The sequence below is a fragment of the Eleginops maclovinus genome, chromosome 9 (genome assembly GCF_036324505.1).
Source record: "Eleginops maclovinus isolate JMC-PN-2008 ecotype Puerto Natales chromosome 9, JC_Emac_rtc_rv5, whole genome shotgun sequence".
NCBI classification, from domain to species: Eukaryota; Metazoa; Chordata; class Actinopteri; order Perciformes; family Eleginopidae; genus Eleginops; species Eleginops maclovinus.
This window is the reverse complement of record NC_086357.1, coordinates 3,558,980-3,703,158: the sequence shown is the minus strand read 5'-3', so window position 1 is coordinate 3,703,158 and position 144,179 is coordinate 3,558,980. Positions and strand designations below refer to the sequence as shown.

Here is a 144,179-nt window from a genome sequence, read left to right as displayed (position 1 = left end):
GTACTAATTAATTCAATCTAAAATAATTTACTACCACATTATAACTTTATCATTTTAAATTCATGGATACATTTATGAAGACATCTGATCATAAAATTGAACTTTCCATTTCCACCGGGTGACTCATTTCTATTGGTGTTGATAAAAGGCCGTCACAGAAAGTCACGAATCACGTTGTTTTTGTGTGTATTGTTGAGGAATAAAAAAGAAATGTAGCATTGATGGGACTTAAACACGCGCGGCAGCAGACTGGTATACTGTATGGTTAAAGTGTTTTGTTTTTGTCCAAAAAAGCTCAAGGCCATTACAGAGAATATGTGAAAGCAGGAAAAACAAAACCATCCAAACAGTAATTATTGTTCATTAATTAAGGCTTGATTTACATACAGGTAAACCACTCTGCCATTTTATTTACAAAATAATATAAGTGATCTCAGTGAATTATGGCAGGTGATCAGGTAAATTGGAAAGCTAATCGATAAGGGGACCAGTGAAGAGAGGCAGATGTGAGGCATTTGCTTCTCTGCTGTACACAAAGTCAAAAAGTTAAAAGTGAAACATTTCAAATTTTAATTGTACTTACATTTTAGCGTTCTATCTGGAAAACAATTGCGCAATGCGATCGATGGCAAAGCCTCCTGGACAAGGGCCTCCAACAACAAATTGGGTGAGTAAACTCAGTTATTGAACAAAAAATAAATGAAATAAAGTATTTACATTTTGATATTTTATATCTTGTTGGTTTATTTATTACGTATCTGTTTTTGCAACAAAAAAAATCTTGAAACTTATTATTTAAAAATGCATTGAGCACAAACGAAAGGGTGATTTACAGAGAGAAAAGAGAGAGCAAATACAAGATTAATAATTATGTAATGACAGTCGAACATTTGACATTTCAGAAATGTGTTACATCACATCGAGATAATACACAGCTATCTGTGTCAGACTTATAATAAACAAAATTGATGAGAGTATAGCCAAATAACATGTAAGGTATGAAATGATCATATATACAGTGGGGCAAAAAAGTATTTAGTCAGCCACCAATTGTGCAAGTTCTCCCATTTAAAAAGATGAGAGAGGCCTGTAATTTTTATCATAGGTATACCTCAACTATGAGAGACAAAAAAAATCCAGGAAATCACATTGTCTGATTTTTAATGAATTTATTTTCAAATGATTGTGGAAAATAAGTATTTGGTCAATAACAAAAGTTCATCTCAATACTTTGTTATATACCCTTTGTTGGCAATGACAGAGGTCAAACGTTTTCTGTAAGTCTTCACAAGGTTTTCACACACTGTTGCTGGTATTTTGGCCCATTCCTCCATGCAGATCTCCTCTAAAGCAGTGATGTTTTGGGGCTGTCGCTGGGCAACACGGACTTTCAACTCCCTCCAAAGATTTTCTATGGGGTTGAGATCTGGAGACTGGCTAGGCCACTCCAGGACCTTGAAATGCTTCTTACGAAGCCACTCCTTCGTTGCCCTGGCGGTGTGTTTGGGATCATTGTCATGCTGAAAGACCCAGCCACGCTTCATCTTCAGTGCCCTTGCTGATGGAAGGAGGTTTTCACTCAAAATCTCACGATACATGGCCCCATTCATTCTTTCCTTTACACGGATCAGTCGTCCTGGTCCCTTTGCAGAAAAACAGCCCCAAAGCATGATGTTTCCACCCCCATGCTTCACAGTAGGTATGGTGTTCTTTGGATGCAACTCTGCATTCTTTCTCCTCCAAACACGACGAGTTGAGTTTTTACCAAAAAGTTCTATTTTGGTTTCATCTGACCATATGACATTCTCCCAATCCTCTTCTGGATCATCCAAATGCCCTATAGCAAACTTCAGACGGGCCTGGACATGTACTGGCTTAAGCAGGGGGACACGTCTGGAACTGCAGGATTTAAGTCCCTGGCGGCGTAGTGTGTTACTGATGGTAGCCTCTGTTACTTTGGTCCCAGCTCTCTGCAGGTCATTCATTAGGTCCCCCCGTGTGGTTCTGGCATTTTTGCTCACCGTTCTTGTGATCATTTTGACCCCACGGGGTGAGATCTTGCGTGGAGCCCCAGATCGAGGGAGATTAGCAGTGGTCTTGTATGTCTTCCATTTTCTAATAATTGCTCCCACAGTTGATTTCTTCACACCAAGCTGCTTACCTATTGCAGATTCAGTTTTCCCAGCCTGGTGCAGGTCTACAATTTTGTCTCTGGTCTCCTTTGACAGCTCTTTGGTCTTGGCCATAGTGGAGTTTGGAGTATGACTGTTTGAGGTTGTGGACAGGTGTCTTTTATACTGATAACGAGTTCAAAAAGGTGCCATTAATACAGGTAACGAGTGGAGGACAGAGGAGCCTCTTAAAGAAGAAGTTACAGGTCTGTGAGAGCCAGAAATCTTGCTTGTTTGTAGGTGACCAAATACTTATTTTACCGAGGAATTTACCAATTAATTCATTAAAAATCAGACAATGTGATTTCCTGGATTTTCTTTTCTCATTCTGTCTCTCATAGTTGAGGTATACCTATGATAAAAATTACAGGCCTCTCTCATCTTTTTAAATGGGAGAACTTGCACAATTGGTGGCTGACTAAATACTTGTTTGCCCCACTGTACATGTTCATTAGTACAGGTGATTGCAAAGAAAGATAAGGTGAGAATAGGGAGTGTAAAGGGAAACTATTCTTTGATTAGGAACTATTTTTAATTATTCTTATCTGAACATTGAGGGACGATAGCTTATATGAGGGATTTCAAAGGTCTTTTATTTTGAAACTGTACATCAGAATGTCCTGATATTCTCTGAGTGACTTTCTGATATGGCCTGCTACCACCCTGAAGTGAAATGAGTGTCAGGGTGGGTTGGAAATAGGACCCAAGTGCAGTTAGATCTCAACAAAAGGCGAGCATTTATTCAGTAAAAGCTGTTGGAAAAAAACAATTGACAGAAAGGAAAAGTAGAAAACAAACTAAATCAAACCAGGAGGACATAAGAGGGCAAGGGAGGGCAGACAAGGGACATCTAAGACATGGGGAAATTGACAACAACCGAACAAGGAGCAAGAGGGAAGACAAGACTAAATAGACAGAAGGGTGATCACAGGACAACACACAGCTGGGGAGGGGAGGAGAAACAAAGGGGCAGCAGGTGATCACAATGAGACAATCAGACACAGGAAGTAAGACCAGAAAAAACACAAGGAGGAAGATACATTTCAAAATAAAAGTATGAAGAAAAACCCTATAATCATGACACTAACTCTTTGGTTATGGACAGTTTTTAACTTATTCGTATCTAAAAACAGAGAGATGATAGCTCGTATTTGGGATTTCAAAGGTCTTTCTTGTTTTAATTATAGATCAGAATGAGTGGTTTATTTTTCGAGTGACTTTTTGTGATGGCTTTTTATCAACATCAATTGAAATTAGGGCCGACTGTTGTCACTTATCACAGACAGAGAAGTTGTGGTACCACCGTTTGGCCACTATGAACATTTTCTTCAATGTCCCGCTTGCTTCCTGTTGGTTTGCTCATCACACTTCTCTCTCATGACCTTGTTTTTAGGTCTCAAAACGGAGAGTAACCTTGATATTGGTTACAAATATGTGAACCATGATCTACTTTCATTGTCATTTTCAGGCACTTAATCAGTATTGTTTTAGCTAATATACATTTTTTTATTAGGAAATTAAGCTATAGATTCTTCCCATAAGCTCTCACTAATTTCTTCCTGAAACAATTTTAAAATGAATGAATATCAAGGGCAATATGATGTCATCTTGGTTTTATTAGACATTTATCAATAAAGCACTTATGTTCATTCTGACCCTTGCAGATGTTTTCTTAGTTTGTTCTGTAAATTGTGTTAAACTAGTCGTACCCAGAACACTTTACAACTAGATTCCAAAAATGGATATAAAAGCAACACATAGGATTGAACAAGTTTGAACAGTAGGTTTTATGTCATTTTGTATTAGTGCAAAACAACAGTGAGCATAAAACAGACACCATAAAACAACACAAGGATTTACTGATTATATCAAACATGGCTCTGTTTGTTCTTAATTTGTCTCTGAGAGGTTAGGAAAAGAAGGTTAAAAACACAAAACTATTTCTACGTGATATAGAGTGTTGGTGTCTAGAGATATCTGTGCTGAAAGTCAAGTGCATAGCAGTGGAACATTGAAGTCTTTACATAGGTCTGCTGGGATCGTTTCGGAGGGTCAGCTTGGAATTGTTATTATTCCCCTTTATTGTATACATTTTTAAAATGTATTTTCCCCGTTTGTCCATTCTTTATTGTTGGCTTTTTTTGGGTCGACACCAAATCTTTGGGATGGCCCTGTGCTAGAATGGAATGGAAAATGGGGATCCTGCTCAGGGGCGGACTGGCCATCTGTGGTAATAAACACTTGTTACAAGAGAGTAGGTGTAGTATCTAATGACATTTTAAAAAATGGATAGATCCAACACAAGTGTTCATTATGTATATAAGTATTAATTCAAGTAGTATTATAAAAAAACAATTGTATGGAATATATATAACAAGGTGATATAAGACAATTTGCTGAGTAAACCAAGTTTTGAGGTCCAGGATAGAACAAGGACAGAGGAGGACTGCTCAAACTTGAGTTATTTATAACGCCTCAAGTCAGTCAATTACAGTCTCAATTGTTTTCATGCTTATGACAACAGAGAAAGATATCTTCATATCCCTCGACAACAATCAACATAGTCTAACCAACATCACTAATATTGTCAGAACTTCGATACAATTATAAATAAAAATTAAGGCATTGTGACACTGCTGCCACCAGCATTGCGTTTCGGTGGTGCCAATTTTTGTGGGCTGGGCTGGGTCAGATTCCAGGGCTGTTTTACAGTCCCAGTCCACCATAGGTGGGGGTTTTGTTCACTGCAGTAGCAGAGGAAGTCACCACGCTGCTGTGAGAGCTTGCGATGTCACTTTTCGTGCTTCCTGCACGAACTGCCCGCCGTTGCTTTGCCCTCCAACCACCAGGACCCTCTAAGATCCTGACAGCCCCCCTGACTGCAGAGTTCCCCCCTGCATGAGATGGGTCTGGCTACCTTTAAGCCCTTTTATTGTCCCTTTAGGGACTTTTCCCTCCACCACCATCATGGTCTTGGAGCCAGAGAGGTTGCCAGTGTGGATGAGGTTGCCACCCCTTCCATGGACCCGGCTCTTTTCCACCAGCACCATGTGTTGGTCCTGGGCTTGCCCGCTGGATATCACCATCTGTCCCTGAATCCCCATGCTTCCAGTCTGGGAGCCGTTGAGCAGTACCATGCTCTGCAGGTTGGAGGCTGGAGCTTCTGCCAGCAGCACGGTGTTCTGAACCTGTGGCTGGAGGACATACTGCATCTGCACAGGGGTGGTGGTGGTGGTGGTGTAGTAGACAGGCTGCGGCTGTAGCATGAACATCTGACCTGTATTCACCATCCCTTCATTTACTGTGGTCATCCCTGTGCTCACTTGGGTCATCCCTGTGCTCACTGTGGTTATCCCTTCCATCACTGTAGCAGTACTCTCCTTCACCACCTGAGAACTTTCAGATGTGTCCCTGATCACAGTCTGAGATGTGGACTGATGCAGGTTGGGCAGAGGGGCAGGCTGCTGGGCAGTCTTCACACTTGAAGCTGAGATGTGAGTGTGGATGGATGCACTGGGCTGATGAGTGAACGCTGGTTTGACATCTGATTCGATCTTCTTTCCTCCACACACCTCAGCCAGGGTCTTGAACTTCATGCCGAGGTCATTAATGAACTGCAGGTCGTTCTCAGACTCCAGGAGGCTGCAGCAGCCCACGGAGCCAGCAAGGGAGCCCTGACCCTCGTAGTCATAAACTAAAAGATCATCCTTCCCTCCAAGAGTCTCGTTTTCACTGGTCACCTTCTGTCATAAGAGAAAAGGGAAATCAAAACCAAGGTTTCCTTATTTGTTGACTGAGTGGTCATTTCTGTGTCAAACTAGATATTAAATTAACCTTTTAATGAATGTAGTAATGTCACTCAAATCCCATTATCTCATGATCTCATTATCAGTCAGTGAAGTCACACAAGTGGCATCTATGTATGTTGCACATAACATCACAAACTAAGGCAATGCCTGTTGTCCTACAGGACTACATTGCTGAGAACATGCTTTTCAAACTTTTTAAAGTTTTTGTTAAGAAGTTGTTAGTGTGTCCATTAGAACAAAGTACATTAAGTACATTATCAGACTTTTTAAAGTAGGTTGATAAGGATACAGGCTCCAAAAGTAACCTTTCATTACATTACATGTCACTTATTAGATGCTTTTACCCAAAGCGACTTACATACTCAATACTGTGGGCAATCTCCACCCCAATTTGGGGTGAAGTGTCTTGCCCAGGGACAAAACGACATGCTGACTGCAATGGGGACGGAACCAGTGACCCCAGATCCAAAGATCAGCGCACTAACCCACGGTGCCATAGCATCCCTTTCAGGACAAGTACTCAACATGATTTTAGCTAATGGCACCAATTTTTGGATTTGAGCTGTTCAAAGTATCCATTTTTATCTGGATTCATTTGTTTTCCTGAAATTTCTCCATGACAGCAACATCCACCACTTGGATAAATAAAGTGAAGTTCAGACAATAGTAAGTATTTCTCACCTGAGTGTAGTACTGTCCCAGGAAGTGGTCTGGCAGAGCCATGCCATCATACATTATTTGATGTAGTTTTGATCCTTCACCCTGAATCCAATTTCCGAAAGCGGACTCTTTAGTCCCCCAAGTGTCTGTACCACCTTGAAAATAAATGTGTTGATACCCCCCATGTCCTGATCCCTGATTTGGGAGTTGACTGATCACCCCTCCTTCATCCACTTGTTGAGTTATTTTGACTAGCGGCACATCCTGTAAAGATCAATGATCCAAATGTTATTACATAGTCCACAGTTATTCTGCTGCCTAGCCAAGCAGACATCATCTCAAATCCTCATCCAGTATGAATAAGAGTATTCGTTTCTGAAACAGCTTTTTTGTGTGTTCATGAGGTATATACAGACGTGGACAAAATTGTTGGTACCCTTCCGTTAAAGAAAGAAAAACCCACAATGGTCACTGACATAACTTGAAACTGAAAAAAGTAATAATAAATTAAAAAGTATTTAAAAATAATGAATGAAAATTAGACATTGCTTTTGAATTGTGGTTCAACAGAATCATTCTAAAAAACAAAATAATGAAACTGGCCTGGACAAAAATGATGGTGCCCTTAAGTTAATATTTTGTTGCACAACCTTTTGAGTGAATCACTGCAATCAAGTATTTTGGCCCACTCCTCGTTAACAAACTGCAGCTGTCTCAGGTTTGAAGGGTGCGTTCTCCAGACTGCATCTTTCAGCTCCTTCCACAGATGTTCAATAGGGTTTAGATCAGGGCTCATAGAAGGCCACTTATAGTCAGAATAGTCCAACGTTTTGTTCGGAGCCATTCTTGGGTGTTTTTAGCTGTGTGTTTTGGATCATTATCCTGTTGGAGGACCCATGACCTGCGACTAAGACCAAGCTTTCTGACACTGGGCAGCACATTTCATTCCAGAATGCCTTGATAGTCTTGAGATTTCATGATACCCTGCACAGATTCAACGCACCCTGTGCCAGATGCAGCAAAGCAGCCTCAGAACATAACCGACCCTCCTCCATGTTCCACAGTAGGTATAGTGTTCTTTTCTTTGTATGCTTCATTTTTGAATCTGTACACATAGAGCTGATGTGACTTGCCAAAAAGTTCCAGTTTTGTCTCATCTGTCCAAAGGACATTCTCCCAGAAGCTTTGTGGCTCGTCAACATGCATCGTGGCAAATTCCAGTCTCGCTTTTTTATGATTTCTTTCAACAGTGGTGTCCTCCTTTGTTGTCTTCCATTGAGTCCACTTCGGCTCACACAGCGGCGGATGGTGCGATCTGACACTGACGTACCTTGACCTCAGAGTTCACCTGTAATCTCTCTGGAAGTTGTTCGGGGTTCTTTGGTTACCATTCGTATTATCCGTCTCTTTAATTTGTCATCCATTTTCCTCTTGCGGCCACATCCAGGGAGGTTGGCTACAGTCCCATGGACCTTAAACTTCTGAATGATAAGTACAACTGTAGTCACAGGAGCATCAAGCTGCTTGGAAATGGTCTTACAGCCTTTACCTTTAACATGCTTGTCTATAATTTTCTTTCTAATATCCTGAGACAACTCTCTCCTTGGCTTTCTGTGCTCCATGTTCAGTGTACACACCATGATACTAAACAGCACAGGGACTACTTTTCACCCTTTAAATAGACAGACTGACTGATTAGAAGTCTGAATACACCTGTGATGCTAAATACAGGACACACCTTAGTTTAACATGACCCTGTGGTTAAATTATTTCCAGTCTTTTCTAGGGGTACCATCATTTTTGTCCAGGACAGTTTAATTATTTTGTTTTTTAAAATGATTCTGTTGAACCACAATTCAAAAGCTATGTCTGATTTTCATTTGTTATTTTTAAATACATTTTTATGTATTATTACTTTTGTCAGTTTCAAGTTATTTCAGTGACCGTTGTAGGGTTTCCTTTCTTTAACAGAAGGGTACTAACAATTTTGTCCACGTCTGCATGTTGCTCTCACCGTGTTCTCGCCCTGGCCCTCAGTGTGGTATTTAATGAGATGAGATTGGCCCTTGAAAGGCATCGGGGTAAAGTTCGGACCACATACGCAGAAGAGCAGGAACAGAAGAGATACTGTAAAAACAACAACAACAATGTGCTACTTAAAGACTATTTAAACATGGTGTGGGGAATGGGGTGGCACACTCATCTACCAGGTAATCAACGGACAATCAATGACCTTGACCAAATTGTGTTTAATCCTATTAAAGGCTACCGTGTAACTACTTGCTACCATCACTTGGTTCAAATAACCATTTATTTTGGATGTTGTAACATTAGTGAAGACTTATTTTGACTTGTCGGACTGCTTGTACACCACAGTACACACTGCCAACTGCTGGAGAGACCCACAATCACATCTCAAATGTAAAGGTGTGTTGGAGAGAAACTCTCTATGGAGGGAACTTTGGGATTTTAGCCTTTGCAGATCATTTACATTTCCAAAACAACCTATAACACAGCATAGCAAGGACAAAACACCAAAAGTCAAAATAAGGCCTCTTTTTAAATGTCCATATTTCCCTTCATTTCATACTTATGTTTATTCCATGGGGTTACAGCTAAGAGAACTATATTAATCACATTGCCATATATTATAAATGAAGAAGAAGAATATACCCTTAATTGTCCCAAAGAGAGAAATGGTTTGTTATCTGGCTTTTAAAAATATTCATCCTGATTTAGGATTGCACAGCTACGTTGTCAGGTGCCTAAACAGACAACCCTCACTCGAAATGTGCATCAAAATGTACGTACGTAGTAGCAGCAGCAGACCAAGGAACAGCAGTCCGATGCCAGCGGGTCCTAACTCTGCTCCTTTCTTGATATTACCTCCACACATGTCCCCTTCCTCACAGGTGCACACTTGGATCGTCACTTTCTGTGGGTCTGGACAGGCCTTCCCTTGCTGGTCCTCCACCACGAAAGTCACCTCATATAAACCAGGCCACAGGGACTCCTTGGCCCTCAGGATGGCTGCAGTGTCTGCAGACACAAGACAAACAGATTTTTTTTTTTTGCTCTTTCCAATCGCAAAACAAAGACATCCTGGTAGTCCAAAGGTTAGGGTTAGGGAAACCAACTCATGTTGCCACAGAGCTAGTTGTCACTATATATCTTTTTGAATGTTTTAATATGTATTACAAAACTTTAAGATATTCTCCTCACCATTGTAGTGCTCCACCTGCCATTTGCCCTGAGTTCCCTCTGGAATTATTTCAAAGTTGAAAGGAGATCCGTTGGGGGAAAAATCCTCATCTTTAGCGCTCACAATCACGGCATCATTGGGGATACACAGAGTCTGGATTTGACTGGTCAGGGTGGGGCAGTTGTCGTTGAAATCCTCCACCTGGATGGCTACGGTGCCAGTGGCTGTTTGAGCAGGCATGTCTGTGTTGGAGGAATATCAATAATCAGTTTCAGTTTGTTTCTATTTCCAGGACATAGGTCATGAGCTTTGTCAATATGCTACTCTCAGCTGTTGGCAAGGCTGGTAAACAACATGTAAGGCATCTTGATCTGAAGAAGCAACAACGTGATAAAGGCGTACCTTCTGTAAAGCAGAGTACTTTGGCATAATACGTCCCGTTGATCAGGTATGGAGACTCTCTATCTGGCATCTTGTTCAGTTTGATGTCAGCTGTTTTTGGGTCGATAGTAAACCAGTTGTCAGAGTCTGAGCCTTTGGCGTACCTACAGGAGAAAAACGCTGTGTCAGTTATCACGATTGAGTGTAGAAAACTAAGCTGACGTACTTTAAACCACAGAGGCCTTCGTCTATGTGATTTTGCACTGACCTGACATTCTCTGCCACTTTCCCAGTGTCTCCATCTTTTGCAGCGTAACGTGCAATGACTTCATTAGTGTTGACGAAGCTGCCTCCCTCTGAGACAGCAATAACTTTGACTTTGGGGTCAAATCTTGGCCCCTCCGGCTTGTTCTTCACATTAATTTTGATCGGATAGGTTTTATATGTGATACCATTTTGTGTGAATATTCCTCCTGATCCTCCTCCTCCAGAATCAGTTCCAGAAAATTGAACCTTGTTCTTCACAATTAATTCTAGGTCAAGGAGCGGAGGATTCTCATAATCGAGAGCCTTTGAAATGCAACACACAAACACAAAGTCTTAATGTCAATCTAAATGGTAGGAACTAAACTCCCTCTGGAGGAAACTTTAACATATTACAGGAAAGGGAACCCCCTAAAAGTATAATAGAGCCCCTTTAACAGGAGTTTAGAGAACCTGTAACTATTTGACAAACAGCCACAGTTTATAGAGATTTATACCAAATGAATTACATTTTTGGCCTCGTCTTGGAGAAGGCCTTAGATAGAGCCTCTGTGTGTGTGTGTGTGTGTGTGTGTGTGTGTGTGTGTGTGTGTGTGTGTGTGTGTGTGTGTGTGTGTGTGTGTGTGTGTGTGTGTGTGTGTGTTTGTGTGTAGGTGACCTTGTAGCCACAGGTGTGAGTGAATTGGTGTAATGTTCCCAGGTCAATAGGTTGACTCATTCATACGTACATAAATGTTCTTGCCTCACCTTTTATCATCCTTTTACTAACACTTGTGTTCCTTTTTAAATAAATGTGTGTACCTTGTCGAGCATCAGGATGCCCTCGTTGGTCGCCTTGTCTATTTTGATGCTGAAGTAGCCGGCCTCGTTTCCTCTGACGATTTCAAACACGGCTTCCCAGTTCTCTGAGCCCTCCAGGTCCAAGTCCTCTGCTTTGATCCTTATCACCTCCACACCCTCCGTGTTCTCCTCAATGCTGCCATCATACTGCAGGTAAATAGCATTGTGAGATGCATTCATTTTAAAGACATTTCCATATATGATTGTTTTCCCTTAAAGGAAACACTAAACCCATTTATCTCTCAATCCATTTATCTTATACATCAATATACAGTTTACATGCTGATAAATAAGAAAGTACCTGCACTTTTTCCAGAGTGGGAAGGTTGTCATTCACATCTTTGACATGAATGACAACAGTGCTGGTTGCACTGTGTCCGCCTGGTCCACCATTTAGGTCTTGACCTTTCACTGTCAGAGTGTACTTATCTACTTTCTGAAATAAGAATGTGGATTAGGATAGGAAGTGTTAGAGCAGGGATCTCTGTAAGATTCAGTCAAACTACTACAGTAATCTAAAAGGATGGCAAATCATCAAGCTACAGAATGTGCAGTGCTGTGAAGTAGGCTACTACATAAACATTAAGGCATTCACAATACAGGGAGTCTCACATACAGGGAGTCTCACATACAGGGAGTCTCAGAGCCCAATAAACACAGGTTTTTCCTGTTCCCACCGCAGCGGAGCCGGCTCTCGGCTTTCAGCCCCGGCTCTAGGCCCCGTAAACCGGCGTTTATCTGGCTCCAAAAAACTGTGGGACAAGAACCACATACGTCACGCTTACGTCGGAAGGGGGATGAGATTAACCTGAGCAATATTAGTTCATGGCAAGTACGAGTTGTAACGAGCAGTAGCGATGATCAAATTGAATAGAATGCGAGCACACACTTATAAAAAGCACACTTTACAAAGTTAGGCAACACTTAGGCAACACCAGGCTTAGTGTGATTCAGTTTCTTTTTTACCTTACTTTTAATGATCTTCCGTTCACTTTTATTATTCATTGTAAAGAGCAGGCAGACGTTTTCCTGTTGTTTTGTATTATATTAGCTATCGGATGGAATCAATACATGGGCTACACAGGTTGCAAAGTCCGACTATCAAAAGTGAAATCATATTGAAAATACACCAGTAAAATATGCCTGTAGAAAACGGCTTGTGCCACAATATGATAACAAGTAGTCGTGTGGTCAGGTTAGCTTTGGTTGCTATGCTACCCTCACCCATTTTATACCACAACAACTTTCATAACAGCGTTGTGATGCCAAACAGCGTCAGTTCAGACTGACACACATTCAGTTATTGGGATGGGGGGTATGCATCAGCTGCTTGTGTGACAGTCAGACAGTAAATACTTTCCAGTGGCCGCTGCCGTGAGTTAACGGCAGACTAAACGCCAGTTGACGAGCAGCACTGCAGCGGTCGGTAAAGCCGATCAAACACATTTATAAACACGGCTCTCTGGAGAAAGTATAAGATTGGAGAAGTAGTTCTGTAATTTAATCTGTCTTCGTAAAATTAAAAGCAACGCTAGCATCGACCCAACGCAGTGTTGTTGTTGTTGTTGTTTTGAGCGGCGTTGGGGGGGAAATCAGCGTCTTGACACAGCACCACTTGGGCTCTGGGCGATGGAAGCACAATTGGGGATAGAAAGAGCAGCCGGTTCGGAAGCAGAAGAGCTCTAGCACAGAGCTGAAGCTGGAGCTGGTTTGGTGGGAAAGAGGCATCTGTGTGTAGCTGGCCTGTACCACTACACTGACACTTGGTGTATTTTGCTTGTCAGAGTCTGCCCCCCTTCCTTCTTTCACATAATGGTATGATCCAAGCCTGTCCTCCATGTGATTGGCAGCATGATGTCCCTGCATGGATTCTCAGCAAAGCTGAGCAGGGGTGCTGAGGAGTCGACTCTCCCCGACGGGAGTCGACTCTTCTCGTTCATCACTACAATTTATTGCAGACAATGCTCGTTTGACATAATTATTTTCCCGTAAGAGCGGAAACATGAGCAATCTCTCCAACATCTGACCTCAAGGAATCATATTTACACAGAGAAATGCACATGTACGACTGCCGTATCTTGTAGCTCTGTTACACCAATGACGTGTAAGGTGGGACAAGTACTCTTGTACTTCAGTAAAAGTAGAAATACAAGAGTGTAGGGATAATCTGTTAGTAAGTAAGTAAGACCTGCATTCAAAATGTTACTCAAGTAACAGTAGGCCTACTAAAGTATTAGCACCTAAATATACTTAAAGTACCAAAAGTAAAAGTAATCAATTGGTAAATTAGTTTAGTTTGTCCTTTCAAAAACAACAAAAGAACCAATAAAAATACGGTCAAAATACCGGATCGAGAAGGAGTATTGGTGAGAGTAGTAGTACCGATAAAGTCTTAACGATACCCATCCCTACACAGAAGAAGTCATTGATAGGTAGGCTATGTGTGGAAGAGGAATGGAATAGTGATGTGATTTTTTGCAATCTGCAGTACAAATAGTAGTCAATGTTGATTCATATATTTTCATTAGAAAATGTTGAATTCAAAAATCTCCTTCTGAGGGAAGTAGGCCTACTAGTTTCAATATTTGTGTGAACAAATATCCATTGTTCGATATTTGTTCACACAAATATTATACACACAAATCTAGCTCCATAGATTAGTTTTTGTAAAAAATAATTCCAGTCCTCTGGGTTTGACACCACCCTTGTGGATGTAGTTCACACTGTACCTCTCTGTCCAGGGCAGAACCTATAACGCAAACGGTCCCCTCGCTGGAAATGGAAAACATGTCACCGGGTGGTTGCTGATCTACGATGGTATAGGCGATCAGAGAGTTTATATTTCCTGGTTCATCAGCATCAGTTGCAGTTATTTTCATAACTGAAGTCCCTGTAAAACATTATTTAATAAAAACAGTCAAAATGTACATTTGATAAAGTTCAGTCGGCTTTTCACTGATGAAAGAAAACTAAATGCATCACAAATCACAATGGTTATAAAGATCAGAAAAACGAGGGGGTGGGAGAAATTGTCCAATAGTGATGACAGCTTTGCCATCACATGTTGCCATTAATAATGTAAAGTGATAAAGTAATGTCAGATTATGATTATGATAATGTTTACCAAATGTACAGTTACTTACCTTTGTTATACTAGTTCTAAGTGTCAATTAAACTTTTGGAGAAATCCGACCTCTTGATTGCATAGAAATTAGTTAAGTATGTTGTCCTTTAAAAGTGTTTCACTGTTGCTAAACTGTTGTGTAATCTGTTAAGGGTAAATTCATTTTAGTTCAGTTTTACCTGGGTCTTGTTAGAGCCGCTTTGCATAATTACCCACTCAGCTGCCCTTTGCTTGCTCTGCTGGGGGTCAGATCAGGCAAAGCTGAAGCCACTGATCAACCAACTCAGCTGCAACTAATTGCAACTAATAAAGAGTGTTTTATAAACCTTTTTTTATTTAACTGATCTGGTATCAACTGACTCCACTCTCTCCCCTTACTCAGACATGTGTTTCCTTTTCATTCTTGTTCATGTTTCTACTAGAAGACATTATAAGCCTTACAGTTTATCACCACAACATCTATAACACTCTGATCTATCTAACTCACTCCAATCACACACAAAACCTTGTCACATGCGGCCTGTGGAAGTGGAAGTGCCAGTCCACATGTGACCAAAAAACTCTTCTCCATCTTTTCCTCTCTTCTTGAACCCACTAGCCCCCCACCTCCATCCTCCCATCTGCCATGCAATTTTGTCAACTATTTTGAGGAAGAAATAGTGGACATACGTTTTTCACTTCCCAACTTACCTAATGACACTAACTGCTCATCTTCCACTTCCCCCATTCACAGTCTAACATCCTTCTCCCCCTTTCTTCCAATGAGGTTCTCACCCTCATTGCCTCTGCTCACCCTACCACCTGCACTCTGGACCCCTACACCATTTCTTACCCACTTTATTAATACTTCAGTAACAACTAGCTGCTTCCCTAACACTCTCAAAGAGGCAAGGGTAAATCCTGCTCTCGACCCCTCGGACGTAACACTCTACCCACCTGTCTCTCTTCTTTCCTTTCTTTCTAAATCACTTGAGTGTGCCATCTTTAATAGACTCTCTTCCTACCTTCATCAGAACAACCTTCTTGATCCACATCAGTTTCAAGGCCGGCCATCCAACCAAGACTGCCCTCCTCGCGGTCACTCAGAAATCCCACACTGCTAAAGCTGCCTCCCTCTCCTCTGTCGTCATCCTTCTAGACCTCTCTGCTGCTTGTGACACAGCAAACCACTTTCTACAAACTCTCCAAGAACTGGGAGTCTCAGACTATGCACTCTCCCTGCTTACGTCCTACAGCAAAGATTGCAGCTACAGGGTTACCTGGAGAGGGTCTGTGTCTGACTCTCCTCAACTCCTTACTGGGGTCCCACAAGGATCTGTCCTAGGACCCCTCCTCTTCTCTCTGTACACAAACTCTATTGGTTCTCTGATTCACTCTCACGGCTTCTCTTACCATAGCTACGCAGATGACACACAACTGATTCTGTCTTTTCCCGAGCTTTTCTGCTCATCACCTGAAGCTCAGCCTAAACAAGACTGAACTGCTCTTCATCCCAGGTAAGGACTCTCCAATCCAGGATCTTTCCATCAACATTGGCACATCTGTTGTTTCCCGGACTCAGACTGCAAGGAACCTGGGCGTGACCCTGGACGACCAGCTGAACTTTACCGCTAACATCGCTGCTACAACCCGTCCCTGCAGATACACTGTGTACAACATCAGAAGGGGTATGTCCCCTCCTGTCCCAGGAGGCAACACAGGTCCTGGTAGAGGCTCTGTTCATCTCACGCCTTGACTACTGCAACTCCCTGCTGGTTGGTCTACCTGCAAATGCCATCCGACCTCTACAGCTAATTCAGAATGCTGCAGCCCGACTAATTTTCAAACTCCCCAAGTTCACCCATACTTCACCTTTCCCTTCTCGGGCTGCCAAAATCTACTTCAAGACACTGGTACTGGCCTACCGAGCCGTGAGGGGATAAGCCCTTTTCTACATTCAGGCCTTGGTTAAACTATACACTCCAGTTTGCTGTCCTTGCTACTAAATGGTGGAATGAGCTCCCTATTGACATCAGGACAGCAGGAACCCTGCATATTCTGTCGCAAACTGAAAATACATCTGTTTCAATTGTGCCTTGGATATTAAATTATTGAGGCAAAATTTATAATAATAATAATAATTTATGCCTTGTAACTTCATCAGCACTGACAATAGTATCACTTGCTTGAATTTAATATATCTGCACCTTCCTTGTTGTTCTGACTTTGAATCTTTGTAGTTTTCGCTTTGGATAAAAGCGTCAGCCAAATGAAATGTAGTGTAATGTAAAAAAAAGATGTAATGTAAAATGTAAAATTAAGCAGCATAATAAAAATAAGGCAAGAAAATAAAAAATCTCGTATTTCTAAAACCAGAATGTTTGTTGTATATCTGAAGTAACTGTAGAGTAACTTTGATGGAAGAATCGTGATTTGTACTCAAAAGCAGAAACACTTGCCTGGAGGACTGAGCTCTTTCACCTCCCCGGCCTCCATGTCTCCAAACACTGGAGCGTTGTCGTTCTCATCTACAACTTTGATTCGTATGTCAATTCTTTTCTCTGCTTCTCTGCCATCAATGAACGTAGCAATACCTGACAGCTGAAACAGAAATGTGTGTTTTAATGTTATTTTCCTCAATCACTTATTCAGAATCTAATGCAGTGGCATTCAGGCCAAAAAGCACAGAACAGCACTCACATTGTACGTATCGATTTCTTCCCTGTCGAGCAATTTGGTCACACGAATGTATCCAGTATCAGGGTCGACAACGAACACATTGAAGGGAGGTTTATTTACACCGATGCCTTCTAGAGCGTAGTGAATTCCCTTTGTTTCAAAATCTGACCGAATCTGAAACACAAAACAGGAAGACGATCATTTCACTGCATCAGAGAAAACCCACTCAAAAGACATTTGCAGACGACAACACCTGCTCCCTGAATTCTTCCTGTTTGTGGTTAAATAGTTCCTTCTTTGTCTGTTACAGAATATATGGGTATAACTAATCAGTGACTCACCTTGGAAATATACTCTTTTCTGGTGTAGTCTACATTTTCCTTCAGTGGCTTTGGGGGGAGAATCCATTCCCTTTTTTTTCTCACCAGCTTGTCTCCAGAATTAGCAATCACCACAACAACAGCCTGCAACACAATAGTAATAATGAGTTAACACTGAACCTTTGTATAAAACAATGCTCCACTGTAGCATTTAAGAATGTCTGACATCACTTGAAGGGGCCCTATTATGCTCCGTTTCAGGTTGATATATGTTGTGTCTCTACTGTGACATACCTAAATCTTCAAAATGGTCTTTATTTTCCTCAGAGTGCCATAACTATGTTTAATAGTATCGTCTGGTCGTTTGTAAGCAACCACCATTTGTTATGACACATAGAAGCTTCAGACATTCATCAATCAATGTGAATATCTCCTAAGGATGTGTTAACCAAAGACCTTATTTCAGGCTTCAAGCTGCAATAGACAAGAAGTCAACAGTCTGAACAACAGGTACGCCCTCCCTCCCACTCAAAGGGGCAGGTCACATATCCCTCCTAGGGGGATCTTTTAATTCACTGATTGGTATATTTCTATGATTATGAATGATTTGAGCACCAATGCCAGAGTTTAGACCAGGAAAATAGCATCTATACAAAATAACTATATTTCCTGGTACTATAGTGATTAACACTTCACTGATATGGTATTAAAGTAAAGTGTGATAGATTGATTGTTATGAAGTCATGCAAGTGCAATAGATACAAACGGTCAAAAAGGGACATTAAAAGACGTGAATTCATTTAACCCTTAGATGCATAAGTGGGTCAAAAATGACCCGGTGAGGTTGTTTTCTTGAAATATCTTCGTAATGAAAAATTGTTATCATTTCATATTCCAGGTATTCCTCAAAAAACATGTTTTTGATATAATTACATTTACATTTTTAACTTACCTTTTATATATTTTAAGAAATTGTAATTTTTGTATTACTACCCCAAGCTTCCATAAGTGGGTCAAAAATGACCCGCATGCATTTTCTATGGAATCCAATGGGAACCTTTGATTCTTATCAACTGTGGCTGTCAGGAATACATTAACTGTGGACCACACAGACTATATCAGAAGTGTCACCCTCAGGAAGATTATTTTACACAGCAACAGCTGATACGTGTAAGTATTATCTTCATATAATATTGTGTGTGTGTCTTTCAGGACTGTTGTTATTATTATGTATCAACAAATTAGCCTACTTTATAACTAGCTAACACTAGCTAGCTAACTAAGATAGCTAACATTACTATACGTATTGTGTGTGCGTGTGTGTGTGTGTGTGAGTGTATTCATTTATATAGCTACATATTGATCTATTGAAAACATTACTCTTATGTTTCCTCATCCAAGGTGTCATGGCTGCTAGATACACAGCTGAAATGGTCCTACAGATGCTGGATGATGGAGAGGCAGTAACGGGGTTGGACTCCGAGTCTGAAATTTCTGATGATGAGGACCCAGACTATTGTCCAGGTGGCAGTGGCAGTCGTCCACCTGGAAATCCAACTGAACAGGATCAATCTGACTCAGAAGATTCCTCTTCTGTGTCTTCTGAAGAAGAAAGTGTCCAAATCATGTCCAACAGAATGAGTCGGAAGGGCTCTTACTGGAGCGAGTTACCTCCCACCCAGGGCAGAACACAGAGCCACAATATACTCAGAAGTCGGTCAGGGCCTGCACAAGGGCTTAGCACCACTGTCTCACCAAAAGATGCATGGGAGCTCTTTATCACTGATGATATAATACAAGAGGTGATCAAGTGCACAAACTTGGAAGGACGGAGAGTAGCAACAGCTAGAGGAAAAGAATGGAAAAATGTCACCAAAGATGAATTCATGGCCTTCATTGGATTGACCCTGCTTGCAGGAAGTGAGAAGAACTGGGATGTATCAGTCCGTGAGCTGTTTGGGAGTCCTCTACATAATCCCATGTACAAGGCCACTATGGCTGTTGGAAGATTTGAAGACATTCGCCGTACCTTGCGCTTCGATGATAAGAGGACCAGCACCCAGAATTCAAGAGCGGAATCACCAATGCACGACGGCTCTTCCTCAAAGAGCTGTCAAAGGAGCTTGTCCCACCACACATGAGGAGTCGACTGGAAGGCTGCCCCCAACTGCAAACCCCGATTATTGAAACAATAGAAAGGTGTGGGGTGACAAAACCACAACCCAGCCACAGGAAAGAAGCAGACAGGGCCAACCAAAGAGAAAGAGGTGTCAGATCTGCCCAAGTAACAAAGATCGCAAAGTCAACAATAGGTGTGGGAAATGCAATGTACCTGTGTGCAATGATCACAGCCAGAAACAGGTAGTTTGTCTGAACTGCATACAGTGATGAGACAAGAAGGCAAAACAGGGAAAAGAGAGAGGAACTGTCAATGACTGGACAGTTACACACATACATACACACACACACACACACACACAGACAGACACACAGACACACACACACACACACACACACACACACACACACACACACACACACACACACACACACACACACACACACACACACACACACACACACACACACACACACAAAACACAGACAATGGATGTTCACATTTTTCTATTGCTGTTCTGGGTAATTTTCTTTTTCAAAAATGTTAAAAAGTGAAAAATAAAGATATTTCAAACATGAAATCATTCTTGTGTGGTCCTAAATATAATACTAAATATTATACAAGTGATTATTCTTAACCAAATTGACAAAAATGGCATAAAAACACATTGATTCTAATATGGGTCATTTTTGACCCACTTATGGAAGAGTGTAGGGTCCAGTCACTCGTGCATCTAAGGGTTAAATAGATGATGCTATAAATGATAAAAGAGTCCTTTAAAAGTGTTTAAAACATACACAGTGTTAAAAAACGTCTTTAAAAAGTATAATATGTTTTTACACTCGGTGATCTGCTTTTCGAGCCTTGTTTTAAATCTGTGATCGTTTAGTCAGGTCTACAGAATCCGGAAAGGGGAACTCTCTGCGGCGATGTGGCACTGCGAAGCTGTTCGAGAGAAAGCGTCTCTGAGAGTCGTTCTTTTATATCTCCCTTTCCAGGTGAAAGTTTGTAAAAATGTTTTAGTTTGTATTTTGTTAATATTTTTGACCAAATTTAGAGAGTGTTAAAGTATTTGTATGTTTATATTTTACGATGTTGAATGTGCTTGAAGCTGCGCCAATTCCGCAGCGTCAGTTATGCCAAGTCCACACTACACGATTTTTAGCCCAATCGGCCGCTCCCAGACGGATTTTGGAGCTCGGGGACGAATCGACGCTAAATCAGAGTTAAATCGGCGCTCGGCAGTCGGGGTTTGATCGTTATGTGTGAACTGCTCAAGAGCGAGGTGAGAGACTCCCCGACGCCCGACTGATATCTAGCAAGCTAAATATCGGGACCTGTCGGGGAATCCAAATCCTTCACGTCAGCCCCGCCGCCAAATCCAGCTGCATTCAGCTCGGGGCGCAGGAGAGGTGCGCCCCAACATCGTCCTATCTCTTGTATTGAAGAGGAGCTACTGCGCATGTACAACTTTTAACGAGAGTCTATTCGCCTTATTCACCTGGCGGCCATTTTGAAACTCGAACGAGGCTGAGGCATAGACTGTATATATACAGCCCATAGACTGTATATATACAGTCTATGGGCTGAGGGGTACACAAACCCGGAAGTTTGACTCCGACGCATACGATCTATGGAAGATTCAGCAGCACCAGCAATGGAAACTCCAGTGTGGACCACCAACCTTTCTTGTTTGCCAGAATTAACAATTCAAAATGTGGAGCAGTGGGCCAGTACCGACTGCAACATCCCCCGGGCGGTGTTAATTAAAGGATACAGTAACTGGATCGAAGGTTTTATCCACGACATTGAAGGTAAGAATGGACGCTAATTTACCTCAGTTTCTGCTAGCGTGTAGCAGCTAGGGGTAGTAAGCTTAGCTGTGATATGGAGTTGTTGACTGTACTATGTTTGATTTTATTTAAAACTTAACATGTATTTAATCGACAGTTAATAGGAGCCCAACACACATATTTGTGAGGGCTAGGTCTTTTCCCTCGGTGCGGAAAAATGAGTCACCGTACAACATACAGGTATCATAGTGGGCAAACTGCTCAGTTCGCAGAGCAGTGCCACAGTTTAAACCAGCTTGCTAAATGTTCATTATGAGTTTTATCAACGATGTACCTTTCCCTGTCTGACTGAAAATAACATGTTGATTTTATCTCATTAACATGTTATCTCTAGTTGATGTAATATCACATAAGCCTCATTGATATCTACTCAAATACAGTATTATCTTGTTTCAAATTAGCAAAGCCAGACAGCGCTAGGTGCATGTTGCTATTGCTTGTTGACAATGATAGTATAATGACAGTATAACTATCAGGTAAGTGATAAGGTAAGCTAAGTATTAACATTCATAAGATAAGAGTTGCTCAGTTCTTGGAGCAGTGTATCCAGGGTTGAGGAAGGTTCACTGCACACTCAGTGTATGTGTGTGTGTGTGGAGCAGTCGGTACTGGCCCACTGCTCCACATTTTGAATTGTTAATTCTGGCAAACAAGAAAGGTTGGTGGTCCACACTGGAGTTTCCATTGCTGGTGCTGCTGAATCTTCCATAGATCGTATGCGTCGGAGTCAAACTTCCGGGTTTGTGTACCCCTCAGCCTCGTTCGAGTTTCAAAATGGCCGCCAGGTGAATAAGGCAAATGGGCAAAGATTCCTGCGCCCCAGGGCGGAAATACGTCACCAATTAGACAATGTCAACGAACGAAACAACTTTACTCATCATTAACTATGAAATATTTATCTTGCACATCTAAAAGAATATATACATATATTTCGAAATATTTTTATTTTATTATTTCATTTTTATATCATTTTTTTTATGTCTTATTCAAGGAAATGTGGTGAGAGGTGAGTGGTGGGGCGGCGCCCTAGCGCCCTCTATTGGCCAGCCGCCACTGCTGGTGACAGATCGTGTAGTGTGTGTGACCCCCTTTTTCAGTTCAATCGCGTAGTGTGCACACCACAACGACTTCAAGACTCCCGAGCGAGTTGTGTAGTGTGAACTGGCAAGTGATCATACGACTTTGAAAGTCGTGTAGTCTGTGCAAGGCATTAGAGAGCAGCATGACTGGATGGAGACGCACATGGTGTGCAGCTCATGTGTGGCTCAGTGATGTACACAGATAAATACTGTGTGTGTATGTTTATTTCTAGTGTGACTGTTTGATATGAAGAATGTGTAGAAGGTGTATCGAATGTAAGAACAGCAGAAGATGTTTTATTCACAGTTTTTAAAATGTATTATTTATTATGTGCATGTAAGCTTGGAAATGTAAGTTTTATTTTCTAAGTTGCTATACTATTTGCATAAATGTGTTTATTTGGAATAGAGAGAAATTGCACAATATCGTTTACAGTGTTTTGTACCAGTTTTGAAGACAATACCACTCTCCGCGAAGCTGTTCAAGAGAAAGCATCTGTCTGAGAGTCGTGCTTTTATATCTCCCTTTCCAGGGTGTAACAAAAGCAGTAGCTTATAGCAGGCATCACCAAATGGCGGACGGTGGTCCGGGTCCGGACCCAGTGACGGTTCTGCCCGGACCCCTTAAAATTCTAATGTTAATAAAAAGATAAGTCATTTGTGCATGCGCAGCTAATCTAGTGAATACGACAGGAGCATCATCAATAGCCAAGCCAATCAAATCAATTGTTTACCTTTCAGCACCAGAGAATAGCGAGAGAGAGAGGAGATGAGAGAAAATGCCTTGCTTAAAAGTGAGAAAAGTAGATGGTGAAAACCAAACTTTTAAAGATGAATGTACGGACCAATACATGTTCGTTCTGCCTGCAGCCAGTTCTAAACCTTTGTGTCTCATATTCTGTGAAACTGTGTCGTTAATAAAAAGTGGCAACGTTAAGTGTCACTATGAGACCAAACACGGGTCGTTTGAGGAAAGGTACCTGCAGAAGTCCGCAGTGAGGGCGAGTAAAATTATCGAACTGAAAGCACAGTATGACATGTCTACCCGTGTCCTCACGCATACTTTACTTGAAGGTAAACAAGAAGACGACGTGTGAAAAAATTAAGCAAATCCCATTGTCAGCTGCAACAACAACCAGAAAATCTGAACTATTAGCAGAGGATGTACTGGCACAGCTTGATGCAGCTCTCCAGAACGCAGTATGCATATCCTTAGCCATTGATGAGTCCACAGATGTAACGGATAATGCCCAGCTTTTGGTGTATGTGAGATTTCTAAACAAAGAGATATGTGAGGACCTGTTGGGTTTAATGCCACTTGAGACACACACAAGAGGAGAGGATATATATGAGGGGATAAAGGAGATTAATCTGAAGCAAGTAGACTCAGTCACCACAGATGGTTCACCTGATCTCATAGCCTACCACTGTATCATCCATCAGACTGTTCTCTGTGCCATTCTGTCCGAAGGGTTTGCTGAAATAATGAATACCATGATGAAACTCATCAACTTCCTCAGGGCATCCTCATTCCATCAGCATCGACTGCTGAGAGAATTTCTGAAAGAAATGGAGGCAGATGCAAATGACCTACTACTCCACAACAACATAAGATGGCTGAGCAAAGGGAATGCACTGGGACGCTTCTGGTCCATCCGAAAGGAAATAGCTGCTTTCTTACAGCAGCTCAAGACTCAAAAAGCAACACCGTTTGCAAAATGTTTGTAAAATAAACACAAGATGGATGTAGTGGCTTTTTTGTTGGACATCACAGGACACCTTAATGAGCTCAATGCAGGGTCAGAAACAGTCTGTGTGTGACTTGATGAAAACTGTCCGCTCCTTCCAGATGAAGCTGGACATTTTCAAAGAAGATCTCCAGGGAGAGTGTGAGCACTTCAAACAAATGTGGGAACAAATTCAGGGTGAGAGAGACATTTCCCCTTATGTCAACTTCATAGACAAGCTGATGGAAACTTATGTCAACAATTTGACAGCTTCAACCTTGGACACCAGCTCCTCCTGCTAATCGAGAATCCATTCCTTATCAGAGAAATCAGAGAATGTTCAAAGGAGGTGACACAGACCATCAAGTGGGCACATCCTGGATCTTTACAGTTAGAGCTCACTGATCTGCAAGCAGATTTTGCTCTGAGAGAGCATTTTGAAACAACTGACTCTGCTTTTTTCTGGTTACAGATTGTGCCTGAAACGATGTTCCCTGGTCTAGCCAAAGTAGCACTACACACCTTAACCATGTTTGGATCAACTTACATCTGTGAGACAGCTTTCTCTACGATGAACATTTTTAGAACAAAGTACCGTTCCAGGCTCACCAATGAGGATCTCCACATGAGCATGAGAATGGCACTAACCCCATTTAAGCCAAGATTCAAACTGCAGGACAGTTACATGCCCATTTCTCTCACTAAGAAAGGAAGTTGGAAAGAGAGGAAGGAGAGGAGGAAAGGAGAGAGGAGAAGGGGAGCTGCTCAAAGCTCTGCACATTCCTTTTAGTCAGTAAATTCTGCCCTGTTCTATTTTACTTGAAATGTTGGCGTTAGCCTAAAGTTCCTGTGTTATTTTATTTGAAATGTAGTTAATACATGTTTGAAAAAGGGGGTGGGCCGATTCAAAGGTCTTTTGTTTAACTTTTTTCTTAAAGATGCACTTTTATTTTATTCAAAAGATACTGAATGTTTTTACATTACTTGAAGTATAGGCCCTAAGTTCAGGCTGCTCAAAGCTGTGTTTGCACTTTTTATTTATTTTATTCAGAAGAAATTCAGTCTGTTGTCTGTTACTTGAAATGTAGTAATGACAACTACAGTATTGTTTTCCATTCAAGTGCCATACAAGTTCAGACTTATCTGTATGTTAAAAGTATATTACTTCGAAAACACTTGAAATTTGACAATAAATGATATAGAAATGTACGTATGTTGTTGATTTTATGTACATCAGAGTACACTATTTGGAGTGACAATACAGTGGGGAGAACAAGTTTTTGATACACTGCCGATTTTGCAGGTTTTCCCACTTACAAAGCATGTAGAGGTCTGTAATTTTTATGATAGGTACATTTCAACTGTGAGAGGCGGAATGTAAAACAAAAATCCAGAAAATCACATTGTATGATTTCTAAATAATTAATTTGCATTTTAGTGCATGACATAAGTATTTGATCACCTACCAACCAGTAAGAATTCCGGCTCTCACAGACCTGTTAGTGTTTCTTTAAGAAGCCCTCCTGTTCTCCACTCATTACCTGTATTAACTGCACCTGTTTGAACTCGTTACCTGTATAAAAGAGACCTGTCCACACACTCAATCAAACAGACTCCAACCTCTCCACAATGGCCAAGACCAGAGAGCTGTGTAAGGACATCAGGGATAAAATTGTAGACCTGCACAAGGCTGGGATGGGCTACAGGACAATAGGTAAGCAGCTTGGTGAGAAGGCAACAACTGTTGGCGCAATTATTAGAAAATGGAAGAAGTTCAAGATGACGGTCAATCTCCCTCGGTCTGGGGCTCCATGCAAGGTCTCCCCTCGTGGGGCATCAATGATCATGAGGAAGGTGAGGGATCAGCCCAAAACTACACGGCAGGACTTAATCAATGACCTGAAGAGAGCTGGGAACACAGTCTCAAAGAAAACCATGAGTAACACACTACGCCGTCATGGATTAAAATCATGCAGCGCACGCAAGGTCCCCCTGCTCAAGCCAGCCCATGTCCTGGCCCGTCAGAAGTTTGCCAATGACCATCTGGATGATCCAGAGGAGGAATGGGAGAAGGTCATGTGGTCTGAGACAAAAATAGAGCTTTTTGGTCTAAACTCCACTCGCAGTGTTTGGAGGAAGTACAAGGATGAGTACAACCCCAAGAACACCATCCCAACCGTGAAGCATGGAGGTGGAAACATCATTCTTTGGGGATGCTTTTCTGCAAAGGGGACAGGACGACTGCACCGTATTGAGGGGAGGATGGATGGGGCCATGTATCGCGAGATCTTGGCCAACAACCTCCTTCCCTCAGTAAGAGTATTGAAGATGGGCTGTGGCTGGGTCTTCCAGCATGACAACGACCCGAAACACACAGCCAGGGCAACTAAGGAGTGGCTCCGTAAGAAGCATCTCCAGGTCTTGGAGTGGCCTAGCCAGTCTCCAGACCTGAACCCAATAGAAAATCTTTGGAGGGAGCTGAAAGTCAGTATTGCCCAGCAACAGCCCCGAAACCTGAAGGATCTGGAGAAGATCTGTATGGAGGAGTGGGCCAAAATCCCTGCTGCAGTGTGTGCAAACCTGGTCAAGAACTACAGGAAATCTCTGATCTCTGTAATTGCAAACAAACGTTTCTGTACCAGATATTAAGTTCTGTTTTTCTGATGTATCAAATACTTATGTCATGCAATACAATGAAAATTAATACTTAAAAATCATACAATGTGATTTGACGATTCGGACCTTTGCTAGGAGGACATTTTAGGAACTGAACCTCTTTGAATTTTAATTGAATACCCCTGGCTTATAGCATCAACATGTGTTTGAAAATCTGTGGGATTCACAAACACAGGCATGATTAAGATACAGCACAGGAAGCCGGATTTTTCTTTTTTAAATTAAAATGTTATATTGCTTTCATTCATATAGCATACACAACATATATATATATATATATATATATATATATATATAAGTGGTTTAGGATGCAATGCTTTGGTCACCAAACTATAGATATATTTGGAACTATAGATTTCATTTATTTTTTACATATTACTGGGCACGTTTCAAACAGGGAACACCTGTTGTTTATATGCTATTTGAGCAGAAAAAGAAAACCTCCAGGTTTTGACTTCGATAGTGTAAATAGAACAAGTGTATAATGATTACTTGTGGGAATGAGTTGAAACTTAACACTAAAAAACTTTTTGTTTAAAATACCGATATATATGGTATATCGCCATTCGGACTAAAAATACCGGGATATCAGATTTGGTCCATATCGCCCAGCCCTATATACCTATATTTACATTGTCTTAAAGTTAAAACCGGGCCTTTGAGTGCAACCATAATGTTGGTGTGCCCCGCGATGAAATTGAGTTTGACACCCCAACATAAGCTTTTGACTTCGTGTGGAGATCATCATAAACGTGTTACTTTTTGTAAAATTCCAATATCCAATGGAAAAATCCCAATGTTTTTTTTCAATAGAGTAACCCTTTGCGTTGCTGTTTTCCAGGTCGGACAACTGAAATACTTCATTATTACTGCAACAATCTAATAGAGTAGAGAGTATCAATAATTCTTTGGGAGGGGTCTGATATTTTTAGTCTTAGCTGTATTGTTTCTGCTGGATTCTTGCTTCATCTTTGTGGTTGATTGCACTTACTATGTGATCTGCTTTGCATCAAAGTTTCACCTGAAAAATCTAGTCTAAAATCTTGTGTGTTCCTGTGATCAGGGGAATATGAGAGGTGACACAGACACATCCCGCCACTCCCAGGGCATTAAGTGTCAAATCATAAAATATTGCACAAACATCACAAGTTACAGAAGAGTTATGACCCTTAGCTTCTTCAGAAAGGTGTGGCGTCATATCTTTAAGCGATTATTAAGTAGAGAGTATGACTCACGTGCATGACAACATTTTTTAAAATATTGATGTAATTCATTATCACTTTGGTAATTGCCAGGGGTGGGAGGTAACTGTACATGTACTCAAGCACTGTACTTAAATACAATTTTGAGATACTTGTACTTTACTTTAGTGCTGGGCGGTATACCGGTTCGCACCGAATACCGGTTTATATTTTCGTTATGATATGAATTTGTAATAAACCGCCATACCGGTGCATTTGATTACACAACGTTCGGAACGCTGTGCCGATCGACACTGTTTCAGTCAGGACCCTTTTCACTGTTGCGCATCTAATCACGCATGGTGCGACTGCGAGGGGAGGTAAACAGTGACTGGAGTGGTGTAACGTGGAGTGGAGTAACGTAACTGTGAATGGATAGGATAACCATGGAAAGTTCGGAAATCGACGCTGCAGAACATGCTGACACAGAAGAACTTGTGCCAAAAAAAGGAGCCGTGTCTGTTGTTTGGAAGTTTTTTGGTTTTAAAAAATCCGACGTCGACCAAACATCCATTTTATGCAAGTGTTGTCGGGCTAAAGTTGTCGCCGGAGGCGGCAACACGAGCAATTTGCTCCACCACCTAAGCCGCAAGCATGTCGTGGAATATCAAGAATGCATGAAGCTAAGGTCAGCACCCTCCACATCAGCAGGTAACACGGGGAAAGCTAAAGAAAAGTCGAGCCAAATGACACTTCGAGACGCGTTTGCTAGAGGGACTGCCTACGATAAAAAGAGCAAACGGTGGGTCGAGATCACAAATTCGATCACTATCCACATAGCCAAAGACATGGTTCCGCTGAGTACTGTCGAAAAGGAAGGCTTCACGAAGATGATCCACACGCTGGATCCTAGGTATGAAATACCGAGCAGAAAATATTTTAGCCAAGTAGCTATCCCCAACTTATACCAAAAGCACAGAGCTAAGCTGGAAACAGACCTAGCCACCGTCAAGCACTTTGCAGCAACGACAGATATGTGGTCCAGTCGGACTATGGATCCATACCTTAGTCTTACAGTACACTTCATAAGTGACGAGTGGGTGTTGGAAAGCCATTGCTTGCAAACCAGTTACTTTCCTGATGACCATACTGGAGAGTTACTTGCAGCAGGCCTACAAGAGGCACTTGATTCCTGGGGGCTTTCAGAACAGAAGCTAGTGGCCATCACAACAGACAATGGAGCCAACATCAAGAAGGCCATCGAGCTGAACCATTGGACAAGACTCCAGTGCTTTGGTCACAGGCTTCACCTAGCCATAGGTAAGCAATAATTATGATATTAATAGTGAACTATAATTGATAGCTTTAAAATTATATTAAAAAGGAGTTTTCTGTTATCCCTTATAATCATCATCATCATTATTATTATTGTTATTAACTTGATTATTTTCAACTTGTTATATGTGGGTTAAATGTAATACATTGGTTAGGGGCTAAAGTAAAATCAATGTTTTAATTAACATCAGGATAAGTGAACTAATATAATTATTTGTTGTTTTTACAGAGAGAGGTGTGAAAGACGACCGCATTCAACGAGCAGTAGGTGTCTGCAAAAAAATTGTGTCAGCCTTCTCATACTCGTGGAAGAAAAGGAGGGACCTGGCCATGGTTCAGAATGATCTGGGCCTTCCAAAGCATGTGCTCACAACTGAGACGCCTACCAGGTGGGGATCACGTCAAATGATGATTCAAAGAGTACTTGAACAAGAGAGGGCCATTAGTCAGGTTCTAAAAGATGACAAAAAATCAAGGCACTTGGTCCTTCACTGGCAAGATGTGGATGTCCTAGAGGCTGTCAACAAGGTGTTGAGCCCACTCCAGGACTTTACAGATGCCTTGTCAGGAGAGAAATATGTCAGTGTCTCCTACCTCAAGCCAGTGCTCAGTCTCTTCAACACATCCATTCTGGCAGAGGAAGAGAGTGATAATCAGCTGACGAAGGATGTGAAGAGAAACATTGCCTACTTGAATGAAAAGTATGCTGATGAGGACACAGATGACCTGCTTGACATTGCGTCTCTTCTCGATCCACGGTTTAGAACCAAGTATATGGACAAAGAAAAGGTGGAGCAGGTTCTACGCAGAGCAACCAGAGAAATAGTGTCACTAGTACAGGCTCAACAGGACACTCTCTCAGGGGCTGCTGGGGCAGCAGCAGCAGAGGCAGAGCCTGTTCCTGCTCCTGAGGAAAAAAGAAAAAAGACTTTGGCCAGCTTTTTCAAAAGGCAGAGCACCAGCACCACCAGCAGCAGCAGCAGCACTGTGTCAGAAGAGGAAAGCGTTAAAATGGAGCTGACCGTCTACTTACAGACCACAGAGGTTGACAGTGATGCAGACCCGCTGGACTGGTGGAGATGCCATCAGACAAATTTCCCTCGGATTGCCAAGCTTGCTCGGCAGTATTTATGCATCCCTGCCACCAGTGCTCCATCTGAGAGAGTGTTTAGCACTGGTGGCAATATTGTCACTTGCCACAGGGCTGCACTCAAACCAGATGCTGTGGACCGTCTGGTTTTCCTGGCTCAAAATTTGTAAATGCTGAAATGTGTGATTATTGTTTGCATTATACAGGATAATCCTGTGAGCTAAGTTGCACTATATATTTATTTTATATGTTCAATACTGGTTTTGAAGCAATACTTTTGAAGGAAGTTATAACTTATGCAAGTTGCATCATTTTATTTGACTATTTTATTTGTTTGACGTCCTCAAAGCAATTCAAGTCAATTCTTTTCTAATTTACTTGAATACAGTACCTGGGAACCAATGCAAGTTGCATTCTACTGTACTCCACTACAATACAGAAGTAAATCGTGTACTTTAACCCCACTAGATGTATTTATTACCTTCATTTACAGATTTGGATTAATGATGTGAGATACAATCAACCTTTAAATCAGACTTTAGTTTCACCTGGAGTAAATTCACAAGCTACCCTGCAGAATACAAAGTGATTAAAACTAGCTGCAAACTGTGAGCCCGGACTTTATATCTACTTAAACAATTCAATATCAATGTACTAAAGGATTTAAGTTTTTCTTGCATTACAAGTACATTTTAAGTACAAACTTCTTTTGTGTAGACAAAGTACATTTTACTAGTAATAAGTGTAATGGCTACAAATGTTTAAGTTGTGTAATGACCCCAACCCTTGAGGCAATGCACCATGGGAACATGACTTTGTGTTGGCCATTAAACCGTGCCCGTCTGGCGAGCTAGCTCGTTGCAACATAGGCTACTAGTTAGCATACCATTTTAACTCTCAACCAGCTGCTACTAATATTTTTGGGTCTTTTGAATCAGAAGACTGATATTTTTCACATGTTAGCAAGCTGCATTTAATACTGGAGAGGCTTTCCATGTGCAGTAATACATTAATTTTATTAATGAAGTATTTTAAATTGTTCTCCTGTTAGCTAGCTAGTTTTTCACTTGTGCTTTGCACTTGACTGTACGGACTGTTAGCGTAGGAGGAGAGACAAGGGCGACCCGGACCTATCCACACTGAAAATACGTTCTTACAAGTGTTACAATGTGATTCAACAGAATATTTTAAATGTGCCTTTTAGCCAGCGGATAGCTGGCAGCCTCTCTCTCTCTCTCTCACTCACTCACACAACTTTTGCCCGGTGGCAAGGCACGGAGCACCATTCTAACCTTGAGCGGAGGAGGGAGTCAAAATGCTCGCCAAGCTGAATGTTGAGAAAATGACTGTTACCTAGTTTGAACTGAAATTTGATTAAAATCAAATTTCCAGATACTTTTTTTTTTTTTTTTACTTAAATCCCTTATTTTGTTGTGTGCCATGTCACAGTAGGAGATGTTCCCTCGTTTAGGCTAACTCTGAAAAGAGGGCACAACTGTTTAAGCATTATAAGCAAAAACATGGAAATATTCTACAACAGAAGGGTTAACTGTTAACATCAGGAATCTCTATGCACATTTAAATCACTTCTATGGCATACACACACACACACACACACTCAGCAACCAAGTGTAGATGTTCCACCTCAATTAGCTGCTGAGGCACCCGATAGCGAATCTTACTCAGGGAAACCGTTAAGCCGTTACTTCTTCACCCTGCAGTTCCGCTGCAACTCTTACAACTTTTAAATCCAGGCTGAAAACATTTCTTTTTGCCGCTGCTTTTAATTGAACTGTTCTTATATAACATTGCACTGTGACTTTTATTCATGTATTTTATAGCCTACCTGTTGTGTTTATTTCATTATATTTGCTCTTAAATTACTGTTTTAAATGCCTTTTTATAATGTGTTTCTGCTGCACTACTTCTAAATGCTCTTAATGTCTTTCATTTTTATAAAGCACTTTGAGTTGCCTTTTGTTGAAAGGTGCTATATAAATAAACTTGCCTTGCCTCAAGGCCTGCTCCGTAAGTAGCTAACGTATTTCCTTATATTAATTTGTTGTTCGTACGTTTCATGGTAAAACGTTGTATTTTTTCAAATAAAGGCATTTATGAATAATTTCTGTTACTAATTTAATCAGCGTACAGTGTTGATCATCCATTCATGGCCAAACAACTGTTAACTACAACAAATTGGATCATCTTTAATATAAGACATGCAATGGAGAAGACATAAAATCAGTTCAAACGGGCTTTCCATTTCCTCTGTTTTACGATTTAACTGGCAAGGATGATATAATCTAACTTCAGTGGGAATCCTCTGCATCAATCAGGAGCAGCCTCAACTCAACCCATGTACTGTGGGGATCCTCATGTAATGCAGTGAAGTGACGGAGGAACTGCTCAACCTGCCTCCGGCTTTCTTTCTTCTTTTTGGACTCATTTATGCCCTGCATCTGGACTACATGAGAAACACTTCGGCCTAATTCAGCAGGTAATGCCTAATCTTGGCCAAAGTGTGAATTCACCCAAACTCCAAACTATGAAGAACTGAACAGACTGTATATTTAAGTATATAATTATCTTTCCCTTTTTTTTAAATCATGCAACTGGATGAATAACGGGAGGGCTACTGCTTTCTGCCCTCCAGCAGAATCTGAGATAAATGTCATTTTAATGATAAGATGCATGACATGTTCATGTTGTTATAAATGTTTCACAGAAAAAAGCAGAACGTTACTAATAGATACTAAGTTACAGTCCAGAGTGGTTCTATCTTAAATGTCTACTAAATTGCATTTAGTATTTGTAAATGCTCACCAGTAAAGTAAGCTTTTGTTTTTAAGTGCAATTAACTTGATAATGACTGTTTTGAACTCAAAATGCTTTCATTGCACCTTCACCAGCTTTGATAACACTTTAATGCATCAATCATTATAATTGAAACATAATACAGTGGGGCAAAAAAGTATTTAGTCAGCCACCAATTGTGCAAGTTCTCCCATTTAAAAAGATGAGAGAGGCCTGTAATTTTTATCATAGGTACACTTAACTATGAGAGACAGAATGAGAAAAAAGAAATCCAGGAAATCACATTGTAGGATTTTTAAAGAATTTATTTTCAGATTACTGTGGAAAATAAGTATTTGGTCAATAACAAAAGTTCATCTCAATACTTTGTTATATACCCTTTGTTGGCAATGACAGAGGTCAAACGTTTTCTGTAAGTCTTCACAAGGTTTTCACACACTGTTGCTGGTATTTTGGCCCATTCCTCCATGCAGATCTCCTCTAAAGCAGTGATGTTTTGGGGCTGTCGCTGGGCAACACGGACTTTCAACTCCCTCCAAAGATTTTCTATGGGGTTGAGATCTGGAGACTGGCTAGGCCACTCCAGGACCTTGAAATGCTTCTTACGAAGCCACTCCTTCGTTGCCCTGGCAGGTGTGTTTGGGATCATTGTCATGCTGAAAGACCCAGCCACGCTTCATCTTCAGTGCCCTTGCTGATGGAAGGAGGTTTTCACTCAAAATCTCACGATACATGGCCCCATTCATTCTTTCCTTTACACGGATCAGTCGTCCTGGTCCCTTTGCAGAAAAACAGCCCCAAAGCATGATGTTTCCACCCCCATGCTTCACAGTAGTTATGGTGTTCTTTGGATGCAACTCTGCATTCTTTCTCCTCCAAACACGACGAGTTGAGTTTTTACCAAAAAGTTCTATTTTGGTTTCATCTGACCATATGACATTCTCCCAATCCTCTTCTGGATCATCCAAATGCCCTCTAGCAAACTTCAGACGGGCCTGGACATGTACTGGCTTAAGCAGGGGGACACGTCTGGAACTGCAGGATTTAAGTCCCTGGCGGCGTAGTGTGTTACTGATGGTAGCCTCTGTTACTTTGGTCCCAGCTCTCTGCAGGTCATTCACTAGGTCCCCCCGTGTGGTTCTGGCATTTTTGCTCACCGTTCTTGTGATCATTTTGACCCCACGGGGTGAGATCTTGCGTGGAGCCCCAGATGGAGGGAGATTAGCAGTGGTCTTGTATGTCTTCCATTTTCTAATAATTGCTCCCACAGTTGATTTCTTCACACCAAGCTGCTTACCTATTGCAGATTCAGTTTTCCCAGCCTGGTGCAGGTCTACAATTTTGTCTCTGGTCTCCTTTGACAGCTCTTTGGTCTTGGCCATAGTGGAGTTTGGAGTATGACTGTTTGAGGTTGTGGACAGGTGTCTTTTATACTGATAACGAGTTCAAAAAGGTGCCATTAATACAGGTAACGAGTGGAGGACAGAGGAGCCTCTTAAAGAAGAAGTTACAGGTCTGTGAGAGCCAGAAATCTTGCTTGTTTGTAGGTGACCAAATACTTATTTTACCGAGGAATTTACCAATTAATTCATTAAAAATCCTACAATTTTTTTTTCTCATTTTGTCTCTCATAGTTGAGGTATACCTATGATGAAAATTACAGGCATCTCTCATCTTTTTAAATGGGAGAACTTGCACAATTGGTGTCTGACTAAATACTTGTTTGCCCCACTGTATATAATATTCTGAAATGGGGCAATCTGCATAATGAATACTTTTACTTTTGGTACTTTAAGTATATTTTGATGCCAATACTTTTGTGCTTTAACTTGAGTGACATTTTGAATGCAGGACTTTTACTGTAACAGAGTATTCCTACACTCTGGTATTTTTACTTTCACCGCCTCTGGTAATGTCATTTGGAGGGATAGTTATTCACTAATAATAATTCACACCCTTAAGAATAAAACTGTCTAATCTGAATAAGAGCTTGACCAAATCAGAAACAGGCATCCATTTAAAAAGTCATTAAATGAAAAATGATTATATTCAATCAGTCAAATTAAAACCGTTTCTAAATCAGGAATTGTATAGCCTAAAGCCCCGAACACCTGTCATCACTTAGATAGCAATATCAATATTTGGCAACATAACAATTAGTTATGAATTTTAATCTTTGATGTTTTTGAGCTTGGAGCTTGTTTTTAAATTTAAAGTTTTGTTTATAAATGTTTGTTTAAACCTAAATAATAGTTATGTGTATATATATAATGTATTTAATTACTAAATTTAACAGCTGGATAACAGCCAGTGTGCTTTACCGCACATTACTTAATTAACAATAAACATTAATATTTAAAAAGAGGACTTTATAGTAACGTACTATTGGAAGTTATACACTATTCAGAGAACAGCAGTTTAGACCCAGGAGAGTATGCAGGACTCACCGTTAACAGAAACAACGCAAACACAGGAGAAGTAATCCGATTCATGGCGGGAGAATAGTTCCGGTGTGCGCGTGAAGAGAGTCGATAGTCCTGCTGCGGCCGGTGCGAGGTCCGGACACACTGTGAGCTGATGGAGGAGAAGGGAGGCTTATAAAGGAGGAGGAACACACACACACACACACACACACTCAACAACTCTCTCACTCACACACACTGAGGCCCAATTCCAAACCACACCCTACCCACTCCCAGTCCTTGATGGAGTGAACTCTGTCTGTGGTTACACTCGCAGCTGAACGTGGCTCCCTTCTTTCAGGTGGACGGTGTAGAAACAGCGGCAAGCTTTGGAACAAACTCCCCTCTCTCTTGGAGAAACAGGTAATGCCGTAACTTTTTGTAACAACGGTTTCAAATCAGCATCTCCTGGACAAAAAAACATCATCAGCCAGGACCTCAAGTGGGAGCAGAACCTCAGCTCCCTCACCTAAAGCCCAGCAGAGGATGTTCTTCCTGAGGCAGCTGAAGAGATTCAACCTGCAGCATATCATCCGCTCTGCAGAAAGGGTGATCGGCTGCAATCTGCAGTCCCTCCAATACCTGCATGCCTCCAGGACCCTGAGGCAGGCCGGGAAGCTTGTGGCCGACCCTCCTACTCTGGACACAAACTGTTTACCCTGCTCCCCTCTGGCAGGAGGCTGCGCTCCATCAGGACCAAAACCTCCAATCACTTGAACAGCTTCTTCCCCTCCGCTACCGACCTCATTAACAAGGCCCGGGACCCCCACTGACACTGGCCCTCAGCCACTCTATAGACTCTATCACATTAATAAACACAATAGCAACAATATCTTGTTCATAGTGTCAGTCCTGCACAACCCTCCAAACTCTGCACATTTCACTGCACATATTTCATTTTATTTTTATGGGTATAACTATAGTTCATCCATATTCAATGTAACTATTGCTATATATAAATAAATATAGTTTTCTTAAAATTGTTTTATTTTTATGTATGCAACAAAAACACCAAGACCAATTCCTTGTACGTGGTTACCTACCTGGCAATAAACCTGTTTCTGACTCTGATTCTATAACAGTTATTTTTCAAATAAGTAATGGTAATAAAGTTAAAAACCTACGTGGTACTGCTTGTTTTATTGACACATAGTCATTCATACAGCAATAGATTTCACATGAAGTGCAGCTATAAGCCGGAAATGTTATTTTAGATAAAAGTCAGAGTCAAAATGTGCTGTTTTTAACAAGGAGCCTATGTTCTGATTGGCACCCTTTTTCCTATCAGAAGGAAAAAACAGGCTTTTTTTTATTATTCTTCTATTTATCTCTATATATACTATATAACTTATGTACGGTTTGCATTTCTATAATTGTACCATGTGTCTGTGGGAACCTAGAGAAAGATATTTAGCGAAACTGTAAATGATGAGGGTCTTTTGCATGGAACTCTGGGTGTGTTTCCACATGCGTTACATAAACAAACAGGAAGGGTGTGGTGCTTATTTCAGGTGAAAGCAGGTGTGTGTCTGTGAGTCAGGGAACCAGAAAATGAGCATGTTATTGATGTCACTTAGAGTCCTTCTAAGGACTGTTGGTGCTGCTGGCAATTTGGCACATACAGAGATATTATCAGGTGATGTGAGTTTTATGGGATGACAACATTGAACGAAAAAAAGCAATTAAAAAAGGGAAACGTTGAAAGATTTATTTTTAATTTTCTTTTCTACTGACACAAATGATGAAGAAAAAGGGGGGAAATATCTTCATCAGTTTGTGCCAGTAGTTGATGAGACCTACTTTTTCCTCTTCTTTTGCATGCTATACTACTAAACATCATTATTTTATTTTTTGACATATTAGACGAACACTTTTTCCAGCATGACTTTTTTCAAAACATTTTTGACATATTATAGGATGACCTTGTTTTCAATTTTTGGGGCACAGCATACTATGGATTATTTTCCTTTTATTCCACATACTTTAACATGTATTTTCGTTAACATACTATTCATTGACGTGTTTCATAACTGTCCACAAAATATCATCTTTGACCAATTCCTTGATGTTTTTTTAACATACTGTATCATTTTTTGTGACATTTTTCAACGTTCAATACTTTTTTTTTTACATACTTTAATAGGACGTTTGTCATATTTAAAGAAAAATACATCCTATGACTTATTTCAGGATATTTTATCAAAGTAGTACATATGATTATTAAAACTTACTATATAGATTTTTCTACAGACTATATGTATGTACAGTATGTGTCTGCAGGTGATGCATAATGCAGTAGTATTTATTTGAATCTGAAAAAGCGAAAAGAAAGTGACGCCCATGATAGATTAAAACGCTTTCTCGGAAAAATGGTTGTGTAACAGATTGGGCTGAACATGTCTCTTCCTGCTTTTCTGTGGAGATCTGTATCATGCACATACAGAGATTTCTTTGGAAGGTGCTTATTGTTATAGTCAGACCGGGTAGGGCAAGGCAAGTTTATTTATAGAGTTATTAAGTGCTTTACAGAACAAAATAGACAACATTGAGAAGCAAATGCAGCAGAAACACATTATAAAAATGGCATTTAAAAACAGCCATTAAGAAGTAAAGATAGTGGGATAAACACAATAGGTAAGAAAAACATTAATAATAAACACACTTAAGCGTGACATATGAACATCTCAATCAAAAGCAGCGGTAAAAAGATATGTTTTCAGTCTGGTTTTAAAAATAGCAAGAGTTGCAGCGGCCCTGCAGGATTCTGGGAGTTTATTCGAGATAGTGGGTGCATAAAAGCTAAACGATGCTTCTCCTTTTTTAGTTTTCACTCTTTGGACAAAAAGCAGACCCATTCCAGAAGACCTGAGAGTTCTGGATGGTTCATAATGTAGCAGGAGATCAGAAATGTATTTTGGGCCTAAACCATTCAATGCTTTATAAACCAGCAGCAGAAATTTGAAATCAGTTCTCTGACAGACAGGAAGCCAATGTAAAGACTTCAGAACTGGAGTGATGTGATCCACTCTCTCATTGTAAAGACCTCAGAACTGGAGTGATGTGATCCACTCTCTCAGTGTAAAGACCTCCGAACTGGAGTGATGTGATCCACTCTCTCAGTATAAAGTCTTCAGAACTGGAGTGATGTGATCCACTCTCTCAGTGTAAAGACCTCCGAACTGGAGTGATGTGATCCACTCTCTCAGTATAAAGACTTCAGAACTGGAGTGATGTGATCCACTCTCTCAGTGTAAAGACCTCAGAACTGGAGTGATGTGATCCACTCTCTCAGTGTAAAGACCTCAGAACTGGAGTGATGTGATCCACTCTCTCAGTGTAAAGACCTCAGAACTGGAGTGATGTGATCCACTCTCTCAGTATAAAGACCTCAGAACTGGAGTGATGTGATCCACTCTCTCAGTGTAAAGACCTCCGAACTGGAGTGATGTGATCCACTCTCTCAGTATAAAGACTTCAGAACTGGAGTGATGTGATCCACTCTCTCAGTGTAAAGACCTCAGAACTGGAGTGATGTGATCCACTCTCTCAGTGTAAAGACCTCAGAACTGGAGTGATGTGATTCACTCTCTCAGTGTAAAGACTTCAGAACTGGAGTGATGTGATCCACTCTCTCAGTGTAAAGACTTCAGAACTGGAGTGATGTGATCCACTCTCTTAGTGTTAGTGAGGCCTCGAGCCGCAGCGTTCTGAATCAGTTGCAGCTTTCTAATGGATTTCTTAGTGAGACCTGTAAAGACACCTTTACAGTAGTCCAGTCTACTGAAGATAAAAGCATGGACAGGTTTTTCTAGATCCTGCTGTGACATTAACCCTTCAATTCTAGAGATGTTCTTCAGGTGGTAGTAGGCAGACTTAGTAATTGCTGTAATTTGACTGTTGAAATTCATGTCTGAGTCCAGGACTACACCTAGATTTCTGGCCTTATTTGTTGTTCTAAGCTTTAACGACTGAAGCTCTGCGCTGATTTTTATTCTTTTCTCCTTTGATCCAAAAAGCATAACCTCTGTTTTATCTTTGTTTAATTGGAGAAAGTTCTGACTCATCCAGTCATTGACTTGCTCAATGCACTTACTCAGTGTTTTAATTGGAGCATAGTCTCCTGGTGAAATTGTTATATACTGTACATTTGTGCATCATCTGCATAGCTGTGGTAACTTATCTCGTTGCTTTTCATTATCTGAGCCAGTGGTAGCATGTAGATGTTAAAGAGAAGAGGCCCCAGGATGGAACCTTGAGGAACCCCACATGTCATATTTGTCAGCTCTGATGTGTAGCTGCCTATAGAGACAACGTGTTTCCTGTCCTTTAAGTAAGATCCAAACCAATTTAGAACTGTTGCCGAAAGTCCCAACCAGTTTTCTATTTGGTCTAGCAGTATGTTGTGGTCAACAGTGTCAAATGCAGTGCTGAGATCTAATAATACTAACACTGAGATTCTGCAGCTGTCTGTGTTTAAGTGGAGGTCATTGAAGACCTTAACGGCAGCAGTCTCGGTGCTGTGGTTCGGTCGAAAGCCTGACTGGAACACATCAAAACAGTTATGTGCATCCAAGAAATTACTCAGTTGTTTAAAAACTACTTTTTCACTGATTTTACCTAAAAAAGGGAGGTTTGATGTGGGCCTGTAATTATTCATTGCTGAAGAGTCCAGATTATTCTTTTTTAAGAGCGGTTTAATGACTGCAGTTTTCAGGGCTTGTGGAAATACACCTGAGTGAAGAGAACTGTTTACTATATGAAGTAGATCTGAGGACATGCTAAGAAAAACTGTTTTGAAAAAGCTTGTAGGTATAATATCAAGGCAGCAGGAGGAGGACTTCAGATGTTGAATGATGTCCTCTAGGTCTTTATCATTAATCTGATGGAATTGTGTCATGGTGTATGAATTGATTTAAGTGGACACAAGGACAACACATTTGCTGTACCTGATACAGAAACACCGACTACCTGTGAAAAGAATTGTTTGTTGGAGTGATGCTGATACTTAGTTTCCAGTGGCAACCTCTACAGAATGTCCGATCAGAACACAAAGGGGGAAAACGGCATCCAGAGAAATGTTATTGAGTCGTCCTATATTGAATATTCACACCCACAACACAGAGTACTGAAGTGATTGTACTTGCTGATATAGATATAGATACGTGTGTAATGTCTGTAAGGTGTGGTTCATTAGATGCACGCACACCATCGACGTAACAGAAGTGAGTGACTTAAACAATGAGAGCTACAACTATATAGGGCCAAGAAATAGGTGGTCAATTAACTGCCTGACCAAATCACACTGAACAATACAAGGAATAAACAGATTTGAAAACAAACAGATGGCCTTTTGTACAGCCTGTCTGATTTTCTGAATTTTTATCAGCGAAGAAGGAGGCAAATTCATTGCAGGCCCTGGTGTATTGAATTTCAGAGGCTACTGACACTGGGAGCTTTGTTAGTCTGTCCACAGTAGCAAAATGTCATGTGTTGTTTTTGACGATAATGTCGGAGAATAAAGACTGTCGTGCCTTTATTAATTGCTATTAACATGCTGAGTCAGTCCGTAGTTATCAAGAACACAGAACAGTTCTTTAGCCCCTCTGTCCTGGGGTTTTTCAACGTGAATATTAAAGTCCCACACAATGACTAGACGTTCAAAGTCAATACTCACTATAGACAGCAATTCAGTGAATTCATCAGAAAAGCTTGCACAGTATTTGGGTGGTCTATAAATGTAATGAACAGAGCTTGGGAGGAGCATTTCAGCTGAAGGGCTGCATATTCAAAAGATGGAAAGGTTCCATAAGAGGTCTGCTTGCTTTGAAGGGAATCATTAAACAAAATAGCAACTCCACCCCCTTTCTTATGCATTCTAGCCTGACTCATAAAACTAAAGTTGGGAGGGGTTGATTCGATAAGAACAGCTGCGCTGTTATTTTGGTCTATCCAAGTTTCAGTTCAAAACATAAAATCCACATTGTGCTTGGTGATAAAATCATTGATTAAAAATGTCTTTCCTGCTAACGACCTGACATTTAATGAAGCAAGTTTCAGCTTGTTGAATACACTTTTGTGTGACAAGCTGTGACCAACTGGGAATCGCAGCTAAATTTGATAAATTCACACTAACAGTTGAGCGCTTTCTGTTTCTAAGCTGATTCACCATTTGTAATCTATAACCTATCAACACAGATATCGGCCAAGCTATTGGCAGGCAGGGTCCCGGCATGTCCTGGAAAGATTTGAGAGTGCCATACGCCCTCGAGCCTGGACCCAGCACATATCAGTTAGAGCTTGTTGCCTTTTCTACACGCACATCCTTATCAGGCTCCGGAGACAGCTGATTCGGTCTCAAAGGGGAAGGAGGTGGTGCACGTTTTGTTTTGGATGATTGTGGTAGGCATGGGGATCAATACGGGGGAGCTGGTGCACGTGTCTGCTTCAGTGATTGTAGTTCAGGGACGGAGGTCAGCTTGCGAATCTCGTGAAATTGTTCAGGCAGGATTGTAGGCGGTCACTGAGCTGCTGGTTGGAGGAGTCTGGGCTCAGAAAGCTGGATGGCGGTTTGGGTGTTGAAGGGTGGCAGTCGAGAACCCTCCTTTTGTCTCATAGGTCTCCCATAATCATGACTCTCCTCAGGCAGCTGCAGTGATAGGTCTTCAAGGCTTTCTAAGCACTGTGTTGTGTCTTTCTCCTGTTTTGATTCCTCTTGTTGCTTGATCTTGGCATAGGGAGCAGATTGATGATGCAGGCAGTTGAATATGTTAGAAATAAACAATTTTACTCCTGACTTGTTCAGAAAAAGTCCATCTGCTTTAAAAAGATGTCTGCTGTCCCAGAAAAAGTTAAAATTGTCAATAAAATGGACAGAATGTTCAGTACAGGCAGTTGAGAGCCACGTGTTCAGTGCAAACAATCTGCTGAATCTCTCCTCTTCTGACTGGTAGTAGAGGGCCACTGATGAACACCTCAGCATTTAGAGAGCTGACAGTTTTCAAGAGACATTTAAAGTCTTCTTTCAGCACGTTTGACTGATGTTTGACATCATTCGTTCCAATGTGCAGTACCACATTTTTCACAGTCGGGTGTTCAGCCCCAATATGCAGGATCTGGTTAGCCAAGTCAGAGACCATATCCTTGGGAACACAGAGTACTTTGGTTTTGTTTAGACTTTTTAAATCTCTCACAGCAGAGTCACCCACTATCAGAGTTTCAGGCCTAGTCATTAGCTTTCCCTGTAGCCTTTTACTTTCCGAGTAACTTTTGGTCCTTACCCTGCTGTGTGAAGAAGACAGGTTATCCAGGTCATCAGAAAAAGATCTTGGGTTATGTGTCAGTGGAGCATATCTGTTCTGAAGTGGCACGCTTGGTTGTTTAGGAGGATTGTTTGCAGTCCTCCCTTAAGCAGCTGTCCACGGCTGATTCCTAGTATAAACTGGGGTTGAGGAGGCGCTCTGCCTGGGTGATATCAATGCAGGCCAGCCGGTCGCATCACAGACCTCAGAGCGCTGGGCTCTGCCGGTTATTTGTCCTCCCAAATCCCATGAAGATGATTTACTCTTAGGCTTTGCACCCAGAGAGTTCCAGGGAGGACTACCACTTGTAGATTTATCACCCAGCACAAAGCCCTCCTGTTCCTTGGAATCCTTGTAGCTGCTAACTAGCTGTGAGTTAGCATGCCCTTGTCGATTCTTTTGGAAAACTGGTAGAGTGGTGTCATTGCCACATAGTCCATTCACTTCCACGTTAACTTCCAACCGGTGCATTTTTATTTCGAACACGGCGATGTTCTGTAGAAGTTTTTGGAAGTCATCTGTAGAGAGGAGAGGGATTTTGCTGCTAACTAGATAAAGCTAAGGAGCACGCAGCACCAGCAGTCTAGGCTTTATCTGTTGCTAGGCCACGCTACTATCAGACTGAGGTCGTCGTAAAACTACTGAAATATGGCCAAAGCCCTCCGTCTATTTTTGAAGAATAACCGTCCCAGTGATAACTTTTTCAGAAGGAAGAATAGGAACAATAATCTAAAAAAGTAAGCAAGACTTCCGGTATGAAGAGAGAGGAGTAGACGTGTTTTCCTCCCGCTCCCTCGTTCCCAAGTTTTTGGTATGTAAAAACCCCGTTATTCACTTCAAACTTTGCAAATCGATATAAAATAGCTGAGCAACTTGATACATTAAGAAGACATGGCATCTAAAGCTACAAAGCATTCCAAGAAAGACTCTGTGCCTAAGGAAGACGTCGCTGTGGGCAACGTCAGCATGGCGGCGCTAACAAGTTTGTTGGAGAGCCATAAAGTGTCTCTTTCGGCAGAGTTTAAAACCGCTATCGCCGCACTCGAGTCTAAAGTTGACCTGGTACATGCGACCGTGTACGAGCTTGGGCAGCGCATTACATCTCTGGAGTTGAATGCAGACTCAGTTGACGGGCGCCTGTCGACTCATGAAGCTACATGCACAGAGCTGGCCGCTAGCAATGCTAAACTGCAGGCGAAAATTTCAGACCTCGAAGCCCGGAGCCGCCGCAACAATATTCGCATCATTGCTCTCCCGGAGTTGATTGAAGGCCCACTGCATTCTTCTCCAACCTATTACCCCAGCTTCTGGGGGACCAAATCCTGCCTACCTCTCCTGAGCTGGTCCGGGCCGACAGTTCATTAGCCGCAAAGCCAAAGCCTGGGGAAAGGCCGTGGCCTGTCATCATCCGTTTCCAGAACTTCCAGACCAAGGAAAATGTCATCCGCGAGGCCCGGAGGATGAGAGTGAACCTGCGGTACAAGGGGGGCTTTAAACCTATTGCCTATTATGAAGATTATATCCCTGAGGTTGTAGCGCAGCGAGCTCTGTACCGAGAGGTGGTGGCGCACCTGTTTAAGCTCGGACTCAGACCCGCTCTCCAATACCCGGCCAGGCTGATGATTACAACGGAGAACGGAGACAAAGTTCGGCTGTCATCTGTCGAGGAAGCTAAGGAATATCTTGCCGCTAAACAGAAGTAACATATCTGCTGTAAAACACAGTAATTATAGTTGGGTTTTGTTGTTTGCGGATGTGTGTGTGTGTGTGTGTGTGTGTGTGTGTGTGTGTGTGTGTGTGTGTGTGTGTGTGTGTGTGTGTGTTTGTGTGTGTGTGTGTTTGTTTGTTCCCCCCCCTGTTTTCTTGTTTTCTTTCTCCCCCTCCCCTTTTAATTTATTATCTGCTCAGGTAAAGGCACAACTTGAAGGACCAGGTCAATGTGTGGTAGAAATATCCGGTTTATTTCTTGGAACGTTAAAGGGATGAACAATATCACTAAAGCCAACAAGGTAATTTCACATTTGCAACACCTTAGAGGGGACATCTGCTTTTTACAGGAGACACACGGAAATGTCTCACGTCAAGAGGTCATGGATGGGTCACCTGTTTTATTCAAGGTTTTCCGAGAGGGCTAGTGGGGCTGCGATTATTATACACAGGGATATTGCCTTTGAACTAAACTACTATATCTGATCCAAACGGCCGATACGTTATAGTATCTGGCAAACTACAAAATACTCATGTGGTGCTGGCCTCACTATATGCACCGACTTGGGATGATGAGAAATTTATATCCAAATTCTTTACTTCTATACCTAATCTCAATGACCATCAAATTATAATTGGAGGTGACTTTAACCTGGTCCAGGATGTAGAACTTGATAGGTCATCCGCTAAGCAGTCTACTCTATCTAAGTCGACCAAAGTCCGAAAATTTCACGCCGACCAGCTGGGCTTGAGGGACCCGTGGAGGACTAAGTTTCCCACCAGTAAAGTTTTTTCTTTCTTTTCACATGTCCACCACACTTAGCCTACTCACGGATAGACTTCTTTTTACTTGACAATAAACTATTACACAACGCTCTCTCCTGTGAGTATCATAGCATAGTTATCTCCGACCATGCACCCACTTCTGTGGTAATCAAATTTCGCCATGGTAGACCACCCTCTAAATTCTGGAGATTTAGCCCTCATTTGTTGTCCGAACCCAAATGTAAGGCTTTCCTTGCAACACAAATCACATTTTTCTTTGAGATAAACAATACTCCGAATATTGGCAGTGGTATACTTTGGGAGTCCTTTAAGGCTTATCTTCGCGGTCAGATCATTTCTTTTGTCTCCCATTTCAGGAAATCGGAGCAATCCAAATTGACAGAAATTTCAGCTGATGTCCGCAATTTAGACATCCAATACTCGGTTAATCCCAACTCTATTTTGTATAAAAAACGGCTTCAGCTTCAATCTCAATATGATCTGACACTGCTGAAATCAGTAATATCTTTTCAAACTACTATTCTGAATTATACACCTCAGGGTGTTCTGCACAGGATTGGGACAGCCAGCCCTAACCCCTTAGACACTCTAGTTTATCCCCAAGTCGATGGGAGTGGTTCTGGTGATCTGGGATCTCCATTAACCATCTCTGAAGTTACAGAGGCTATCAAATCTTTACAGAGTGGTAAATCGCCTGGTCCTGATGGCTACACCACAGAGTTTGAAAAAACTTTTTGTTCTGTACTTGCCCCGATCCTGGTGAGAGTATTCAATGATGCCTTTCTGAAATGCAAGTTACCACCTACTTTGTGGGAGGCCTCAATCACTCTGTCATTGAAGAAGGATAAGGACCCACTCTTGTGGCAGCTACAGGCCGATATCCCTTTTAAACGTAAACTTTAAGATCATGTCTAAGGTTCTATCTAGCTGTCTCCAGAGGGTTATGCCAGGCCCGATCAATCCCGACCAGACAGGCTTTATCTCGGGATGACAGTCATTTTTTAATACCAGGAGGTTGTTTACATTATTTATTCTCCCTCTACTAATTCCCCTGAAGTTGTTCTCTCTTTGGATGCGGAAAAGGCTTTCGACAGAGTATAGTGGGGATATCTGTTTTATATACTTAACAAATTCAGTTTCAACAAGGACTTTGTTTCATGGATTCAACTCCTCTATACGTCTCCCGTAGCTTCAGTCAATGTCGACGGTGTTAAGTCGGGTTTGTTCTCGCTCTCTCGTGTTAATTGGTTTACCTCTAAAAAATATGCTCCAGGCACTGAAGGCAGATGATTTTTGATGATTGTGATTGAATGTTTCAATCTGAAATATTGTTTATTGTGGATGTTTGCAACAATTCATAGAATGCCAACACCCTTTCTGAAGAATCTCATTCATTAGTGTATTGACAAAATGTATTATTAGGGTAGGTTTTGGTTATCAAAATTGATAAAAAGAGACGAACTGTTAGGGAATATTTTTGCTTAAGTGTTTAACCTTTGACCTAGTTCATAATGTTCTCCTTCCTCTGTCTGTATTGCCATGGCATAGGTTTTCAGCCTAGGTGCTGTTATCCTGTTGTTCCCATACTGGATGCGAGCTCATGCTGAGCTAAGATTGGTTTTATTGTTTTGGGACAGCTGGGCGCCAGGTTATCTGGCACCAGGTGCTCTTGTACGCATATTCTATTGACCTAGATGACAGGTTTTAGTTAGATGTAGGGTCCATATTTGTTTAGCCTGGTGAAGAACGTTGGTTGTCCATTCGTAACTGGTTAAAACCTCGTATTGTAGTAGAGATTTTCAGAATTGGTCGGGCAACCGCTCTATCAACTTGTGGCTGCAGCAACTGTCTTGTCAATTCTCTGGCCGTTAACTTCATAATAAACCTTCAGTGTTTGCCATCAAAGTTCCAGCTCTCCCAGTGTCTCTCTGAGTTTTGTTTCCATTGCTTCAGAAGTTTCCACCACAATTACAATACAATTTTTCTGTGGAACGGATTTGATTGTGAAGCAATGGAAAGAACGCTGGACTAAAATGCAGTCATGCACTAATATTTTTGATGGCAAATGTGGGGGGGTTCAAACAACTTTTTTTTTAAGGTGAGGGGGACCAAATTATATTGTGACAACGCCCATGTAATGAAGAAAATATGTCTCTCTGTTGTCAAAATAAAACAGGAAGTGGAAGAACATGAATAACTAAACAAACGTGAAACAAGAACATGACAATCACGAACATGACTATTTATTGTGTTGTATATATTTACTGTAACAGCAGTCTGTTTCTCAGCAAACTCTCAAGTCATGCCATCTAAACACACGAGGAAGGAGTTCAGATTGAGTTTAAATACCGTATGCTGGTTAGTAACAGAATCAGAACAACTGCAAATGAACGAGCAGCATTATAATATTGTACAACGAAAGAAAACTAAGCGAAGGTCAAAAGAGGATTGTAAGGAGGGACTATTTCTTGAGCAGAAAGTAGTTCCAATCAATCCTGCTGCGGGAGAAATAAAGAGGACACAAAACTTTATAATTTAACCATTTATTTATTATTTATGTAGGACACGTCGTCTGTGTAAGCTTAACAATTGCAGTTCTCAGTTAATTTTGGACTTTAGAAACAGTATTCTACGGAATCCTCTCACCTTAAAGTACAGTTCTGGACAAATATTTTAATCCCCAACTTTTCATTTTTACTTTGAATCAAACACTTTGATGGTGCTGCTTCTAAAACAATATTGAGATTATTTTTTTTCAACAGAGTTAATAACTTGAAACTCAAAATACAATAAACTGGGTGAATGTCACCTTTTTATGAAGATGTAAGGATTTCGTTCGACCACTAGAGAGAGGTGTTTAGCCGAGTATGCTTGACTAGTCAGGGGACCACACCATTGTTAGTATTAGAGAGGCAGGGATCCTTTGTAATAGTAGTGGACAAAGTGCATTTTTCTCATAATTCAGACAGCCTACATCTGTAAGACTCTATATTTACCATCACTAAAGGAAATGTTCATTAACATCTGATTTATCCCGTGTGTAAAAAAACAAAATGCCCTCTTCTTTCAGAAATCGGCTTTTTGTTGAGTTGCTAGACTATCTTATTTAGCCTTTATTAATAAATATAGAATAAAAGCATCAAAGACTTAAAAACACTGCATTTAATGGCTTGTTGCCGTCACTGTTTTTGCAGTGAAGAAAAAATTGTTTTCAAGAAAAAATGAGCATTAAAAAGGTAATGGCAGAAGGAGGGAAATTTGTTTGATAGCGTTGTCTGCTTTGAAGTTAAATGTTTGCTGAGTTACTAGCACACTAAAATGACACATAAAGCATCATTATTTAAACTGACACTCACAGAGCAAAATGTCAGCTCTAAACACACTTTCAGCTCTGCACCCAGTTTGCAATTCAACATCGTTCTTTTTGTAAAAAACGGCACACAGTTTTCAAAGGAAGACACAGAAATCTGACATATTCACTTGCTTACAGTACATCCTTATTGAGTCAACAACAAAGCAGTTTAGTGTTTATGGTCATTAGGCATGAGTATTTGTTTATTGGGTTATGTTTGTAACATTTTTAATGGTTGTGGTGTTTGGAAAATGGCCAACAAATTCAGAGTTTTTTAGTTGTTTAGAGTTTTAGAGATTAGAGCTGAGGATTTGCCGTTTGAGTGTGAGTCTTGAATATTGACTTGATATGAAGCTGTTGTGAGAACAGGAAACAAGGAAGTGGTCATAATAATTGAAGTTGCATAAGAGCACACAAGATAAGTGGGATGTGGTGGTAATCAAAAATAAGAAAAAGAGGCAGCTGTGTGTCATACTTTGGAGGGTCAAATATTTGAGAGATGGCTTTGGACTATAAATAGGCTAGAAACTAAATGTGAAGTTATTTTTTATCTGCAGCCGCGGGAAAAATTAGGAGACTACTTCAGCATTATCATTTTCTCTTGATTTATTATTATAGTATGTCTTTTAGTTAAATGATTTTTTTGTATTGTATTCTATAAACTACTGACAATTTCTCTCTTTCTCTCGCTGCAGCTCTCAGAAAACACTCTTTCACACGAGGGTCATACTTTGGAGGGTCAAATATTTTAGGGTTTTCTAAGGCAGAGATGAATTTGGACTATTAATAGGCTACAAACTAAATATGAAGTTGTTTTTGATCTATTTCATCCAGAGACAATGTACAATATGTGAAATAAGAATGGTTTGAGTAACCTCCATCCATTGGCCTGACGGTCATACAGCTTCAGCCTTTATGCTGCAAATACCTCTCCAACCTATCAATTCATCCCCCCTCTCCCTTTTATCCCCCCTCACATCTTCCTCTTACTGCTGTAATGGAAACTTCTGGAGTATGGAGTCGTAACACAATGAGAACATGGGAGAGCTGGAACTTGATGGCAAACTCTGAAGGTTTATTATGAAGTTACGGCCGGAGAATTGACAAGACGTGTGCTGCAGCCACGAGGTGACACAGCAGTTGCCCGACCAGTTCTGAAGATTTCTCACGCCGGTCCGATGTATTCAGCTGGTTCTGAGAGAATAAACAACATACTGCATGACAAGATCAAACAGGCAACGCACTATAGGAAGGAGTAAGGAGACAAAACACTGAGAGCACAGCAGCCCAAGGTTGCATTTTCTTCTTTCTCTCAAAATGATATCCGTCTCAAAGGCTGACAAAGAACATTATTATAACATCATAAAACATAAAATAAAACTGTATTAATGAACCTTTGAAATATAAATGTAATCTTACAAAGCGCATGAGTCAATAATAAAGCAGTCACATGCGAGTCACAGCCAATGAGATCAAAGCTTGAACTTATAGGTTTCTGATGTCAGAATGATTATATATTATAGGTCTCTATATGTGGATACAATGCTAGGCTGCTGCCTGACTCACTGCTGCTGTTTTCCTCTGATTATGAGAAAGGAACACATGTTGTGATAATGAAGCTCTGTTTTGTTATGAAGCCGATGGCGTGGATACTGAGGCGACTTATTTCTGTTTAAATTAACTCAAAGACCAGGCACAGCTCTGAATGATGTCAGAGGGGGTTTCCAGCTGATTCGTAAAGGCACTCGCTTTTTTCTTTCGACTAATAGACTAAATATTTGGCAACTACTTTTTTCGCCGACTAACGTTTAATCAACTAATTGGGGGCAGCCCTAGTCCTGATACATCCCATGCCCTGATCCCTGAATTAGGTCTTGACCGATCACCACTCCTCCACCCACTTGTGGCGGAATGCTCAGTAGCGGCACCTCCTGTAAAAGATCAATGATCCAAATGTTAATACACAGTCCACAGTTATTCTGCTGCCAGCGTCAAAAGTTAGCTTTCAAGCAGACATCATCTCAAGCAGTATGAGTGAGAGAATTCCCTTCTGCAACAGTACATTTCGTGTGATCATGAGGTTTACACCGATCAGCCATAACATTATGACCACCTGCCTAATATTGTGTAGCGCCATAGTTTATGGCCGCTGTATGCAATCTAGGCATAGTTTCAAACATCATTAATACTTAGTTGGATTTTGTTTTCTTTTTTTCCCCCCAATTTACAGCGCCCCCCATGGATGGAGGCGCCCTTAGCATTCGCCTATACTGCCTATGCCCAGTGCTGGCCCTGATATATACAACAACTCTCAGTCCCTCATGCAGACATCCTGCTGAATACACAGACACACAATTTGAGCTACAGTAGCTGCTCTGTTGGATCAGACCACACAGACCAGCCTTCCTCCCCCACAGCATCAATGAGCCTTGGCCGCCCTTGACCCTGACCACAAGCTTTCCTTCCTTGGACCACTTTTGGTAGGTACTGACCACTGCAGACCGAGAACCCCCCACAAGAGCTGCAGTTTTGGAGATGCTCTGACCCAGTCTTCTAGCCATCAGAATCTGGCCCTTGTCAAAGTCGCTCTCATCCTTACGCTCGCCAATTTTTCCTGCTTCCAACACTTCAACTCTGAGGACATAGTGTTCACTTCCTGCCTAACATATACCCCCCGACAGGTGCCATTCTAACAAGATAATCACTGTTCTTCGCTTCACCTGTCTGTGGTCATAATGTAATGGCTGATTGGTGTATTTATGTTGCTCTCACCGTGTTCTGGCCCTGGCCCTCAGTGCGGTAGTTAATGAGATAAGATTTGGTGTCCAAAAGGCATCCCAGATATGCAGAAGTACAGCAACAGAATAGATACTGTAAAAACAACAGCAAAGGGTTACTGAAAGGCTACTTACACATGGTGTGGGGAATGCAGTGTTGCTCTGGGGTTATCCAAAAAAGGTGCAGTTTCATTTTACATGGCACACTAACTTACCAGGTAACCAACTGGCTAGATCAATTACCTAAACCAATATGTGCTTATGTTATATCCTATGAAAGGCAACCATGTACTTATTTACTACCTTCACCATTTAATTACTTTTAGGAGTGTGACAGTCTGGCTGCTTGAGTGTGTCACGACCAGGCTACCTCCTGGACAGACCCAGAATCTAAAAGGGGTCCTATTTTGCTCATTTTCAGGTTCATATTTTTATTTTCTGCCTCTACTGTGACATGTCTCCATGCTTAAATGTTGAAAAAGCTCTTTATTTTTCTCATACTGCCTGTGCTGGGGCACCTTTTCTCACCCTCAGCTCAATCTGCTCTGATTGGTTAGCTGGCCAGCTCTGTTGTGATTGGTCAACCGCTTATGCCCCTTTCCCACCAAATAAGTTCCAGGGCAAGTTCGGAGGTAGTGCCTGATTAAGCACCGGTTATTCCTGTTTCCACCGCAGCGGCTCTTGGCCCCAGGAAACCTGTTCTTAGCTGGCCTCACTCGGCTACCCGGCTAGAAGTCAGAACCAAATATGTCACATTTGCATCGGAGGCTGGGGTAGGGGCGCTGAGCTAAGTGACTCGAATGCGACCACACACTAAAATGATATAAAGTGAGGCTACACTAACCCGAGTTAGTGTGATGCTGTTGGTTTTAACCTGACTTTTAATGACCGTCCGTTCGCTGTTATCTCCCGCTGTTATCTCCCGTTTTGAAGACTACTCTCAACTGTTGGCAAGGCTGGTAAACAACATGTAAAGCATCTTGATCTGAAGAAGAAACAACGTGATAAAGGCGTACCTTCTGTAAAGCAGAGTACTTTGGCATAATACGTCCCGTTGATCAGGTATGGAGACTCTCTATCTGGCATCTTGTTCAGTTTGATGTCAGCTGTTTTTGGGTCGATGGTAAACCAGTTGTCAGGGTCTGAGCCTTTGGCGTACCTACAGGAGAAAACGCTGTGTCAGTTATCACGATTGAGTGTAGAAAACTAAGCTGACGTACTTTAAACCACAGAGCCCTTCGTCTATGTGATTTTGCACTGACCTGACATTCTCTGCCACTTTCCCAGTGTCTCCATCTATTGCAGCGTAACGTGCAATGACTTCATTAGTGTTGACGGAGCTGCCTCCCTCTGAGACGGGAATAGTTTTGACTTTGGGGTCAAATCTTGGCCCCTCCGACTGTTTCTTCACATTGATTTTGAACAGGTTTTATATGTGGTATCACCTTGTGTGAATGTTCCTCATGTCCAAAAGGTTCTTCCTGATACTACTAATAAACCACCTATACCACTTTCTCCGTGGTCCGAAACCTATATCCGTTTCAGAGATTCCATCAGATCTGCTGGTGTTCTCTTTGTTTTTGTTGTACGGAGGCCTTCATAGCCTTGAAAGGCGCCTATATATATATAAAATGCAGATGTTATCACTTTGTTCATTGTTTTTCATTATTCAGTATGTAATGGTCACCATGTCACGTTGGTAGAAAGTATGAGGAAGCAAATTGTCATAGGGTTAGGAATACATTTGTCTCAGTTACATTTGTGGGAATAGATTGACAATCCATGAGTACTTTTCACCTGTCACAAATACCACAAAAAAAAATCCGCAAATTGATTTAGTAAATGGAAAAGTATTTGTGAATATACAGCCGCAGAAAGAATTAAGAGACCACTCCAATTTGCTCTTACATCTTTATCTTACATGTGTGACAGCCATTCCAGGTTTCTGTGGAATTCCAACACAGACAAAATTGCCAGTAGTTTATAGAAAATACAAATAATAATAATGATTTAACTCAAAAGACGTACCTATAAAAAATAAAACATGAGAAACTGGCCTCTTAATTTTTTCCGCAACTGTATAATAATTTGGGATAATATGGGCTGAAGACTGTTCAAAGGTTTAACTCAGTGGAAATGATTTGATATAAATATATTTTGAATTTGTGAATGCTGCTGAACATCATGTAGGATTCTCACACTGTAAATAATTTTCCTGTAAAATATTTTTACGGTATTCAAATGTAAAATCACTTTACAGTAGTAGTCTGTAAACCAGAAATAGGTACACATTTCACAGTCTAATACAATGTAAAATCAATAGACAATTGCTTAAAATATCCATTATTGTGAATATTATGCAAAGTAAGAAATAACAACGTCAATGAAAAATCAAATACCTTTATTAGTAGCAAACAGAAACAGCCTACTAATGTCTGCTTCACACTATGGCAATAAACTTAAATTCTCAAATTGCTCATCAGAGACTGCCCCTAACCCCTACCAAACGTGAAGGGCATAACCTATAGTTGACTTTTTTTTTTAAACAGATTTTTGAAAGAAAAATGCCCACAGGCTTTTATTTTGTTCCATCTCATCTCAAAAGATTTACATTATGTAATCTGCAATGTATTCCGTGCCGTCTGTGAAAATATACATTCATGATATACGTTCACTAATAACAGTGTGAACATATGCAGAATTGGCAACATTTGGAAAACAAACTTAAGAGCAGCCAGCAGCACAAGACGTTCAACATATGCATTAAGGCCACTTTGAAACTGTACTATTATAGCACAGTAGAACATTTTGAGAATATGCATCAATAATATGCATCAACATAAACCTTTAGGGATGAAACTGTAAGGTAGGCACCTGTGCCACTGCGAACTAGACTTGCAGGTTACCTCTTAAAATTGTCCTGTGAGGTAGGCTTGTGTTTTTATGTCTTCTTGTGTACTAGTCTTGTTCTTGTGGATCCAGGAGAGATGATCATCACTTTGGTAACCGCTGTTCCTCTCTGCAGCATTATTCCAGTGTTGCCACTGTCAAACAACAACAAACAATCATAATCATAATAAACTATACAATCAGGGATATACAGTATGACTCCAAGCTAATGCTTATAAAGTTAATAATACCAGTTCTTTTGTGGCTTATTGTGGCAATGCCAGACTGTCAAAACAAAGAGAGCGAGATTAAAGAGCTCACCGATCTACTGTATATGAAGTTCCATTCAAAGTCAATGAGATTCTTCAGTAGCATGGCAACGTGTGTATTGACTGCAGAAGACTTCTTCTGGACGCTCACACCTTTCTTCTTGGAGAAAACCTTTCCCCTTTTGGCCTTTGTCCCTCTCTCTGGATTCATACCAATGAAGCGCCTGAAATCAAAATAGTCTAAGATCAGAGTGGGGCTGCAACCACATACTGTTTTGTGTACATTCGATTAAATGCAATGACTTGGTTTTTTTTCTTTCTTCATAGCACAAATAGAGTGGACGAATGACATATAGAAGTGACATCAAATGGAATTATAATAAAACCTATAGTAAAGTCCCACAAAATACCGTGTGTGTGTGTGTGTGTGTATAGATGTGTGTAGGTGTTTTGTGGCTTGAAATGTACAGTATTAATCTCATTTCATGCTAAATACAAACACATTCATTTCATTGTATATATCCATATAATGATGACAAGGAATGAGGGGGTTTTACCTCGGTTTCTAAAAAAACAAACAAACAAAAAAATAATTAGGGCACATAACTAATAAGCTATATCATACAGTATATATGTCACTGCAGACATTTGGACCAAAGACTACTTAATTCTCCTTATATTAGGCATTTTTGAAAAGTTTAAAGGTGCATTATGTAGTTTTAGAAAAAAAGAAATTCCACAACTGAATAAACAAGAGAATATAACAAGAGAATGCTACACTAAATTAACCACACATTACCTAATTTGAATGCATCCAGGAGTTTTCGGTGCTGGATAACAGGTAACAGATCAGCAATGTCTTCCTGTTGTACATATTTTAAGTCTTCTTTGGACTCCAAGCTGGAGCTCTGAAGTTTCAATATTATTTGCCACTGGGTATCTTCAGACAGATTTGGCAGATGATCTCTCTGATTTCTTCAATCATGTCTGCCATCATTCTGGACTAGAGGGAAAGAATGGTGAGGAAGTATCAGTGGTGTGCCATGTAATCAACTTCTCTTTTAGTTTCATACCTGCAAACTAGTCACCTTTCGGCGAAATTCGCCGTTTTCAACTCAAAATATGTCATTGACGTGAATCGTGTAGATCCGAAGAGGGGGGGGGGGAGGCTGACCGACGACTGACCGACCAACCATAGACTGTATAACCGACTGTATAATGAGCAAGAAACAAGTTTGCTTTCTTCACAATAAATAAAATCTTTGTTCAAATGACTCGCGTTCCACGACCACCGACCAATCATAAGCAAGATAAACCACAGCGTGCGCTTTTTTACCCATCGGTCCCTCTTGGAGTGGAGTGCTCAGTCGTCAGCGAGTGGTTCTTCTGGACAATTTTCGGGATACGTTACAGATACAAGTTTTGAGGTAAGTCTAGTAGCAGCTAATCTGGCAAAAACATTGTATGCTGTATCATTTTAACGTTGCTGAAGTAAAATTATTTTAGCCAAATAAAGTGTATTAACATGCTTCAGCTTATCAGCTTGTTAGGTTGCTAGCTAACCTCAGTGAATTGTGTTAAAGTTAGCCTAGCTAGACCAGTTCTACGTCACCTCGTTCAATGCGAAAAGAATACGTTTGTGAAGGCTAATCTCCACAGCATCCGTCCTGTTACCTGATATTACTGGGGGCTATGTCATTGTGGTCAGATCTGAGAGGGATGAAAAGGAACACGTAATGAACAAATACACATCCGTGTGGTTTAGTGAGTAGCTAGTAGTGGTGCAACGGATCATCATTGATCCGTGATCCGTTCGGATCAATTATTTCGGTTTCGCATTCATCAACTTTTTAGTAGCTACGAAAAGTTTGGAGTTACGAACAAAATCTACAAACGCTGGCGACCGTGTGTAGAGTTAGTTTACAGTAAGCACATATAACGCTTCACTGTTGGAAATGACAGTATTCATATTGCGCTGTGTTATGTACACAAGACGCAGATGCCTTTGAAACACGCGATCTAAAAACGAAAACATGTTTTATATGTAGTAACAATTGTTGGCAATTGGCAGGTTTAAGATCCAGATTAGGTTCATGGTTGTGAATTATCTGTGTAAATCGACTCTATAGATTACACGTTCATTCTACATGTTGAATGATGATAGCGTAATACAAATATAGGCTATACATACAATGACAAAACTGCCGTGGGCTATATGTTATCCGTATCCTTTGTTAAAATTAATGTTCAATAGCTCTATGCCAATGGAAACAACCAGGGCTGGACTGGCATCTGAAAAGGGCCCGGGCACTTTTGATCACCCAAGGGCCAAGCGCCATTTTGATATATATATATATCAAAAGAGCGTAAGCTAGTCATTATGTCTAACAGTGTTTTTTTTTCGGACACTCGTCATTTTTTTCACCACAGCAAAACCAAGTGACCGCTTCTTATTGCTTAGGCTTCCAACATCACTTGTTAAAGTTCCGTGTACAATACGTCTCAACCATGAAGAAATTGAAACATCCATTGCTTTCATGCTTTCCAGAACATAACGTGTTTGAATGGTAGGATAGCCTATCCATGACCACCACAGGAAAATGCAACTCATAAAGACACGATTAAAATATCAGATACACATTGCCAACAACAAAGCTAATATACCATGTTTTTACATGTCATGCAAATTGGAGTGAGCGCGTAGCTATCAGCTATCAGCTATTCCTAAACAGTAGCACGGCTAGTCAGCTTCTTACCTATCCATCTACCGTGCAAATAGGCAGAAAACTTAAGATAACACGAGATGTCTTGATAATGACGTGGCATGCCATTACAGAAGGAAAATATTACAAAAATACATTTTGTATAAAATCACAGTTGCACAACACACGACAAGCAGTAGAGTAGAAATAAGATATTGGTTGGATTTGAGAAAGTGAAAGGGGGGGATGCCATAACTAACACGCACTAGCAATTACAAGACACAGCACATGTCGTCCTTGTGACAGCTGACAGCTCAAGACAAATGGAAGATTTCTATAGGCTGTCAAAACAATACAAGAAAGGTGTACGAAAATCAATCGGTACATATTTGTGACTGTTTTGAGAGAGTGGGGGCGACACATTTAGTCTTAGTTTCAGGCAATAAATGGGAAAAACGCCGAAGCAGTGAATAGCTAATCTGCCTAGCTAGCTAGGGTATTTCTAGACGGGACAGCACTAGCATAACTTCAAACACATCACATGACCTTGTAACAGCTCGACAAATGGAAGATTTATATATGCTGGCGCAACATTACAAGAGAAGTGCATGAAAATATATCAAATGGGTGCATGTTTGTGACTGATTTGATCATAGACTGTATATATAGATGGACAGAGTGGCTCGATTCAGCTGTGTTCTATAGAATTGAAGCAACCGAGGCGACGCCATCTTTGAAAATTTGGAGCCAGTTCGAAGTACGCTTGCGCAGTAGAATCTGAAGCATGCGCAGTGAAGAGGAGGTCGCGATCAGACCCGCCCACTCATCGAGTGAAACACGCCCCCTTCTCCGTCCGTTCCCCACCACACACACATTCACATTCGTTCAGTCAGTCATTGTACGACATTCATTTGACTAGGCTATGCCTTTAATAAACTAGCAGAATGCCGAGGTACTCGGTAGCATAACGTTAGCGAAGTTAAACCGCCTTCATAGCGAAAACAGCTGTCATAACGTTAACATTAAATCTCATTAAATGTTACCAAGAACTGTTAATGTTAAAGTTTGAAATCCTTCACGTACACGGCTTCGTCTAAGAACTATCACACCATCGTTACATAAAATAAACTGACAATATACTGACAATGATTAGACTAGTTCTATCTTTAAATTAATAATGCATAGTACCGCTGAATGCTGAGGTAAATTAACCTGGTAACGTAACGTAACAGATTGCCAACTAGATCGCTATTCCTGGCACAATGTCAAATAAGATACATAAATAATAACAATAATAACCATCCTTCTACCTAATTTCACTAAGAATAATGTTATTTGTTAATTTCACCTCATGTATTTCACAGAGCACGTCAAACACCCTCATCGCAAAGCCAGCTGTGACAGCTGTCATTAAATATTCAGCCTAGAATATTTAAACGTTAACGTTAACTTTTTTCTCATTAGAAATCTCGATGTTTCGAGCGTCTTCAACATACAAATCTATCTGTTTTTCGTTGGTATATGACCATAATCCTTTCAAGGATGTCCGAAAATCTATAGATTACTGTCAAATTAAGTTAACTTTCTAACGTTAGCGGCTAAGCTATCGCTACCGTCATTTTAATGAGTTCGCTAGCTAATATTAAGTTAATATTCATGTACTGCCCTCGCAGTGCATGTGCCGATGCAAGGCTAGACAGTCAGATAACGGTTAGCTAGAAGCCCTCCAAAAAACCACAAGGCTTGACTTTTCTTGTCCTTTAATGAAGTCTTCTTTTTTCCAACATCACCGTAAAACTGCAGATTACAGAAATAAACACACTTTACTTACTTAAAACACAGTGTGAGTTGGCATAGAATGAGTACATTTCAATTAGCCTCCACAAATGAACAAACTGAGAAGAGTTAGCATGTTAACATAAAATAGCATCTCAGCATGAGCTAACGTTAGCGGAGTAGGCTATACTCATAAAAACACAACAAGTAGGTCTTGATATAAAATACACATTTGACCACTTATAATACTTACAGACAAATATTCTCCAAGGCAAAAGCGTTTGTAACCTTTGACAATATGATTTTAACAGTCTGCTTATCTGTCTGTGCGTGCCTCAGCTCTCCTGAGCATGTAATGAGGAGAACAACCGCGCTGGTTACATAGCTGCTGCTAACGCACTGAGCGCTCACTACGATGCGGTTTCTCGAGACCAAAGAAAAGACCACTCACTCTGACGCAGTTTCTTACAACCAAGAACATACACTTTTTAAATCTACGTATGAACTGATGAATTTTAACTTAACTTATTACTTTTAACTTTTTCATCTGCAAAGGCAGAACAATTCACTTACCGAAAAAACTGCACAGAGCTCCCCTGAGATGGCCTGTTAGTACAATCAACAGCACAACACCACATGACTGTCAATATATAAATGTAAAGTAATAACAGCAAATAAAACAAATATGAGTTGCCTGACAAAAGAACACCACTACAGCCGAGCCTACAGCTACTCTGAATGAAATGAAATGTTGAAGGAGGTTGCAAGCGGCTGCACTGTCAATCAAAGTGTAACCACGCCCCTTTTATATTTATTAAAATAACATTAAAGAAAATAATTTCTTGGGAAAAAGAAAAATGGTGTGATGTGAAGCACCTTGAAAGGTATTTTTTCGAATAAAAAGTTGTGGATGCAAAATTTGTTTTAGGTGAGAAAAGTGACATAGAAAGTTGGTTACTTGCCCATTGAAAATACATGGGAATGGGCGGAGCTACGCATTGTACTGCAGCCAGCCACCAGGGGGCTCTGGACTAGCGCTTGCTTCACTTTTAACGGATGAACCTCTGTCCATCAATATATACAGTCTATGGATTTGATAAAGTCAGGATGACAACTTGGTATGGTTTCAGGCAATAAATGGGAAACGAAACGCCGAAGCGGTGAATAGCTACACTGCATTGGCTAGCTAGCGGGTGTGTTGAGCTGAATTCTAACCTCAATCTCTCCCTGCTGGGTCACGTCTCGTGACTCTCGTCTCTCCGTCTCCTCCTCCTCTGGTTCCCCGGCTCGAACCACCATCTCCTCCGCCTCCTCCTCCTCTACATTCTCCACCACCTGTGCGCTCGTTGTCGTTGTACCGGCGGCCCCACCGCCCGAACCCGAGGTTGAGCTGCCTGGTTCCCCATCATCTCCCACGGCCCCAGCAGCAGCCCCACTACCCGAACCTGAAGTCGAGCTTGTGCTTTTGAATAAGTCGGTGATTTTTGCACATTTTGCTGCGTCGTCTTTAAGTTTTTGCTTTCTCTTTTCCATTCGCTTCTCATGGCCACTCTTTTGTTTCTCCATCTCGCGACCTCTCTATCCTCCACCATTCGCTTACAACATTTGAGGTGATGACTTGGGTCAAGTAAGGGCCTCTAGGGAGGGGCGGGCCTTCGAGAACCAAGGAATTTCATTGGACTAGCCAAATGTGCCTCAAGAGAAGCATCCAATGGGCCACGATGTGTCATGTTTTTACCGTCGCAATCAATAAAAAATATAATATATATAATGTATGTTTTGTTTCCGGCCCTGGGAAGGCCCAAAACGTTGGAGGGCCTGGCGGGATTTGCCCGGTACGCCAGATAGCCAGTCCAGCCCTGGAAACAACAGAACGTGCGCATTACATATGGACCAATGCGACACGTTCATTACGGCCGTGGACCGATAAACACTCAGTACCGTACGCACACCAACCGGCATTTGCGTGTTTAACACCTTGTTTAACACCTTGTTTAACACTGGCGTTACCGCCGCTTCACTTAAATAATGAAGAACTGCTTTTAATTACGACTTGGCCGAGATCTTAACGTGCTGTTCATGCGTTTCCCATGAATAGCCTACTACTATAACTCGGCGCGGAGCAGGATATAATGCGCATGTGCGGCGTTGCTAGGCAACGTGTACAAAGGCTGGGGGGGGGGGGGTGCCCCCAGACCCCCCTACAACGGTTTAGTTTGTCACCTTTTTCAGCCCTTCTGAGTTTGCAGGTATGTAGTTTGAAAAGGCTTATATCATGTAGGTCCTGAAAACTTTCAATGATTTTCTGAATGACTGAAGATGGAAGCAAACACTTGCTTGCAGTTTCAAATAAAAAAGGGCTACATTTTTAAAGAACTGTGATTCCTCAGCAATTTCTGGGTAAACCTCTTGTTCATCACCTGCATCACTGAGAGGATCAATCTGCATATCCGACTGATCTTGTTCACTCTCATGGGAGACTGCAGGATTCACAACGGACTTGGCCAAATTTTGTGTGATGTGAATGTTGATAAAACTGTAAAGCTCTTGCTAGTGTCTAGACGGACAAGCGACTGTTTTCCCCTCTCTAATGTGTGTTTTCAAATGAGAGTAAAATGCCATCCAAGTCTCACACCTTGCAATGCAGACATCAACATGACATGTTAGTTCAACACCAGGCGAAGTAGGCCTAACTACACGTTTGTTATGTCTGTGAATGTGACACTTAAACGTTGAAAAGTTTCGAAAAGTCTGACTGCAATCTGGTAAAACATACTTAAAAGTTAAGTTAGGTGCATTTTTATGAATCCTCATGTGCCTTAACGTATGCCACTATTGTGGTACAGTTATGACAACAGATCTGACGGGAACATTTTGTTACTGCCCGATCGTAGTTCCATTTCATCAACAAACATGCATTATTAGTATTGATTACGCTGCTGCTTTTTAGTGACACATTATCAGTCTTCACGCAGAAATGTTTAACCTGAACCGAGTTGCAATGTTACGACTGTGAAAGAGAAGCCACAGATGATGCAAAACGTTTTGACAAAGCCAAAAGTTTGGAGATGTAGGCTGTGTGAGACACGCGGCGACAGCTACATAAACAAAATGCATTCACAAAGAGTACAGAAAGGCAATATTTTCACACCAATTTTCCGTTTAAACAAAAAAGTGCAACCCTAAGCCTTGAGGATTTAAGTGTCTCTCTAACCGAATTATGCTTCATTAAAAGTCGGCACAAACAAAGTAAAACTCACAAAAACCATCTGGTTAGCCGATGTTCCAATAATCCTATGGTTTGGTTGAAATAAATCCTTAATAACCGGGCAAGATGTAGACTAATTATTCCAGTAGCCTAATGCTATTTTCCTGCTGCCACCATCTGCCGATTGGCCTCTCTTACCGGTTAACAAGCGTTGTCCCTCAGGTGCAGACGTTCGGCTAATGTTAGCAAAATATTTTTTAAAAAACCATCCAAACGTAATTTTGTTTTGGCTATTCAAATCTAAGCCTCACTGATGTTCAGATCCCTAGCAAGCAATCTCCTGAGCGTCAGTTTGATATCAAACATTATTGGCAATATAAATAAGATTTGAACCGCTTACTTTGTAGATGCAAGACCCGATGGATGTTGATGAAGAACACTCGATGAAGTGTAGCACGTCATCTAAATTGTGCGTCCTCTTCTGGAAAATCTGACATCCAAATGATGGTTCATGAAGTCCCTCCAGGAGTTGATGGCAAATTATTTTCGTATTTTTTTTAAAGAAAAGTGACCAAAAGCAGTAGGCTAGCCTAAATTTGGAAGACGTCAAACTTCTGAACGTGCTCCAAATTCCCCAGTCAACATTCAGTTTCCAAAAATACTGTAGTGTCCTGTAATTTAAAACATCAGCATACTGTTTAGGGCCTCTGTCCTGTTGCTCCAAGTTAGGCAGCCCACAATGCATTACTAACTACAGTACTAAACTGTTTAACAGATGATGGGGATGATCATTCATCATTCTTCAAGACCTGCTCCGTACGTAACGTATTTCGTTATATTTATTTGTTGTTCATATGTTTCAGGGTAAATTGTTTTATTTGTTCAATTAAAGGCATTCATGAAGAATTTCTGCAACTCATTTTTTCAGTTTAAAGTGTTGATCATCCATTTCATTGCAAAACAAATTGCCAAAAACATCAAAACCAGTACGAACGGGCTCAAATGAACATGGAGTCATTATTTTACCTCCTCGCTGCTATATCTACACTGCCCGGCCAAAAAAAAGGTCACAAGCCTGTGGGGGGCAGTGCTATGATCTGGGGTTGCTGCAGTTGGTCTGGTCTAGGTTCAGCAATGTGCCCAAAGAATGAGGTCAGCTGACTACCTGAATATACTGAAGGACCAGGTTATTCCATCAATGGATTTTTCTTCCCTGATGGCACGGGCATGTTCCAAGATGACAATGCCAGGATCCAGCGCGCTCAGATTGTGAAAGAGTGGTTCAGGGAGCATGAGACATCATTTTCACACATGGATTGGCCCCCACAGAGTCCAGACCTGAACCCGATTGAGAATCTTTGGGATGTGCTGGAGAAGACTTTGCACAGTGGTCCAAATCTCCCGTCATCAATACCAGATCTTGGTGAAAAATGAATGCAAGACAGAAATAAATGTTGTGACTTGCAGAAGCTTGTGGAAACGATGCCACAGCGAATGTGTGCTGTAATCAAAGCTAAAGGCGGTCCAACGAATATTAGAGTGTGTGACCTTTTTTTTGGCCATTATGAATTATTTGTTTTCTCAATGTGGCCGTCATAAAACCGACTCTGTTGTCTTATTGTGACATAGGGATGTGCTGGTTATTTTTTATTCCGGGGCAGTAAAAGTTGATTTAAATAAGCAGACTAAACCTTACATTTGAAATTAAAGTACTGGGTATACTTGATGATAAGTGTATTGACGTCAAAATAAGGCTTACATTGAACCTTTACCAGCTTTGATAATAATGCATCAATCAATATAATCCAAACATAATATATAACAACTTTAAGTATATATACCAGGGCCCTGGTGGAGAACGTCGTAGGCTGGTGTGACAACAACCACCTCCAGCTCAACATCAGCAAGACTAAGGAGCTGGTGGTGGACTTCAAGCGGAGCACGAAGAGGTCTCAAACCCCCATCACCATCAGGGGGGAGGAGGTGGAGGTGGTGAACACCTACAAGTTCCTGGGAGTGTACTTGAACAATAAACTGGACTGGAGTGTCAACACTGATGCTCTCTCAGGAAGGGACAGTGCAAGCTGTTCTTCCTGAGGAGGCACAGGTCCTTCAACGTGTGCACGAGGCTGCTGCAGACGTTCCACCAGTCTGTGGGGGCCAGTGTGCTCTTCTTTGCCGTGGCGTGTTGAGGGGTTTAGATGTAATGAAATTACTGTCAAAGAGCAGATTCATGTTTATATGATAACATGTAAAAATGTCTTAAGTGGAGAAATGCAAGTACACACCAACAGAAGGGATGCTGACAGGCTGAACAAGTGCGTGAGGAAGGCTAGCTCTGTTGTTGGAGTTAAACTGGACAATCTGGAGGAGGTGGGTGAGGGGAGGACGAGGAGGAAACTGGACAGTATCCTGGATAACCCCTTCCACCCCCTCCATGCAGAGCTAGTGAAGATGATGAGTACGCTCAGCCACAGACTCATCCCACCTCGGCACAGCACTAAGCGCCTGGGAAACTCCTTTGTGCCTGTAGCCATGTGATTCACTGACAATAACCCGGCCTGCACATCAACCTGCACTCTTGCACTTTTAATAACTTTGACCTGCACTCTCTTTCTGAACACATACGTACATACATATCAGCCGTGGAAAAAATAAAGAGATCACTTCAACATTATCAGTTTCTCTTGTTTTATTTTTTATTGGTACGTCTTTTGAGTTAAATTATTATTATTATTTGTTATTGTATTCTATAAACTACTGGCAATTTTTCTCTGTGTTGGAATTCAACAGACACTGGAATGGCTGTCATACATGTAGAGATAAAGATTTAAGAAACATTTCTCTTGATTTTTTCCACCGCTGTATATATTATATAATGTAGACTTCACATAGATTGAAGTTGCTGTTAACCTGGAGTAATTGAATTGTAATGTTGTCTGCATTAAATAGTTGGCTGTAGCTGGCATCTAAATACAGTGCTCAACATATCTCAAATGCTGAAAATAGCCTAAGATATTTAAATGTCTTAGGCCATAGTTCACTAACAGGTCCAGACCAAGACTCTGACTTTTATGCACCTGGACCCGGGACCTGTTATCAATACATTCATTAGGGATTTTCAATTTTGATGGGGAGATTCTATTTTAACCGCCACCGACAAGGGGGTGAAAGAGACGAGTGAGCGAAACAACAAACGAGGGAGTAGGACAGCCAAAAAACCTCCTCTTGAAATAACTCATCCGCTGGGTCCATCATGTTGGTGGGATTGTTCTCTCAGGATGAGTGCAGGTAGGAACCATTTGCAGGACAGACACAGGTTTAAACGAAAATACTTTTGTTTCATGGCTAGCGAGACAAACCATACAGGCCAGCCCTCTCTCCCTATTGAACCCAACAATCCCGCAACCACCAGCAAAAAACAAACAACTTAAATACATGCAGAACTAATCAATGGACAAGACACAGCTGGACAGGTCAGGAAAACACAAGGGCAGCAGGTGAGCAGAATCAGTTAACACACAGGAGGGAAAACAAAGACAGGAAACAAACAGAGTCAAAAGAAAGGGGTGAACACCTTTCAAAATAAAACCAAACAGATTGTGACAAAGCAAATTGTGTTGTCAACAAATATAGTGGAGCAAAAAGGACAATGTTTGCTTCGTACGTACTGAAGGAGAACAATAAAGAAGCATTAAATAGTCAAGAAAGGTTCAAAATTGTACAGTACTTGATTAAATGTACTTAGTTACTTGTCAGCACTGATTAGGATATACATTAGGTCCAGAGCAAGCGTAACTTCAGAAATGGGAATATACACTATATAGACAAAAGTATTTGGCCACCTACCAATTACACATACAGGAGCTTTTATGACATCCCATTCCTAGGCAATAATATGAAGCTGGTCCCCCCTTTGCAGCTATAACAGCTTCCACTTTTCTGGGAAGGCTTTCTACAACATGTTGGAGTGTGTCTGTGGGAATTTTTGACCATTCATCCAGAAGAGCACTTGTGGAGTCAGACAGGGATGTTGGCCTGGCTTGCAACCCCATTCTAGTTCACCGCAAAGGTGTTCAATCAGGGCTCTGTGTGGGCCAGTCAAGTTCTTCCACACCAAACTCATCCAACCATGTGTTTATGGACCTTGCTTTTGTAAGGGGCTGAGTCACTCTGAAACACAAAAGGGCCTTCCCCAAACTGTTTCCACAAAGTTGGAAGCATAGAATAGTATAAAATGACTTGAAGCTGAAGCATTAAGAATCCCCTTCACTGCAACTAAGAGGCCGAGGCCAACCCCAGAAAAACATCCCATAGCATTATCCCTCTTACACCAAACTTAACAACTGGCACAATGCAGTCGGGCAGGGAACGTTCTCCTGGCATTCGCCAAACCCAGACTCGTCTATCATACTGTAAGATAGAGAAGCGTGATTATGAACACATTCGTGGCTGAGTTGCTGTGGTTCCTAAATGTTTCCACTTTGCAATAATTCCACTTGCAGTTTATCGTGGAATATCTAGGAGAGAAGAAATGTTTGACTTGTTGCAACAATGGCATCCTATTACAGTACCACGTTGGAATTCAGTGAGCTCTTTAGAATGACCCATTCTTCCACAAATGTTTGTAAAGGCAGACTGCATGGCTAGGTGCTGGATTTTATACACCTGTGGCAATGGGACAAAAGGAAATACCTGAAACAGGGCCCCGTTCATTCCTATGAGAATTGCTCGATGGCGCATGAAGCCCAAAATGGACAGATTCAAAATCACCCCTATCTGGGCTCATTCAGTATGCACACTCAAGTTTTCCTTAAGCGCCGCCTCCAATCTCTCGCTTTCGACTCATGCTATGAATGGAGATTTGAATGATTTAAATGAGGGCTATAAAAGTCTTTAGCAGTTTATTCAGCAACAAATTTGACGTTGATTTACACTCATCTTTTTCCCAATGGGTAAGTGTAGTACCACCGTTTGGCCAATAGATAAAATAAGAAGTACTTTATTAATCCCAAACTGGGAAATTTGCTTCAACAGCCGGCACTCTTCCTGGGGGCATGGGCCTTGACTCTGAAGAATAAAAATACTCTGATCATATAGGGAGGCCCACACAATGAGCATGCATAATTGTGATTTCCTTAAGCCCCGCCTCCAATCCGCTTTGTGTCGGCTCATTCAGCAGCTATTAAAATGGATGAATATCAAGGGCAATATGGTGTGATGTTGCTGCTATTAGAAATGCATTAAAAGAAACACATGTTCATTCTGACCCTTGCAGGGGTTTTCTTATTGTGTCCGGTAAATTATGTTAAACTCAGATTATTTTAGCCCCGGCCGTGGCGCAACTGGCTAGGGCACGTGCACCATATGCTGGCGACCCAGGTTCGATTCCCAACCTGGGTCCTTTCCGGATGCCTCTCTCTCCAACTTTCCTGTCACTCTCCATATAAAAAAGATTATCTCAGAGTATGTTTAAAACTAAATTCCTAAAATGGATATGAAAGCAACAGATAGGATTGAACCAGTGTGAACAGTATTTTTTTTATTAGTGCAAAACAGCGTAAAGCATAGAACAGACACCATAAAACACACACCATAAAACACACACCATAAAACAACATAAGGATTTACTGATTATACCAAACATGATTCCGTATGTACTTAATTAGAGGTCAGGAGAAGAAGGCAAACAGTTAAAGAAAAAAACTATTCATATTTCTAGTTTTGTTCATGTACTGTTTTGTTGGCTTTTCTTTAGGTTGACTCCAATCTTTCGGATTGCGCCGTTCTAGACTGGAGTCAGCAATGGAATAAAGGAAACATGCTCTTTTTTCCAGTAACTGTCTCGCATTAGTTCTCTCGTATTAGTTTAGTCCCACAAGCATCCCATCACCACCTGGACCAGGCCAGAGGAACAGTCTTATTGGCATCACTGGAAAGATCCTCTCTTGTCTGGACGATCTCTTATTCAGTGAATTTCTCTTGTCTCCTGTACCACCACCTTGCGGTAGGTGGGGGTTTTGTTCTCTGTAGTGGTAGAGGAAGTCACCACGCTGCTCTGAGAGCCTGCAGATGTGCTGCCCTCACTGTAGATGACTCTTTGTGAGCCAGAGATGTCTTGTTTCTGAGACAATCCTTGTGCTTCCTGGACGAGCTGCCCTCTGTTGCTTTGCCCTCCGACCACCACGACCCTCTGGGATCCTGACAGCCCCCCTGACTGCAGAGTGCCTCCCTGCATGAGATGGGTCTGGCTACCTTTAAGCCCTTTTATTGTCCCTTTAGGGACTTTTCCCTCCACCACCATCATGGTCTTGGAGCCAGAGAGGTTGCCAGTGTGGATGAGGTTGCCACCCCTTCCATGGACCCGGCTCTTTTCCACCAGCACCATGTGTTGGTCCTGGGCTTGCCCGCTGGATATCACCATCTGTCCCTGAATCCCCATGCTTCCAGTCTGGGAGCCGTTGAGCAGTACCATGCTCTGCAGGTTGGAGGCTGGAGCTTCTGCCAGCAGCACGGTGTTCTGAACTTGTGGCTGGAGGACGTACTGCATCTGCACAGGGGTGGTGGTGGTGGTGTAGTAGACGGGCTGCGGCTGAAGCATGAACATCTGACCTGTATTCACCATCCCTTCATTTACTGTGGTCATCCCTGTGCTCACTTGGGTCATCCCTGTGCTCACTGTGGTCATCCCTTCCATCACTGTGGCAGTGCTCTTCTTCACCACCTGAGAACTTTCAGATGTGTCCCTGATCACAGTCTGAGATGTGGACTGATGCAGGTTGGGCAGAGGGGCAGGCTGCTGGGCAGTCTTCACACTTGAAGCTGAGATGTGAGTGTGGATGGATGCACTGGGCTGATGAGTGAACGCTGGTTTGACATCTGATTCGATCTTCTTTCCTCCACACACCTCAGCCAGGGTCTTGAACTTCATGCCGAGGTCATTAATGAACTGCAGGTCGTTCTCAGACTCCAGGAGGCTGCAGCAGCCCACGGAGCCAGCAAGGGAGCCCTGACCCTCGTACTCATAAACTAAAAGAGTGTCCTTCCCTCCAAGAGTCTCGTCTTCACTGGTCACCTTCTGTCATAAGAGAAAAGGGAAATCAAAACCAAGGTTTCCTTATTTGTTGACTGAGTGGTCATTTCTGTGTCAAACTAGATATTAAATTAACCGTTTAATGAATGTAGTAATGTCACTCAACAACTCAAATCCCATTATCTCATGATCTCATTATCAGTCAGTGAAGTCACACAAGTGGCATCTATGTATGTTGCACATAACATCACAAACTAAGGTAATGCCTGTCGTCCTACAGGACTACATTGCTGAGAACATGCTTTTCAAACTTTTGTAAGTCTGTGTGAAGAAGTTGATTTCATTTTGAGCAGATTTCTTTTCAAAACATTTGTTCATGACAAGGGAAGAACAGAAATATTTTTAGGATTTCTCACCTGACTGTAGTACTGTCCCAGGAAGTGGTCTGGCAGAGCCATGCCATCATAGATTCCTTGTTGTACTTGTGATCCTTCATTTCTAATCCAAGTTCTGGAATCTGAAACGTTACTCGTCCCCCAGGCGTTGTAAGCATCTTGAAAATATGTGTCCTTATACAACCCATACCCTGATCCCTGAAATAAGTGTTGATCGATCACCCCTCCTCCACCCACTTGAAGCGGAATGTTCAGTAGTGGCACATCCTGTAAAGATCAATGATAGATCCAAATGTTATTACATAGCCTGCTGCCAGCGTCAAAACTTAGCTTTCAAGCAGACATCATCCCAAAAGCATCAACCAGTATGGATGAGAGCATTCATTTCCACAGCAGTACATTTTGTGTGTTCATGAGGTATTTATGTTGCTCTCACCGTGTTCTCGCCCTGGCCCTCAGTGTGGTAGTTAATGAGATGAGATTTGGTGTCGAAAGGCATCGGGGTAAAGCCTGCGCTCTCCCCACAATTACAGAAGAGCAGGAACAGAAGAAAAACTGTAAAAACAACAGCAAAGGGTTACTCAAAGGCCACTTAAACATGGTGTGGGGCATGCAGTGTTGCTCTGGGGTTATCCAGAAATGGTGCCGTTTCATTTTACATGGCACACTAACTTACCAGGTAATCAACTGGCTAGATCAATTACCTAAACCAATGTGTGCTTATGTTATATCCTATAAAACCACATTTGTATTTATTGCCTCTACTGCTGACTTGCTTTAATATTGAAAAGGGTCTTTATTTTTCTCATACTGCCTGTGCTGCAGCAGCTCTTTCCCCCCTGTCTGAAACCAGAGCCCATTGTGCTCAGATTGGTTAGCTGGCCGGCTCTGTTGTGATTGGTCAACTGCTTTGAGATGTGTCGTAAATGTCCAGCCCCTTAGCTTATCAATGTGCAATGTGTTGGAGCATTAACCAATAGAATTGTTACATAGTGTTGTTATTTTGTGCTGCCGAAGTAAAGAAAGGAGTCCAATGGAGGCGTTTCAGGCAGGGGGGAGTGTGTGGGAGAGAAACTCCCTCTGGAGGGAACACAGGGATGTTAATTACAGCTAGGAGCAATACAATTTAAATCATGCCTAACTGTAAATGGATTGTTTAACTGGCTTTAAACTATACTGATTTAGGGTTGTCTTTAGCACAGCTGTTAGCTGCCTGATCATACAGCCCTTAATCTGAATGAGCATCAAAGCATACGTACGTAGTAGCAGCAGGAGTCCAAGTAACAGCAGTCCGATGCCAGCGGGTCCTAACTCTGCTCCTTTCTTAGTATTACCTCGATCTCCACACGTGTCCCCTTCCTCACAGGTGCACACTAGGACCGTCACTTTCTGTGGTTCTGGACAGGCCTTCCCTTGCTGGTCCTCCACCACGAAAGTCACCTCATATAAACCAGGCCACAGGGTCTCCTTGGCCCTCAGGATGGCTGCAGTGTCTGCAGACACGAGACAAACAGATGAGTGTGGCAAGTTAATATGTCTGCTCTAATATTTGTATTATAATACTAATTCTAGTTGAAATCCTGGTGGTCCACTGGTCGAGGACGCATGCCAGGATTAGGGTTAGGAAACCAACGGAGCTAGTTCTAATTGTATACCTTTTTGAATGTTTTAATATGTATTACAAAACTTTAAGATATTCTCCTCACCATTGTAGTGCTCCACCTTCCATTTGCCCTGAGTTCCCTCTGGGATTATTTCAAAGTTGAAAGGAGATCCGTTGGGGGAAAAATCCTCATCTTTAGCGCTCACAATCACGGCATCATTGGGGATACACAGAGTCTGGATTTGACTGGTCAGGGTGGGGCAGTTGTCGTTGAAATCCTCCACCTGGATGGCTACGGTGCCAGTGGCTGTTTGAGCAGGCATGTCTGTGTTGGAGGAATATCAATAATCAGTTTCAGTTTGTTTCTATTTCCAGGACATAGGTCATGAGCTTTGTCAATATGCTACTCTCAACTGTTGGCAAGGCTGGTAAACAACATGTAAAGCATCTTGATCTGAAGAAGCAACAACGTGATAAAGGCGTACCTTCTGTAAAGCAGAGTACTTTGGCATAATACGTCCCGTTGATCAGGTATGGAGACTCTCTATCTGGCATCTTGTTCAGTTTGATGTCAGCTGTTTTTGGGTCTATGGTAAACCAGTTGTCAGGGTCTGAGCCTTTGGCGTACCTACAGAAGAAAAACGCTGTGTCAGTTATCACGATTGAGTGTAGAAAACTAAGTACTAACGTACTTTAAACCACAGAGGCCTTCGTCTATGTGATTTTGCACTGACCTGACATTCTCTGCCGCTTTCCCAGTGTCTCCATCTATTGCGGCGTAACGTGCAATGACTTCATTAGTGTTGACGGAGCTGCCTCCCTCTGAGACGGGAATAGTTTTGACTTTGGGGTCAAATCTTGGCCCCTCCGGCTTGTTCTTCACATTGATTTTGATCGGATAGGTTTTATATGTGGTACCATTTCGTGTGAATGTTCCTCCTGATCCTCCTGTAGCACCCACTGGACCACTGGCACCACTTGCACCACTGGCACCAGGGGATCCTAAACCTATATTAGTTGCAGAGATTCCATCAGATCCATCGTATAGTGGAACCTTGTTCTTCACAATTAATCCTAGGTCAAGGTTCTTCACATCCTCATAATCGACAGCCTGTGAAATGGAACACACAAAGTGTAAATGTCAATCTAAATTTGGTCAAAAACGTCTTCTGTATGTAGAACTAAGTACAATGTGGCGTATCTGAAGCTAAAGCACTAGCACTTAGAATGGCTTGACTTATTGAAAGCTGATGTATTCATGGTTTTTAGTCTGTATCTTCATGGTCACTTATTTGAAGTTGCTTTGGATAGAAGCGCCAGAAATTGGTGTATGTGTATGAATAAATACTGATCAATATGATCGTGGACTTTGTGATTTTCCCCATACAGTATCTCCGTAGCTCCATAGCTCCTACGAGGTCACAGGCATCACCAACACTAAAACTGTCAAAGGGGCCCTATTCTGCTCATTTTCAGGTCCATTAGTATTTTGTGTCTCTACCGAGACATGTCTCCATGCTTTAATGTTCAAAAAGCTCTCTGGGGGAGAGAACTCCCTCTGGAGGTAACACAGGGATTTGAGCCATTGCAGACCATTGACTTGGACCAAAACTATATTACACACTGCAGGAAAAGAAAACCCCCTAAAAGCATAATAGGGCCCCTTTAATCGGAATTAGAACCTGTAGACTTAATGAGTAATGCCCTATGCCTTCATTTAATGTTATATTTGAACATCCATGGTTCAAAAGATTCAGACCAAATGAATAACACATGTGGCCTCGTGGGTGACCTTGTAGCCACAGGTGTGAGTGAATTGGTGTAATGTTCCCAGGTCAATAGGTTGACTCATTCATACGTACGTAAATGTTCTTGCCGCACCTAATCCTTTTATCATCCTTTTACTAACACTTGTGTTCCTTTTTAAATAAATGTGTGTACCTTGTCGAGCATCAGGATGCCCTCGTTGGTCGCGGTGTCTGTTTTGATGCTGAAGTAGCCGGCCTCGTTTCCTCTGACGATTTCAAACACAGGCTTCCCAGTTCTCTGAGGCCTCCAGGTCCAAGTCCTCTGCTTTGATCCTCATCACCTCCACACCCTCCGTGTTCTCCTCAATGCTGCCATCATACTGCAGGTAAATAGCATTGTGAGATGCATTCATTTTAAAGACATTTCCATATATGATTGTTTTCCCTTAAAGGAAACACTAAACCCATTTATCTCTCAATCCATTTATCTTATACATCAATATACAGTTTACATGCTGATAAATAAGAAAGTACCTGCACTTTTTCCAGAGTGGGAAGGTTGTCATTCACATCTTTGACATGAATGACAACAGTGCTGGTTGCACTGTGTCCGCCTGGTCCACCATTTAGGTCTTGACCTTTCACTGTCAGAGTGTACTTATCTACTTTCTGAAATAAGAATGTGGATTAGGATAGGAAGTGTTAGAGCAGGGATCTCTGTAAGATTCAGTCAAACTACTACAGTAATCTAAAAGGATGGCAAATCATCAAGCTACAGAATGTGCAGTGCTGTGAAGTACTACATAAACATTAAGGCATTCACAATACAGGGAGTCTCACATACAGGGAGTCTCACATACAGGGAGTCTCTCATACAGGGAGTCTCACATACACGGAGTCTCACATTACAAGGAGTCTCACATACAGGGAGTCTCACATACACGGAGTCTCACATACAGGGAGTCTCACATAAAGGGAGTCTCACATACAGGGAGTCTCACATACAGGGAGTCTCACATACAGGGAGTCTCACATACAGGGAGTCTCACATACAGGGAGTCTCACATACAGGGAGTCTCACATAGCAGCCGTCAATATAGTAGCGGGGCCTTTCTTCAAAATAAATCCCTCCGATTGGCTGTTCAGCTTAAGTGAATCAGTGAATAGGCAAAGAAATGGACAGAAGGAAAATAAACAAATGACTAGATAACATTTTTATTATCTTCTTCTTTGATTAGTTCTCTACTAGATACTGTATTTATGTACCACAATGGTCGGCTTACTCTGCTTTACTGTGTGCATCCTTACAACGTCTTGTATGTAGGGAGATACTGAGCCCAGGATGGAGTGACAGTGTCCTATCAAAATCGTAATATGGATAGTATAAGGGATGGAGAATTGCCTCTGAAATAGGCAGCCAATGGCAGGCGTAAACACACGGACAAATATTATTGAGACCGATTTAGCTCCATAGATTAGTTTTTGTGAAAATAATCTGTCCTCTGCGTTTGACACCGCTCCTGTGGATGTAGTTCACACTGTACCTCTCTGTCCAGGGCAGAACTTTTGACGCAAAGGTCCCATCTCTGGAAATGTAAAACATGTCACTGGGTGGTTGCTGATCTACGATGGTATAGGCGATCTGGGAGTTTATATTTCCTGGTTCATCAGCATCAGTTGCAGTTATTTTCATAACTGAAGTCCCTGTAAAACATTATTTAATGAAACAGTCATTACAAATGTTAGTATGTTCAGTCGGCTGAGCTCTGATGAAAGAAAACAGTTTTCACATTTCACACTGGTCAGTAAGATTTCAAATTGTTTGCCAAATGTACAGCTACTTACCTTTGTTATACTAGTTTAAGATGTTAAATAAATAAGTGTCACAGTAAGCAGCTTATCAAAAAAAAAAATCTCGTATTTCTAAAACCAGAATGTTTGTTGTCTATCTGAAGTAACTGTAGAGTAACTTTGATGGAAGAATCGTGATTTGTACTCAAAAGCAGAAACACTTGCCTGGAGGACTGAGCTCTTTCACCTCCCCGGCCTCCATGTCTCCAAACACTGGAGCGTTGTCGTTCTCATCTACAACTTTGATTCGTATGTCAATTCTTTTCTCTGCTTCTCTGCCATCAATGAACGTAGCAATACCTGACAGCTGAAACAGAAATGTGTGTTTTAATGTTATTTTCCTCAATCACTTATTCAGAATCTAATGCAGTGGCATTCAGGCCAAAAAGCACAGAACAGCACTCACATTGTACGTATCGATTTCTTCCCTGTCGAGCAATTTGGTCACACGAATGAATCCAGTATTAGGGTCGACAACGAACACATTGAAGGGAGGTTTATTTACACCGATGCCTTCCAGAGCGTAGTGAATTCCCTTTGTTTCAAAATCTGACCGAATCTGAAACACAAAACCGGAAGACGATCATTTCACTGCATCAGAGAAAACCCACTCAAAAGACATTTGCAGACGACAACACCTGCTCCCTGAATTCTTCCTGTTTGTGGTTAAATAGTTCCTTCTTTGTCTGTTACAGAATATATGGGTATGACTAATCAGTGACTCACCTTGGAAATATACTCTTTTCTGGTGTAGTCTACATTTTCCTTCAGTGGCTTTGGGGGGAGAATCCATTCCCTTTTTTTTCTCACCAGCTTGTCTCCAGAATTAGCAATCACCACAACAACAGCCTGCAACACAATAGTTATAATGAGTTAACACTGAACCTTTGTATAAAACAATGCTCCACAAATGCATGCAAGTTCATTGCATATCATTTTGTCATCTGTCTGGAACAATGTGTTGTTGGGGTGCTAGCCAATAGAAGCGTGAGTTAGGCTACATAGTCAAGGGCATAATAGGGCCCCTTAAGTTTGAATAACATTAAATGAAGGCACAGAATACAACTCTACGAGAAAGTGAAACCATTTTATTTTACAAATGAGTGTTCTGCTTCCAAATTTCAGTGCCAACTACAGTTTTTGGAATTTTGACCGTTTTAAGTTACTTGGTTATGTAGCTATATGAGTGAAATCCCAATATGATTTGCAAAATTATGCTCTTATAGAGAATCTAGGAAAGAAATACAAAAAAATGTAGAAATACAGAAATGAGAGCTCTTTTTTTATCTTTTAGTAGCTTGTTGAATTCATAGAAACGCTTAAAACTTGATTATCTTATTTCGTTTTCAATTAATTATTGTGTGCTGAGCAGTCGTCGGTAACTGTTGAAGTCATATGTACGGTGGCCCTGAAGTGCAAGTCGAAATGACATTTCACAAAACACAACAATATTTTTTAAACTGAGTTGGAAAGAATAGAAGAAGAGATGAACATCTTAAGGGAATATATTAACAAAAGTTATGAAGTAATCCTCGACATTCTGTCACGCCATCACGACATCAACATGTCCCTTAGAACAGCTGCGGCCCGGTACCATGGCTTGGTACCGGTCCAAGGAACATTTGGTACCGGGCCACACAAAAAGATTGAATAAAAAAGAAATGTTTTTAAGTGTTTTGTGAAATGTCGTTTCGACTTGCACTTCAGGGCCTCCGTACATATGTCATTCATTTATCTTTTCTTGTATACTTAGTTTCATTAAAACATGTACGATTTTCCTGAAACTCCATATCCTTCTAATGATTGAATCTGTTGCACCGTTCCAACATTAACAACAAAATAAGGACTGAACAGTGAGTGCAGCACTGTCTGTAACACCGTTTCTGAAAGTCCTGTGAACAGGTCTGACCAGACCACTGTCGGGGGGGGTGGTGCATTAATGACTGCTGCTCATGCAGAGTACAGTCTGTCTGAAATATGACCTGCCTCTTTGAGAGGGAGGGAGGGTGGGCCGAACCTGTAGTTCAGACTGTTGCCTTGTCTTCTATTGGTGCTTGGAGAAAGAAAAAGTACGCGCATGTTGGTACGCGCATGAGCTGCTAGAGCCAACCAGGGGAACCACTGACAGAATTATATGTAAATAATAACACCTCTTGTATCAAACACTAGCTGTATGTCATCAGACTTGCTTCATGGCTTCATTGTTGGTGTCAGAACGCTATGGGAATAAACCAAGAGTGAGGCCCATAAGGTGGTGCACGAAGAAAGGCCTAAAACCAGGAAATGTTAGCATTTCAGCATTCTAGTTCCCTCATATCTGAAAAATGTTTTAACATGTTCTTAGTTAGAAGTTAGAAGTGAAATCATCCACTCGTGAATGTCTGAGCTTCTATGAGTCATAAAGAATGGCTGTTGACTACTAAACGTCATCACGCCAAACATTAGCCACATTTAGCTTAGCGGTGGTGACGAGCAGGGATAACACTGTGATGTAGTTTGTTAAAGCCTTACATTTGCTTTTTACCTGCATTTACACTTCAAAAAACACTAACGTGGTGTTAATATGTGGAGATTATCCTGCTGAATATCATAAATTTGTGTTTGGCAGTAATCTTATTTTTTGCAACATTCTTATATCCATTTGAAAAGTCCCACAGCTTTTTTTTTTTGTGAATCCATGCTATGCTAATTTCTGGATTGGCCTATTAAAGTACATCATCACTGCACCACTCCATTATAGAGCATTAATAGGATTTTTAAATGGGGTAGGATATTATTATTGTATGTGTGTGATGCTCCTGCAGGATTCTTGCTTTATCATTGTTGTTGAGTGCACTGATGTGACCTGCTTTGCATAAAAGTTTCACCTAAGAAATGTTGTTTACAGTACGTTGTTCCTGTGGTCAGGGGGTGTAGACACTTTTGTTAGAGGTGACACAGACACCCCCCCCCCGCCACTACCAGGACATGAACTCTCTAATATTGAAAAAGTGCAAAAACAACAGTTTTACAGACGAGGAATGACACTTGGAGCTTCTTCAGAAAGGTGTGGCGTCATATCGTTAAGTGAGTATCCTTGAGAGAAAGTATGCAGAAAGTAACTAGACTGCACAAACAAGATTTTAATATTCATGTTAGACATTATCTCTTTCATATTTGCTGTCCTAGGTTTCACCGGGATGATTATTCCCTTATAATAATACTCACACCCTAAAGAGTAAAACTGTCTAATCTGAATAAGAGCTTGACCAAATCAGCAGGCACCAATTCAAATACCATTAAATGAAACATCAAATCATATTTTTATTACATCACTATATTCAATACTAGGTGTGCATCAGTTCATACATCCCTAATAATAACTATGTTTTATAGCGCATTTGTATTAGTAATTCTCAACACACTGACCACATTATAACCATGATAAAATCGGGATTTAACGGTGTAAAATTGTAAACGAGCACAATGAAGCTTGGCAGGTCAAAATAAAATAAAATAATTAAGTTAATATCAGGATAGCTATAAACATAAATGTTAAATCCTGTCGTAACTGTCAAAAATATATTTTACAAAAGATACATTTCTGGTTAATTGGCCTTGTTTTTGAAATGTTGCTGAGGGAGATAAAAATCTTGAGTTTATGTGAGTAAAAAATGTCTAAATACACCCACACACCTGTGTTGCCATGGCAGTCAGGTATGTGTCCAGGTCAACATCAATAGATACTGAGCCTGTGATGTTAGGAGTAATACACAGGGAATCTGGAACTACTTGTTTCTTTCAGAACAAACATGTACTCTTTCAGCTGCTCAAAGTTACAGTGACTTCTGCCAACAGCTGGATAACAGCCAGAGTGCTTTACCGCACATTATTTAATTAACAGTAAACATTCATATTTAAAAAGAGGACTTTATAGTAACGTACTATTGGAAGTTATACACTATTCAGAGAACAGCAGTTTAGACCCAGGAGAGTATGCAGGACTCACCGTTAACAGAAACAACGCAAACACAGGAGAAGTAATCCGATTCATGGCGGGAGAATAGTTCCGGTGTGCGCGTGAAGAGAGTCGATAGTCCTGTTGCGGCCGGTGCGAGGTCCGGACACACTGAGCTGATGGAGGAGAGGGGAGGCTTATAAGGAGGAGGAACACACACACACACACACACACACACACACACACACACACACACACACACACACACACACACACACACACACACACACACACACACACACACGAGATAGACACACAGACAGAGGGAAAGTGACGCTTCTCCCCTAAAATGAGGATTTGTTAAGGAACTTTTATTTTTGACAAATTTAACTTAAAATACAAATAATTATTTCAAACTAATAATTATAATTATTATTGTATTGTGTTTTACACTTTAAAAAACACTTTTTTGTTAACTTTTGTTTCTATTTGGATGCTTTGGCAAAACTTTCTCTCATGCCGATAAAAACCTCTTGGATTGATATTAGACGGACAGACAGACAGTAAAATTAAATACGGAACATTTCATTTGACTGAATTAACTCAGTTAAAAAGAAACATCTAAATATTATGTTAGTTAGAATGTATGTATTAATATTATTTGTATTCATTTTTTTGGTGTATACTTTTGTTTCTATTTGGGTTGGCTTTGGCAACACTGTTATCTGAAACTTTCATGCCATTAAAGTCCTATTGAATATTAGACACAGAGAGCAGACAAGAAGAGAACTGACAGACAGACAGACAGACAGACAGACAGACAGACAGACAGACAGACAGACAGACAGACAGACAGACAGACAGACAGACAGACAGACAGGCCTTACTATATACTATAGTAGCCTAAATGAAGTAGAAAGTAGGCCTAAATGTAATCAAATAAGACTCATATACTAACGTTTATTTTTGTGAGGAAAATAAAGCTCTGTCATCTGATTGTGACTACATGCATATTTCTGAAATGTGTCACTTAAAGTCTTCCTTATCACACGTTGGAAACCACCACAGATGTAATTATTAATAAATAAAACCCAAAAGCCCTTGTTTCTTTCAGTTTTTACATTTGTATGTGTATTATTCTGAGAAATTAATACAAATAAATGTAGATGTAGACAAACAAATCCACACCTCATTTAAATATTTGCCAACATTTTTTGTCATAGCAAACATACTATACTCATCGATGCTAACGCTGCTTCTGTTCTCAACTCATGGTAAATATTGAATAAGCTTAATACAGAAAGTGGAACTGAAGCTAAGATTTTTGTCTGCAGTGGCAGTTTTCACATCGTCTTTCCTCAGTTATACATGTTTTGATATCAATTTCAATGCTGATGAAATGAAATTATTTTTAATAATCAGCATTGTGTTCAAATTCTGGAATAGTATGAATCAGATAAATAAGAGCATTACTGGAATTGACGTTACAAATACAGTAATGCCAGAGAGTATTTAGTAGGTTGACTATCCCGGCTGCAGCATTTTCTTTTGTTACTTTGTCTAACTTGAAGTGTCAGGTATATTCGTCGGTAAATCCTACTCATTTTGCTCATTAAGCTGTAATGTACACAAAGATGAAGGAGACATACTTTACAAAAAGGGGAAAGGAAATCGCCATGATGGAAATTTGTCAAACACTAATCTGGGTCTGGGTTCAAGATTCAACTCGTTTATATTCATAAACACAATAGCTACAGCAGAGTTGTTGGCACATTTTAAGGAAAAGTCAAACAGAATACAGCAAATGACTCAATCCGCAAGTAAAGGCAGAAATAAGGAACTATAAACATATAAAATACAATTAAATAAAGCAGAATGTGAATTTAAATACTGTACAGTGAAATAAAACACCACTAGAACGTTCTAAAGCCATCTAAAAAATCTAAAACCTTCAAGAATTGCCTGAGCATAATGCTTAATTTTTCCAAAATACAGTTATAATTTTAGGGTTAGTTCATTATAAAGATAATGAAATGCAAAAATAACTAAAATATCCATTTATAAGATAAATAATTGGAAATTAAAAAAAATATACATGTTTTATCTTGCATTTGTCTGACTAACATCATAATTATCATCAAATCATTTTTTGAGAGCAAGTGTAAACAACCACAGGGAAGCTTATTACACATAAGTGGAATCAAATTATGAGAAATTGTTTTGTACTGGTCAAAGACTTTTCACTTAACCTGAGTACAACAATGCTTATTTTCCTAAAATATAGTTAGAAGTGTAAAAATGTTAAAGATTATGAAATTTAAAGCAGGTAGAGATCAGCAAACAAGTGATTTGAGGAAAAACCTGCTATAGATAAATAAATATTAACTTGAAAATGTTAACCATGTCTAACTTTCTTTCTTTTTTTACCTATCATCACATACAAACCTGTAAGTTGTTATTTATATGTTTATTTTCAAATAAATGCTTGTAATACATTTTAATGTGGAAGTGATTATTTGAATTTACATAAAATCGTTCATACAGAACCTTCATCCAAAGGGAAATGCCGCTGTAAACCGGATATGTGAGATAAGTCATATTTCATTCATTATTATGCAATTTAAGTTGTATCAAATTAATGCCAATATGTTATATTATTATATTAGTAGGAGTAATTTCAATTCACAATTCATTGTTTGTAGTGAGGAACCTATTTTCCCCTTCATACCCCTTTCCATATAGAGAACAAAAAGCTTTTGTAAGGTTTTCCTTAGATTTTTTTTACGATTGTAGCATGAGACAGGTCTGTGGGAAGATAGAGAAAGATATTTAGTGAAACTGTAAATGATGAGGATCTTTTGCATGGAACTCTGGGTGTGTTTCCACATGCGTTACATAAATACACATGAAGGGTGTGGCGCTTCTTTCAGGTTAAAGAATGTGTGTGTCTGTGAGTCACGGAACCAGAAAAGGAGCATGTTATTGATGTCACTTCTAGGCACTGTTGGTGCCGCTGGCCATTTGGCACATACAGAGATATTATCAGGTCAAATGTGATTAGTTTCTAAAAGGAGATTTCCAAAGAGATTTAGTTTCAATAGGCAGAATTGTGTTCTCTAAACAATGGATGACAACTATTAAACAAAAGCCATTTAAAAAGGGAAATGCCACAAGTTTTCCTTTGAATTTCCTTTTTAACTTATGCACATAAGTGGTATATATCAAAGTGGGAAATATGTTCATGTATTTTGTTCCATTAGATTTTAAAGCTGTCACATACATTTTCTTTTACAAGATAACCAAAAATAAATGACAAAATGAGTTGCTGGAAAAGTAAAGAAACTGTAGTGAATAGACACCTGTTATTTTTTTTTACTTTGCCTCTGTCAGTACATGTTATATGTTCTCACTGATTACAGATAAGGAATGTTTCCATTTAGAGTTGCCAGGTAGAAAACCGGTTCCTTAAAAAAGCTGTTCCTGCCAACTATTTAATAAGCAGTAGCAATCACATAAAGACACTGCACACACACACACATACACACAGAGGGAACAGAGGACATTTCTACCAATGTTTACTGAGGAACAGAGGGACACACCCTGCCTGTCATGGTGTCAGCATATGGTTTGTCAGAACAAACATCTAGAGTCAAACTGAAGTCTGAGTAATGTCCACTGAGCCCTCCTTAAGCCTTTATAAGCAGAAAAATAAACACTATTATTAATGGTTAATACGTGCGATCCAAACATTGCTCATACTACACCGGCTACCAAAACAAAGTTTATAAATAACTCAATGTCCGCTTGTTGCCTTTCTTCCAGAATGTTCTGCCACCTTCATATTTTCAACAGACAAAACTTTTATCTTTTTTGTGTCTTTTTTTCATATTTTTCAACATACTATACTATGATGATTTGAAAACCTCCTTTTTCCTTTTTTAGCATGCTATACCACCAGAGGTGGGAGAAGTACTCAGGTCTTGTACTTGAGTTAAAGTAGAAGTACTCAGATCTTGTACTTGAGTAAAGTAGAAGTACCAGAGTGTAGGAATACTCTGTCACAGTAAAAGTATTCTAAATGTTCCTCCAGTGAAAGTAGAAAGTACTCTCATCTAAATGTACTTAAAGTAGCGACAGTAAAAGTAGTCATTGTTTGATTGGTCCATTTCAGAATAATATCTCTGATATGTTTTATAATTATTGATCATTAAAGTGTTCTCAGAGCTGGTAAAGGTGCAGCTAGTTTGAATGGCTTTGTATACTGCAGGGTAGCTGCTGAATTTACTGCAGGTGAACTACAGTCTGATTTAAGGGCTGATTATATTTACCATCATTCATCCAAATCTGTAAAGTAACTAAAGATATTAAATACATGTAGTGGAGTAAAAGTACAAGATTTACCTCTGAATTGTAGTGGAGTAGAAGTACTAAGTAGCAAACAATTCAAGTACTCAAGTAAAGTACAAGTAACTGAAAATTGTACAAAGTACTTGAGTAAGTCTACTTCGTTAATTTACACCACTGTACATATATAAATACATATATATATATACTATATATATATATATATATATATATATATACTATATATATTTGTATATATACTATATATATATTATATTTTTGGCATATTATACAATTTCTTTTTTCAGCATGCTGTTAAATTACTTTTTTACACTGTTTGGCAAAACAATTTAATACAGTAATACTATGAATTATTTTAATGTATTCAACACACTATACTATGTATTTTTGTAGCACAAAATGGAAATACTCAAGTAAAGTATTTTGAGTCGTTTGTTGAGTAAATGTATTACATTCCACCACTGCCTTTTGCATAGAGTCTCTGTCTGTAGAGGTTGATTGGTATTCAACGAGTCGTTTGTATCATTCAGCCGTTTTAGTATATCTCAAAACGTCTATAGAGTTAGAGATGTGACCGTGTGTTGTCAAAGTGGTGAAGCCCTGACATGTGATATTTACTGTAACAGCATTCAGTGTATCTCAGCAATCCCTCAAGTCATGTCAGGACACTGTGACAGCAAAATGGCTTCACAGTAGTTAAACTAGGTGTGTGTGTGTGTGTGTGTGTATGTGTGTGTGTGTGTGTGTGTGTGTGTGTGTGTGTGTGTGTGTGTGTGTGTGTGTGTGTGTGTGTGTGTGTGTGTGTGTGTGTGTGTGTGTGTGTGTGTGTGAGTGGGAGTGGGAAGTACCAATGAAAATAAAGGGACAGTGGGAACTCGACAGTGTGTTTTGTGTCTGATTTCCCAGGTAAGCGTCTTTGTCTTCCTCCGCCTCCTCCCTCTCTGGTTTTCACCTGACTGAAACGTGAGCTTCAGAAACAGGAAACCTGTGGCATCGCAACCCGAGAGCTGGGGTCAGCGGCTCTGACAAAGACCACAATGTTCACAGAAGGAGCTTTTAGCACACTTGTAAAATATTGTTCAATAGCATTATAGATTACTGAAGGAAAGGACTGTTGAAATTGGGGAAATCAAGAGTTTGGCTGGATAAACTCATATTGAAACTTATCTGAGGCTGTTACTGGATCAGCTTGAATAGGGAATAATCCATTTGAAGTCAGGCGGCTGTAGGTTTGATAAACAGAGGTAGGGAAACATTAGTTAGTTCTGCAAGGACTTTATTTCACTTTATTTTGTATGCAAATTACAATTATTTTGTCTATATACATATTTTTTTATATTGAAATCTATTTAAAAAAATCTTATTTCAATCTAAACTGGAGCTACTGAACCCAATTTCACCCCCGTGATGAATAAAGTATTCTGATCCTGAAAAACAGAACCTGTTTGTTTTGTTCCGAAGAATCTTGAAGCGGTTAATTATATTTTTCTTTGGAGTTTCCGCATATTGTTCTGATTGACTGGCTGCCAGAGTTTCACCCTGAACAAGCATCAGAGACTTTTGTCAACATCTGTCATCACTGCCCTCCCGGTGCCGCTGGCAGGTGCTGTACAGGCAGTTGGTGCCACATGTTTTTTTATTAAAGCAGTCCTGTCTGTCAGAGCACGGGGCGTTGCCTTTTAAGATTTGCATGGAGACTGCAGAGCAGACCTGAAGAAGGTTCTGTGCCAGAAGTGGGGCATGGAAGCAGAGGCTGTGTTTTTAACTATCGCTTCTTGGAGCAGTGGTGAAATGAAATGAAGTACATTTACTGTTTCTACTGTAGAATAGTTGTTCTTAAAATGATAAATTGTAATTTTATGTTGCTTTATACATAATTAAACATTAGACTAGACTCGATGCTATATATGTCCGTTTTTATAAATACATCTGCATTTAATATTCATTTAAATTGCTTTATTTTATGTATGCCTAAACCCGGCACCTAATTTAAATACATTTATTAAAATGTTTATATTTATGTGCATTGATCTGATAGGTGAATTTATTGAAACCTCATGAACTTTACTGCTCTTTGTGCTTGTTGGATGAAAACTGCATTTCGTTGCAATCTAATGTAATCCAAGATAAATACTACATGTATTTCATTTATTTATTTTAAAACTGGTTTTATATTTGGAGGAGCTTAGTGTGGACTGGGAAAGGGGGATTCACATTTATCAGCGTTCAAATCTTTTTTCAAATCACAAACCTTTCAAAAACTTTAAAAAGTGCCGGAAATATTTGAGATTACTTTATACCAAAGTTTCATATTTTGAAAATACTTTATTACGTCTCTACTCATGATATTCTCAAAATAATACACGTTTTGATCATACTTGCAATTACTTTTTCTTCCACATACTATCCTATGAGTTTTTCGTGATAGTGTACAATAACTTTTATATTTTTAAACCACCTGCAGTATTACTTTTTTCATGATATTTTTGATAAACTTTCTAAAGACTTTATTCTATAACAGATTATAATGAACGCATTATGGTATTTTATAGGGTGTCTTTTGTATAGTGTCAAAACTCGGCTCCTCCGCCATGACAAAAAGAGGAAGACAAAAAAATGGATTCTGTTATTAAAGATGTATACAGTGTATACTATACTTTGACTTTTTAATGACTTACTTTGTTATCAATGCGTTTTATGACATACAATCAAATACATTTTCTATGAGTTACCATATTATGACTTTTGGACATTTGTTATATATATATATCTATAGATATATATATATATATATATATATATATATATATATATATATATAGATGCTATACTATGATCTTTTAAATACATACTATTTCATATTTTTTATGAAAAAGATTTGATCAATTATTTTTACTACTGTTACATTGTTATGACCACTATAATAAATAACAATTTTACATAATGTTTTGAGTTTTTTTTATGGAATGGTATGCTTGCCTTTTTTATGACATACGACAGTATGTTAACGTTCTGCACTCCTGACCTCTAGTGGCGGAAGTTGTGTCACAGTCAGGCCGGGGGCCATCCAAAGGCTCCTGGAGTGGTCCTGGCTGAACCTTTAGGACACGCAGAGAGAGGGTCAGACAGCTGCACCGCCACAAATACATGAAGCAGGTTTTAAAGGAAACATCTGGGGGATTCACATCCAGCCGGACCTCCTCAGTCTTCTCAGCTTGGGGTCCCCTGGGCCTCTGCTCTGCCTCCTCTGCCTCCTGGCAGCCTGTAGAGATGAAGGAGAAGATCACACAAGGTCACTCATCTTCCTCTCAGAGCTTCATCCAGTGGTGGAGTGGAGTAAAGTACATTTACCCAAGTATTGTATTTAAGTATAATTTTAAGGTCTGTCTACTTTACCTGAGTATTGAAGCCAATATTTGTACTTTTTAATTCACTTCATTTTTCTAACAGCTTGATTTACTACAGATTCTGATTATTAGCTAATAAGAAATATAGATGAGCTAATAAACAAACATTGACAAATAATTAAAGGTTAGAATATCCAACTGCAGCATACAAATATTATATATATTATATATGTAATGCATATGATTCTGAAATAGGCTATAACCCCCAATAAGTACTTTTACTTTTGGTACTTGTGTATATTTTGATGTCTTTACTTTTTTTATTATTACTTCAATAAGATTTTGAATGCAGGACATTTACTTGTACCAGATAAATAAAAGGTGTATTTATGTTTAAGGAAAATCCACAGAGATGAAAGAATTAAGGTTAATATCGCCACGTAATGTATCATTATGTGTAGTATCATGGACTTATATTATCTGAATATTTTTTGTAAAGAATGAAAGATGAAACAAACATGGAGAAAAAAATTAACATTTTATAATTTAATATTTCCCCCTATTTTATATACTTCGGATTTCCCAGAAGTCCTGTCCAATAAAATGTAGGTTTTTTACATTATTTCTTAATGTTTTTCTCAACTAATGTGTTCTCCATCCTTTACAGTGTGAGAACACTGACAAAGACTGGATTAACTTTAATTTAATAACTATCTACAGTCTATAAATACAACTACAGAAGAAGAAGTCACGTGACATGTATAACCGGTAAACTTCCTGTTGTTAAGTCAGTTCATCATATTCCCTTTAACCCTCTAACTCATCTTTGAACTGAATTTGAAACAAGTCGGGGTTGTATTTTTATATACAAGGCACACATTTTCGTCAGCTTATCGCACCCTGAATGTCAAACTGATAAAGAAACAAACAGGTCGTCTAGGGCAGTTAGCAGCTAATGCTAATGTCGGCTAGCTTGTTGTACTTAGAGTGACAGCTGCGACACGGAGGTCCCTCCAGTCTCTGCTTCTGGCTATTAGCATTAGCCTGTCTGCGTTACGTCGATATAACAGGTAATTATTCTGTTTGCTGGTTAGCACCATGGCTAGTCTGCTTCCAATGAAGTGCGTTGCCTCACTGAGAAAACCAGGAAGCCTCATTCATTTAAGAAGTGCTGCTTCTCTGGGAATCACTCAGCGAAACTACAGCAGCAAAAAGGCAGCTTCGGGCGAGTACCTGCACCAAAGTGTTGTCCCATCTATGCACTACCAGAAGAGTTTACCAAGGTAAGCAGTTACATGTCAAAGTGGACAGACATATTTTGTTGTATTAACTCGAGCATAGCTTTTATTGGACAAAACTTTGGATTTAAATGAAGTTAAACTATCTTGGAACAAACAAGTGGGTGTAGTAAGGTGTTGTAAGATAAAGAAGGGTGACCCATTAAACCTTTAGATGGATGTAGGTGAAAGTGCACACTGGATTTATGGTCGGTGACCACTAGGGGGCAGCGAGATGACATTAACTGACGTTAAGGCTTAAAGGACTGTAGAAGAAAGTTGTATTATTATTATTAAATTGAGAACATGAACTGGAAAAGAAAAAATAGCTTTCAAAATGTGGGTATATATTGGAATATTTTGCCTATAATGCTTATATTACTACATAACAGATATAAATATTCCTTGAACATTTTGTGAAAGAATATTAAAACAATTGCTACCCTTTTTCCTTTTGACCTGTCCCACACAGTTAAATGTTTTATTTTCTCTATGATAATACAGTTGATAGTGCTCTTAAACATTTTATTATTCCATATGTAATTTATTTTAAATTCACAAACAAAAACTTTTTTTTAATCACATCCCACATTCATATTTATTTTTATAGATTGTAAATATCCACTTAATCCAATTGTTATACTAAGGTTACTAACGTACCTTTATTTAATGGTTTTGAATGAATTTTGAATGGAGCTTCTTTTATTGGCCTCCTTGTAAGGCTTTAACTTTGTATTTGTATTTGTATTAAATTGTATTGGTATCACTGCAATGTTGACCTGAATGTGTTTGTTTGTTGTTATTTTTTGATTAAATATTTCAAATTGATCACATGTTTTTTGTTGAATTGTTCAGGCTACCCATACCAAAGCTGGAAGACACTGTCAGGAGGTATCTAGCTGCCCAGAAGCCTCTGCTGGATGATGAAGATTTCAGGTGAGTTTTTAGAAAGAAAATCTACTTTTTATATTGAAATGTTTTGAAACTTACTAGTAAATAATCCTCAGTATCAGAATACTTCAATTATCATGTGGGAAATTGGGTTATGTTACATTTGTACCATTTGATAATGAAATAAATAATATAATAAAAAAGAATATATATACATTTAATATCCCATTCTTTCACACTAAATGTAAATAATAGCTTACTGTGCACATAGTACTACAGTATATATACATTACATATACAGTGGTGTACTAGTATAAATAAGATATTAATGCCGAATTGCTCAGTTTGTAAGGATTTGACTGCTGCTTTTGACTTTGGGTGCTTATAATACTCACTTCTTGAATCTAACCTGCAACAATCCTAAATGTGTGTCTTTAGAACAACAGAGAAACTTGCCCAAGATTTCCAGAGCGGTGTTGGGAAACAGCTGCACGAGGAGATGATCGCTAACGACAAAAAAAACAAACACACCAGCTACATCTCAGGTGAATCCTCTGACCTTCAGCACCCTGAAACTGAGCTTCTCATAAGCTAACAGTTACTCATGAATCTGGTTGAATGCTGTCTTTTCTCTCAGGGCCGTGGTTCGACATGTACCTCTCTGCTCGGGACTCCGTGGTGCTCAATTCCAACCCCTTCATGTCCTTCAACCCCGACCCTAAGACGGAGTACAACGATCAGCTGGTGCGTTCCACCAACATGGTGTGTTCGGCGGTGCGCTTCATGAAGACGCTGCGGGCCGGGATCCTGGAGCCAGAGGTTTTCCATCTCAACCCGGCGAAGAGCGACACGGACGGCTTCAAAAGGTTCATCCGCTGGGTCCCGTCCTCACTGTCCTGGTACGGAGCTTACATGGTGAACGCTTACCCTCTGGACATGTCTCAGTACTTCCGCCTCTTCAACTCAACTCGGATCCCCAAGACGGGCAGAGATGAGCTCTTCACGGATGAGAAGGCAAGACATCTGTTGGTCATGAGGAATGGAAACATGTACGTGTTTGACGTTGTGGACAAGGATGGGAATCTGGTGGAGCCTGCAGAGATCCAGTCCCACCTGAAGTACATTCTGTCCGATACAACGCCAGTGGCCGTCTTTCCTCTCGGCGTCCTGACCAGTGAGAACAGGGATGTGTGGGCCGGGCTCAGGAACAAGCTGGTAGCTGCTGGAAACGCGGAGGATTTACGGGTCGTCGACAGCGCCCTTTTCTGTCTCTGCCTGGACGATGAGAGCATGAAGGACCACATTCACATCTCCCACAACATGCTGCACGGAGACGGCTGCAACCGCTGGTACGACAAGTCCTTCAGCATCATCCTGACCAAAGACGGACAGGCTGCTATCAATTTTGAACACTCCTGGGGTGACGGTGTAGCCGTGCTCCGCTTTCAGAATGAGGTCTTCAAAGACACGACAGAGAAGCCGCTGGTCCACCCGGGCTCCGCTGCTGCTTCTGCGGTGGACTCGGCCGCCGCAGTGCGCAGACTGCAGTTCAACCTGGACAGCGAGGTGCAGCATGGCATCCAAAAAGCCAAGGAGAACTTCGACTCCGCCGTATCCAAACTCACCATCGACGCCATGGAATTCAAGAAAGGTGGCAAGGAGCAGCTGAAGAAGAGCAAGCTGAGTCCTGATGCTATAGCTCAGCTGGCTTTCCAGATGGGTTTCCTGAGGCAGTATGGACAGACCGTAGCCACATACGAATCCTGCAGCACCGCCGCTTTCAGGCATGGCCGCACAGAGACCATCCGACCGGCCACCACGCACACGCAGCGATGTGCACACGCCTTCGTCTGCGAGCCAAGGCAACACAGTGTGGAACAGCTGCAGGGCCTGCTCAGTGAATGCTCCAAATATCACGGGCAGCTCACCAGAGAGGCAGCAATGGGTAAGACATTTTAATATCTGAAACATATATATTTGAAGCATTACATACAGTGGGGCAAAAAAGTATTTAGTCAGCCACCAATTGTGCAAGTTCTCCCATTTAAAAAGATGAGAGAGGCCTGTAATTTTTATCATAGGTATACCTCAACTATGAGAGACAGAATGAGAAAAAAAATCCAGGAAATCACAATGTCTGATTTTTAATGAATTAATTGGTAAATTCCTTGGTAAAATAAGTATTTGGTCACCTACAAACAAGCAAGATTTCTGGCTCTCACAGACCTGTAACTTCTTCTTTAAGAGGCTCCTCTGTCCTCCACTCGTTACCTGTATTAATGGCACCTTTTTGAACTCGTTATCAGTATAAAAGACACCTGTCCACAACCTCAAACAGTCATACTCCAAACTCCACTATGGCCAAGACCAAAGAGCTGTCAAAGGAGACCAGAGGCAAAATTGTAGACCTGCACCAGGCTGGGAAAACTGAATCTGCAATAGCTAAGCAGCTTGGTGTGAAGAAATCAACTGTGGGAGCAATTATTAGAAAATGGAAGACATACAAGACCACTGCTAATCTCCCTCGATCTGGGGCTCCACGCAAGATCTCACCCCGTGGGGTCAAAATGATCACAAGAACGGTGAGCAAAAATCCCAGAACCACACGGGGGGACCTAGTGAATGACCTGCAGAGAGCTGGGACCAAAGTAACAGAGGCTACCATCAGTAACACACTACGCCGCCAGGGACTTAAATCCTGCAGTTCCAGACGTTTCCCCCTGCTTAAGCCAGTACATGTCCAGGCCCGTCTGAAGTTTGCTAGAGGGCATTTGGATGATCCAGAAGAGGATTGGGAGAATGTCATATGGTCAGATGAAACCAAAATAGAACTTTTTGGTAAAAACTCAACTCGTCGTGTTTGGAGGAGAAAGAATGCAGCGTTGCATCCAAAGAACACCATACCTACTGTGAAGCATGGGGGTGGAAACATCATGCTTTGGGGCTGTTTTTCTGCAAAGGGACCAGGACGACTGATCCGTGTAAAGGAAAGAATGAATGGGGCCATGTATCGGGGGTTTTTGTGTGAAAACCTCCTTCCATCAGCAAGAGCACTGAAGATGAAGCGTGGCTGGGTCTTTCAGCATGACAATGATCCCAAACACACCGCCAGGGCAACGAAGGAGTGGCTTCGTAAGAAGCATTTCAAGGTCCTGGAGTGGCCTAGCCAGTCTCCAGATCTCAACCCCATAGAAAATCTTTGGAGGGTCCGTGTTGCCCAGCGACAGCCCCAAAACATCACTGCTTTAGAGGAGATCTGCATGGAGGAATGGGCCAAAATACCAGCAACAGTGTGTGAAAACCTTGTGAAGACTTACAGAAAACGTTTGACCTCTGTCATTGCCAACAAAGGGTATATAACAAAGTATTGAGATGAACTTTTGTTATTGACCAAATACTTATTTTCCACAATCATTTGAAAATTAATTCATTAAAAATCCTACAATGTGATTTCCTGGATTGTTTTTCTCATTCTGTCTCTCATAGTTGAGGTATACCTATTATAAAAATTACAGGCCTCTCTCATCTTTTTAAATGGGAGAACTTGCACAATTGGTGGCTGACTAAATACTTTTTTGCCCCACTGTATTCAGATGTTTAAGTACTGTCCTGCAGACATTTAGGAGATGTTTTTAACTCATTAAACTAACACTGTAAGCATGGGCAAGCTGGGCACACAGAACACCTAACCTGTTAGGTTTCTGGGCCAGTACCTAGGGGCCCAACTCAAAATGACTATTAGAAGAGATACAAAACAACTTAAAAGAGATTTAAAAAAAACAATTGGACCCAAGACAGCTAAAAAGAGAGAAAGATCATTTCAAAAAACAAGACAAAATAACTATAAACACACAAAACAACCTAAAGAGACACAAAAAGATGCCATGAAAAGGCACAAAACAATGCTTAAGGCCATAAAAGAGCCCAAAGAACAAGCAAAAAGAATAAAAAATGACCTCAAAGAAATAGAAAAACAAACACACACACCCTCTGATCTGATGCACTAACCTCTCCTCGTGCTCTCTCCAGGCCAAGGCTTTGACCGCCACCTGTTTGCTATGAAGTACTTGGCTAACTCCCAGAATCAGGCTCTGCACAGCCTGTACACTGACCCCGCCTACACCGCCATCAACCACAACATCCTGTCCACCTCCACCCTCACCAGCCCCGCTGTGAACCTGGGCGGCTTCGCTCCGGTGGTGCCCGACGGCTTCGGCGTTGGATACGGTGTCCATGACGACTGGATCGGCTGTAATGTGTCCAGCTACCCGGATCGCAACGTGCACGATTTCCTGGAGTGCGTCCACAAGTCCTTAGAGGACATTTTCACTGTGCTGGAGGGAAAGGCACTCTAAGATGCAGGTGTAAAAGATGCATATTTTATTGGAACAGTGAAGGGAAGTGATGTCATCATTCTCAGAATAAAACATGCAAAAATTAGATTCAAATTATATTTTATACACCACAAAAAAAAGGAGAATCAGAGCTTATATATTCTAGAAATTTAAAGTATATGAATATTGGTTAGGACTTTGGGTGTTAATGTTACTGTAGATTTTGAACAATTGATCAAAACTTATGTGATGGGAAACACACGTTTCCGGTGTCATGACACACATAATGACCACATCAATGGACATGAAAATTATTTGAGAAATGGAAAGAATTTGCTAGCTTTCCACTTTAAGTGGTTCAAAGCACTGGCTTCCTGTGACCATCTGTGTATTATGCATTCTGAGAGCAATGTACTGTAGCATCATGCTCACTGTTGTTGTTTGTTCTAGTGTAACATAATCCAGTAGCAGAGGACACCATTAAGAATGCCGGTCCTGTTATTCATGCAGTGAGGGTTTAAGAGGTAGAACTTCCAACCGAGCATGGAGTCCTTTTCTGTGCCTTATCATAATGTGAATATAAAACACTGCAGATTGTCACTCTAATAACTTCTATTTAAAGCCATGCATGTTGTGATTTATAGCCTTACTGATGTGTTGCAATGTTTTTGGAAATTAAAATGTATTGTATTAGACCTGCTTTATTTTCATTTTTTGGTACAAGAACATCTTACCTTTTTAAGAATAGCTTTACTACCTAAAAATGGTATTTCTATCATAACAGATTAAAGCAGCATAATGCTTAGGTGTTCCCCTCTCCTGTAGTTATATAGGTCTTTAGGTCATGCAAGTGGTCTGCAAATGCTAAAATCCCTGGGTTCCCCTCCAGATGGAGTTTCTCTCAAAATATTACAAGAAGCTCAGACCAACAGAACATTTTTTTCCACCTTTATTTAAAATAAAAAACAGTTCCACCAAAAGCAAATGTACAAATGCGGTAGTACAACAGAAACGTTAGCTAAAGAAATTAAAACGTGCAAAATCCACATTTAGATAGGCTTGATCTTGAAGTGTAGGCCGATGAGACTGAAGACGAGACATTTCAGATCCTGCACCAGGTAGTAGAACACACGGAGGCCTTCGGGGTCCCTGAACACAGCGCCAAGAGGAAAAGGTTAAAGTCTGTGGCCACAGAAAAATGAACAGCCTCTATCTCACAACTCCTGCATCGAGTACTCACTTTGACTGGTTGACGTCAATCAAGGAGCCAATCTTGGAAGTTGTGAATGAAATGTGCTCATCTCCAATGACAATCTCCAGTTCCTGTGAAAATGACAACAAAACCAGGCAAGTTAGTGCTCTGGCTTCAAATACGTTATTTAACAAATTCACCAGTGTGACTGATTAAACTCAAACCTGTGACCTGACAGTATCCATGTCTACCATCAAATATTGGTGTGTAATCATGGATAAACACCATCATTTCTCTAAATCTGTAACAGGGGTTAAAAACATGCTATCATAACCTGGAGTAGGGGTTGTATCAGTTTTTCCAATTGTCTGTGAGTATATAAGCTTTTATTTTCTGCTTATGTGTGTGTATTTATGAGTTTTTATAAATGTCCTTTTAATTGGGCATATGTGCTATTTCATGCTTTCTTTTAATGCCACATGCCAGGGGCTGCAGATGAAAAGGAGCCTTTATGGTTAAATCCGGCACATTTACATGATGGACGCAAATGCTTGTGTTAATTAATGTGCTTAAATAAAAACAAACCTGTCTGCCGACTCTGTCAGGGGGCGGCCAAAGAGCATCATCTTCCTTAGTGATCTCACTGTCATCGATGATCCTCTTCAGCTCCTCCATCACACTCTTGTGTACATATGCCTGGGGGTGCAAAGACAGAGTTAGTGAATGTGTGCCACACAATCATTACATACCAGTTGATGAAGCCCACGTCATAAATAAGTTAATATTTCTAGTGACTAATAGTGATTACATTTTAATATTTTACTCATCCTTTTTTAGTCTAGCAAACAGTTTATTATTGTTTGTCTGTGCTCTTTTAATCCTGCTTTGTGAAACGCTCTGGGCTGCATGACTGTAATAAAGGAACTCAGGCTTTGTATCAAGAAAGTTGAATTGAATAATAAATGACCACAACACCCACTCCAACAACATTTCAAACAATAATGCATGCATGAAAGCTCATTTAAAAACAAATTGATCTGAGAATGTTGTCAAATTGCCCTAATGTTAACATTACCATTATACAATAGCAATGGACGACAATCCAATAACATAGCTTACCTCTTTTCTGATCATGACGTCATTCTTGTAGTTGCTGTTATTAGCGTACCTCAGTTTGCCTAAAACAAAATGTTAAATTTAACGTTACAGTAACATTTACAACAATGCATCACTCAACACAACTCATGAGTTTGTTTCCACTCCCTACAGACCACATGGCGCTTAAACACTCTGCTGATATTTCTTAAAATATGTCTGTCTTTACAATAATTATGTTTGCCATATTGAATTAGTCTAGACATAAACTACTATCATCAATACAACAGTGGGAAGCAAATGGTTCAATTGCCGCTCGCAACTGGTTTAGAATGGACTGCGGCCTACCATACCTTAGCCATTACCGAGTGGATAGCTACGTTAGCTCAGATGCAGGAAGACTAATACATTTGCTTTACCGCCAAAATAAACTTACCGTCGGGTCTGAATTCAAACTCCAGGAACTCGTGTCCAAACTTTCCCTTGTGCCCAACATAATATCTCAAATAAAAGTCACTTGTTGACATCTTTACTCTCCAGAAAGCACAGTTTTTGGTGAAGCATACGAAACAAAACTCTGCTAGTAAGCGCAACCTGGATCCACACCACCCATGTACGCATGCGTAAAGAGTCACCGGTTTATCAAATCTTCGTGCCCCGAGCTATGACTTACAGGAAATACAATACACAATTTAAAACCCCAAAGACCCGATATTTCCACTTTAGGTTCCATCTGCAAAATGGCAATAGATCCAGTTATCATTTGTTTGTATTCAGTCAGTTACCTGGCACAGATTATCCGATTAAATTGAGATAAATTTAGTCTACATAGTATTGAAAGTGTATTTTCATCCTTGAATCTGCAGTCAGATTGATACTATTTCTAAAATAGTACCTCTAAACTTCACATCCATCCCATCTGTTAAAGCCAGTCAAATGGTGTTAGCGTTATCTGACAACAATTAGTTCTGCACATTTATGTACATTTAAAACGGATTAAAATACACGTGGAACTGCTCTTCCCTAATAAATATGGAACACCTTCATTTTTCTCGCACCAAGAAGATTAGTTTCTTCTGAAAAAAAAGTCGAACAATTAATCATTTAATACATGTGGTAAATTAATGCTGTTGGCAAGGAGTAACGTAGACCTGTTTACTAAAGGACGTAGAGCAATATGGGAAATAACTATAATTTGACTCAAGAAACTTATTTGTATTTTTTATTATATTTTAGTCGAATACACCTGGCTATATATATTGTTCTATTTGTAAACTATCCCCTGTATAATGAATACATATGATGTTCTTTGTTATACGAAAAAAGGTTCTGCCTTAGAGACTTTACCTAGGGGAACCATATCCCTCTACTATAGGCTCGTCGCATATTATCTACGTCATCACTCCGCACATCGTGAAACGCTCCTTAGTAGTGCACGTGTGGTTGTTGTAAACTTCCTCCATGGCGGGCTCCTTTTCTCAGGAGCTTGAGGACTTGTTGAACCCTCTGCCTAAATTTGCAGATCCGGAGGATGACGGGGATGAGGCGACCAAAGCCAAAGTGACGGAGAGATTCAGCGAGGATGAAGACGAAGATGAAGTCGGCCTCAGTGCCCTGCGGAAGAGCAACACGACCCTGCTGTCAGACTCCGACAAACGGTATGTGGGGAAGACAGTGTCCCGTAAACAGCTGCTGATAGACACTGGGGGATCTGGTGAGGAGGAGGAGGAAGAAGAGGAAGAGGAGGAGGGGGGCAGTATAGAAGGTCTAGAAGAAGATGATGATGAAGAAGAGCATCCTTTGGGGGATGAAGAGGATGATGATTTAGAAGAAGATGATGATGATGAAGAGGAGGAGTTGGGCAGTGATGATAAACTGGCATCCAAGAGAAAGGGCACCCACGTGACCTTTCGTAAAGGGGTGGACTTTAACAAGCTGACAGAGGGCATGGATGACCTGGGAGTGAGTGAAGATGATGATGATGATGATGATGAGGAGGAGGAGACAGAAGGCAGCGATGAAGACGACTCTGAGATGGATGATGAAGAAGGCGAGGATGATGGAACGGTCCTCACGTTCTCCCAAGACAAAGTGGACGAGGAGGTGGAGAAAGGCAAGGCGGTGAAGGAGCAGCTGGCCCTGTGGGACCAAATGCTGGAGGGCAGGATCAAAATGCAGAAAGCTGTGATCACCGCCAACCAGCTTCCTCAGCCGCAGACCTTCCCAGAGTTCAAGAAGAGGGGCGGGGCGGAGCTGGCGGGGGAGCTCAAGAACTCCCACAAGGCTCTGAAAGCTCTCCAGAGATCCCTGCTGGAGCTGCACGACCAGCTGCTGTGGCAAAACGCCGACACCAGGAGCGTCGCTGTGGGGACGGCGGACGAAGACGAGGAGATACACAGCGATGAGGATGAAGAGGTAGGAGGTGGAGCGCCCAAACGGAAGCTGGATATGGCGGAGTACCCGGACTTCATGGCCAAACGTTTCGCCGCTTTCCAGCCGTACCGCAACGCCACGCTGCAGAAGTGGCACGACAAAACTAGGTTGACTCTCGGGAAAAGCAGCAAGGGCTTCGGGGCGTTTGACCGGAACATACTGACCCAGGTGGAACATGTGCTGATGGACAATGAGAGGCTGGTGCGGCGGACGCAGACCCGGCGCTCAGAGTACAAAGTGCTGGGGAAAAAAGAGGTGTCTAATGTCATCTCTGAGCCCGTCTGCATAGAGGGAGAGGAGGTGGAGCTGGAACTGAAGGCCAACACGCATCTCAAGGATCTGGACGAGGATATATTCGACGACGATGATTTCTACCACCAGCTGCTGAGAGAGCTGATCGAGCGCAAGACAAGCGCATCGGACCCCAACGACCAGGTGGCCATGGGCCGGCAGTGGCTGGCCATCCAGAAGCTGCGCAGCAAGATCAAGAAGAAGGTGGACACCAAAGCCAGCAAGGGCCGCAAGGTCAGGTTCCACATCCACAGCAAGCTGGTGAACTTCATGGCTCCTGTAGACCACAGCTCCGTGAGCGACGAGGCGCGCAGCGAGCTGTACCGGGGACTGTTTGGGCAGAACTCAGCCGTCAGGGAATAGTGTGCAGGAAGAAGTGCTCAGGGGAACTGTGAGGACAGTAACAAAAGGCCTTTTCCACAGCCCCTGGACTGATGCTGAGCAGCTGTTTGTGTTGGAACAGAGAATGGGCATGCTATTGTTAGAAGAAGCCCGATGGACTATATAGAGTGTGTTATGTATACCTTTTATACTGAGTAATGTGTTCAGTATGTGTTTTCGCACAATGACAGATCTGTGATTAAATGTCATACATGAGTGTTTTCAGTAAATCAAAATGCCTATGAAAAATGTCAATTTTTTTGTCTCAATCGAAACCCAAAGATATTACCTTTTTAACAAGATATAAAACAGAGAAATATGTCTCCATATTTAAGATTCAAGAAATGGTATATAGTTCTTGAATATTTGTCTATTTGAACAACCACAATGTGGGCGGTGGTGGCAAAGTGGTTAGGGACTTGGCCTGGGTCCCCGAAAGACCAAGTGCCGTGGTGTCCCTGAGCAAGGCACCGTTCCCTATACTGCTCCCTGGGCGCCGGTATGGCAGCATATGGCAGCCCACTGCTCCTAACACTAGGATGGGTCAAATGCAGAATTCTCTAATTTCCTAAGATATAGAACAGAGAAAAATGTCTCCATATTCAAGAAATGGTATATAGTTATTGAGGATTAATGAATGTACATCTTGATATGGGGTGATCTGCATTTAGGGTGGCAGCAGTTCGATCCCACCCTTGCAGTCGAAGTGTCCTCGGGCCAGATACTGAACCCCCCACTTCTCTCGTATACATGTCAACAGTGTTAGTGAGTGTAAGACGTAAGTCACTTTGGATAGTTGTATCTTAATACTATGTAATGTGAAACTAATCATTACAGCTCTAGACTATAACATTGATTTGAAGGGAAACATGTTATTTTTGTTCTTAAATCCATCTCACAATTCAGGTAAAGTGTTCTAAAAACAGTTTGAAATAGGGAACTACCCTAACCTATACTGTGACCCAAATCCGTACAAACGGTACTGTTCATATTTATTCTTAATAGTACAGATTTACTAGTTAGTATACAAAAATCCAAACACTTGCATGTTGTATAGGAACAAGGAATAAAGCCATACTAGTGCAATAAAACTGCAGTTTTCAAATGTCACTGCCAGTAAACTTAACATAGAAACTGCCAAATTATTTCCAAGTAAATGTTTTTTGGGATTTGTGAGGTTTTTCACTCAATCAATAACCATTCGTGTGCATGTGAGAATAGAGTCCATGAAATCACTGAAATCAGTTTTTTTACTATACATGCGTCATTGTATATATTATTCTCACTTTTCCAGTGAGCACACTGCAAACCTGCTTAGTGAGAATGACTTTGACACAGCAGACATATTTCTCCTTTGTTTCTCCAACCTGGGGGTGCTGTGGCATCATCTACTGTAGGCAGAGGTGGAAGAAGTACTCAGATCTTGTATTTTAGTAGAAGTACCAGAGTGTAGGAATACTCTGTCACAGTAAAAGGCCTGCATTCAAAATGTTCCTCCAGTGAAAGTAGAAAGTACTCTCATCTAAATGTACTTAAAGTAGTGACAGTAAAAGTAGTCGTTGTTTGATTGGTCCATTTCAGAATAATATCTCTGATATGTTTTATAATGATTGATCATTAAAGTGTTCTCAGAGCTGGTAAAGGTGCAGCTAGTTTGAATGGCTTTGTATACTGCAGGGTAGCTGCTGAATTTACTCCAGGTGAACTAAAGTCTGATTTAAGGGTTGATTATATTTACCATCATTAATCCAGATCTGTAAAGTGACTGAAGGGATTAAATACATTTAGAAGAGTAAAAGTACAAAGTAGCAAAAAATTGAAATACAAGTCTCAAAATTGTACTCAAGCTGTCAATGGCATCAACCATGCGCAGATACACAAGTTATACATAATATTGTCTTTTTAAAAAAAAAGTTTAATTTGAAAGAAAATTCAAGACTTTGGAAATGATAGGTGCGTCAAGTCTAGCAAACAAAGTACCTGAGAACTTTATCATGAGAAAACTATACAAGAAGGAAACTCCAAACATTTACAGAACACATTTCACATTGGGTACTTAGTACTTTGTGACATTTACAACTCAATGCATTTAGTGACAACACCTTCACTGTTTATTTTTAAATAAACTTGCATATGTATGAATCAGAAGATTCAAGTTTATAGGAGTCAATGGAAAGTGGTTATTTCTAAATGTAAGCAATACTTAATGTTACCAACATCACATTAAATGGATTACAGTAATGGCAGCATCATAAACAAATTTACACAATTATTCTGCAAAGATGGCACGGAAAATGATCTTTGGTGATGTCATACATCAGATGATTTGAGGTGGAATCGGTTGGTTAATTAGACTATTTCAGTTTTTAAATGAGACAGGAGGTGCAACTAGGGACTCAAAGACAGAAATATCAGTACATTTGAATTATAAATCAAAATATTCTTCATACAGAGTTTCAAAAAGATCTAAAGTTGCATTGATAAAGGTATGTTGAACCTTTTAGAGAAGTGGGATAGGGTAAGGCCCTGCCTGAAAGCATGTTGCTACACTATTTATTGTGTGGTTAAAAGCTGTCAAGTGTTGGGACATTCTTCAGTGCAGTGCTGTGGTTAAGTTGAGCAGCAGAGAGAAATTGAATCAAAAAAGGTAGCCCTGTAGAGTGTTGTTTTCTCCATCTCATACAGTACACGAGTTAAAGAGAAAAAAGGAACTCAATAAAACCCTTAAACCAATTGCACAGATGACTGGCGTCGCCTCATTTCCTCAGTCCAAACTGAATCATCTCAAAGACCAGCCTTTTGATCGCCTGATGCTCCTGGGCCGGTCCAGACGGACGCGGCACTCAGTGGGGTCGGCTGCTGGACTCCATGTTCGGCTGCTTCTTCGTTGCTCCACAACCGTTAAAGCAGCCGTTCAGCCGCTTGGTCAGACCACCGGTCACAATGTCCTGGATGTGCTGGACTATAAGGTTTATGGCAACTGTAAAAATACACAGATTGCATGTTCAGGCAAAGTGTGTGTCTGATGTTTTACCAATACATTTAAATCACAAAGTTACACAGTGATATTCAAAAAAACTAAAACAACAAGGTTTTCATTAAAAACGTTCTGCTGTTCTTTCAAAGGTTTAATTTCATGTTGTTTAGTATGGCAGGCTTTTTATAACTTACTAGGTTTACCAGATTTAAATATATTTATCCATCAAATCAGTTTAAAATGTGACTTGGCAGTGTTTTTTATTTCTTATCATCACTTGGTTATTATTGTCTTTTTTTCCTCCAGTTGTGAACAGTTTTCCTACATTTTTCTATTTTTTGCAACAAGTTTTTTAGTTTAGTTTTAAACTCATACTGTGAACTGAAATGCAAAAAAATAATAATTGGGTGGACAGTAAAAACATTTTCAACCCATGGGTCCAGACAAGATATTATTTTCATACAAAATAATGCAATAATATGAACTTTAAAAAGTTGATAAAAATCAACATGTCCTTCCCAAACTTGAATTTTTGGTCATGAAATGTAAAAAAGGCTAAGTTGAATTTCCATGGAGTTGAACAAAATAAAAGTACTACATTTAGTGTGCTAATGTGAAAATATCAGCATGCTAACTGGCTGAAACAAGATGACTGGCATGGTTAGCCTTGTTGTTGTGATCATGATAGCATAATGACGTTAGCATGTAGCTCTCAGTACTTCTGTGCCTGCATACTGCTAGCTTTGTTGTGGACTCAGTGTTGTTCAAATGTTGTTGTGTGGTTTCTTTTCAATTAGCTGAATGCTCATCTCTGTGAATGTGTGTGATGGTATAACACGAGGCACAAATGAGAGCTAGTTCAGGGTAGGTATCCTTCAACATATTTATACTAACTTGAATATGGTTGTCTTTTGCACTTTGTTTTGGACAGTTTCCAAGAGCACAACCCCAACAACAATAACACAGCTGCGTCCTTTATGATAGCTCTGTTGAGACTAGGATCTCCAACACGTGGTTTCCATTTGTTGACTATCCTCTCTGAACCTCAAAAGCACCAATACTCACCGAGGTTGTCCACTCCTCTCGGTATGATCACATCAGCATATTTCTTCGTCTAAACAGAGTCAATGAAAAGGACACATATTTGACCGTGAGTCTATGCTCAGGGTCGCAGTGTTTGGAACATGTTGAATCGCACTTACTGGCAGACAGAACTCCTCAAACGCAGGCTTGACAAAAGTAATGTACTGCGCCAGAACGCTCTCCAAGTCTCGTCCACGTTCACTGATATCGCGCAGCACTGGCGGGAAAAAAAGAGTTTGGGAAGAGTTAGTTTCATAAAGGGAATAACAGTAGTTTGACATTTTTTGGGGGGGGGGGGGGGGGGGGGGGGGGGGGGGGGGAATGCTATTAGCCTAAAGTTACTGTACATGACTTGTATAGGTTTAGTAAAAGTAAGGCTACCACAGGTTTGTTTAAATAGGAGACTCCTGGAACATCCTGCCCAGGTAAAAAACACATTTGTTTAGTCACTTTTTTTAACTATCAATGTCTTATATTTCTTGGCTTGGCTAAGCTATGCTAACCACTGCATTCAAATGTACTTTACAGGCATGAATGGTATCAATGTTAACGTCTCATTCCAGCAAGAAAGGGAATAAATTATTTCCTAAAACTCCTATCTTGACCTTAGTGTCTTGCATTCTTCTCTTTTACTATGAATTTATTTGACTATTTTAAGAATAATAATGTTTTAATACTATTTATTTTAATATCCGTTTTGTCTCCCATCTCATTTTATTTGGTGTATTTATATTTTTTCTTCTTTTTCACTTCTATTTAATCCCCTTTTACCTAATATTTATTGTACGTTTTTTGTTTTCTTTCTACATTATCTGTTCTTGTATAAAAGGTTCCAATGTGGTAAATACTAACAACAACAAAAAATATGTTCACAGTCAGAACTGTAAAACAATATCGTAAAATAGTGTCTTGTTTCTTGTGTTTAGAAGCAGATGGGATTTGCCTAGTCATGCTTGTGTGCCTCACCTCTTCGAGAGAGACGTGTGTCTGCGTCAGTGTCCACAAACAGCTTCATTTGGAAGAGGTCTCGGATCTCCTGAGAATAGAACATGAGGATGCCCTCGAACAGCACCACGTCAGCTGGGTACACCGTCACCATCGCCTCATTCCTGCCGTAACAGAAAACATTCAATATAAAACACTTAAAAAAACACTAAGTATGCATGCAAAAGAGTTATAGAAAACGGCTTCAACAAATCTCACTATGCTATGAAAACCAGTTTGATGAAAGATTAGCGGTATTAATCCACCAGTCGTGTCTTTTTTTTTAAATATGGAATTGTCGTTTTATGATGCATTTGAGACCTCTTGTTATATAGTATACTGCTTTTATTTTTGTCCTATATATGTGGATCAGACTCATTCACCTGGAGTGGGAAACAAAGTCGTACACAGGGATGTGTACAGTTTGTCCCTTCTTGAGGTCCCACAAGGTCGAAATAATGAGGTCGTTGTCAAATGCATCTATACAGAAGAGTGCAAAACAATACAAATTATTTATCAAGCATGATCAATATCTACAACGAAGTATGAGGGTAGAAAGAAAAATCTAAAGTGGTCGAGTTAGGTTATTTTCTGAGAGAACAAAACTAAAACCCAAATCTGATATTAACCAAATATAAACTAGTCCCAGAGTTTAAAGTTCTAAATTATCTAGGAAAAACCAACACATTTAGAGAACTATATTCTCTGAAATAAAGTCATACATTTAAAAGTAAAGAATAGAGGTACGTTTACTTGGAAAACAAAACAGCATACACATTTAGTCAGTTAAATTTGAATACATTTGCAGAACAAAATAATTGGTTAACTTGATGCCTCCCGTTTGACACTAAACACTAAGAAAACAAAGTCCATCTGTATTTCCATCAAAAAAAGCTACCTGCAACAGAATCCCTGAACGTCAGAATAAAAGCTGAGCCCATTGAACAAGTATCAGATATGAAATATTTAGGGATCATTTTAGATTCTCAGTTAAATTTTAAAAGTCGTGCAAAAAAGATTTTCAAAACGATTAAGGCTAACCTTAGCTGTTTTAAGATAATAAGACGTTGCTTGACATCTGACTGTGCCTTTATCTTTCTTAATTCAATGATTTTTTCACATCTGTCCTATGGTTTGCCGGCTTGGTCCCAGACCAACCAGTGTGTAATCAAATCCATAGAGAGTCTTTACAATCGGGCCTTGAAAACCTTGGACAAAAAGCAAATAAGGTATCATCATTGCCGCATTTTAAGGAAATGTTGCTTATTTTATTGACTTTCATTATGTAAAGCTTGTGTTTACATGTGTAAATGGACTTGCTCCTCAGTCTCTCTGCAAATACATCCAGAGATTACAGAGCTGCGGCAGATCCACCAGAGCAGCTTCTAGTGGCAACTGTAAGGTCCCATTCTGCAAAACATCTTTTGCTCAGACAGCTTTTTCTGTGAAAGAACAAAGTCCTGGAACTTGCTACCTGATCACTTGAAATCTGCTGCTAACTTCACCACTTTTAAGAGAGCTACCAAATCCTGGTTATTCCAACAACAAACCATGTCTAGTTTTAACATTTTTAATGTATGCATTATTGTCTCTTGCTGTATTTTGTTTAACTATTTTACCTCACTGTTGTAATTTTCAAGTTCCATAAAAGCCCTTCTAGGGACGAGTGTTGCAAACTAGCATTCGCTATAAACACTATGATACTTGCATCGGATAGCTGTTTTCAGTCTGTCAATGTATATTGTATCTCTCCCTACCAAATAAATGATAAATAAAAGATAAATATGTTGAATATTCAGTGAAATAATATCTTCAAAACACCTTAAATAATAATTCCCACAACAGCAACAGTATGGAAAACTCATTCACCTGCACGTGACTATTATCTCAGGAATCTTTTCCATCTGTGTTTTCCGTAAATATCTGATTTTTTCATCACTTTAAATCTCTGAGATTCTGAAGATTATTTTTATACCTTATTTTTACCTACAGTGACCCTTATGTCACATCAAATTTCACCGCACAAACTTCACAGCTGTGTTCTCAGGAGATTCTCTTGATCGCCCTGCTTTCAGATGCTACAAGACTACAATATTACCTGGGTGGTCGAAGTTGAACTGGCCTTTGAGGGCCATGGCCTTCTGCTCCTGGGTGAGGACCCTGTAGAAGCTGTCCTGGCTGAGGATGGCCACTTGTCGCTGGTGGTGGTCGATCTCATTCTGCCCCAGCAGCTCCATGATCTTACTGCACACTGAGGACTGATGAGTCACACAAGAAGGAAAACAAATGAGTAAATACTGGCCCCCCCAATCTTAGTCATTAGATCCTTTGGAACATGAGTGGTTTTATGCACAACTTAGACCAACTTTAATTTACTTTGCTTTTAGTTTACACATGTCTTCATAGAGGAAAGCATAGTCGAAACTATTATCCATGTAAAGGCTGAGAACTTGGGGGCTTGATATCATGTGAACCTGGCAGACAGATGCACTCACAGACAGTGACACGACAAAACAAAGATTACAGTTTCCTCCACATTCAGATAACGTGTGTGGGAGAGCAGGTGGGTCTGAGAGCAGTTTGTCTTGTGGGAAAAAAAAGAGACAGAACCAGGAAGTCAAACCCACAAACAACTGCTGAAAACACTGATGTTGATCTAACCACGCCAACGTCCTGTTCCTTTCATATTTCACATCTGGAAGCACAGGCTACTTAAAATGTCAGTCATGGAAGACATATTTAGAACCATGAGTACTAACACTAACTGCTTTAAAAATACCCCACAAATAAAAGTCCTGAATCAGAATGTAATTTAAGTAAATACAATAATTATCAGCCAATGTAACTTAGGTAAAAGTATTGATAGAGCAGTAAAGTGTTCCATGACAGTGTTTTATTATTATATATGATATTTGGGGATTAATATACTGCTGCATTAACGTGTCTCTAATTTTTTCTTTATTTAATCTCATTTTTATTCACTTGCATGCTGCTGTGATGAAAACATTTCCAAAATTGGGATCAATAATGCATATTTAACATTATCTAACATTACAAATTCACACCATTTTCCCTGGACATGAAGGAGAAGAAATACTGCAGTCTGAGAAGTAACATAACTGGACTAGAAATGTTCTACTTTGGTAGTAGCAGAAAAGGTAAAATGCCTCAAAATTGTCCAGACCTTCAGTGAAGTTATATTGCACAACTATTGCATAATTTCTGAACAGCAGTGAGAATAACACCTATTGACAGCTCTCTGAAAACATTTGAATTACTGCACAATATTAAAATCAGATCAGGACTGATACTGGAGATATGTGGTCCTGACAATGTGGACAGAGTGATGTCAGCGAGCCAGCCGGTGAAATAAGATGAGGGGGAAATCAGAAATCAATCTGAGACTGAGGTTAGACGAAGAACACAATAACAGGTCAGGGTATCATCATGATCAGAACTAAACATGACATCTATAAAATGAGTGAGTTTATTGAGATAGTTTAAGGTCTCTATATTTTGTATGATTATTCTTTAAGTGATAAGTGTGGTATTCTCCAAGTCACGTGGTTTGAGCCGGCAGCCCGGTGCAGCTGATGCTAATTAAGTGAAATCTCTTTGAACTACAGGCACCCTTTTTATTCCCCTTAATAAAAAAAAAAGGGGAATATCTGGAAATAGTCTGTTTTACATTTATGACACTAGTTATATCACCATCTAATACAAAAAAATATTTGAACAATGCACATGTTATCCTGTTTTGACATGTAGGCGGTCTATGCACTACGCTCTTTGTTCATTAAGCAACAATCAGTCTAATAATTGATCCAACAGAAACGTGATAAAAAGATACAAAAAGAAAACAATGAACGTCAGGTTTAAATCATAAGGAAAAATCACGTGTCATCTCACATAGACTAATACAACACCGCCTAATTCACATAGAGAAATAAAATGCTTGTGTTATTATGATATAAAAGCCCACCTTCCCGCTGGCTGTCCCCCCAGCCACCCCGATGAGGAAAGGCTGCCGGTGCACGCGCTCATATTCGGCTCGGTCAGCTGGCTTTGTCTCGCGGTCGCCTGCCATGCTTCATCTGCAGCAACGCGAGGATGCGGCCCTCTGTCACACACGCTCCTCGTGCGCTCCTCCCCTCTGATGATGCTGAAGGTGAGGACGAATGCTGACGGAAATAGAGATGATTATCATTCAGACACGTTGATGGAAAATGTGTGTTTTGCCATAACGAAACTGGCCATCTGTTTGTTTTTTGAAGTGAAAGCCTATTTATGGAGCTCAATGAGTTAATATAGTATAACACAGTACTTTAAGAAAGTGACTGGTTCAATTATTCTTTTATAAAAAAGATGTTGTGTAGAAAACATATATTTGTAATACTGTGAGCCATGTTTAGACTCAGCTCTCTGAATTTATTTTGCACACATCTGCACAGCCTTCCACTTTACATGACAATTTGTCATATATATATTTTTATATATATTTTTAAAAAATAAACTAAAAAAGTACATTACAATGTTACGGAAGAGGATTAGGGCCACATGAAAACATTTTTTGGGGAATGTCAGAATTCTGACTTTTCTCAGAATTCTGACATCCCCCCAAAAAATTTCATGTGGCCCTTATCCTCTTCCGTACAATGTTGATGTGGTGTAAGTACTTCTCTGTATTCTTTTTTTTTTAATGCTAAATACTTTCTTGAAAATACCGTTTTTTTTACTATAGTTATATTTTTGAGCTCCTCTTACAAGTTATTTTCTTATATTGTATATGTTTGCACCGCCAGACACCAAAGCCAATTCCTTGTATGTGTAAACATACCTAACCATAAACTTGATTGTGATTCTGATATTTAAATAAAATGATTAATTATTCATCTCCGTATTAAATAAAAAGTATGTAGCCTATTAAAAATGCAAATAGATTACAAAGAAACCAGACATAATTCAAAACTAGACACTATATTTAAATATAACATGGACTTGCATGAAAACAAAACCGATATGTAAAAGGTTTAAATATTTGTTCTTTATGTCTTTAATGTGTGTAATTTTTCCCTAATGTATGAAATGGTCCTTTCTTTTTTTTTTTAGGCTACATCTAATTTCAATTTGTTTTTCTTCACCATATCAGCAGTAGGCTATTTTTCGGTGCACATTTTCTTGCAATATACAGTAAACCAATCCACTGGCACACACCTCACTATGCAGCATCAAAAAGACTCTGGCTAAATAAACGCCTATAGGACACAATGTTACATTAACAATAATATGTTTTACCATAGACCCGTTGCATACAGTAATCTCACTCAGGCCGCTGAACCGGAAGTGCATTGTATGACCCCGTTTGTAACGCTGACACAGCCCTAAGAAACCAGTGCAAAGCGCTCATGGTGTAACCTCTAACAGCATTTAAACTATTCTCTGTGCGGTTGGATAAACGGGACATTTAACGGGAAGGTTACAACAACATGAGCACCATGTTCGCAGACACAATCCTCATCGTGTTCATCTCTGTGTGTACGGCGCTGTTAGCCGAGGGTGAGTAAAATGCTGCTGACAGTCCCGACAGCAGATTAAGCAGACCGCATGTTACTATCGTAAAGGAAACATGTTAATACGTTATTTTTAAACACCATTCTGGATTATATATAATAGCAATATGATTAACGTGATTACTATGTATAATTTGCTATTTTCAGTGCTTTTGAGTTCTAGCAATGTGCTAGCTAGTTAACCAAGCTATTGCTTGACAAACCAGTCAGCGTAACGAATACAGCTTCCGGGAACCTTTCATAATAAGAGTCTTTCGAGAAGCGTGTGAACCGCTTTTAGTTATGTTGGTTTAAAGTAGGCTTTATTTATTCCATTTGATAAAGTTGTTCCCTGCATTTGAACCAGGCTATTTAAGTAGGATAAAAACATTTATACTTCTATTTTAATGGGTTCCCAAAACAGGGTTTTCCAACTTTGTGTGTTTTTGTAAGAGTTGTTTAGAAGCTTAATCTAATGTATCTTTAGGCCTTTATTATTTTAGCGTTCTCTTTAATAACAATATCCCTTTAATTTATACTTGCTGATTGTTCTGTGCATTTTCATTTTAAAAGCATGATTTAAAAATTGAGTGCAGTTTAGCATCTGAATTATAATTGTACTTTGACAGAAAACTGACGAACAGAATGTTTTTACAGTTTGCTAACCACTGCTTATTGTGAATCTTTCTCTAAGGACTTAAACAATTTAAACAAAAATAACACCTCTGCCTAACTCTAGGGGTGCAATATGTATGCAAAATATCCAAAACAGTGTATCGTAGAGTATTAAAGTGTTTTTGTATCTTGTACTTTTATAAAATAGCAATGCCTTGTGTTGTTTGATCCGTTTAATACAATGTCAGATACTAGTAATAGTGTTATTATTATTATTTCCTTCACATTTATTTTGATTCTCTCCTTAGGTATTACTTGGGTTTTGGTGTATCGTACCGAAAAGTACAAGAGGTTAAAGGCTGAAGTGGAAAAACAAAGCAAAAAACGTAAGTGACACACTGCTGTAATTTCTGCATTTATTGCTCTTCCGTAGATTTTTTAATGCATTCTCGTTTGCTTGTTTTTTAGTTGAGAAGAAAAAGGAAACCATCACAGAATCTGCAGGACGTCAACAGAAGAAGAAAATTGGTGAGTAGCCGGTAAACAATTTGGCTCTGTAATAAGTTGCATTTAAGCATTTGTGGATAAATAACAATAAAAACACACTCTGCTCTTGAACTAGACACTAATCACTGATATATGACTCTGAATGTAATACAGAAAGACAAGAGGAGAAGCTGAAGAACAACAACAGAGACTTGTCTATGGTAAGAGATAATGCATATGTTTTTTTTAATAGAGTTTAGAATAAACTATATACTGTATGTTGTTCAGCTGTTCTTTTCCCTTAAGCTCATATTATAGTATTATAGTAGACAATATTTATTCTACAGTATTTAATTTATCATTCTGTTTAATCTTATTCTATTTTATTTATTTATAGTTGTTTTTCCAACAACTTACTTTAAACATTATGCCTATCACACTATAGTATTGCCCTTTTTTTATGTCTTAAGTTTATTGTGTGTTGCACTGTTGGAGTAGCCTAGGATTTCATTTTGAATCTTGAGCTAGACTAACTTTTATATGATTAATTTAAAAAAAACCTGTGGTAATTAATTGTGTCAGTGCCAGTATTGTAAATCAAATGTAATTTGTATTCATATTTCTGTTCTTTATCATATTTGTTTGTTTTGTAGGTGCGCATGAAGTCCATGTTTGCCATTGGCTTCTGCTTTACCGCTCTGATGGGAATGTTCAATTCCATGTATGTGTAACATGTCATGACACTGGGTTTATTTAACATTTACTCCTTTTTGATTAAAAAAACAAAATAAAACAACATTTCTTTAGGTGATGACCTCAATTTTTAACGTCAACGTCATTGTTCCAATCTTCAAACATGCTCTTGAGGTCTAATCTTTTTTTGCTTTGTTCAGCTTTGATGGAAGAGTAGTGGCCAAGTTGCCGTTCACGCCGCTGTCCTACATCCAGGGACTGTCGCACCGCAACCTGCTGGGCGAGGATTACACCGACTGCTCCTTCATCTTCCTCTACATCCTCTGCACCATGTCCATCAGACAGGTAACTGCTACACCTGGACAGAATAACTCAAATATCTTTAGCGTGTAACAACGTCATTCACATGTGCAAATAAGTATGTAACGCTTTTAATGAGCAGCAGAAGGAGACATAGATTGGCAGCCCTAGGTGTGGGTGCTTTAAATAGCCGCTGGTGACAACCAAGCAGCTGGTATAGATCATCAGTACCACATGTTGACAAACCAGATACTAGTGGGGGAAAATTCAAGTCACAAAAAGGATAATATCGTATTCTGTCCTTACAACAATCCACATAAGTGACATCAACAATAGTAGAAAATGCATGTGTGTGCAATGTTTACTCATCATGTGCAGAACATCTGTAAACAATACAGATGCATATACAATAAAAAACATCAAGATATAAAAATATTATTAGCAAATTATATATTGGATTCTGTTATTGCAACAACGATCGACTTCCACATTTGCAACAGCTTTATATCCAGGATGGGGTTGATACTATGCAGCAAATACAAAGTCAAGGTTTGTGAAATGCTTCAGAACATCAAACATTAGACAGTTGTGCAATTATTTACAAAATGCTTACTTACAACTTGCTAACCAAAAAGTTCCAAGCATGGTAACTCAAATGTGTTTTATCAAGATAACCTTTGGAGGTGTATCATCTAGTTTTCTTGACTGCTTGTTGCTCTCATAAGCCTTTTTCTACAGGCATATTTTACCAGCGTATTTTCCATTTTGATCTCACTCGTGATAGTCCGACATGGCAACCTGTGTAGCCCATGTATTGATTCCACCTGATAGCTGCAAAAACTTATGCTGCAGTGTGGTGCTCTTCAAAACAGTCATTAACAGCGAACATCCTTAAAGTCAGGTAAAAATAAACAGCCTCACACTATGTCTGGTAAGTGTTGTCTGACTTTATGTGTTTTTTAAATTTATTTTTTAAGTTTGTGGTCACTTTGCAATCTGAGCACTTCTTTTTTTAACAACTTTATACTTTACACTGTAAGTGTCTTGAACTGCTTATATATCTGGCCCCAGCCTCCAACGTAACCCTCTGACTTATTCAGTTCTTGGTTTTTGCCCAGCATTTCTTTGGTTCCAAATGCGAACCAGCTTTCGGTTGCCACCCCCTCCGGGTGTAACTGGTTTACAATAAGGCACTAGCTCTGAACCCATGTGGTGGGAAAGAATGAGAAGGAAGAACCCTTAATGGTCCCACAGAGGGGAAATTTACATTCTGCATTTGATCCATCCTAGTGTTAGGAGCAGTTTGCTGACATATGCACAGCGCCTGGGGAACAGTGTAGGGAACGTTGCCTTGCTCAGGGACACCTCGGTAGCACTTGGGAGACCCAGGCTGTCCGGTTGAGCTCACGGGGGCTGAATTTAACTTGTTGAAGAATCGGTTTATCTAAATTTATACAGCCAAATCAATTAATGGAGTAATTATTATTTGCACGTCCAGTGAAAAACTGATAGGAAAGTGACTCAGGTATTCTCACTAATAAGGACATTTGATTAGAAATGCACCCTTACATTTGGTTGTCAATACATAAATAAAAAACAGCCATACACATACAGTGGGGCAAAAAAGTATTTAGTCAGCCACCAATTGTGCAAGTTCTCCCATTTAAAAAGATGAGAGAGGCCTGTAATTTTTATCATAGGTATACTTCAACTATGAGAGACTGAATGAGAAAATAAATCCAGGAAATCACATTGTAGGATTTTTAATGAATTATTTTCAAGTTATTGTGGAAAATAAGTATTTGGTCAATAACAAAAGTTCATCTCAATACTTTGTTATATACCCTTTGTTGGCAATGACAGAGGTCAAACATTTTCTGTAAGTCTTCACAAGGTTTCACACACTGTTGCTGGTATTTTGGCCCATTCCTCCATGCAGATCTCCTCTAAAGCAGTGATGTTTTGGGGCTGTTGCTGGGCAACACGGCCTTTCAACTCCCTCCAAAGATTTTCTATGGGGTTGAGATCTGGAGACTGGATAGGCCACTCCAGGACCTTGAAATGCTTCTTACGAAGCCACTCCTTCGTTGCCCTGGCGGTGTGTTTGGGATCATTGTCATGCTGAAAGACCCAGCCACGCTTCATCTTCAGTGCCCTTGCTGATGGAAGGAGGTTTTCACTCAAAATCTCACGATACATGGCCCCATTCATTCTTTCCTTTACACGGATCAGTCGTCCTGGTCCCTTTGCAGAAAAACAGCCCCAAAGCATGATGTTTCCACCCCCATGCTTCACAGTAGGTATGGTGTTCTTTGGATGCAACTCTGCATTCTTTCTCCTCCAAACACGACGAGTTGAGTTTTTACCAAAAAGTTCTATTTTGGTTTCATCTGACCATATGACATTCTCCCAATCCTCTTCTGGATCATCCAAATGCCCTCTAGCAAACTTCAGACGGGCCTGGACATGTACTGGCTTAAGCAGGGGGACACGTCTGGAACTGCAGGATTTAAGTCCCTGGCGGCGTAGTGTGTTACTGATGGTAGCCTCTGTTACTTGGGTCCCAGCTCTCTGCAGGTCATTCACTAGGTCCCCCCGTGTGGTCTGGGATTTTTGCTCACCGTTCTTGTGATCATTTTGACCCCACGGGGTGAGATCTTGCGTGGAGCCCCAGATGGAGGGAGATTAGCAGTGGTCTTGTATGTCTTCCATTTTCTAATAATTGCTCCCACAGTTGATTTCTTCACACCAAGCTGCTTACCTATTGCAGATTCAGTTTTCCCAGCCTGGTGCAGGTCTACAATTTTGTCTCTGGTCTCCTTTGACAGCTCTTTGGTCTTGGCCATAGTGGAGTTTGGAGTATGACTGTTTGAGGTTGTGGATAGGTGTCTTTTATACTGATAACGAGTTCAAAAAGATGCCATTAATACAGGTAACGAGTGGAGGACAGAGGAGCCTCTTAAAGAAGAAGTTACAGGTCTGTGAGAGCCAGAAATCTTGCTTGTTTGTAGGTGACCAAATACTTATTTTACCGAGGAATTTACAAATTAATTCTTTAAAGATCCTACAATGTGATTTCCTGGATTTTTTTTTCTCATTCTGTCTCTCATAGTTGAGGTATACCTATGATAACAATTACAGGCCTCTCTCATCTTTTTAAATGGGAGAACTTGCACAATTGGTGGCTGACTAAATACTTTTTTGCCCCACTGTACATCATGTCGTATAAATATTTGTTTTTATAGTCAGTGTTTTATTATACACATACACATCTTTAGTTTCTTCGGTCGAAGGAAATTCAGAAGCGCAGGTCTGAATTAAATCAGAAATTGACATCGGCCAACAATATTGAAATTGGCTTATCTGTAATTGGTTAACTAATATTCATATTAATAAATGTGTAAAACAGCCATTATTATTCCTAGTGTAACACATACTACATACTTACATGCTTAAGGAAAGGACAGTCGCCTACAAAGTGTGCAAAAAAACCCTAACCCACTGATTCCCAGGTGCTACACACGAGTGTTTAGTGAGTATCCAGGTAAGCAGATTGTTTTGGAACTGACTGACTGATTAGTGGCTAATGTTCACCAGAATAAAGGAATATACACTGCCTGGCCAAAAAAAAGGTCACACTCTAATATTTGTTGGATCGCCTTTAGCTTTGATTACAGCACACATTCGCTGTGGCATCGTTTCCACAAGCTTCTGCAAGTCACAACATTTATTTATTTCACCAAGATCTTGTATTGATGACGGGAGATTCGGACCACGGTGCAAATTTTCTCCAGCACATCCCAAAGATTCTCAATCAGGTTCAGGTCTGGACTCTGTGGGGGCCAATCCATGTGTGAAAATGATGTCTCATGCTCCCTGAACCACTCTTTCACAATTTGAGCCCGATGGATCCTGGCATTGTCATCTTGGAACATGCCCGTGCCATCAGGGAAGAAAAATCCATTGATGGAATAACCTGGTCATTCAGCTGACCTCATTCTTTGGGCACATAACGTTGCTGAACCTAGACCAGACCAACTGCAGCAACCCCAGATCATAGCAGTGCCCCCACAGGCTTATGACCTTTTTTTTGGCCGGGCAGTGTATCAGCCTGTGCAACAGAGAAATTCTTGCTTCAGGTTTGAGTGTGCGTTTACATCTGAAAACATTCATCATATTTTACAGAAAACAAAATATTTCTGGGTTTCTTCTTTTTTGAGAGTGTTGTGTTCTGTGTTCTTTCTCCAGAACATTCAGAAGATGCTCGGTCTCGCGCCCTCCAGAGCTGCAACCAAACAGGCTGGAGGCTTCCTGGGACCCCCCCCACAAGCAGCCAAGTTCTCCTAACCATCAGACGGGTCCCACAGTGCTGTCCCTGCTGACACGGCTCCCTCATCAGATCACAGAGCACAAGACAAACGTATTGTCTGTTGCAGCTACTGTATCTCTGCCCTCTGTTGGATTCCTCATCTGTGTTTTGTTTATTTAACTTTAACATACTCTTACTTAGAAAATTATGCTTAATGATTACCAAAGGATACAAAAGTCTACCTTGTATTCAGCTCATGCCATACATTGTTTTGAGATTTTAATGATTAATTGGCACTGTAACATCTGATCCATTTTACAGTATTATTGTATGTCATTGTTGGTATCCGTATTTCTTACATAATAATAAAGTTTTATGATTAGTCTTTAGTGGTGTTTTTTATTTCTTGAACAATCTTAAAACAGATTTATTTATCCCTGCTGAGTTCAAATGTGTGTTTATAACCCAGTCTACTTTTTTTTGGCAGAATGTTGATACTTAAGATATAGCATGTGGTAATAGAAACGTCAGAACTGCTTTGGACCGTTGCGTACTTCCTGCAGCATAATTGTGTGCTAACAAAAAATAAATGTTGTGTTCTGAGATTTGCACCATTGATCAAAAGACGACTCCTTCTGGGCTCAATGACTATTGGCCAGTAGCTCTCACTTCTGATGTGATGAAGGTGCTGGAGAGACTGGTCCTGTCCCATCTCAGACTGCAGGTGAGATCATTTCTTGACCCTCTGCAATTTGCCTATCAGCCTTACCTGGGGGTGGACGATGGCATTATTTACCTGCTGCAGCGTGCTCACTCGTACCCGGATGGGTCGGGATGCACTGTGAGAATCACCTTCTTTGATTTCTCCAGTGCATTCAACACGATCCAGCCACGGCTACTGAGTGACAAGCTGCAGGCTATGAGGGTATATGCGTCCACCATCTCCTTGATTATCAACTACCTCACAGACAGGCCATAGTATGTCCGGCTGGGCAGTGTGCTGTCTGATGTGGTGGTTGGTAGTACAGGAGCCCCTCAGGGGACTGTGCTGTCTCCTTTCCTGTTCACCTTATACACCACTGACTACAGATGAGGAGTACAGAGCGCTGGTGGAGGACTTTGTGGAGTGGACTGGAAGAAACCATCTGCTTCTGAATGTGGCCAAGGCCAGAGAGATGGTCATTGACTTCAGGAAGAAGAGGACATCTTCACTGCCCCTGTGCATTCTGGGAGAGGATGTGGCTGTGGTGGAGGACAAGTACCTTGGAGTTCACCTCGACAATGGACTGAACTGGAGGGGCAACACTGACGCTGTGTACAAGAAGGGATGAGCCGACTCTATTTCCTGAGGAAGCTGAGATCGTTCAAAGTGTGCAGCAAGATGTTGGAGATCTTCTTCCAGTCTGTTGTTGCTGGGGGGGGGGGGGCATCAGGGCCGGTGACACCAGCAGAATCAATAAACTGATCAGGAAAGCTGGCTCTGTCATCGGCATCTAACTGGACGCTTTTGAGACTGTGGTGGAGAGGAGGACTCTCAACAAACTGTTGTCCATAATGGATAACCCCACCCACCCTCGCCACCTGCTGCTGGACAGACAGCGGAGCTCCTTCTCCAACAGACTGCTCCAGCGCCGCTGTCACAAGGAGAGGTACAGGAGAACATTCCTGCCCACTGCAATAACACTGTACGACAATTCCCCTCTGGCTGGCAGACAACTCACTGCCCCATAGCCTCTCTGTTAACTGGACTTAACATGCACTCCTTCACACTGTACACTTATATTATATTTTCATTTAATATTACATTACATTGCACTATTCAAGATCTGCATATTTCTTATTTGTATTTCTAATGTTTTGCTATGTTTCATATGCGTGCACTCCGTCTGGAATGAAAGGGCAAAACAAAACAAAAAGATAGCCTATGCTTTAGGACAGTTGTAAAACATTACAGTAATCAACTTCAAGTGCTCCAAATTGCCTGACCCATTCGTCATGGGTGTCATGTTCGCCACACACCCGACATAGCTCAGACAAATCATCTGCTGATTACAGATCTGTTTATAATACACATATCTATATATTATACATATCTGCCATATACATCTGTTATACGTAATATATGCATCTGTCCATACCTCCTCATTCAACAGTGTAAAGTATTTAAATACTTTCAATGTATTCCACATATGTATTATTATAAATGGCCCGTCTAAACAGCTATATATATCCTTTGCCACCTAATTTGCAAATTGACTTCATCCAGTGATCAATTTCAATGTCATTGTTACTGTTTTTCCCAATTGTTGGGAACAGCTACAAGCAATTTGTCAATATCAAATATTCAACTTACTTTTTCAACGTCTGAACAGTACCTCAGACCATTAGCGGTAAGGCAGTGGATTAATACCTTTTGAAAGCATGACTGGGTTCGTATCTCACAGCGGCTACTTTCATAGCGTTTGATATGTGCTTTGTAATGGTCACTATGCACTTTTTAGGCAAAAAAACAAAGCAATATCCTTTCAGATGGCCAGCCTGGTGTTTTGTCCGTAACACATGGCTTTTGAATTCGTTTTTGAGGCTTGCGTTGGCAGCGTCTGCCTGTGTCATATTGTGGATATCACCAGTTAACATGGTGGGGTTTATTTCATCCATGTCAAACGGTGATTGTAAACAGCTGACAAGAACTGACAACACTTAGATGGTTCAAGCAGGGCATCGTTTGAGCCGGTCAAGGCGTAATGAGTAACATTCCTGGTTGAGATATATATTGCCCAAATGTACGGGTTCGAATCCTGTCGCTAGAGTATGAATATTGTTTATTTTTATTTTTTGGCCAGCATATTTTGTGTTCTTGTCTGTAGGTGATCTCGACATGTGCATTTTACATGAACTGGTGATGTTAACGTATTTTCGCCGAGGTTTTCTGCGTTGTCTGGTCACACTTCAGACACACAAGTTACGTGAAAATGACGAACTGGGCAACCCCAACATCTGGCAGAAAAGGTAAACAAACGCCACCAGTTAAACCGGAATCCAGTTAAACTGGAACACCGGGTTTTAGGACTCGTTCCTGCGGCACTTTGGTGGGCGCATACCATTTCCTTTGTTTTGTCTTGTTTGTCGTCCAAGAGAGCAGCAATAGGATGTCCAGCCAAGTAGGCCTACCTGGTTTATGTATAACAAAGGATTCAGCTTTCCTTTCTATTAAAACAAAATATTTATATAACTATCAAAACAAACGTCATCCAATGTATTTGTTTAAGACTTCTGAGTTCATAGAATGAGTGATCAGAGGTTCAGAATCAGAAACACTTTATGTATCCCAAATTGGTTAAAAAAAATGTTGTTACCGCGACAAAATACAATAAAGCTGGTATCACAGCCTTTGTGTGGGGGAACCACCTGTGGACAAAAATTACTTATTCATCCAGTGATGAAGTTGTAGCCAATTATGACAGTTTTTTCTGAATTGGGAACAGCTACAAGCAAATAGTCAATAATAAATATTCAGCTTGTTGCTTCAACGTCTGAACAGTAGCTCAGACCATTAGCGGTAAGGCAGTGGATTAATACCTTTTGAAAGCATGACTGGGTTCGAATCTCACAGCGGCTATTTTCATAGCGTTTGATATGTGCTTTGTAATGGTCACTATATGCAATTTTTTAGGCAAAAACCAAAGCAATATCCTTTGAGTTGGCCATGCTAGTGTTTTGTCCGTAACACATGGCTTTTGCATTCGTTTTTGAGGCTTGCGTTGGCAGCGTCTGCCTGTGTCATATTGTGAATATCACCAGTTAACATGGTGGGGTTTATTTCATCCATGTCAAACGGTGATTTGTAAACAGCTGACAATGGCTGACAAGATGTATATTGTTCAAGCACAACGTAGTTTGAACCGGTCAGTGGCGTAATGAGCAACGATCATGGCTAAGATTTATATTTTCTGATGTAGGCCTACGGGTTCGAATCCCGTTGGTGGAGTTGGAATGTTGTATATATATTTTCTATTTCTTGGCCAGCATATTTTGTGTTGTTGGTCTGTAGGTGATCTGCACATTTACATGAAGTGATGCTTAAGTTTTTTCGCCGAGTTTTTAAAAATGTTTTTATATTGTCAGGTCACACTTCAGACACACAAGTAAGGTGAAAATGACGAACCTGGCAACCACATATGATTCAGCCCGTACAGCGTCATATGACGCTCAAAGAGTGGAAAACGTAAACAAACGCCACCAGTTGAACCGGAATCCAGTTAAACTGGAACACCGGAAGTACGTTTCATTTTAAAACTTCTGGTTCCATCGTCAGTGGGATTTCTCTGTAGGATTTTGGAAAGTTGCTCGAAATAAGGTCTATGGTTGACACACATTTAAGAGAAGGATCACGTTTTGTTCTACGACATTAAACACACCAGCACGACCCCCCACCCCCCACTGGAGATTTTTGAAGAGTTTACGTGTCTGAAAAACGATGGTTGTTAACAAGTGGCTGAATAGGACTACAGAAGTTGTCGAGGACGTTGTACGTCATTACGCCGAAGACGTAAACACTCCCGCTAAGTTTGTTTGGCCTCTTCTGATTGAAATACTTGTAGTTAATTTCAATGTGGCTACAAGGAAAAGCTTATTTAAAATATGCAAGCGCACTAAAGTGAGTTGAAACGATTTTAAGTTGGTGTGACGTTGAAGTCGTGCGACCCTGCTGTACTCCTCTGTAGTTCGTTTATAGCATAACGTTAGCACTTTGCTTCTGGCGATTACAGTTATGATTCGAAAATGATAAAAGTAGGGTAGACATGTGGAGATTATTGTAAGAAATGTTCGTTTATTCGAAGCCTTGGTGTCGATTCAAAAGAAAGAAAGCAAACCTCCTCTTGTAAGTTTTAAAAGGAGTATTTAATAAAGGATGCAGCAGTAGGTTTTACAAAAGTTTCACAGCTGTGGCTCAATAGCCCGGGACACGCGTCCACAGGCCACTGACTGAGTGGAGCTCATCAGTAGTTACTGTCTGGCGGTCCGGAACAAAAGAGACCTCGGTTCTACAATACAATCATGATTTATAGAACCACCCTTTTCCGGCCATACAATAAACAACTTCAAAATAAGACGTGCTCCGCTCTCGTGCTCTCATTCGTTGGTAGCGGGGGGCTGGATCCTGTTGGCCGCTTGTCACATGGGGTTCTCCGGACTCTTCTATAGGCTGACGTCGTCGGGGGCGGGTCCTCTTATGACGTCACCGGCGCTATCTTGTTAGCGAAGTCCTGGAGCCTTCAACTACAATATTCTATTATGCAATTCTTCTGAGGGGTATCAGTTATTAAACAGGCAACTGTATCATTGCAGCATCAATGAGTGAGAGGTAGAGGCGGTGTGTTTAGTATGTAACTCCACTGGTCCTTCTCCCTCTACTCATATATACAATACAATATTAGCTTTATGCTATCTGAGGCTAAAACCAACATCCGGTAATACTACCGGAAGTGGACAAATATGATCCGTCCAGAAACAGTGAATTATCTTTTAAAGTTCCGCTCTAATATATTGATTATTTCTAACATTATCCGTCTGAATAAAACGTGCATTTATCAAAAAGGCTCGTTTTCCACAGATCTTATGTTTGACAATATTCCAAAAGGTTATGGAGAAATTGCATTGTTTTTTTTGTCGAAGGAACCCATGCCAACTTACTTTCGGGTCGGCCTACAAAAACGCGTCATCCCTGTGGCGTGCTATGGCAGTGTGTTCAGTATAGAGGAGGCGTGTACTGGCTGCATTTCCTTTCTGCCCTCCTCTGATTTTCCAGTCCATCTGCTGAATCATACACGGTAAGGTTGCATGTTTTTAACTGTGTTTTTTACTCAATCTTATGTATTCTCCCGTGTCCATGCAGATCTTATCCTTCTAAAAAATGGCGCAGTCAATCCTCGATACCATGCCTGGAGCGGCGACGGGGGCCGTGGTGGTTACAGACCCGCTGAACTTCTGGGGAGGACAGAGGGTGAAGCCCCGGCTGGAGGCTAACGCAGAGCCGGTGTTCGAACCAGCCACTGGTAAATACAGCAGTCTAAAGTCTGGCTCATTATGCAATGCTCCATAAATGACCCTGCATCGATACAGCTAAATCTTGACGACGCTGAAGTTAGCTTCGGATCCGGCAGTTAAGGGGAAAGTTAAGGGATATCTAATTGACAGCGCTGAGCGACCATCCTCCGTTTTTTGTTGCGTTCTGTACATTTTTCTACGAGGCAATGAGCCCAAACGAAGTAGTAAGGTTATAATAAAGCTGATTTATTTTCAGTTGTGATGAAGATAAACATATTCAATATTGAGGTTTCTGGGTTTGGTGAGTTCTGTCTTTCATATCCACCCAGAGCCTCTATGTGACAGGGGCAGTCACTTATGACATGTTGAATGTATATTTTTGTGTGGTGCGTGTTGGTTTTTTGTTGGAGGACCGCCAGAGTCCTCTCTAGGATCCACGAGTTCTGCATCCTGTTATCTCAACCTTCACTACTTTTTGCCATAATTCTCCTGTCATTTGTGAAGCACCCAGGGTGCTTTTTTCATATTAAGACCACATTAGACCTGGTCCTGATCTAAAACCACTATACCTAGATTCCTCTAGGTACGTAAATACCGTTTTTGAGTTACTTCTTTCCACCTTTTGCTACGTTATACTCCACTTTAAATCAGGCGCATACTTTTTACTTCCCTAATTTAGGAATGTAAAAAGTACTGCAATATTTCCCTTGACAACTTTAGTGACTTTGAAGAACGGGATAAAATGTAATATATATGAACCAATAATTAATCATGTATTATCATACACCCATTTCTGCTCTGGTATTGTTCATTTAAACTAACAATCTTTGTTTTCTATGTGGAACAAATCTGCTCAAATTATCAATGTTTTAATCAGGATTTAAAATCCATTTAGTATTATCATACATGATTAATTATTGGTAGCAGGTTATGATCAACTTGATTGATCACTGGGTTTAAAGCGCAAGCTAACGACAGCCCGTGTGTGGTGTTACTACCCTTACTGAGGTAAAAATATCAGAGGTATTTGCTCAAACTACTAATAATTAACATCCGTAACCATAATATAATTTTAAAATCATAAAACAAATGAATAAAATAATAAAAAACACCAAAGATGAAGTTCTGGTCTTACTGCTTCTTGGTCTTTGGTGATAAAGAATTAGAAAAAAGATGTTAGCCGAGTGAGAATTTCCTTTCAAACGTATCGCCCAAGCTTTTGTTGTCCAGCCTAATTGATCCAAAGTTAATTAACAGTAATAAATGACATTTTCCCATAATTGTTGCATCGATACTCTCTTTTGCAGGCCGCGTCTTGTGCCAGATGTTCCCCTGTGGGTCACAGGAGGTGGACGAGGCCATAAAGAGCGCACATGCTGCCTACTTGAAGTGGAGCAAGATGGCGGGCATGGAGAGGGCTCGGATCATGTTGGAGGCTGCCCGCATAATCAGAGTGAGTCTGGAAACCAGCCAGTGTCGTTTAGGTGTTGCACAACTTAAATGGGAGCAGACTGTTGCAAGCATGCTGTAAGTCAATAGTTATTCATTAAAAGCACAACATGCCCCCCCTCTCTACTGTTGGCCTATTTTTGCACATAATATACCTTTTGAGTGTCTGTGCGACCCCTTGGATGTCATGCGGGTTAGGAGTTCAACCTCAATTTGTCAGTTATTACATAATCTTAAATGGGTAGTTTGCATTGTGTGCAGTCGGGATGTATAAGTTACTTATTTATAGTCGTTGTCTTACCTAAGCTTAGCAATACACTATTGTGGTCCATAATTAACAACATTTTTAGTTACCTATGTGAAGAATGTGAAGAATTCTTAATTTGAAAGAAAACGCTTTGAAAATATTTTCTTTGTCTATAGTCTAAAGTGGTTATAGAAATCAAGCGAAGGAAGCTTTGATAAAAACAAACATTCATCAGCTTCTTTGATGCATCCCTGTCTGTTTCTCTGAAATACTGACTGGGTGTGTGTCTTATAGTGGAGGTTTTACACTGATATTCAAAAAACCTGAACCCCCCTTTTCAACCCTATATAAACTCAACTGACCAAATGTTTTGTTAACAACATTTTTTTCTATCATTCCAACCACAATAGGAAAAGCGGGATAAGATTGCAAAGCTGGAAGTGATCAACAATGGCAAGTCCATCACTGAGGCTGTGGTGGATATTGACATAGCCTGGCAGTGCATCGAGTACTACGCTGGCATGGCTGGTACTCTTGCAGGTGGGTGCACTGACACAAATTTTTGTCCAGAAAAGAGTTTTTCTAGTGTTGTTTTTAATGTGGTGTTTTACTCATTGAAGGCCAGCACGTCCAGCTTCCTGGCGGAGCGTTCGCCTACACCAGGAGGGAGGCCCTCGGTGTGTGTGTGGGAATCGGTGCCTTTAATTACCCCTTCCAGATCGCAGCATGGAAGTCCGCTCCTGCTCTGGCATGTGGTGAGTGAGTAACCTTTTGTGTTACCACAATGTTATACGACACATTTTTGTTATTGCTTTATGTCCTATATATATTATGTTGCATTGTTGGAGGAGCCTAGGACTTGAACAGAAACAGCTGCATTAGCCATTTCTTTACAGTGTTAAATGATCTTTCGTACAGGTAACGCCATGGTGTTTAAGCCCTCGCCAATGACTCCTGTGACTGCGGTCCTCCTGGCTGAGATTTACAAAGAGGCGGGTGTTCCTGACGGGCTCTTCTGTGTGGTTCAGGGCGGAGCAGACACCGGCACCTTGCTCTGCCATCACCCCGGCGTCGCCAAGGTGTCTTTCACTGGCAGTGTGCCAACAGGAAAGAAGGTACAGCGAACAATACAGTGCTGTGATGATTAAGACTAAGAGTGTCATACAAGCCAGGAGGGTCACATCTAGAATAAATTATTCTTCTATATAAAGAGGCCCGATTATTCTGTCTCCTCTCTCCTGTAGTGTGTTGTATAGGTTTTTTTGTGTGTAAATTGTCTGCAGAGTTCCCTCGAGAGCCAGTTTCTCTCCAACACACAATTGCCTCCATGAGCTCCTTTGTTTACTTCTGTAACATGGAGACATCACAATGTAACACCTGCGCTTGTATTGGCTAGTGCTCCAACACATTGTACGTGGTAGGCGGGACATTTCTAAGCGGTTGACTAATCACAACAGAGCCGGCTAACTAACCAATCAGAGCAGACTGGGCTCTGGTTTCAGACAGAGGGTGAAAAGAGGTGCTGCAGCACAGGCAGTATGAGAAAAATAAAGAGCTTTTTGAACATTAAAGCATGGAGACATGTCCGAGTAGGGAAAAAATACAAATATGAACCTGAGAATGAGCATATGATGTGCTCTTTAAGTGTGTGACTTCAGTCGCTGAAATGTTTTTTTTCTTTCAAATTCCTGACTAAAGAATACTTCAAATAAATAAAATAGTTTTTTCCTTTAAAAATAGAGTTTTTACTCAGTATTTTATCTCCCCTCCCCAATGTGGATAGTGTGAGATTGATTCCATTCAAAGATAATGGAAACCAGTTCATTTCTGGAAAGTAGAAAACTCCTGTTCTCATCATAAAATAAATTGGAGTAATGTTACATTTCTGTCATAAATCCTTCACAACATGCTTAACTTCTCCCTTGCTTCACTTGTCCCTGCTGTTAATGCCCCGTGTGTTTCCTTGCCCTCAGGTCATGGAGATGTCTTCAAAGAGCGTGAAGCATGTGACTCTGGAGCTCGGGGGCAAATCTCCCCTCCTCATCTTCAAAGACTGTGAGCTGGAGAACGCAGTGAAGGGAGCACTCATGGCAAACTTCCTGACACAGGGACAGGTCAGCTTTCCTCATGTGTTGGATCCAGCTCAATCTGATCAGGTGCATTCTTTGACAGCTTTAAGAGCTCTCTTTCCATTGTAAAGGTGTGCTGCAATGGGACCAGAGTTTACGTGCAGAGGGAGATCATGCCCCAGTTCCTGGAAGAAGTGGTGAAGAAGACCAAGGTCATCCCTGTGGGGGACCCACTGCTGGATGACACCCGCATGGGAGCGCTGATTAGCAAGCCCCAGCTGGACAAAGTGCTGGCATATGTCAACCAGGCCAAGAAAGAGGTCTGTTTATAAACTTTAATGATCCCTGAGGAAGAGTTGAGCAACTGCGGAGAGGCGTTTATCTGAGATAAAGCAGCTGTGATAACAACTGACCTCGAAGCAGATATATGAGGTTTTAATACGCTTATCTTAGTTCTCATAGTTAATATTTCTCTTGTTTCCAGGGAGCCAGAGTGCTCTGTGGAGGAGACCCATTTGTCCCCAGTGACCCTAAATTGAAAGGGGGTTACTTCATGTCACCCTGCGTCCTTGGTAAGTCTCCTCGAATATTCTCCAGGTTGTATGGCTATTTTTTTATCCTTCTTTAGAGTGGTGCAGGATTGAGTTCTTAACCTGGAAATTGGTTAGATTTTTTAGCAGCTCCCTTGCCTATCATAAAGGTGCATTTTTTTGCACTAAAGAACTACTTGCACTACCGTCAAACTGTGTTGATTGTGTCGAACATATGTATATAGTACTTCGTTTTTTATGTATACCCCTTTTTACCCCCCCCTTTTTTTCTATGCTCTTATCTTTTTATGTTATATGTTCTTGTTTATATTTGCACTGTGGGACTGCCAGAAACGGTATTTCAATGTTCTGTATTTATAACACATGTGGAAACTTTGACAATAAAGTGGACTTTGACTTGACTTTGACTTTTGACTTTGCCACAATTGTAATTCCTTAAAAATTCAAGAGAAATAGCCCCATTGCTTTTAATCAAGGGATCTTGTGATGCTTAGTTCCAGGTCGGTTTAAAAAAATACATCATCAATGCACCACTCTATTGTTCGTCCTTTAACACACCATGCCTGTCCCAGAATGCAACATGTTTCACATCCAGTGCTTTCCAACCCTGCACAGATAACTGCAGAGATGACATGACTTGTGTGAAGGAGGAGATCTTTGGCCCAGTCATGTCTGTGCTGCCTTTCGACACGGAGGAGGAAGTGATCCAGAGGGCCAACAACACCCCCTTTGGGTTGGCCTCTGGAGTCTTCACCAGGTCAGCATAGTTTACACACAACACACTTGAGTTTGGCCTCTCCCTGCAGTCTGTTGCAACTACTTAAAACGGACTTTGCTCCTGAAATGGTTATATTCAAGATTCAAAAAGCTTTATTTATCGCGAGGGAAATTGAGGTCATTGCATTTTTGGAATTGATTGTGCAACAGAAGCCTCTCTGTGGTTGGAGCTGTGTGATCACATTGCATGTACACTTTTAAATCCCTGTTGTGCTCAAAGTCAGGAACATGTTCTTCTCCTCTGCATGCAGGGACATTTCTCGAGCCCATCGTGTGGCTGAGAACCTGCAGGCAGGGACCTGCTTCATCAACAACTACAACATCAGCCCTGTGGAGGTGCCTTTTGGAGGATACAAGATGTCAGGTAGGGTGGTTAGGTCGTCAGAGTCACCACTTTTGTCATTGTGAAACATACAGCTAATCAATGGCAGTGCTAGTTCATGGTGATATGAAATAGCTGGCAGGAAATTAGCATTACAATGTGAACAAGTGAGAAGAAATACATATACAAAGAAAGCAGAGAAAATATATGAATAAGCTCGTTGGAGCAGAGTTGTCGCCCCCTAGTGGTGTTCTGTATTTAAAGCCCAGTGAGGGAATGCTTGTAGTTGTCTACAGGACCTTTTGATGTAACTGTACTGTTAACATACATGTACATAATTCTCTCTGTGAATCAACTTGACTGTAATTCTATTCTGTAAAAAAGAATTTCTATTTCTTGATTTTAAGTTTATCTGGAGAGCAAATGAAAACATTTTTTTTAGATCAGGTTTCAAATGACTTTTGCAATGTTATGGTGTGTAAATTATAACTACTCAAACGAATACTGCTTTGGTGTATATATATTGCAGTCAATAATATAAGAAAATTACAAACACTTTTTCAAACACAATTTAGTTAAAAAATGCATGAATGGTTTCCTTTTGCTTCTGCTTTAATAATGTTATTTCATTTTGCATTATCCGCTGATCTTGAAAGACATGATATTGCAATTTCCACCTCCTTCTCATAACTGTTTTGGGGATTTATAAACAGTTCTGTGGTTTTTCACTTAGAAAGTAAAGAGGACCCCAAACAATGATTGCTTTGGCATCCCTCTTGTCTAAAGAGAATATGAATATGTCTTATCGAATAGATGTGGGAGTGTTAACACCTCTGCTGATATTCCCCAGGCTTCGGCAGAGAGAACGGCCAGGTGACCATCGAGTACTACTCCCAGCTGAAGACCGTGGTTGTGGAAATGGGCGACGTGGACAGTCTCTTCTAAAACTCCCCAACTGTACGCTGATGATGCAGAACGGTCATTAAATACTTCTACCTTCAGTCTTGTGCTAGGCATGAGAGGACTCCTATTTGCACTTTATATGCATTGTACTTTGGTACTTGGAGAGGCAGATTTGTTTCAAATGCCCATGAGAGAAGTGAATACTCTATCTCTAGCCAACAAGTGGACCTACTTTAGGATGAGCCAAGTAAATAAACACAAGCCTCTATGTCAAAATAACTGCTTATTAAAATAGCTCACATGCAGCTGGTGTGTACACTCAAGAGCCTTACTGAGAGATGATAGTGAAGGGAACCGTGTGAACAGGTTTTTTCTTGATGTATGCTTAACTAAAATACTAACTAAGAAAACTAATGCCTTTTTCTCAAAAAATAAAATGTTTTGGATACAAAGGCTCTGTTCTTGTTTTTACTTTTCAATAAAAGATGTTAGGAACAATGGGTGACACTTTGCAACACAACTTTTAGACATCAAAATGAAGCTGCATCTGTTATTACTTAAAATAAGACAGTTTACCCTTGTATTATGCATTTTCTGAAGTGTTATGTTAAAAAAAGAGAAACTAAAGCATTACTTACAATATTTTTAAATATGCAGTAATTAACACATTTCTGATATAATTTTGAACATTTGATAGAGTAAGGTTTACAAGACATTAGAGTCAAACGTTTTTACTGAGGGAATTTTGAATGTCTCTGTATTATTCCATAAACAGCCATAACATGCATTGTAATGGAAATATTATTACAATATTTGCCTCTGAGATAATGAGGTACAAGTAGGCCTACACATTTGCATAACATTGAATTAATCAAGTAAGTACAAGTTACTCTAATATGTGTGTAATAACAGTACCTAAGTAAATGTACTGAGTTATTCCTCCCAGGCATGTTTAGTATGCTATTTGTACATTTCCGTCAAGGACAAAAACAAAGTGTAGTTTCAATGCTTTTATTTTGACGTCTTGAACCGGAAGTGTTTCTGCTTGGGAGCGTTATCATTTCACCGTTTAGCTTGTAGTTCAACAATGCAGGTAATGTTATTGTAATGCATATATAACCCTAATTATAGTATGGGACTTTATTATATTATTTAATTGCGTTCTAATAGGTCTTGTACTCGCATAGAATTGTATACGTTGCTCCTGTTTTGCCAATGTGTAGGCTACAGCTAGCAGTCGCTAGCTTGCTAACAACTAGTTTGCCTTTAAACCAGCTTTTATTAGTTAAACACTACAATGAATTCCTCCCTACGGTAGAGTTAAACGGACATTGTTTCGATGAACAAAGCCTGTCCTTATTATTGTGTGTGTTTAGTGTGTATTTTGAGGTTTTTTATTTATTTATAAGACATCTCTTCTCTTTTCTCCCCTCAGCAGCGGGAGGAGAAGCAACTGGAGGCGGCGGTGGAGTCTCTCATCTCTCGGGTTGCTCACGTCAAAAACGCTCTCCATAGTTTCATTTATAAACTGGAAAATGAGTACGAGCGATTAACATGGTAAGGGAAAACTTTGAATGAACGAAAGCTATTAGTTTGTGACGTTTAGCTTGTCAAGACACGTCTGTAGCAATTTCTATTAACATATCGACATATGTAATTTCACCAAGACTTGTTGCTGCACTTCAATGAAAAGATCGACATTTAAACATTTTGATTTGACATTATCCTTCATACTGAGTTATATACCTTATTACCATTCCAGCTTCAGTGATACATTTACATAATGTACAATTTCGACTTACTTGTACCTATCTTGAGTTTTTTCAGTTTATGCCAGTTCTTTTACTTTTGGACACTTTAAGTATATTTTGATGCCAATAACTTTGTCCTTTTACTTAAGTAAGATTTTGAAAGCAGGACTTTCACTTTTAAGAAAGTACTTTTTTACATGTGATCGATAGATGGCTAGATAGGTACTTTATTGATCCCAATTTGGGAAATGTTTACATTGCAGCAGCTCAATAAAAAATAAAATGGCAATAAAAACAAATGTACAACATATGCATCCAAAATGAACACAAAATGAAATATAAATAAACACAGATCTAAGCAGTACTATAAAGTAGGATATTGCATTAGGTGTTGGAGGAATGGAATATTAAATAGAATCTAAATGTGAAATGAATAGCGTTCAAGTCCAGTAGTGCAAAAGAAGCTGTGGATAAGAGAGTTATCTGCCAGCCAGAGAGGAATTGTCGTACAGTGTTATGGCAGTGGGCAGGAATGTTATCCTGTACCTGTCCTTGTGACAGTGGAGCTGGAGCAGTCTGTTGGAGAAGGAGCTCCGCTGTCTGTCCAGCAGCAGGTGGAGAGGGTGGGTGGGGTTATCCATTATAGACAACAGTTTGTTGAGAGTCCTCCTCTCCACCACAGCTTCAAAAGGGTCCAGTTTGATGCCGATGACAGAGCCAGATTTCCTGATCAGTTTATTGATTCTGCTGGTGTCAGCGGCCCTGATGCTGCCCCCCCAGCAGACGGCAGCAGAAAAGAGTGCACTAGCAACAACAGACAGCTAGAATATCTCCAACATCTTGCTGCACGGCTCATCCCCTTCTGGTACACAGCGTCAGTGTTGGTCCTACAGTTCAGTCCATTTTCAAGGTGCACTCCCAAGTACTTGTAATCCTCCACCACAGCCACATCCTCTCCCAGAATGCACAGGGGCAGTGGAGACGTCCTTTTCCTCCTGAAGTCACTGGCCATCTCTCTGGTCTTGGCCACATTCAGAAGCAGATGGTTTCTTCCAGTCCACTCCACAAAGTCCTCCACCAGCGCTCTGTACTCCTCCCGTCCATCCCTTATACACCCTACCACTGCAGAGTCATCTGAAAATTTCTGCAGGTGGCATGACTCTGAGTTGTATTTAAAGTCAGTGGTGTTTAAGGTGAACAGGAAGGGAGACAGCATTGTATTGCTACTTTTACTTTAGTAACACATCTGACTACTTCTTCCACCACTGCATCTCTAGATGACCAATCTTTCTGTCTCTGGTCCAATTCTCAAATTAAGATCAAATTAAGTTATATCACAAGAAACAAAATCTAATTTGAGTGTGGATTGTCCCTATGATATTGAAATCGACAACAATCACGTTTACAAATAGTTAAACCTACCCAAATAAATATGTAAGCACTGCTGAGTGGATCTAAAAAGCAATGCATTGAAACATCTCCACACAGGATGCTCAAATTGTCTGGGAATACATTTTAAAATGTTCTTGGTTGAGTGTTAGTTTTCCTCTGTGATGATGTGTCTTTGTGTCATCAGGCCATCTGTTTTGGACAACTTCGCTCTGCTCTCTGGTCAGCTGAACACCATCAACAAACTGCTGAAAAACGAGAAGACGCCATCCTTTCGCAACCAGGTTATAATACCTCTGCTTCTGTCTCCAGACCGGGATGAGGATTTAGCAGTGAGTATCAAAGCCGCTGCCTGCCTGTCTGCTTCTCTGATGTGAATTTGTAAGACATCTCTCTGACCTGTCTGTTTCCGGCTCTGGTTGCTCTCCCAACAGAAACTCACAGAGCAACGTGTCCCGGTGTTCAGCCATGAGATTGTACCGGACTACCTGCGGACTAAGCCGGATCCAGAGGTGGAGGAGCAGGAGAAACAGCTGAGTGTGGAGGCAGCACGGATTGGCCCAGATGGGGCACAGGTCAGTTAGTCATGGAGTGCATGGATCCTGTCCTTCTCATATTCAAGCTCATATTCAGAAATACCAAGCAGTTTGCTGGGCTTAAATGTCACGATACACCAATCGACGGGCACTGGTTGAAACTGGCCGTTTTCAGCTGATCACCTGATGAGTGTGCATGAAGTAAACTCACATTAATAACAGCTGCAAGTCCAAAATACGTCGTGGACAAACAACCTTAATAGCAAGTGTTCACAACAAGATGGTCCAGTAACATTTGCGGACAATGTAGAAGTGATGGAATAGTCAATGTTTAATTATGAACATTATTTATTTTACATCTTCTTTTCTTGAGTTGGCTCTCACAAGTATGAATTTATTTGCCAAACGTTGCTTACTGCTGTAGAGTTTTTTTTCCATTGATATGTTTTCCTCTACAGAAACATATCCAGACGTTGAACAAACTGTGTTCCAATCTGCTAGAGAAGCTCAACAATCCCCGTGATGACAGAGATTCAGAGAGTGCAGGTGTGTTTCTCTCTCAATGTCCCGCTAATCATGTCAAATGTATTTATACATTTAAATATGTTAACACTTAAGATGTTTTTCCCAGCAATCCGTCAGAACAAGCCCTCCTTTAACCCCGCTGACACCAACGCTCTGGTCGGAGCGGTTGCATTTGGAAAGGGACTCTCTAAATGTAGGCCTCCAGGCACAGTGGCCCCTGGACACCCAGGACAAGGGCCCATGATGAGTGGAGGTCCCACCCTTCAGCAGGTCACCATCGGGGGCGGTTCTAGCCAGCAGGCAGGTATGGGAGGCCCTGTGGCCCCTCAGCAGCAGGGGCAGCCAGGTAGGAGACCTGGAGAGCTGGGTTAGTATTCTCCTGTCTCTCACTGTTCGACACACTAATACTGTTAAGGCCTTTCTGCTCTCTGTGTGCATGTGTGTGTTATTGTGAGAGTATTTGTTCTATTAATTGCTGCTTAAAATTCCTCTATTTAAGGATGTGAATGAGTGTGAGAAGCACAGGGTCTCGATGTTCCAGTTCTATGTGAAATAATTTAATAAATGCTGAGTAAATGATACATTTTGAGAGCATTAACCCTAAATCTATACCGACTAGTTTGAAGGTTCACTAGATGGAACATTCACAATGTTGATATTCAATTTTAAATTAACATTCATAGTCTGAGCAGATTTATTTTTTACTTTATTCCTTGCGTGTTTTTTGGGGAACAGACAAAGTTAAAAAAGAAACAAAAAGAGAGATACACAGCATGTTTTCATCATCAGAAATCTTCTGCTTCAATGAATCTATTTCTGTTGGTATTTAGCCGAAAAGCCATTTTTCACTGTGGTTAATAGACCCTTGGACTCTGGCCGGATACGAAGGAATCTGCGCACTTTTATTAACGAGGCAGTCGCAGCAACCTAATGCTACTTAAGTACATTATTTGTAACAAAGAAACAAACTTATTTTATATCTGCATTTGCTCGGTGCTCCGCAGTACATCAAGTCTTTATCAATTTGATACCGGCAACTGTAGAAAAATGTTAAAGAAAATCCCCCTTTGAAAGCCTTATATGAACATTTAACAAAAACAATTGTTTAATCTAATGTATCACTTTATTCAAATCAAGGATTTTGTAGGGGGAGGTTTTTTTTATAGGTTGCTAATTATTGGACTTTTTAAAACTTCAGGAAAATCTAAATGCAGACTCAAATGTAAAGATAAAGATTTGGTACAAATTAATAATATTTATTTTTGTTCAAACACAATATTATTAAGACAACAATTATTACAGAGTAGAAGCTGAATAGATCAATCCAACAAAGAAGTTTAATTTGATTTAGTCAGGGTAAATGTTAAAATGCGGTCTGTATAAAGTGGTGACGCCGTACACATTTATCTCAAAATAGCCTAATATTTTAAGGGTATTCTTTACTTAACTTCAGGAAATATATAAAAAAACGTGGATATGTTCCAAATGAGTCGACTTTTAAGTTGTTACCAAGTATTTAATCTCTCCCTTTTTCATTCTTTCTCAGGAAAAATGCCAAGCAGCATCAAGACAAACATCAAATCTGCATCCGGGTCGATGCATCCCTACAACCGATGAGCTCCTCGTTTATCATTTGTTCACCAAACGTGTTACATTTCAGAAACACACCTACAGCAATGACATTTGTAGAACGTACCTTTGTCTCCTTTTCTAAACCCATGTTTTCACGCAAAAGTAATGTCTTGTTCTCACTAGAGCTGTTTCTTTAAAGGATCTCCCAAATAAAATGTTAATATTAGTGACCTTTTGTTGTGCGTTGTTCATTTTTGATACATTACCTGAGCCACAGCGTTTGAGCCAATAGATGGCAGTGTGTCATCATGTATGGGATTATAATAGCTTGTGTTGGAAATGTTCTATTTTTAAGAAAAAAGTGTTATAAGAACTACTTGGCTGTATGATGAATACACTTGAATAGATACTAAATTATTGCTTTTAGTTAAGCAATAATAATAATTCTGCATATTTTCAAATTAATGTTAGCTTATTTAAATCACAAGTTAATTGTGTTGCCTGTATCTTATTTTTACAATCAGGCAGTTTTTACAAAGCTCTGTTTGTCAGACCTGTAACATTGTGGTAATTGAACATCACCAGTGTTATATGTCTTGACATGGATAGGACTCCCACCCATCAAATGACCATCCCAACCTTTCAGACACTCACCATGATCTGATGTCTGCTCAGTATTTCTTCTTCTCTTGCTGTTCTTTGCCCATTTTGCTGCAGTACCAAAGGTGAGAGTAATGAGGGTGGACGTAGCTCTGTGTGGCCTGATAATGTCAAAGTGTTTAAGGGGCCAAATGAGGAAGTATCGGTGCTGACGTGTGAGGGGGGCCCTCTCTCCATGCCGACTCTCTCTGTCTACTCCGATCCCTGTCCTGCTGCACAGCACAGTGACCGTGCTGCTGTCACAGCATGCGGCCCATGGCTGACCTACATACACCCTCTGTCCCCAAACAGGCAGACGTCTCGCTGTGTCAGCCGCCGTGGTCAGACACTCTGCTGAGACAGCTCAAAGCTGCACAAGGTCACACTTATTGCGTCCACGGATGAGGGCTGACTCATAAACATAGGCCCAACAGGAAACATGCTGCAAAGCTCAGAAACACAAAGGTTGAACTGAGATTACTGCCAAACTTATCACCCAAATTAATAAAACGTTCTGAAGTTTGTTCATTTATTTAATTTCTACAAACAACCAGTGGTGGAAGATATGCAATTTTTTTTAAATACTTGAGTAAAAGTAGCAATATTTAATTGAAAGTATACTTTGTTACAAGTTGATATTCAATTTTAAATTAACATTCAAAGTCTGAGCAGATTTATTTTTTACTTTATTCCTTGCGTGTTTTTTGGGGAACAGACAAAGTTAAAAAAGAAACAAAAAGAGAGATACACAGCATGTTTTCATCATCAGAAATCTTCTGCTTCAATGAATCTATTTCTGTTGGTATTTAGCCGAAAAGCCATTTTTCACTGTGGTTAATAGACCCTTGGACTCTGGCCGGATACGAAGGAATCTGCGCACTTTTATTAACGAGGCAGTCGCAGCAACCTAATGCTACTTAAGTACATTATTTGTAACAAAGAAACAAACTTATTTTATATCTGCATTTGCTCGGTGCTCCGCAGTACATCAAGTCTTTATCAATTTGATACCGGCAACTGTAGAAAAATGTTAAAGAAAAGTAAAAGTCCTCCATTTAAAATCTTAAGTAAACAAAACAAAAGTGTGGGCATAAAAATATACTTAAGTACCAAAAGTGAAAGTACTCCAATGTCAGAATCATATATATTTAATTACTGGTTTATAATTATAGGCGTATTAATGTGTTCGTCAAAGCTAAGTTTAAGGTTAAAGGTGGAGCTAATTTTAACTACTTTAAATTGCTGCTTGAGTAAATTTAAAGTTAGTAAAGTAACTAAAGCTGTCAGATAAATGTATTGGAGTAAAAATCACAATATTACGTATAAAGTAGCATTTAAAGTGAAAATACTCAGTTAAAGCAAAACTGCTGCAAAATTGTAGTATTGAGTACTTAAGTAAATTAACTTAACCCCATTCCCACTTTACATGTTCTTGTCATGTTCTGTTGAGTTGACTTGGTCCTTTATTAATTAAAAAATGAATGATGCTTAATAATGAAACATTGGTTTGATCATTTAAGAGCTGTATAAGATCGGATGCTGTCAGTGATTTAAATTGCTCTCCCTGGAGAGACTCATATCTTAATGTTACACCATCACTGCCCTGACACCGCTGCCACAGCCACGTCTGAGCCCTGTGACAGTTTTGTCTTTTCTGAATTATGCAATTAAATTATGAAATTTCTTCTTGTCATAAAACTAGCATGTTGCATCTGGATCTGAGTGCCATCCATTTTCTGCACTTTAAAAGCTAAACAGAATCCATATTTGGTCTTTTTGACATCAACAACTATTTTATGAAAGAATGTGTTATTTGGGATTTAGGAACAGCATGTAAAAATGTATATAACAGGAACTTGCTGAACTCCTGCTGCTAAGGCTAGCTGGTGAGATAGCATTAGCTTAAGCTAATTTATTCCTTTTTACATTTTTCAACTTCAATTTACCATACCAAATAAATAAGACACTGCACTGGTTCCTGTAGCTTTTGGGGGGAAAAATGGAAATAATGAACGGTTCTTTTTTTTCCTTATTTAGGAGATCGAGGTGATCCTGTGACACTGAAATTAATAAAAAGTGTTTATTGTGTTTATTTCGTCAACTAAAGTATGCGTCACACCCCTGCGCCTCTCCTACCTACCTGCAGGTGACTAATCTTGAGTTTCCGAACACCGGTAAACTAACCATGGATAAATCCAAAAAAATAAAAGTCTCGGAGGAAAATAAAGTTGAATTCAGAGTGGACAGATTCATTTGAGTTCACTTCTAACGATGCAGGTTTACCTGTATGCTTGATCTGTGGCGATAAATTAGCGAACAACAAAAAATGTAATGTTGAAAGACATTTCCAGAACAAACATGTAGAATTTGCTGAAAGTGGTTCTGTGATTTATTAAGTAGGTCTACACATGCCATTGTTTTTTCTTCTCTTCATAAGAGCTTGAAATTTTCCTTTGTTATAAGAAAAGCAGCAATAAAATGTCAACAATTTAAAAAATTTTTTTTTTTTATAAATACAAGACACAATAGTTAGTTTAGAGTGGGTGACAAAAAAAAAATTGTAAATTAAAATATTGTTATAAAAACGAAAAATGAATAAATTCCAATCCCTCTGTAAATATAGTATAACTATATATAAAACATTATACACTGTGTTATCTTCATTTTAAGGTTAAAATAGGTTTTGCGGCTCCAGGTGAATTTTATTTCGTGGGAGAGGGGCCAAAATGGCTCTTTTAATAGTCAAGGTTGCTGATCCCTGAGCTAGGCCTACTTACGCTAAATAACCTAGCTTATAAGTAGCTGCATTCTCGGGGTGCAACCTCTATTCCGACATGCCCCTATTACGACACAATTTTAGTACCGCCATTCCGACAGTCTACTGTAGGAAATGTTCTTTTATTCGAAGCCCAGGAGTCGATTTAAAAGAAACGAAGTGAAGCTCCTCTCATAAGTTTTAAAAGGAGTTTTTAATAAAAGGATGCAGCAGTAGGTTTTACAAAAGTTTCACAGCTGTGGCTCAATAGCACGGGACACGCGTCCACAGGCCGCTGACTCAGTGGAGCTCATCTGTAGTTACTGTCTGGCAGTCCGGGACAAAGAGCTCGATTTCACAATACAAACATGTTTTATAGAACCATCCCTTTCCGGCCATACAATAAACAACTTCAAAATAAGAAGTGCTCCGGTCTCGTGCTCTCATTGGTTGGTAGCGGGGGGCTGGATCCTGTTGGCCACTTGTCACATGGGGTTCTCCGGATTCTTCTATAGGCTGACGTCGTCGGGGGCGGGTCCTCTTATGACGTCACCGTCGCCATCTTGTTAGTGATGTCCTGAAGCTCTCACCTACGATATTTTATTATGCAATCCTTCTGAGGTTTATCAGTTATTAAACACGCAATAGTATTATTGCAGCATCAATGAGTGAGAGGTAGAGGCGGTGTGTTTAGTATGTAACTCCACGCGTCCTTCTCCCTCTACTCATATATACAATACAATATTAGCTATTAGCTATCTGAGGCTACAACCAACATCCGGTAATACTACCGGAATCTGACAAATGTGATCCGTAGAGAAACAGTGAATTATCTTTTAATGTTCCGTTTCAATATATTGATTATTTCTAACACTACCCGTGTGTGTGTTTTTAACATATATATATATATATATATATATATATATATATATATATATATATATATATATTTTTTTAACATATTCAGTTTATTTGTATAATATACTATAGCCTATTGTTGTAATGGATGCACTGACTGGTTGGCACTCAATTTCGTTGTTGTCCGATCGCCCTGCATCCGATCTGCAAGGGAGTCGCTCAAAGAAAGTTAAAGCTATGCAAGCCATCGAGGCTGCTCCCAATTCTGCGGAGCTGTAGACCGGAGCTGATGGGATGACGATGGAGACACTTGGAGGAGCAGTCGCGGTGGATTCGGGAGGGCTATCAGAAGCGTCCATGAGGGAGGACATAGACTGTATAAATAATGGACGTAGTATCCTTGACGTCACTCTCAGGTTTGTGAAGAGCCGTAATGAAGCTCACAGTGTGTGACTCCCACCGTCGACATCTTCTCAGTCTACCTCCCGCACGCTCCCGGCTAATCCAAATATGGACATAGGGTTGGAGCTGAAGCGGGCGTGGCTACTGAAACACGCCCATCTAGCTCTAAGCTACCAAGCTAGCGAAGGATTCCAAGCTAGGCTACATGCTACCGTATGCTAGTCACGGCGCAATCCCGCTTAATGTCAACAGCACACCCGGCGGCGTCGTTGCTCCCGGTTACCGGTCGTCTTACTCAAGGTAAATTAACCTGAAACTATGCAACAAAACTTGGCATAAAGATCTATCTGTTATTGAGATTATACTGCACTAGTTTTAAAATGCTCGTTTCCAATATAGACGTTATTCGCAACACTATATTTTGACCAGAAATGTGGCCAGTGTTACCGTGAGTCAGCGTAACGTTTAATTTGAATCAGAATTTTAATTTCCACATGATTCAGTTCACGAGTCGTTTCTATGGAACACTCAATAACAACGTTACTTTTAATACGTTTCATAAGCTAAGTTACATGTGATGGTAAATATATTATTGATACTGGCTTGCATAGTCATAGTTATTATTGCTGCTTTAAGGAATTATACCAAACAAGACACATTATCAGTGCAGCGACTGTTAGCGGAGCTAGCAGAGCAGACAACTAGCGGCTAGCGCCCACTGACGGCGCTAACCTGTCAATCAAAGCGACCACGCCCTTAATTATGCATAACTTTAAGCCTGAATATAATTAAAACGGGAGAGTTATATAGAAATTCACCCTCCTCACAGTTGTCATGAATAGAAAAATTAGCTATAGTGCCCAAAAGCAATTTTTGTACCACGCTGTAAAGATGTTTATTTCTGCTGTAAAAATTGGCATTTTACCATGGGGGGGTCTATGTAAATTGCTCTGTTTTGGTGCCAGGCCACGCGGCCATTCGATGTGCTGCAGTTTTTGGCACTTGTTTCACTGTTCAGCACCGGAGGTTGCCCCTTGGGGAGGAGGGGGCCCTGCGTGTCTGACAGTGTCAACTACCGCTCCGAATGCTTTCACTTAAGTGGAGCTATGCAGACCCAACGCACCATGTCGGAATGTTTGAAAAACACGTGAAGTGCCGCTACCCCGACAATGGAAAACATTTTGTCGGAGTAGTGGCACGTCTTTAAAAAAATGGAAATGCCGCTACTCCGACAATTAGACGTCAATGTCGGAGTAGAGGTATGTCGGAATAGCATGCCTTCTCTACAGTATCTGTAGTGGAAGCCTCATTTCACACATTCAAAATGGTAGCCGATAACTCCTCCCCATCGTTGCTGCTGCTGTTGCAAAGAGCTTAGCATATACCAAAGAAACAGAATACAATGCACTTTATTTTCCAAAGATAGTTCTGTGGTTCCACTATTCGCCATTTTGCTACAGGGGATGAGACTAGGGATGGCTTCCCATGACTGCCCAAGCCCCAAGGAACACTGAAGCCAATTTCTTACATTGGCATGTGATACCATTTGACCCAACAAAACATCTTCCCATACACTTACATTTTAAAAGAGACCTCTGTAAATATACATTTTAGGGGTTAATCAAATTCCCAGGACGACCCCTTGCCAACACTTTTGTCATTAGGGGCTAAAAGTTGCTGAATCCAGAGTAAGTATGGCTTTGGAAGACCCTGGTAATTTTACAACTGGCACTCAACCTTTCTGGGGTTCATGTGCCACTGATCAGCTTATAATACATCCATGGAGCTACTGTATATGGTTTATACATTTTCTATTTTGTAAGTGCAATGGTTGCAATAGGTCAAGCCTTTATTCATCAGGGAAATTGTAACCCCATAGTCAGGGAAAAAGAGGCCTAGGGAACCAATCAAAAAGTCAAAAGTGTCATTATTCTATATTTATACCCACAGCCATTATATTGTGTAATCAATACTTCATAATATTAAGTTAAGTAAAAAACATGTCTGTTGCCGCTTTAAATAACACATGTTTGTTTAAATAATGATGACTACATTTAAAATAAAATCAAATAAAAATCTAGAAGTTTTCAGCATATTTATATTGTATATTTATATTTGTATGTTTGTTTTGGTTTTATGTAAGGTCTGTAACAATGATTAATAATACACTTAAAAATAAGATTTCACAAATGATATATGATACAGTTTGACAGAGACTGTAATTACTTTCTTCCGCTCTTGTTAGTCCCTTATACCATGAGGGGTCAGCAGTGTGTCACTGTTGGAACACACCCCCCTGCCACAGGCTCATTCTGTAAAATCAGGTTTATTAAAACGCCTTCTGTTTTGACTATTATTTTAAATATTAATTTGAATCTATAAATCAAGATAGTGTGTGTAAGATAGGAGATAGTTACACCCTGCATTCAGTCTGACTGAGCCTCGCATTGCATACTCTATGATGTGAAAACTCGATATGACAGCTGCCTTCTAAATTACAATAAACAGTATATAGGAGGGTACAGAGAGCAGGGGGAACCGGGCAGTTTTTTTTTACCAGACATAAATCGATGTTGACAACATAATCAGCATTGCTATCTTATGGAAAGACAGGATTTCCCTCTCGAGCAACACGCGGCGGTGACCAGATGTGTCAAATGACTTCATGTCCAGAAAATGCAGGGAGAACATTTAGGAAGATGAAAACACGGACACAAACTCAAAACAAATTAGCAGCACGGGAATCGACATCTTGCTTTTGTTGTCGGATGAACGTGTGATAATTATTGCAACAGCAGTGTATCTGAACATGCTTGTGCATCACCGCAAAAATATTGTTTTATTTCATTTTTGATTCCTGTTTTGGAGAGATAACTCTAATTTCTTTAATAAGAGCCTCCCCTGGCACAGTTTTAAAGGGTTTTTCCCCTGTTACAAGCAAAGAACACGATAAGGTCCACATCCTGCTCATTATGGAAGCTTTAGGCAAATATAAAGAGGCAGTTTAAACTCCCACACCCTAAATGTTAAAATTTACCACAGATCCTAATTCAAATGTTCCACGGTTGAAATAACTTGAAAGGCTCCGATGACACACGCTGATCTGTGAAATCTCCTCCGAATGTCTTCTTTATGGAAGTTGGGATCAGAGGAATTCATTAAAGATCTGTGGGTGGCATCGGCAATACGAGAGGGAGCCTTTCCAGTTGGCAAGCCAAACTGAACACTGTCCAAATGTGAAATGTGCAACACACCCACAGGCACTAATAACTCCATCATATTCCTGCACACCCTTACTGTGGACTATATTTGTGATTCATATGATCAGGAGAATGTTAATAATGCTGAGGCTTTCCTTAAGACAAAGCCTCTGTTATGTGGTGCCCTCAGACCTCGGACCCCACATCGTCTGTTTCAGTAGCCCTTCCCTCAGGCATGTGTGTGTGTGTATATATATCATGCTGGCAGGCGTTGACATAACTGATGCGCATTATGCGTTGTGTACGAGGCCAGCCTTTATGTGAGCCTTGTTATTGTCATTGATATAATGTGAGTGTGTGCCACATGCAATGTGTTCTGGTTGGGGATGATTGATATGAAGCTCCAGTGATGAGAAGGCTCAGTCAAAGCAAACCAACCAGAGACAACACTGACAGGGTTACTGTCCACCGTTTTCCTACCTCACCGAAGTGAGAGCGGTGTTTGCTTTTGCCAAACAAATTGCAATGAAACTTTATGCAGATCTTATGAAAGACTATTTGAGGTGTGTTCTTTAAAGAAATGATGACGATGCTCCGTCTTGTTTTTGCAGTGGGAAAGAGATATTTTCCTGTTATTTTTATATCAAAAGTGCACAGTACTGTTGGTATTAACTGCAACAATACAGTTTTTTGTCAGCTAAATGTAATGTCACTTGGAGAATTTTATTCGATAGCTCTCAGTTTTGCTCAGGTTTAGCCTCCACCAATTACTAACAAACCATCTGGTTAAAGTTGTTAAACCACAAGAAAGAAACCTTAAAGATTCCAAAATACTCTGTAGAGAAGGAGGAAACTTATGAGTCGGAGTAGAGGCATAAGCACTAAAAACCCAACAGCTTCTGTCGAGCCTCTTGTAATATTATTCCAATTTAAACTAAAAATGTTATCTAGATATAAGAAACCATCAACTTACCATACTGTAGAGAATAGCTCTTTTCTAAGGCTGGATACAACTGAGAACCTCTAGTTTTTAGTCCCCTGAGGGTCTGGGGCCCAAAGGTGTAATATCTGTATTCCAGGCCCCCCAGCACCAGCCATCAGTCACAGACATTTCTACTACTACTTCTTCTACTACTACTACTACTACTACTACTTCTACTACTACTACTACTAATACTACTACTACTATACTTCTATTAGGAATATAAAGCAGTAAATAATAAATCAGCTCATTTTAATTTATCTCGCTCTCTACAGCGGAAACCCCTGGTCCTTTTGTTTGTTGAGCTAATTCTGAGTTAATACTTTCAGTCAGTATAAGTGTTTAACGTCATCATATGATCTAGAAGAACATCACCTCTCCAACAGCAGAAAGTCAAGTGCCATATACTTAAATTTGAAAAAACAAACAACCAATACAAAAAACTGGCCTAAAACAATAGGGAAGGTAATATAAAAACCTGCCATCTAAATCCTTTTAACCTCTGTCAAAATGGAATACAACGCATTAACGTTAGTTTTTTAAAATAGTATTTGTATTTATTATTCTTTACCTTTTTTTCAGCCATGATAGCCAATGATGGAAGGTTTCATATAGTCATAATTCTGTTTGCTTCCATTGTTTAGAATGGATAATGATCTGCTTCTTGTTCTTAAAAACTTACATTTTTCACGATTCCAGCCTGTTAAAGGAATCAGGAATCCAAAAAGAACAGTGATTTCCCTCAGAATGGGATTTACACCTTTTCACCATGTAATGACTGAATGAGCCTCACAATGCTTCTGGCTTGTCGGAGCGCAAGAATAAATTAAACGCGTCCAGCACTCCTTGCCTTTCATGCGCTGTAAGAGTGGCCCTTTGAAAGAAACAAGAAGGCCCCTCCATGTAATTACAGTTGATCATGTTTGCATGTGTCACTCCCACTGTGTCTGTCACGCTCTCTGATTTGAGATGCTCCTGGGAACCTAATCCACAACTTAATGTTTCAACCCTTTCCTCCTTTTTTCTTTACATGAATCGGAGGAGCAGAATCCTGTCTGGTTTATCTGCGGGAGAGAGATAAGTGTGTATTCCGCCTCTTCCAGGGAACTCACATTAACCATGCCTCGGAGGTTGTGTGGAGAGGGAGGGGGTGTGTGTCTGCCGGGAGCGCACAGCTTTCACTCACTTCCAGAAACTGTGAAAATGTCCCCTTCACACCCCGTGCATCGCGGCGCTGTTAGTGCTGATGAACGCCTGCGTGCAGCAGCGTAGTTGGAAGTGCGATGTTATCCAGAGGTGTTGGGCTGACAAGGCTGCAACGTGTAAACTTGTATCCTACAGTGACTCCTGACCCTGACCCCGTTATAAAAGTCTGCAGGAGAAACCACACACAAGTTTGAAATACAGACATCCATGTGCGGGAAACTTGAAAGCATGGGATTTTCTTTTTTGCCACAAAACTGAAAAAAGACGAGGTTGACTTTAATTAAATGTATTATGTCCACA

At 40.4% G+C, this 144,179-nt stretch overlaps 8 protein-coding genes, 2 long non-coding RNA genes and 2 pseudogenes across 12 annotated transcripts; 6 read left to right on the top strand and 6 right to left on the bottom strand.

The window, feature by feature from the left end:
* Window positions 1-3,769: 3,769 nt before the first annotated feature.
* On the bottom strand, window positions 3,770-35,897 carry LOC134869104 (desmoglein-2.1-like; annotated as a pseudogene).
* On the top strand, window positions 14,965-16,537 carry LOC134869706 (uncharacterized; annotated as a pseudogene).
* A 14,065-nt stretch (window positions 35,898-49,962) lies between the features above and the next one.
* On the bottom strand, window positions 49,963-52,586 carry LOC134869902 (uncharacterized). The gene is made up of 2 exons (XR_010166468.1): window positions 51,681-52,586; window positions 49,963-50,839 (listed from the first exon to the last, which is right to left on the bottom strand). It is a non-coding gene; the product is annotated as an uncharacterized LOC134869902 (long non-coding RNA).
* A 6,702-nt stretch (window positions 52,587-59,288) lies between these two features.
* On the bottom strand, window positions 59,289-59,875 carry LOC134869915 (uncharacterized). The gene is made up of 2 exons (XR_010166470.1): window positions 59,575-59,875; window positions 59,289-59,342 (listed from the first exon to the last, which is right to left on the bottom strand). It is a non-coding gene; the product is annotated as an uncharacterized LOC134869915 (long non-coding RNA).
* Window positions 59,876-68,056: 8,181 nt separating this feature from the next.
* Window positions 68,057-84,328, bottom strand: LOC134869103 (desmoglein-2.1-like). The gene is given in 17 exon segments (XM_063890532.1): window positions 68,057-69,604; window positions 69,979-70,224; window positions 70,394-70,512; window positions 71,217-71,450; window positions 71,664-71,885; window positions 72,046-72,188; window positions 72,295-72,671; window positions 73,502-73,591; window positions 73,593-73,688; window positions 73,843-73,977; window positions 74,853-74,881; window positions 74,884-75,012; window positions 75,325-75,466; window positions 75,566-75,718; window positions 75,886-76,008; window positions 79,148-79,272; window positions 84,310-84,328. Coding segments are annotated over 16 exon segments (3,390 nt in total). The 5' UTR covers window positions 79,193-79,272; window positions 84,310-84,328; the 3' UTR covers window positions 68,057-68,497.
* A 3,238-nt stretch (window positions 84,329-87,566) lies between these two features.
* On the top strand, window positions 87,567-94,005 carry cpt2 (carnitine palmitoyltransferase 2). The gene is made up of 5 exons (XM_063890533.1): window positions 87,567-88,091; window positions 88,941-89,021; window positions 89,415-89,521; window positions 89,614-90,921; window positions 93,006-94,005. Exons 1-5 carry the CDS (start codon window positions 87,907-87,909, stop codon window positions 93,329-93,331), a joined length of 2,007 nt encoding a protein of 668 aa, XP_063746603.1. The 5' UTR covers window positions 87,567-87,906; the 3' UTR covers window positions 93,332-94,005.
* Window positions 94,006-94,241: 236 nt separating this feature from the next.
* magoh (mago homolog, exon junction complex subunit) lies at window positions 94,242-96,267 on the bottom strand. Its single transcript, XM_063890539.1, has 5 exons — window positions 96,034-96,267; window positions 95,622-95,680; window positions 95,088-95,198; window positions 94,551-94,633; window positions 94,242-94,459 (listed from the first exon to the last, which is right to left on the bottom strand). The coding sequence occupies exons 1-5, from the start codon at window positions 96,122-96,124 to the stop codon at window positions 94,360-94,362; spliced, it is 444 nt and encodes a 147-aa protein (XP_063746609.1). The 5' UTR covers window positions 96,125-96,267; the 3' UTR covers window positions 94,242-94,359.
* A 736-nt stretch (window positions 96,268-97,003) lies between these two features.
* On the top strand, window positions 97,004-101,452 carry aatf (apoptosis antagonizing transcription factor). Its single transcript, XM_063890535.1, has one exon. The coding sequence runs from the start codon at window positions 97,059-97,061 to the stop codon at window positions 98,682-98,684; it is 1,626 nt and encodes a 541-aa protein (XP_063746605.1). The 5' UTR covers window positions 97,004-97,058; the 3' UTR covers window positions 98,685-101,452.
* uck2a (uridine-cytidine kinase 2a) lies at window positions 100,597-107,925 on the bottom strand. The gene is made up of 7 exons (XM_063890537.1): window positions 107,729-107,925; window positions 105,845-106,004; window positions 104,130-104,226; window positions 103,729-103,871; window positions 102,882-102,979; window positions 102,745-102,793; window positions 100,597-101,682 (listed from the first exon to the last, which is right to left on the bottom strand). The coding sequence occupies exons 1-7, from the start codon at window positions 107,831-107,833 to the stop codon at window positions 101,546-101,548; spliced, it is 789 nt and encodes a 262-aa protein (XP_063746607.1). The 5' UTR covers window positions 107,834-107,925; the 3' UTR covers window positions 100,597-101,545.
* A 1,140-nt stretch (window positions 107,926-109,065) lies between these two features.
* Window positions 109,066-116,087, top strand: tmco1 (transmembrane and coiled-coil domains 1). Its single transcript, XM_063890538.1, has 7 exons — window positions 109,066-109,302; window positions 110,219-110,296; window positions 110,379-110,438; window positions 110,571-110,617; window positions 111,050-111,117; window positions 111,290-111,434; window positions 115,638-116,087. Exons 1-7 carry the CDS (start codon window positions 109,233-109,235, stop codon window positions 115,734-115,736), a joined length of 567 nt encoding a protein of 188 aa, XP_063746608.1. The 5' UTR covers window positions 109,066-109,232; the 3' UTR covers window positions 115,737-116,087.
* A 5,285-nt stretch (window positions 116,088-121,372) lies between these two features.
* On the top strand, window positions 121,373-128,516 carry aldh9a1a.1 (aldehyde dehydrogenase 9 family, member A1a, tandem duplicate 1). Its single transcript, XM_063890536.1, has 12 exons — window positions 121,373-121,529; window positions 121,595-121,754; window positions 123,054-123,199; window positions 123,853-123,982; window positions 124,063-124,197; window positions 124,361-124,557; window positions 125,416-125,556; window positions 125,643-125,831; window positions 125,996-126,083; window positions 126,678-126,819; window positions 127,091-127,203; window positions 128,012-128,516. The coding sequence occupies exons 2-12, from the start codon at window positions 121,613-121,615 to the stop codon at window positions 128,104-128,106; spliced, it is 1,518 nt and encodes a 505-aa protein (XP_063746606.1). The 5' UTR covers window positions 121,373-121,529; window positions 121,595-121,612; the 3' UTR covers window positions 128,107-128,516.
* A 552-nt stretch (window positions 128,517-129,068) lies between these two features.
* On the top strand, window positions 129,069-134,067 carry med8 (mediator complex subunit 8). 3 transcript variants are annotated; one of them, XM_063892200.1, is made up of 7 exons: window positions 129,069-129,157; window positions 129,503-129,621; window positions 131,392-131,536; window positions 131,639-131,779; window positions 132,199-132,286; window positions 132,372-132,632; window positions 133,812-134,067. In XM_063892200.1, the coding sequence occupies exons 1-7, from the start codon at window positions 129,152-129,154 to the stop codon at window positions 133,880-133,882; spliced, it is 831 nt and encodes a 276-aa protein (XP_063748270.1). In that variant the 5' UTR covers window positions 129,069-129,151; the 3' UTR covers window positions 133,883-134,067. The 3 variants fall into 3 exon arrangements, with proteins under 3 accessions (XP_063748270.1, XP_063748271.1, XP_063748269.1); XM_063892201.1 differs by having other exon boundaries at window positions 129,079-129,157; window positions 129,500-129,621; window positions 132,372-132,611; XM_063892199.1 differs by having other exon boundaries at window positions 129,079-129,157; window positions 129,500-129,621.
* Window positions 134,068-144,179: the final 10,112 nt, after the last annotated feature.

What these genes read in the sequence shown, in the direction of transcription:
- magoh (XM_063890539.1), bottom strand. Translation starts at nt 96,124, where the DNA reads ATGTCAACAAGTGACTTTTATTTGAGATATTATGTTGGGCACAAGGGA. An exon ending in GTTTGAATTCAGACCCGACG is followed by an intron (nt 95,681 to 96,033) that starts GTAAGTTTATTT and finishes ATTTTGTTTTAG; the next exon opens with GCAAACTGAGGTACGCTAAT. An exon ending in CTGACAGAGTCGGCAGACAG is followed by an intron (nt 94,634 to 95,087) that starts GTTTGTTTTTAT and finishes TCATTTTCACAG; the next exon opens with GAACTGGAGATTGTCATTGG.
- uck2a (XM_063890537.1), bottom strand. Translation starts at nt 107,833, where the DNA reads ATGGCAGGCGACCGCGAGACAAAGCCAGCTGACCGAGCCGAATATGAG. An exon ending in GACTTTGTTTCCCACTCCAG is followed by an intron (nt 103,872 to 104,129) that starts GTGAATGAGTCT and finishes CTGTTACGGCAG; the next exon opens with GAATGAGGCGATGGTGACGG. An exon ending in GAGAGGAGTGGACAACCTCG is followed by an intron (nt 101,683 to 102,744) that starts GTGAGTATTGGT and finishes GTATTTTTACAG; the next exon opens with TTGCCATAAACCTTATAGTC.
- cpt2 (XM_063890533.1), top strand. Translation starts at nt 87,907, where the DNA reads ATGGCTAGTCTGCTTCCAATGAAGTGCGTTGCCTCACTGAGAAAACCA. An exon ending in CTGGATGATGAAGATTTCAG is followed by an intron (nt 89,022 to 89,414) that starts GTGAGTTTTTAG and finishes GTGTGTCTTTAG; the next exon opens with AACAACAGAGAAACTTGCCC. An exon ending in CACCAGAGAGGCAGCAATGG is followed by an intron (nt 90,922 to 93,005) that starts GTAAGACATTTT and finishes TGCTCTCTCCAG; the next exon opens with GCCAAGGCTTTGACCGCCAC.
- med8 (XM_063892199.1), top strand. An exon ending in GAGTACGAGCGATTAACATG is followed by an intron (nt 129,622 to 131,391) that starts GTAAGGGAAAAC and finishes TTGTGTCATCAG; the next exon opens with GCCATCTGTTTTGGACAACT. An exon ending in TTGGCCCAGATGGGGCACAG is followed by an intron (nt 131,780 to 132,198) that starts GTCAGTTAGTCA and finishes TTTCCTCTACAG; the next exon opens with AAACATATCCAGACGTTGAA.
- aatf (XM_063890535.1), top strand. Translation starts at nt 97,059, where the DNA reads ATGGCGGGCTCCTTTTCTCAGGAGCTTGAGGACTTGTTGAACCCTCTG.
- aldh9a1a.1 (XM_063890536.1), top strand. Translation starts at nt 121,613, where the DNA reads ATGGCGCAGTCAATCCTCGATACCATGCCTGGAGCGGCGACGGGGGCC. An exon ending in CGCTCCTGCTCTGGCATGTG is followed by an intron (nt 124,198 to 124,360) that starts GTGAGTGAGTAA and finishes TCTTTCGTACAG; the next exon opens with GTAACGCCATGGTGTTTAAG. An exon ending in TGGAGGATACAAGATGTCAG is followed by an intron (nt 127,204 to 128,011) that starts GTAGGGTGGTTA and finishes GATATTCCCCAG; the next exon opens with GCTTCGGCAGAGAGAACGGC.
- tmco1 (XM_063890538.1), top strand. Translation starts at nt 109,233, where the DNA reads ATGAGCACCATGTTCGCAGACACAATCCTCATCGTGTTCATCTCTGTG. An exon ending in ATGGGAATGTTCAATTCCAT is followed by an intron (nt 111,118 to 111,289) that starts GTATGTGTAACA and finishes TGCTTTGTTCAG; the next exon opens with CTTTGATGGAAGAGTAGTGG. An exon ending in GCACCATGTCCATCAGACAG is followed by an intron (nt 111,435 to 115,637) that starts GTAACTGCTACA and finishes TTCTTTCTCCAG; the next exon opens with AACATTCAGAAGATGCTCGG.